At 38.6% G+C, this 144,179-nt stretch overlaps 2 protein-coding genes across 6 annotated transcripts in view; one reads left to right on the forward strand and one right to left on the reverse strand.

Moving 5' to 3' along the window:
• Positions 1 to 29,835: 29,835 nt before the first annotated feature.
• Positions 29,836 to 98,706, reverse strand: hspa12a (heat shock protein 12A). 5 transcript variants are annotated; one of them, XM_040139151.1, is made up of 13 exons: positions 98,340 to 98,706; positions 71,751 to 71,827; positions 70,629 to 70,753; positions 62,931 to 63,117; positions 60,923 to 61,027; positions 60,418 to 60,534; positions 53,349 to 53,520; positions 53,091 to 53,105; positions 47,601 to 47,687; positions 46,273 to 46,377; positions 45,916 to 46,174; positions 43,285 to 43,388; positions 29,836 to 35,533 (listed from the first exon to the last, which is right to left on the reverse strand). In XM_040139151.1, the coding sequence occupies exons 1-13, from the start codon at positions 98,380 to 98,382 to the stop codon at positions 34,902 to 34,904; spliced, it is 2,028 nt and encodes a 675-aa protein (XP_039995085.1). In that variant the 5' UTR covers positions 98,383 to 98,706; the 3' UTR covers positions 29,836 to 34,901. The 5 variants fall into 5 exon arrangements, with proteins under 5 accessions (XP_039995085.1, XP_039995084.1, XP_039995087.1 ...); XM_040139150.1 differs by having other exon boundaries at positions 70,629 to 70,756; XM_040139153.1 differs by lacking the exon at positions 53,091 to 53,105.
• A 34,485-nt stretch (positions 98,707 to 133,191) lies between these two features.
• eno4 (enolase 4) overlaps positions 133,192 to 144,179 on the forward strand; it is a 26,083-nt gene continuing 15,095 nt past the window's right edge. The window contains exons 1-3 of the mRNA XM_040140100.1: positions 133,192 to 133,369; positions 137,830 to 138,014; positions 140,522 to 140,664. Of these exons, the coding sequence (XP_039996034.1) occupies positions 133,202 to 133,369; positions 137,830 to 138,014; positions 140,522 to 140,664 (496 nt within the window). The 5' untranslated portion in view covers positions 133,192 to 133,201. The remainder of the gene's footprint in view (positions 133,370 to 137,829; positions 138,015 to 140,521; positions 140,665 to 144,179) is intronic.

The raw sequence follows: 144,179 nt of genomic DNA on the forward strand, positions 1-144,179 counted from the left end.
AGTTACATATATTTAAACTCATATCCGCCACAAAACCTCCACAAACTTGAGATTGTTCAGGGCCGAAAAATGCTTGAGTGAAGAAGAAATAATCAATACAGGAGGAGGGGGGATTATAGCAGTTTGCATTAGTGTTGCCACAATATCTTTTTTTTGGTACTGCCACTAGGAATCAACAAGTCATTTTTCAAATCCTACACACAAGGGCTCTAATGGTGCTGCATGTCAAAGTATTAATTTTCATACGCCTGTGCAAATATCAATGTATGTTCATTTTTTTACAGGTGGTTGTGTGTTTTCTGTTGAATTTTGGTATAGCTCTGTGTTCACCTATTGTTTTGAGGAGCCTGTGAGTCATGTGTTTCCACCATGACTCACAATCATCTCTGATAAGCATGAACATCATCAAACAGACATGGAGTTGCAGTCAGCATACACCATATTCACTAGTCTGAGAACACACCAAATTTTGTTTGCTACCCCCAGTCTGCCAGCATGAGGGTGTGTGTGTGTGTGTGTGTGTGTGTGTGTGTTTGTGTGTGTGTGCACATGTTAAGTGTTCAGGCCTACCTTTACACCTGATTGCTTAAAAAGGTTACACAAATATTCAATTCAAACAAACAAATTCTAATAAACTTACATTCTGTCTATTTTCAACTAAGTGAAGCTTTAAAAAGCACAAAGTGTGTCAAGCTCCCTGTTATCGTCCTATGATTTCATTGGTTAGTCATGTAGCTCTGAACCCTGCCATTAACTGGAAGAGAGCCTGTATGTGGGAGGGCAGCCGAGCTAGCAACTAAAGGGCCACTTGGAGAGTTTGGGTCCCTCCAGACTGCCGTAGTAACTACTCTACTTCATAGCTATTTGAGGGAAATTTGCCACACCTATCCAACCCTCTCACCCTGTCTCCTCAGTCCCCGTCCCCTTATTCCTACACACAGACACACACACACCACATCCAAGCTAAAAACAACCTTGCCCTGTAAAGGGTTGAGTGGCTCTCCACCACCACTTCTGTGAGAATAATACATTCACTGCGTAAATGTATTCTGGTTACTGAATAAGTGCTTGTGTTTAGTTTCATATTCCATTGAGTGAATCACTGGTAGGGTTTTTTGAGGAAAAAAGAAAGAAAAAACTTTGAGTTAGTGGAAAATTGTTCCTGTATGGGAGTTTTTGTAAAGCCTGTTGTCACAGTGCTAGTCACTAATGATAGATGCTAGCCATGTAAATAGAGGTGTGTGACACTCAAAGTTGTTACCAAGGCTATTTATTTAGAAAATGTTCTTTACTAAGAAGGAGGCAAAATCATTAAAATGATGTGTTTACTTCTGTTGAAATGTTGTACGTATAAGTTAGCTATTCAATTTTCTTACTCTTGTTCTATGCATCTACTCTTGTCCAACAGAGGAGATTTTCCAATATGGCTGCCAAAGGACATCCAACAAAATTTCCTTAAGTTTGACTGAATGAAAATGGACTCTGAAATTCAGTACAGGTGAAGCAAAAGAATATACCTGCTCTTTACTCTGTGGACTGCTAAAATTAACAGATGCCAAAAAAGAAAAATTATTGCTAGCAAGGTACCACATTAAGTTCTCAAATGTTGGTGTGCCTAATTTCTTACAAATAGAATAATAGATGGGGTAGACTATCACTTATGCCCACTGAGGGCTTCTGAGCCATATTAGGCCCACTTTTAGGCTTTCATAAATTGTAAAAGACGACACTTACAAATAATACAAATACAAATGAAGCGTAATTCTTGACGTGATTCTCAAAATTTTTATTTTTCTTATTTATTAATTTATTTTCTGTTGCCCTCTATACACACATATAATAAAGTCCATCAGCTTATGTCAGCCAGCACTATTGCCTATTGCACTGTACGCTATTATATTGGCATAGATATTGTTTTTATACTTTAATTTTCTCAACTGATGTGGTCATTTCAGATTCAACTATTTTGTAGAACTTTTCCGCCTATTTATTATATTATTAATCACTGTTTATTCCATTCCATCTTATGTGCAGTTATTTCTATTATTTTATTACTGACTATTTGGGAACAAGGGAATTTTATACATAAAAATACATTTCTTGTCTTTTTTGGTATACTGCTTACCAGTACCAATCTAATATGTTCTGTTATTATTATGTTAGAGAAATCTTTTTCAAACAAAATCTGAATCACATTCTTCATTGAATCCACTTGGTGGCAGTGTTGTCTAATCACCTCACCAGACTTCAGTCCATAAGCCAGGTAACAGTTTTGCTCTAAGGGATTTGATGTTAAACTTGAATGATTGCAGAATATCCAGGGCTAAATGCCACATGGGGGAAAAAAATGAAATTGAAGGTAGTCTTTACTAAGAGGAGATGGCATGGCTTTCTCTTTGGCTGTTCTGGGCTCTTAAATGATGTGACCTTATATGGGGTACAAATCCAAGGCTGGAAAGCTGAAATGGATTTTTTTTTAAATTTAAGGTACCTGGGGGGAGTTCACATTCTATATTTTGGTGTCTATTTTTTCCATCATATTTATTTTCGTCCAGTATTTTATACACTGCATGCAACTGTGATTACTACTCGGCCAACAAATAAAGGATTATTTGTTCTAAGAACTTCATTCCTCGCAGTGTGCAAATTTGCTTTCCAGTGAAAACCATGTAACTCCAAGTTTAGTGATTTTGAGTTTTTCTGATAAACATAAGGATTAAGAGTTCCTTTATGGGTTGAGCTACCTCTTAGGGTAAATAAATTGTTTCAATACATAGTCTGAAAACTGGATTGTAACAACACTGAAAATGGCTGTTTTTCTTTGCCTATGAGAAGTTGCTGCTTTGGAGATACATAGATTTCAAAGGAGAGAGACCAGGTTGCACAATAAATTCACAGACAATACTAGACTTGCAGGATAATGTAACGGGGTCCAAGCACCTTGGTGCAATTCGGACCCAAAGCTTCATCAACGTAAGGCAATCAAGAAGCCAAGAGTATTGACTAACAGGGCTTAACAAGTGGTCCCCTCTCTACAGTCATCTGTCAAATCTGCTATTGTGCTTCGCTGCTTTAGCATTCAAGCTGTTGTTCATGTGACCTTGTTTTCTGATCATTACTCCTAAATATTTCCTGGTCTTTGCCTGCCTATGCCCTGTTTGGTATTGTCTGCTTCTGTTGTTTGGTTGCCTGTTAACGACCTCTGCCATGTAAAAACCTTCTAAACTTAACCTGCCCTGAGTTTGAGACTTGCTTTTGAACGCACACACTTAGTACAAACTGTTATACTTTGTTTTGACACAGAGGAGACAGGCTGCTCAGTCTGAAGTAGCTGTTCTTTTTATACAACCTAATATGTACTGGGGATGTACAATGACAATAGAAGGCATTAAATCATTAATTCATTCATCCATGTTCCCTAAGATGGGCATAACGATGTGTACCATGAAAATCTGCTCTCAGAGTGGAGGCCCGAAGCTGGGCAATGGCCTGTTGATCACCCAGATGACTTCTCAGTGATGAAGGAGAAAGTGCCTATTTGTACTCCACGCATCAAAGGAGGTCATTAGGTGGGGAAGAAATGGAGATGTGGAACCACTGTGAAGGTTGGGGCTGTGCTGGGATATTATTTGTTATTGGTCGGGCCTTGGAATGCCTAACCAAGTCTTGTACAGGTAACAGTTGGTCCTTCCTGTGCTGGTTTGATGGGGGTAAGCAAATAGGGCATACTTGAGCCAATAAGAAGTAGCAGCTTGGTATACTTGAGTGGAGCAAGTGGGAGTCCTCTCAAGTGTGAATATCTTTTCTGTAAGTTGGCAACACGATATGAATGCTCCCTGAGGCACAATCCATCAGCTATGAAGGCATGTGTTACCTGGTACTTCTTTGATGGCTTAAACACAGGGAATATCTACAAAATAATCCAAGTGTTCTGGGGGATTTCAACTTCCTGGTGCACTTTCCGCAGGGTTAAACTTTCTGGTGTCTGGGTGAGGTTCAGCTGTTGGACAACTTTCCACCTTGAGCATAACCTTTTGAGAGTGATTAGGCCAGTCCAAATAGATGGAAGTAGGAGGAGGCACGTTGACCATTAACACTGACCCCTGAACATCTTGGATGACAACATATAGCATGGTGAGGTGCAGTTCCTTGCAAGTCTTACATGGTCTCTTTAGGGTGCAGACACCAAGTGTGGGACTCTGTCCACATTTCCAGCACAGTTTCCCGTCCTTTATCCATTTTGCTATCTGACTGGAACTAAGTTTTTTACTGGTGTCCCAGTAGCGACAGTAGGGCTTCAGCCTGGCCTTAGACTTTGCAGGGGCAAGCTCTCTTGGACTCGCATATTCATACTTACTGAGGAGCACTGATTTGGATTTCTCTTTGGGGCATACAGGCCTCTGGTCTCTCCTTGCAGCCTTAAGCATGTCAACCTGGTATGTTGATGAAGCTCAGCCGGATAACTGTTCAGCTCGAGATTTAATGTGCAGCTAATGCTCTCTGTGTGTTGGTGGTAATTTTCTCAGGAGTCAATCGGTGTGTCCCTTGAGTTTACTTAACATACCAACCAGAGAGTGGACAGACAGTGCAAAGGCATCACCGGCCTCTGCATCATCCATCCTGATAGCGGGAGTGTTCAATGTAGTCCCCAGTTAACTTTGAACTAGCTGTCTGGGCTGGCCATATTTCTCTTGCAATGCCTGAGAAGCTGCTGAGTAGGGTTTCGGATAGTGCATGTAAACTTTGGCCAGTTGGAGAGCACTGGTCAACTTCAGGTTATCTACAGTGGTAGCACTTTGAACTTGTACTGCTCACTCAGATTTCGATGAGGGCTCCATCCAACGCCATCTTGAGCAAGGCGAAATCACTTTCCTGGGCAGTCTCAAACACTGGTGGACCTTTTTGGCCAGTCATTAGATGGAGTGAATGTGGCTGCACCATTGGCCTGCAAACCTTGTGGAGAAGGATTACATCTATCTGTTTTGGCTACAGTATCAGGGGGGCTATTGTCATCTTCATCTAGCAATACCTAATACCTATTACCTTAAAAAGCAAGGTTAATGTAAGTATTTATTTTTTAATTTCATCTTTATTTAATCAGGTAGTCTCAATAAGATTAGAGCTCTTTCTCAAGAAAGACCTGAGAACAAGAAAACATTCATAATCAGGCAAAAACACAATCAGCAAACAGAAAAAACACAAGTAGTACACATTGAATAAAATCAATTACAAGAGCGTGAACAACATCAGATAGTAAAGGTTTAAAAGCCCCAAGGGTTATGAAAAACTCTAGTTTAAGGGCAATTAACAGATCATTCTATATTAAAAGTGCATATTACCTAAAACTCTTTCTGCCAAGGTTTGTGGGTACATAAGGAATATCTAAGGATAACTAGTTACTGGATCATATACTGTAGTTACAAAATTCAAATGTTAACATAGATATGAGGTAGTTTGGAATCTTTAACAGTAGACCTTTATAAATGAATATCATGGTATGATATTCATATATCTTCTTGTCCATAAGGAAGTCCATCCAACCTTGTGGTACAAGAAACATTGAGTACAAAATTTGTCATTCGTGATAAAGCGTAAACACTATGATAAACAGGATTTACATGCTAAAGTAATAATAATTAAACTAGGTATAAACATTAAAGTTGATTGCACAACAGATTTGTAGTTTGAAAATGACAGACAGCCTTTAACTCTATACAGAAAAGCAAGTTTGATTTTTTAGTTTCTGAGTCTATCAATCTTAAATGACAGTGTGCTGTCCAGCCAAATTCTAAAGTATTTATATGACTCAGCAAGAGTGATGTGGGTACCATATAAAGTTTAAATGGGATGATCAGAGTCACTGGTGGAGGTGGAGAATGCCATATGCTTGGTCTTTTCTGAATTTCAAACAAGTCACTGTAGAATTGATAATTGGAAGTCATCAAAGGCAGACTGAAGACAAGTCAGAGCCTGGGTTGGACTACAGCCAACCCAGGGTGTATAAAATCATGTTGTCTGCCAAAAAAAATGTTGGGGCACTGATTAGGACGAAGTATGTTCTTTATACACAGTGTAAATAGAAATCGACCATGGATATACCCCTGTGACACCTTGCTATTTTCCACTCATTCTCAGCTTTAATGAGGCTACAACATCTGTTTAGCAGTTTAACTAAAGCATCATGAGCCTAACACATAGATCAAATAGGTAACATAAAATAGCAACAAGGCATTGACGTACACACAAATTGTGGAATTTGAAGCCAGTTAAGGCTGGAAACAGTAAATTTGATATCAGAAGAAAAACCAACCGAAATTGCTAAATGGAAACACTTCGGAAACATGAAGAAAAACTTACATGATTTTCATTTTCATACAATCAGCTGAAACCTTTAGCAAAGTGTCCGGACTTTGCTCCTCTGCCCTGTCTCTGCTTTGCCTTTGCTGACACTGAGTGCATAGCCAGTCATCATGGCACCACTCATTAACAGGGCTAGGCAGGCTTTCTCACAGTCACTGTCAGGTCTGAAGAGGAGATTAATGTCACCAATTCTCTGAAAAATGTGGTATTTGTGGATTTGAAACCATAAACTGTTCAAATCCTCAGGGAAGATCTTAGCCAGTTGATTTTAAGAATACCATTAATGCAATCAATGTAAGTGGTCTGTAACCCTCCTGCTTTATATTCTGTAACCATTTCAGAGAAAATATGATCAAAAATAGACAAATCTATGTGTGACCAAAAATTCAAACACCATTTACTGTGCATTTATTATTTTGGTTATAGGTATTAAGATTTGTTAATGTGTCCTCATCTTAAGTTATTTGTATTCCTAAATATTTTACTGCCAGTTTGATGGGGATATTATAAGCAACACTAAGATGGCAATCTTTAATTGGCCAAGTTTCACATTTATTAAGATTTAATTTTAAACAAGACACCTCAGAGAAAAGAGAAAATATAAATTATAAAAATTTTGGGAACCTGATCAGTTTTTTTCATAAATATTGTTGTATCATCAGCCAGTTGGCTAATAAACTTCACTACATTTAGGAAATGATTCCTAAAACCGAAGAGTTTCAAAGTTTGAGACTGTAAAGGGTCACACTGTAAGGTACTGATCAACACCCCCTTTGGCAAGTATCACAGCTTGTAAACACTTTTTGTAGGCTTCTAGTTCTGTGAGATCCTTGGGCCATTTTGCGTGCACTGCTTTATTGAGTTCTATCCACAGACTTTCTATGATGTTTAGGTTGGGGGACTGTGAGGGCCATGGCAAAACCTTCAGCTCCTCCTCTTGAGGTAGTACATTATGGATTTTGAAGTGTGTTTAGGATCATTATGTTGTTGTAGAAGCCGTCCCCTTTTCATCTTCGGCTTTTTTTATTAACAAATGATGTGATGTTTTCTTCCAGAATTAGCTGGTATTTACTTGAATCCATTCTTCCCTCTACCAGTGATATGTTCCCTGTGCCACCGGTTGCAACACAAGCCCAAAGCATGATCGATCCATCCCTGTGCTTAACAGTTGGAGAGGTATTCTTTTCATTAAATTCTGCAGCCTTTTTTCTCCAAACATACCTTTGCTCATTGTGGCCAGAAAGTTCTATTTTACCTTCATTACTCTACCAGACTTGTTTCTAAAATGCATCAGGCTTGTTTAGATGTTCCTCTGAAAAACTCGGACACTGATTTTTGTTGTGAGGACGCAGGAAAGGTTTTCTTCTGATGTCTCTTCCATGAAAGTCATATTTGTGAAGGTGTTGGTGCACAGTAGAACAGTGCACCACCACTCCAGAGTCTGCTAAATCTTTCTGAAGCTCCTTTGCAGTTAAACAGGGGTTTTGATTTGCCTTTCAAGCCATCCTACCAGCAGTTCTCTCTCAAAGTTTTCTTTGTCTTCATGACCTCAATTTCACCTTCACCTTTCCTGTTAATTGTTATTTCTTAATTACATTACGAACTGAGGAAATGGTGACCTGAAAATGCTTTGCTATCTTCTACCCTTCTCCCGCTTTGTGGGCATCAGTTATTTTAATTTCCAGAGTGCTAGGCAGTTGCTTAGAAGAGCCCATGGGTGCTGATTGTTGGGACAAGGTTTGAAGAGTCAGAGTATTTACAAAGCTTTGAAATTCTGCATCACGTAGCCTTTCCTAATGCTGATTGTGAACAAGCCATAGCCCTAACAAGCTAATTAAGGTCTGAGACCTTGGTAAAAGTGTTCTGAGGGCTCAAATCTCTTTGGGTGCCCAAACATTTGTATGGTGCTCCTTTCCTTTTTTCACTCTAAACTTGTACAAAACAAAAATAATACACTAATCTTGCTTAAAATGTTGAAAAGAATGTGTCATCTTTAACTTTATCTCTTTTGTAAATCAGTTCATCTCTTACTCACTTAACTATTAAAAGTATCAAAAACTTTGACCAGGGGTGACCAAACTTTTTCAGGCCATTTTATATTGGCAAAAAGTATCATCTTTAAATAAATCTGAATTAAATTTCCAGTAACCCTTATTTTGGATTTGTTTTTGGGAGGGTTTGAAATCAAAAGAGATCATGCAAAGATCTGTCAAAAGCAGTGCCGAAATGGTAGTGTTTCTGTCAGCTTTAAATAAATGATCAGTTATTAACCAGAAGTCTATTTGAGATCTGGCCGAACAGTCATTTTTGAACCACCAGCCAGGAGAAACAGCAACAATATAGGTAGAAAAAATGTCTTTGTCCTTATTCAAGCTAGGTGATGTAGTGACTACGTCATGCAGTGGGTGCCTTTGGTTGTGATTAGTTTTGTCCATGGCAAAATGCTCTGTTTGTTTTGTTTCTCATCCAGCAGAGCAGGATTATCACCGATCAGTTGTGGCTGGTTGTGGCAGTTGCTGGTTTAATCAAAACCCTCATTTTGATCCGCTCCCGCTTGCCCTGTTAAAGTTACTGCATACGATGTCAATACAAACTCGACACTTCCTGCGTTTCAAATTAAACAGTTGACAGACACCCTTCATTTCTAAACAGGGCTATAATTGTGAAGCATTTCCAGGCACACCATATGCGAAAACAGGCGGATGGGAAAGCACAGTGGATAAGAATGAATGAATCAAATGCCCCCTTGTGTCAGTTTGAACCCTGTAAAAAATACCAGGTGCATTTATTGGAAACATTCTCTTAAAACAAGGTGTGTAACAGTAGATTACAGTACATTACAGGGATATATATTCATTATAAATTCATTTAACTGGCATTCACAATATATGACAGGGACAAGGAGTTAATTGCCCCCTTATTTTTTCCCAGTATTTGAGGACTGGCCTTTAATTGTTCATGTCAACCAAGTCCCCAGCCATTATTGGAGACCCAGTGTTTATGGATCAACTGGGGATCATTTTAAGTGGGGATAAACATGTGCATGTGACCATAACAATCACAGATTTACCTTACTTCCCACCAGTTGTGACACCTGATTCATCAAGCGGGGAAGACAGAACAAAAATTCTGCAAGTAGTGTATCTAATAATGTTTAACAACCCCTTCTCATTGAACCTATAATTGAGCATCCTCTAAAATGAGGATACCAGGAGGCACTATATACTTACAAAACAGTTTGAAGGAGGTATAATGGACCAGAAGAAAACTCTGGAACTATTGGAGACTCTGGAGACTCATAGCATACTGATAAAAATTAATGTTTGTGATGTTTACGGCCACTATGTTGGTTGAATGCTACAAAACCCTGTATGAACCTTAATGATTGTGATGACCTGGTATCATGGTATGCATGAAGGCTCGGTTGAAACCATCACTCTGTAAAAAAAAAAAAAAAAGGCTTTAGCCTAAGTTTGAGCAAGTAAATTTGATGATTGTGACATTAGCTGACATGCTTTAGCCATTTGTAATAAGATCTTATATATACTAAATATAAAAGTGGTAACCTACTGAAGCGATTGCATAGCCTAAAATAAAAGAATATCATATTCTCCCAAGTTAACATGAGAACTTGTGTCTGGGGAGAATTGGCCAATTGGATGAACTTCTCATGTAGGCTTCAACCAATCTAATATCGTTAGGTTCTGTCATTTTATTCGTCATGGACACTAATAAAGACCATATTTTCCAACAAACCCAGATTTCTTTATTACACAGAAGATACATATGGACATGTATGTGATTTACCATTTGTCGAATCTGTGTCACATCTACTGTCAAATAAAGTAAAACTGCGATTGTTATGGTCACATGCACGTGGTTATCACCACTTAACATGGTCCTCAGTTAATCTGCGACACCAGCTTTTAATTGACTACCAGTTTTTATTCAAGACAATATGTTATATGGGTTTATAGATCGTCTTGGGGGTCCAAAAGTCTGGGTTCACTTTCCCTGAATGGGAAAGCAGTTTCGGACCTACTGTAGCTCTCATCAGTCTCCAGAATACACATTAACCTGTGTCTGTAATTATCTCTTTTGGTGGCTAAAATCTTTACAGGAAAATTACTAAACATTATTGTTAACCCTGCAGATCTGTTCACTCTTTGACTGGAAATAATCTTGTCATCGCACTGTTTACACCAGAACCCCTAGACTGAGTCCCTGGAAGAAGAAAGCAGTTAGCTTTCTCATATTTACAAAACAAAAAGGGGAGATATTTTTTAATACTGTCTCTTGGGCATCCAGTGTTAAGAGAAGCACAAATAAAAACAGGATTAAACAAAGACATAAGTAAGAAGAATAAAGAGTATAACTGTTAAAGTTTAAGACTAAAGATAAATCCTACTGTTTTGTCCATGAATACAATTGTAGAAAATATAAACAATATCTACTGCCTTGATTGCTATCAGTTTGAAGCCAAATTTTTCATTCCATTAAGACCACATGTAGTCACTTCCAAGACATTTCCAAGCTGCTGCTCTGCTCTGCTAAAAATCCTGATTTTATAGCCACAAAGTCATCTGACAAAATCACCAGACACATTGGTTAAAGACAACAGCTGAGCTGTGATTTACCTGTAAAATGATCACTCAGAGAGAAGTTAGAAGCTCTTTCAGACTCTGTGTCAGCTGTCATACAGTCAACTGAATGAGACACGTAGAGAGGTTTGCCTGCACGGCGGAAGCCCAACCTCATGCTCGCAGGGCAATACTTGCGACTCCCTTATAAGGAAAGTAGCTTAGGTTTGTCTAAAAAGTCAGAAGATTTGTCACCGAATGCTTTTGTAAAGAAAAGTTGCTTAATAGGGTCTGAAAAGTCAGTAAATCTAGTGACAAAGCTGCTAAATTGGCAACACTGCCTCCAAATGATTCCCTGATGATGCAATAGACACTGTTTGCACCAATTCATTTTGAAAGAGCAATGGCCAATGGTGTAACTTCAGCACTCAGTCATGCAGCATTCGGCTGACCAATGGTATAACTTTATCAAGCACTCACTCACTCACTCAGTCAGGCAGTCAGTCACGGGCAATTTCATTTATAGGGCTTAGCCCGCTGTTGCAGTCCAGCAAAAAAGTGTATCAAACAGTCCTTGTGCTAAGAATGCTAAGGTATAATATACATTTTTGGAAGAAAAAAAGTATAAGTTAATGTGTAAACATCAGAAATAAATAGCATATTGCACCTTTAAGGTCTCAAGAAAGCAGTATTAATTAAAGCGTAGCTAATTCAAGTATAACCGGCAATGAACCTTAATTGTAGAATATCAGGATTATTTTCCATAAATTTTTACCTAATATCATGACATTTAGCCTAAGAACAATTTTCTGAATAATCTAGAAAAACTCTAATCCCATCAATGCATCCAGCATGAACTCTGTAATAGATGGTCATCCCTGCAGCTCATGCTTGTTCCATCATCAGCCAAACTGTAGCTCAAGCCTCTCTGTCTTCTTGCAGAAGTCTTGATTGAAGTGGATTCTCAAATCCTTGCAGATTTTGTATCATTTCGTCATTTTCCAGGCGTTGCCTCAGTGATATCTTTGGATGATCTGAATGTGTCTCCCCTCCTCGCTGCTTCCCAAGCAATGGACAGAATCCACAACTTTTTCCAATGTCTCAGTCTACTGGGGATCTATATGTGTTAAGATGTCAATAACTTCATCCTAAGTGTTTTTTTCCTTCAAGCCTTGGATTTTGTGGTTCCAGCATCATTTCTACCATTCTAGGTCCAGGACACTTTCAATAAGATCATTATTCTCTTTAGGGAAACAAAGAACTTCTTTCTCCAAAGCCTGTAATTTCACTCTGGCATCTTTTATCTCTGCCTCATCTCAACTGTCTTGAAAATATTAGCAACCATGATTGAGGTTTCACAAAGCTACACTCCAAAATTATTAATTCTTTCTTTAAGCTTCTTAATAGCTTCAATGAGAGCAGTTATATATGCCTTTATCTTCTGAATGGTCATCAGGATTTTAGTCGGTGTCAGTAAAGGTTTTGTCTGATGTTTGTATGCCCCGAACGCCATCTTGCTGGTGTGGTGCTCTCAGGAGTAGAATTCCATGAAGCAGTCAGGTGTACAAGACTGGCATCTTATTAGCTGTAGGTACAAGGTTTCTCTTTTTAAAAATCACACCTTGTACATCAATTGTAGCTTGAGCTATGTATTTGTAAAATTTCTACTTCAATCTCTAAAAATTATACCTTCATTTTTGATTATTATATGATAATTAAAACAATAAAATAATCATTCTAATGATTGTGAATTCATGGGGAAATTACATATTTAATAATTAATTAAACTGGCCTGAATACATTTTACTAAGACATGATTTGTTTGATGTTTCTTTTTAATAGCAATGTCAAGGCAAAGATGTTTTCAGAGCTGGCAGTTTTTGATGGTGTTTGGATGCCATTTAGTGGGCTGAGACATCAACTGACTGAACATGTTGACCAAAAAAATAATTTCATCTGACCTACTTAGATACAGTATTAAACTGTTGAACAGTGTTCCACCTCTTGTCATGCTCGAATGAATAACATTATCATCAGAAACCTGAGATTTTGGTGAAGTTTAATTTTCCACACCAACTCAATTCCTGAATCATGAACAACGTTAGTACGTGCACAGGAAATTAAAAACAGCACCTTTTCTTTTAATATTATGTTTGAACTACAGTTGAACCAAACTGAACCATCACACAAACACCGCTTACCAGCTAATCTGACTATAACAGGACAAGAGGAACATCAGTGGGCTGCTGAATCCACTTACCAGTTATCTTTTTCAGGGTCATATCTGAGAAGATGCACCCACTTACACCAAGACAGCTAAATAGATGGCTGACTGCTGGCTTGAAACACCTGCTCAGCGGTTCAACCTTTTTTTCATGCATTGTGTCAGCATATTCTTGGGTTACCGTCAAACTAATGTGCCAACAAGAGCAAATACTGACATGGAAAATCTATGCTACAAAATTAAGTTTATGACTTACATACAGTAAATGTCTAGGAGAGTGTGCGCACCATTCTTCCAATGTGAACTCAATTAAAAGTACACCCTCTGTTCAACCACAAACTCCTATGCCTGGTTGCCATTGTTCTTTTCCTTTCTCATCAATGAGCATTTGCTTTGCACTCCTACCTAACATGGCTGCAGCACTGACAGACTCTACCTGCAAAGTTCCCCGCTGGAAATCTCCCCATGCATCCTGCCGTCTCACCTCCTCCTTCCAACCATCAAATACATTCAGTACTTGCCTATCACTAATTTTTGTCATGTCCAGTACTGTAGACCTGTACCAAACTTTTCTACCATATTCCTAATTGCAGGCATGTCTGACCAGCTTTCCTACAAGCTGTTTCAGTGCAATGACAATCGGCATCTTAACCTGTGTGAATTGGTCAGGACACTACTCTAACATCCACATTCTTACACAAGTTTACATACTCTTCCAAGAAGACAAACCACTGTTTCAATGTATTCATCACCTCTGTCATCTGTTGAAGAAATCTCTCAAACTTTTATACAAAGATCAAATGGGGGGGGGCAGTATGTCAAAAGGTACGGACTGGAACAGTAGTAATCAATGGGCATGCATGTAGGTCCTGGGATGTGGATAGACAGTTTACAAAGACAAAGGATAACGAGATCAGGGGGTCTGCCGATAGTTGGCAATAACAAAGGACTGTCAGGATCATAGCGTCAGCATTCCAGGGGGCAGGAGAAGGGCACCAGAAATTTCCCGATCAACCCAACCTACAAAGTCACATGTAGATTCGAAACCCTGGATAAACAGCAACAGCACAACAAAGGATGTGTATTCAATGGTCAAAGAACAAAGAACAGCAAGTCTGTATAGGTATTCTTCATCAATCCACACTTTTTTTTAAAACATACTTAATCATAATTAATTTCAATTTTAAACAGATTGTGAGAGTTCTCTTCAACTGGCGGAACAGGTTGATTGCTGAGGAGTATATGATTTTACTAGCACTTCTAGTGATGAGTAATTTACAAAAACACTTGAGACAGGTGATCAAAAAACTAACAATAACAAAATTTAATCCGAACATGATACATTCAAAAATTTTGTAACCCAGTGCTCCTTATTTGTTCTTGAACCAGTAAAATAATCCAGTAAAAGTGGGCTCATGTATTGGCTTTGCAATGCTGTTAAAATGGACAGTTATTTCCTGTATGGTTACATTGTGGTCAGGATTAAAATACAACACTCGGTTCCAATGATGCAAGTTCCTCCTTGGGAAGCCAATAGGAAATCCAGTGCAGCCAAATTTTGTTACGCCTTCGTTCTTACGGCACTCATTTCTTGCGACAGCATGGTCATCCCTGCTGTGGTAGAATTTGAATGATCTTCTACAGTGTGAGAAAGATCTCGTATTTGAGCTAAAAGTTACATGACTCCACAATTTGGAATGAGGGAACCAAAGAGTCCTCATGTCCATGGTGTTTGAGAGTGTATATGTAGATCTCTTTTAACAATGCGGAATTCTGGTGGCAAAGTAAGGACTCTCATGGCTGGTTTCACATGACCCAGAACACATAACAGACCTTATCTTTGGTAAATATTCATAAGCCTTCATTCCACAAATCCAGTATAATAATTTTGGCAGATGAATGGAGCACTTATTGATTACTATAAGGTGATTATAATGATCAACAGAATCAGATGTTCTATGTTGGCTCAACTACATGCTTCCTTAGGATTTCACAATTAGTCGCTCAGACAGAGGTACTTAGAGTCACAATTGTATGTTCCTACGTGGTTGGTTCCTGTATGTTTAATACACCACTGGGATGTCTAAGGGACCATTGTGAGGGTGAAGGGGGTTTAGAGTGTCCTTACAGGAATAACTGTTGGTGTCATGTTTATCGCAAAATAATTGTCTAGTTCATGGTGTATTGGGACAGGAACAGTGTTTGTGAGTGGAGAGGAAGAAATGTAGTAAATGGCATGTGTCACAAGATGTTACAAACAAAGCCATCAGTGGAAGTCCTCCTTTTATACTGTGTGGGATGAAGCCACACACATAGCAGTTTTTTAGGAGTTGTTCTATTATAAGCCACCATTTTTACTAGTTGGAGGTATATGTTAGATGGTGGTTGTGGTCTCCTTCTTTTGTTGCAGACTGGAAGGTCACATTTGTGGTACCTTTAGCTCTCTTTGTTAGGTATGTGTATTTTGGCCAGATGTGGGATTTCCATAGCTTCTTCTGGAACTCCAGTATCCATGTTGCTCTACAGTTGTGGATGTCCGGCAGCTTCTTCTGGGACTCCGGTGCCTGCATTGCTCCTCTGCAGACGAGGATGCATCCAACATTCTATGGCTCCAGAGGTGATGAGGAAGAGGACCCATATGGTGAATAAGCCTCCTGCTGACTCCTGATGAATGGTGGAGGAGGTGTCTTTTTGCGGTGGGAGGCGTGGATCTGCTTGGCACAACCTTCACGCTTGACCAATGTGTTGATGGTGAGCAGGACGTGGTATGGTTCAGACCTGTGGGGTTTCAGGGTGTTTTTCAGGCAAAATTCTCTGATGCAGACCCAGTCTCCTGGTTGGATGTTGTGGGAGTTTGTCACTAGGAGATTACTGGACAGCTGTTTCCCAATCGTAGATTAGTTGAACAGCAGAGGATAGAGCAGAACAAAATGATTGTATTGACTCATCCATGGCATGGTGGTCCATCTGTTTCATGCATAGTATGAAATTACTTGGTACTGTATAGTCATTGGTCTACCAGAGACAATCTCATGAAGTGTTAGTTTGTGTTTTCTGACCGGGGTTGATCTTATTAACATTAAGGGTAAAGGCAACAGTGTTGTCCATTTTAGGCCTATTTCTGCAGAGTTTAGGCAGTTTTTTCTTCAGGGTGCCGTTTGTCTTTCGATTAGTCTGGGCAATTGAGGATGGAACGGACAGTGTAGTCTCTGCTTAATTACCAGAGATATACATAGCAGGAATTATCTGCCCAGTAAAGTGGCTACCTTTGTCTGAACTGATACATTGTACAATGCCAAATCTTATTACGTCTTTTAGTAGGCATTTTGCTACAGAGGTAGAGTCAGCTTGCCTGCAAGGCCAGGCATCTGGCCAGTTTTACAACATATCCGCACATACTAGAATATTGTCGTATCCGTCACACATTGACATATGAATAAAGTCTATTTGCAAAGGTCCCCATGGAGGGGAATATGTTGACATTGTTGTCTATGCTGTTTTTCCATGATTGTGCTGTTGACATATTAGACATTGTTCCAATACTTTTGTGCATAGGATATCAATCTCGGAGCATACAAGACTTTCAGTACTATCTGACACATCCCCCCTTTGCTTACATGTGAAAGGCCATGTGACAGGCATGCTAGCAATGGTTACAAAGAGGTGGGAGCCCAGCACAGATTACTTATATAGGACCTACAGATTATTTATATATTTACATCCATGAGAATGCCACAACCTTTCCTTTTCACATCAGCACTCTCTTGTATAAGGGCAACATCATTAGGAGGAGGAATGTTGCTTACAGATTTAAAGGGATAGAGCTTTACTTGACAAGAATGCCAGTTTTGCGGCCACTTTGCCTACATGGTCAGCCAAATTGTTGCCCCTGAAAACAGGATTATCTGATTTAGTGTGAGCTTCACATTTGACAACAGCAATAAGTTTGGGAAGTTGACATATGTCTAATAGTTCACCTATCAATTTACTATGTTTAACAGATGTCCCAGAGGATGTAATGAATCCTCAGTTTCCCCATGCAAACCAAAGTCATGCAAGCATCCCAAAGCATACCTAGAGTCTGTGTAGATGGTGACAGTTTTACAGTCTGCTTGTTGGCAGGCTCTCATCAGTGCATATGGCTCACCTACTTAGATGGAGCTGGAGGGTGGCAGGGCGACGCTTTCAGTATTTGTAAAGTTATCACAAAACATATACCATGCATATGGCACTCAGTTTTCTTTATAAGCTGATCCATCAGTGTAGAAAATAAGATCGGTTAATGATAAGAGTTTCTGAAAGATCATGATGTGGTCTACATGCGCATGCAATACATCCATGCAGTTATGAGGATCATCATCATCTTCTGTAGATAGTAGTGTAGCGGGATTAGGGTTAGAACATGTTATGTGTGGAGCAGTGAGTGTTAGTACAAATTTTGCCTCTCTAGTCCCTGTCACATGTCAGTGTACCTCTCTGGTAATCAAGGTAAATGTGTCATGGGACATTCTACCTATGAGTGGAGATCCTAAGACTATATCAGTGGATTTGTTGACAGCAAGCACAGCTGCAGCTACAGCTCCAACCTTTAGGTATGGTGGAAATCCTTTTTCTACAGGATCTAGCTTAGAGGAAAAATAAGCAACTGGTCTGTAAGAAGAGTTATGGCAGACTGATTGTGCAAAAAAAAATGGATTTGGGGATTTGAGTGTGAAAGATTGGTTATAATTTTGGAGCCCTAGTGCTGGTGCTGACAGAAGTACTTCTTCCAACTTACTCGATCACTCTTCTGCTTGTTGCGACCAGGTAAGAGGATGAGTGCATGTTGAGGGTTTTAATATGACTTGGAGTGGTACTGCAAGTGAGGCATAATCCATTATCCATTGTCTACAGTAACCTTTTGTGACATTTTGGTAGGTGTGGGTATGTCTGATATAGCCTTTACTGTATAGGGAGTAAAAATTCTTGTAAAACCTGATAGCGTGTGTCCCAGATATTGAGCAGTATTTTGACATAAATGAGCTTTCTATAGCAAAGCCTTATGACCCTTCTCAGCTAAAGCCTTGAGAAGAAGTACTGTGTCAATCTTGCAAGCAGAGGTGAAGAGAGATGTCAAAAGTAAATCATCTACATATTGTTTCACGATAGATCCTCCCAGAAATGACACATCTTTGAGATCATTGTGAAAGGCACCACAAAAGATTGTTGGAGACTCAGTGTACCCTCGGGGTAATCTTGTAATTGTATATTGCTGCCTTTCATAGGTGAATGCAAACAAATACTCACTGTCTTCATGTAGTGGAATAGAAAAGAATGCACTGGAGATGTCAATTACAATATGGTAGCTTGAATTGGCATGTATTATAGACAAGATGGTGGTAGGATTTGTTGCTAAAGAAAAATGGAGGAGTACCACTTTACTGAGAACTCTTAGGTCTTGTACAAATCTGTACTCTGGCTTTCCTGGCTTTTTAACACTATTCACACATACATTTCCCCTTTCTCTTGTGGGTAGATTCTGATCTATCAGGGCAGTGAGTATGGCTGGTGTGTTGTCCTGGCTGGTCTCTAAGAAGATGCACCCTGGTGTACAATAGATTGTGCAATTTAGTTTACATAACAAGGCTCTTCCTAATAGATTTTTAGGTGTGGTGTCTGATAGTAGAAAGAAGTGTGAAGTTGTGAACCTTGACATTCTATAAATGAAAGGGCCTATAGATCCCAAAACAGGTTTAGACATGGGTAAGCGCATAGGAATGCCACAGATCTTACTGTGTCCTTAGACGTTTTCAGATTCAGAATGTGCATTTAGAGTTAAAAGAGAGGCTCCAGTGTGTACCAGAAATTCAGCTGGCTTTTCCATTAGCATCTATTGTTAAATGTGGGTCTTCCTTTATTTATCGCCAATTTAAGTAGTGGAGCTTGGATCACAATTTCTGTTTGAAATTGGTCACTGGCCCGACTGCTCTATTGGCTGTGCTATGGGGATTGTAAGGTATTCCAGCTGGTTGCTTAATGGAGGTGCTGTAGGCAGGGTTAGTTTAGAGTGGTTGGATGCATATGGGCAGTTTCTTGCCCAATGATGTTGGCAGACACCTATGAAAGGAGGCCTCTATTTGAAAAGGTGAGGTGTGGCTTTGTCTGTGGTGTGAGTGACCTCCTGGCCCACGGCTCCCACGGTTCTGGTCCCACCTCCGTCTGCTGAAGGCCCCTCTGCCACTGTTTCCACTTCTGGTTGTTCCACCTGTGTAGTGAGAGACTCTTGAGCAAACATTAGCGATTCCTGCATTCTATGCTCCTTTTGTTCTTTGTTATCCCAATGGTGCGGAGCTATCTCTACCAGTTCAGTCATTTGTTTTTCCAACCACCCAACAGTCAACTGCACTTTTCCTTTAACCTTTGGAGACCAATCACAAACATAATTTACATGTATATTAGAGGTAATCCATCAATATGACTCTGTGACAGGCCATAGCTCTCTTTTGCTGTATTCATCATCTTTCCATAAAACTCACATCTTTGGTTTGTTTAAGTTTTGTGAGGGGAATAAAATCAGTTTGTTGTATTACCTCCTTTTAAACCCCTAAGGCTATGTCCTGTCTGTTCCCTTTCAGGTGTGATTTTTGCCGGACTCTGTAGGATCACAAGGAATATCACATGTAATCAATATCTCTCCTCACTGTAATCAATGGGGTCAATTTTTTTTCTTCCATTTCTACCCTTCTTCATCAGTTTGACTACAGTATATACTCTAGATCTGAGGTAATTTGAAACTCAGTAGTATAATCATCACTGGATTCTTATATCTCTTGTACAGGATAATGGTTTCTCATTTGATCTATTATATCTGTTGTAGTGCTGTAGTGGACATGGGCTGGCATAGGTCCCCAAGCTATTAAAGAGTTCAGGGTATGGATTTTCAGAGTTTATGAACCAAAAGGCTTGCCTTACTTCCCTCCCACAATTAATTTATCCCAAGGATAGGAAACAGAGACAAACGATCCTTCTTCAGAAAACCAGTCTAGCTATTACCACATTGAGAGATCAATGACCAGCTCATAGGTCAAATGAACACAAGGAAAATGGGATTAAACAAGCAAAAAAAATCCACAGAGTGAAACTGAGTTTATTCCACCACAATGGGCCTCATCTTTGATTAATATGTGTGTAACTGAAACCACCAGACAAAGGACTCACAAGCACGACTCAAAAGACAAAAAACTGAGTTCCACAAATTAGCGTCTTTACTGAAAAACAGGTAGGAAGACAAATCCAAAAGGTATGAAGCAAAGGCGTGGTCCAAAAACAAGCAAGGGCAACATCTACCTGGAAGACATGACTTCTCTTTTCCACTCTTCTTTCTCTCTCCCCCTTTAGATAACAGATGCCTACCATAAATTAAAGGCCACATTCTTCAGGCAATATAACATGAGATTTCCCCTTTTTGGTACGACTAAAAAGCCATTTATCCTTTTGGTCAAATTTGTATTGTGTTGAAGGTTTATGAATGATGTACTAATGTAAAATCCACATTTGTATTGTTCCTTTCTGTAATTAATAACCCCATTATGATTGTGATGTGTAATTTTTGCAAGTAAACTCCAGATTAAACAATTCAAATTTTCCAAAGAAAATTACATGCCTCTCCAGTTGAAAAAAAGGAGAAGGTGAGTGCATCTAAGATGCACGCTCAGCCCTCAGGAATAAAAACAGCCAGTTTTCTTTGTTCTCGTGCTTTTTACCATTTGCAATTTTTACCACTTTTGGCTTCTTGCCATTTTTGCCATTTTGCACTTCATTTCCTTTATGTGCTGCTTTCTGTAGTTTTTTCTTTTGTTCTTTCTTTGCCAAGCGTGTTCTGACTAAGTTTTGTCAATATGCACAATTGTAAGCCAAAAAGTGTCTTAGAATATTTTTTATAACTTTTCAATCATTACCACAGCTTTGCTTTGAAGATTTTTGAAGGTTTTATGTCATTTGGCCAATGCTAATCCCTTCTAAAGTAATCAAGCGGAAGCTAATTTCAATAATAAGAATCGTTGATTTTACTCCGCAATCAACCAGTCAGAGACACACACTGACTGCACACTTGGCTGACCACCTACTGAGAAATCAAAAGCAGTGCCAAAGGAGAAAACCAAAACAAACGAGAGACACTGGAAGAACCTGTCACTTAGGTAACACACCATGCCTACGGGAAGATCCAGATCACTTTAAAGGTTACCGACTGCACCCACCAACTGCTTTGGGTTCCAGCCGAGAGTTTCCTGACCGCCAACTGAATGCAAGCAAAGCCATCTTTTATTTCTCATTTGATGACTAGGTTGATGTCAAAATAATATCTTGGAATCCTTACATTTCCTTCATAGACATCTCAGGATCCATTACACAGCCGAAACATAGTCTCTCCCACCATTGCCCAGTTTATCATATTGCTCATCTTATCAGCTATTGATTATCAGTCATTACAGTTATGCTGAATGGGTCGGCAGCAATAAAATAAATTTTCATTATTTTAATCCCAGTCGTTGCTGTGTGTTCCTCTGAAGTAGAGGTCGGAGATCCACTACCATCTCCCCACAGCCTGAGGGAGTTAAAATGTTTGTTTCTATCTCTCTGGGAGCACACTGTCAGATTTTCCAATATGGTCCCGTCAAAAGTCCAGTTTTGGGGAAATTACAATGGCTTGTCTTCTGAAGTTGGTTTAATCTTTGTTTAAAAAAATGTAGTGCTATCGGTATCATAATTATCATAAATGTACTTTACAGGACCAGTGAACCCACTTTCTGGCTGTCTGTTAAAATAACTTCCCATGTTCTCTCTTTAAAATCCTTTCTGTAGACCTTGGTTTGCATTTAATTTTTTCCACAATTCACTTTCTAGTCCCTTGAATCAATATTCTACTCAGACAAAACAAATAATTCCCAGTGGTGTAAGAAGAATAAATCAAGACCTTACAGGAACAAAGAGTAACTGTAAGTACAAATTATCCCTGAGAGAGTGAATCACATCCCAACCTCTTCCCAACAGGTCCTGCCTACTCTTCTCTCTCTAGTCTTATTTTGTTTTGAAACATGGTTGGCGCCCCTATATTTCCTTATTCTTTGTATTTCCCAAACACAGGCCCTCTCTATTTCATCCACATCATGGCACCAAATTGTTGAAGAAGTCAAAGTCCTGTTCCAAGGTTTGCTGTAATGTTGTGTTTATTGGTACGCCAGTATACAGTGAGCTTACAGACACAAAGAGTGGATCTGGGAAGGTAAGTCACCCAGAATATTGGCAAAATACAACATTTTATACAGAAGATCAACGGGTAGCGGGGGGAACAGTATGTCAAAAGGTAGTGACGGGATAGTATGTAAATACAACAGTAATTAATGGGTGGGAAGTGGATTATATGTAGGTGCTGGGGTGTGGATAGACAGTTTACAATGATAAAGGATAACAAGATCAGGAGGTCTAGCCGATAAGTGGTAATAACAAAGGATCAACACTCTACAGATTGCCCGATCAACCCACCCTACCAAAGTCACATGTAGATCCAAACCTCCAGATTATGCTTATGACACCCTTCCACTATATCTGGCAAGATGCTGGCTCTGTATTCTGTCAGAATCACATTGAACTTCTTCTCACTCATTAAATTCTTTATTTTGGTAGATATGTTTTCACAGAAATCAACAGTTACCTCTCTTCCACCACTCTTGACTACTTCCTGTATAATATCTCCTACTGTATGAAATGTACAGTGGGCAGAGCCTGATGCTTGTTCTCTTATATTCTTATATTATTCTCCCATATTTACGTATGTCCATACTTTGTAACGGCATCAACACACATCGGCGTAGCATTTTCTGACAGTACCGTATCATGCACATGCTGCAACCATACATGCCCTTGCCATAACACTGCCTCCAACATGTCTGACAGAAGATGTGGTATTTTCGGATCATGAGCTGCTCCTTTACTTCTCCATGCTCTTCTCTTCCAGTCATCTGATCCAGAACTGGGCAGGTTTTTTTTAGATGTTTTCTGGCAAAGTCTAATCTGGTTTTTGTGTTCTTGAGTGTTACAAGTGGTTTGCAACTTGTGGTAAATCCTCTGTATTTACATTCATGAAGGCTTCTCTTGATTGTAGAATTTGACAATGATAGGTGTGCCTCCTCCAGAGTGTCCTTGACTCAGACAGATGTTGTGAAGGGGTTTTACTCAACATTGAGAGAATTCTATGATCATCCACATCAGCTGTTTTTCATGGTCTTCAAGGCCTTTTGGTGTTTTTGAACTTGCAAGTGGATTCCCTCTTTCTAAGAATGTACCAAATTGTTGATTTGATAAAGTTTCTGCTATCTGCCTGACAGTTTTGTTTTGTTTTTTCTAATGATGGCCAACTTCACTTGCATCAACACCTCTTTGAATCGCATATTGAGAGTTCCCATGAACACCTACCAAATGCAAATTCAACACTTGGAATCAACTCCAGACCTTTTATCTGCTTAATTTGTCTTGAAATAACGTGGGAACAGGCCACACCTCACCATGAAACTGATTGAGCCTCTGAAAATACAAGACTATGTATAAAAATGGCTGTAATTCCCAAATGGTTAATGCAATATTTTTGTCAAACCCCCTTGAATTAAAGCTGAAAGTCCACAGTTCAATCACAACTTGATGGCTTTGTTTCAAATCCATTGTGGTGGTGTACAGAGGCAAAATTACAAGAATTGTGTCACTGTCCAAATACTTATGGACCTAACTGTACTTGTGGAAGGGTGCATTTTGCAGCATCTCAATGGGGGACCCAGCAAGCTTCTCCAATATGACCTTTATTAATTGCTAATGTCAGCACTTACTCCTCTGTTTGTGACCAATGGCTTGTACACTTCACTAACAGCATCTAAATACTTTCTGTGCCCAAAGACTCAAAGCCTGCGTTTAAACATGTTCTCCCCTCATAAGCTCAACTTTATTTTTAGATTTGTGTATCAGAACTTTGTTTTTGATTCTTTCCTCTCCCACAAATCATCTCACAACCCCTCAGATTTATCTGGTGTCCCTGTGTATAAAACTGTATATAAAGTAGGTAAAAACTCCAGCAGCTACAACAGTAATATACTGCTACACACTGATGCTTCTGTATTAATCATCTGATGATGTCATATACAATTATATATCAGTCAGGGGGACCAAACCAATACATTTACTTTAATACTTTAACTGCATTTTGCTGCTAAAACTTGTGTAATTTTACTTCAGTAGGATTTTTCATGCAAGAATTTTACTTGTAATGCATTATTTTACATGGTTTTATTGGAACTTTTACTTAAGTAAAGGATCTGAAAACTTCTTGCCATTCATATTCATATCCCTGTATCTGAGTCTAGTAGCTATTGCAGCCTCATTATCTAGCATTAGTTTTATTGATACTTAGCTAGTTAGCTACTGCAAATGAAATGTCTACACACAAAACAACATTTTAATGTTAACATAAGATGACATATCTCTAAATTGGGCTTTTTTCCCCTCCTCTTTTCTCTGTTTTTCATCCTTGGGCACCTGAAGGCTTAGACCTTTTCATTATGAAATGATCTAGCATTTGCCATCAGTGAGTCAATGTTGGACCTGGACTGAGTGATGCACAATTGCACATCAAACAGAACCCATCATTCTCCACTTTCAATGCATAGTGCGCACAGTACAAGTGCAGTACAGGACAGATGAAAAATTATGAGGAGCAGCAGTGTTTATTCCATCATGTTGTCAATTTGTGACTGACAGTTCAGGAGGCGCAGTATGTGTATTACTGTAATTCAAAGGCTGTTTTTGTTGATAATGTTGGTACTCTTACCTTTGTTAATAAAATGATGTTAGTGGCATGTTCTGCTCTTGCAGTGCTTCCTCTGACATTCTGCGCCCTAGGCAATTGCCTATGTCGCCTATGCCATGAGCCACCCCTGCAAAACCTCCACCTGCTCTCGCAAATCAGACACCGTGTGACTGCTTTGGCCTGGCTTACTTCTTTAGAAATTGTTACAAAGGCAGTCTTTTCTCTTCTCCAATTTCACAGAGATCCTGAGCTCTGCTTTCTGTCTGAACTGCTGCCTGTTTTAGATCCATGTTCTAGTTCCCATGTTGCTGTGCTTTCTCAAATGTACTCTCCCTGTGCTACAACTTTCTTTATTTGTGGATTTTCTTCTGCATCTTTTTTTTAAGGGAGATATCCACAAATCCAGCTATCTCAGTTAAAGTGCATTGGAAAGTCTCATTTCAGTCTTGAGAAAAGAAGATCCCACCAACTGCTCTTGCTCAGCATCACAATTTATTCATCATATTAATAATGCGGTCCTTCTGGACCGTCGTCAAAAAATTTTCTACTGTTTCTAACTTGTCCCTCTCTTGACACAGAAGTTCAGACTCTGTCTGCAGCCTTGTTTTATCAGCGGTTTCCTCAAGTCCTTATCAATTTCATCAACATCCATAACAGCAGCTACATCCCCATGGACACACACATTTGCACTGTCACGGCCTTCTTTTTGTACCTGTTCAGTCCTGTATCTCTTTGGTAGTGTAAAGATGGCTTTTCAGTCCCTTATGACATGACAGTCTGTCATAATGCTTCAACTTTCTCATCTTTGAATGAGCCCTGACCAGATCTGTGCTGACACCCAGAAGATGCACACCTTCCTCATAGAGTTATGACAAATTATCTTAATTTTGCACTGTTCACGGTTGGTCATATCCATCCTTTGACTTATTTTTTATGTCTCACGCTTAAATCCTTGTTTAACTGACTAAAATCCAACTCATCAGTCCTCCTTAACAGAGATGTCAAAGTGTATCCATCACAGCACCCTGTGATTATGGTTCAACTGAATAACACCATTAATAATGATTTGGTACAGTGGCATTTCAGTTCATATGAATCATATTCAAGTACTGAAATTGTACAGCGTTGTGAAGCGTGGTGGCATGGTGGCATTTTATGCATAGTTCTACTGCTTAGCTCCCATTTCTACATTAATTGTTAAAAAAATCCCATAAGAAAAATGAATAAGTACGTGTAGAAATGTCGATGTTTGTTATCATTCTATTATTAGAAAGTCCTTAGAGAAATTGATTAGCCTTTTTACAGTTAGTAAAGGTCAATTGCAGGGTTTCTCTACCATTATGAGACATAGGTGCAATGGCTAAGCATTTTTGCACACCAACTAAAATGAATGAATAGAAAAATCTATGCTTAGAGTTCTCTACTGCTCTGGAGAAAAAGGATACTGTACTAGCCTGAATGTAAGATGATATTTTTTTTCTGGAAATTAGGTTTGAAAAAGTGGATATCAACTTGTTTTTGACAATGAGACCATTACCTGCTCATAAAGTCAGATATTCTTTTTGAATAGAGAGTACATATGTGACAATTGTATTTACAGTATTGCATTATAGTCAACTTAATTTTATTTATATAGCAACCAAATCATAACTGAGGTTATCTTAGGGCACTTTTCATGTAGAGCAGGTCTAGACCGTACTCTTTATAGTTACATTTACAGAGACCCAACATTTCCCCATGAGCAAGCACTTGGCGACAGAAAAACTCCCTTTAACAGGTAGAAACCTTGAACAACACCCGGCTCATGGTGGGCGGCCATCTGCCCAGACTGGCTGGGTTGAGAGAGAAAAAGAGAGAGAGATAGGGAGAAAAAAGAAGTGGGGGGGGGGGGCATGGTACAGTAGACGTATAACATAAAGATGTGTAACAATAATGAGTCTAATAATAAAAATAATAGTTATAATAACAGGGTAAATATTAATACTAATAAAACTAAATATATATTTTTTAAAAAATGGTTATCATAATAACTGAAAAAGTTGGTGTTGAGCAGGATCATGGGGGCAGTAGGTGGTTTACAGTCACAGATCAAAACTCTGCAGCACCAGGGGCAGAAATACCTGCAGAAAGCGAACGGAGGAGAGAGGAGAGAGACGAGAAAGCACAAAACTAGGGGGGAGAGAAGAAGTCAAGTTAGTAAAGAGCATTGATGGGATATGAATGCGTACAGATGGAGAGGATCTGGAGGAGAGAGGAGCTCGGTGCATCATGGGAAGTCCCCCAGCAGTCTAGACCTATAGCAGCATAACTAGGGGGTGGTTCAAGACAAGACTGAGACAGTCCTGACTGTAAGCTTTATCAAAAAGGAAGGTTTTAAGCCTACTCTTAAATGTGGAGAGGGTGTCTGCCTCCGGGACCCAAACTGGAAGGAGGTTCCACAGTAGAGGAGCCGGATAACTGAAGGCTCTGCCTCCCATTCTACTCTAGAGTCTAGGAACCACAAGCAAGCCTTTGTTCCGGGAGCTAGTGGGGTAATAGGATACTATGAGCCCTTTTAGATATGATGGTGCCTGACCATTAAGGGCTTTGTAGGTGAGGAGGAGGATTTTAAATTCTATTCTGAATTTTACAGGGAGCCAATGCAGAGAAGCTAACACAGGAGAAATGTGATCTCTTCCCATAGTTCCTGTGAGTAATCGTGCTGCAGCATTCTGGATCAGCAGGATGTCACTACTGCAGACATCCAACTTAACAGAAATTTTAGTAAGTTGCACAGTGTTGCTACTTTTTCAAATGGCTATGGAAGGATGAGAAAATCAGAGTTAAAATCTATTCTCTATAAGCCTGGTTTTACTAATGTTATTTTGTATGGTGTACAGTGCAATCACTCATGAAAATGTGAAGGAATATTTCAGGACATAGCACTCACTTCATCAGTGAGCATATTTGTTTTGCTTTTTCTTTTGCTAATATCTAAGGGTATTGTGAAGAACAATAACCTGTGTTGTATTTTCATAAAAATATTTTAATGACAATGATCCAAAAAGATGTGAAAAATCCCCCCCCCCTTTTTTAGTCAAATTTTCTTGGGGGAGGACCCCCAAAACCAATACAAAACCCCAAAAAGGTCGAACCCCCTTTTTTAATACATTCTCCTGAATCACATGGATTATGGTGTAATTTGTAAACCAGGAGGAATTCTACGTCAAAGCAAACCAACACATGTAGATACAAGTTGACAATGATCCCACTGATTTTTCAGTATCTACTTACATCCAATAATGCAGTTTGAAACTTAAAAAGTGACTGCTGAAATGCAAAAAAGATAAACCTGTTGTACCACTTTTGGCACTTTGGGACTTCTCACCATGTATTTTGCTAGAAAGACAAGAGAACGTTGAATTAAGCACAAAACTCAAACCTGCCATGCATGGGTCTTGAACCCACAATGAAGGTAATAACCTAATTGCTAGCCAATATTACCCTGAACTTAAGACCTAGGACAACAATCAGTGTGCAGTTACCTTAGAAGACTAATATGCTGGAAAAATGAAGATAAACCAGCAGGGGGCAGCACCTGACAGGCAGGTGAAATGAAAGCTTTGCCAGTTTCTCATTTTTAGAGGACTTCAAATATGAAGCTTTTTTTTTTCACCAAAAAATTCACATGAAATTATACATTTACAGATACATGCATAAAACATGAATTTGGTGTAATTTGGAGCAAGTATTCATCAAAAAGTACAAGTTAAAAAAAATGAAATAGTTGGCCTATACCAGTACCAATATAGGGAACACATGGATATAAAGCATTTGAATGTGCAATGTATGGTTAGTGAGGCATTAAACAAATGCTTTTATGCTTATTATAGCACCCCCTTATGGTTGACATGGAAAATATTCACATGCTCTACTAACTTCCTTATGAATTTCATCTTTTAGTCCCCACAACAACACATTGTTGTTATTATTATAATATGACCAAAAACAAAAGGGCTCGAACAGCATTATTTCTAGGACCCCTAATAACTGAGTAAAAAGTACTATGTGTTAAATAATTCAAATAAGCGAATACATTGTAAAACATCGTTATTACCAGGTGAATTCGCATCGCCGTGAACCCCACTGCTTCACTTTGCAAGGTTGGTTCAACCTCATCACACCACGGATGTAACCATCGATATCCTTGCATATCCTTCAATTAAGTTGTGTTTCCTGATGCACAAAAGCTATCACCTGATCCAAAAAAGTATGTAATTTTCTTCTGGATGCTTATGATTATATGGTGATTCTGGGCTAAAATCACAAGTACTTCCTGATTGCTAAATCCGATTGCAAAGTATAATTTGATTAGGTCATCCACTGCACGAATAATACATGGCAATTAGCAGCGACTGTGGTGTGATGTGGGTGATCCAACCTTGCAGAGTGAAGCGATGTGGTTCCTTGACAAAAAATCCCACTATTCTTCCAAGTTTTTTTCTCATAAATTTGTGACTTAAATCCCAGAGAATTTCTAATGATTTTCTCGCAAATTTATGACTTTATAATCTCAGAGAATATTTTAGTTTTTTCTTGTAAATTTACTATTTTTATCTCAAAGAATAACCACAGTTTTTCTCGTAAATTTACTACTTTATAATCTCTGTAATTCTGATTTTTTTCTCAGAATTACCCCCCTCTCCCGGCTCCAGATTTTTTTTAAATCTACAACGGCCCTAATACGTGGTCGTAAAACCAAGAATAACTAATCAGAAAATAACTCATTTAATATTGGTTAACCGAGCAGAAAATTAGCAGAAAACACCACACAAAGGAATATTCTTTGAAATACACACAAATTTTATTGGTGAGAGTCTGACAGTGAATACCTGACATTGATCAAAAAATACACAGATTACTGTTTGAAAAAAAAGGGAACAAGACATTTAAGTAACTCAAGATAAAAACAAAAAACAAAACATAACCTAAACTGCTTTGCATCATCAGTAAAGGACTAAAGAACAACGTGTACATTGAATTGCCTTCCAGAGTGGCTGAGAATCCTAACTGCAAGCTTCATCATTTTAGCTTTTAATTTTTTTTCTATTTTCTATTATTTGTTTCTAGATAGCGTTAAGCAGATATTTGTGCATGATGCAAGCTGGCTAGACTGCTACCTCAAATTACATCCACTGAGATACTTCACCTCTGACTGATCTATCAGAAATTTGACATCTCAGCCAAAGTGTCGAATGCTGTCTTACGTGCCGCGAATAGCTTCAAGTATAAAGCTGCTACATAACAGTGTCCTGTGCATTATATAATACTCAAGGTTGCACAAAATACATTGTAATCATCTAACCAAGGAAATAACAGACCATGGTGTTATTAAATCCTTCCACTTGATATCCCTCCTTAGTGAATACAGAGATGTATAGAAGGAATCAAAGGTTATTAGGTTAGTTATCAGTAAAGTATATGAAGTGCTGCCATAGCTGTAGTTATGAGCTGCCATCAGTTATGAGCATTAACATGAACTACATCAGCTCCGAAAGCAGCAGGGTATTACACACAGCCAAGTCAGTCTTCAACACTTTGACAAGGCTGAGGAGGACAACGCTTCTTCCAGAAAATACTACCATCACCATCATCATCATCCCCAGTGGTAAACCTTGACTTTGTGTACTAGTAATAGCAATCAACTTGTTGTTTAGTCATTCCTATGTGACACATGCGAAACATGCATTGCCGAAAGAGTGCTGAAAACAGAAAAGGGCACTGAAGCTTGTGCAACTTTATACACTGACACTGAGCAAGACACTTTTCGATTCACAGTTCAAATAAAGAATCTAAGAAAATGGCTTTTTAAGTGGTTATAATTAAGATCTTCAAAGACATTATAGCAAAGAATTACTAATATGCTGTATCTGTCAGGGTTGCTGATCAATACCAAAGACTCAATGGTTACTTGGCCTCTTTTTTGAACCAAACAAGCTAGTGACCAAAAAAAGGTTTATCGTTCTCCCAGTATTTATCATGGTGATATGTGGCCTCTTTATGGGATGTTTCAGGTCTAGGTCTGCATTATTTATCTAGCTTAGAAACGTGTAAAATTCTGACACCATATGTATCATCGAGTTGTTTTAGGATATGATGACAGGTCTGGTCAGGGATAAGCATTGAACTGGATGTACAGTATCCATTCGTAACAGCCAAAACAGGAAGGAAGTGCATCATTCCATACGAAATAAATTCAACTTCTGGTGCAAGCCAATGCACTGAAGCAGGTTTAAGGGCCCCAGTCACACCAGCATTTATGATAGATTTCATTCTGAAATGTTGCTATTTATTTTAATGGCATCAGTGCAAAGAATGGATTCACTTATGGAGGCAACGTACAATTGGGCAGTGCACTAAGAGCAATTTTTGTAACTTTCCAAAGCAGACAATCTGTCGATCATGCCCACTTTACACAGCGACTGGTGCATCGCCTCTACTCTGGTCACACCATGAAGGACTTCACATGGATTTTCACTGGTGACAAGAGCCTTGCAGAGTGAAAATGGAAGAAGTTATCATATTAGCTTTCACACACCTTCAGATTTTATACACCGGCTACAAAATTAAAACCAGTTATCGGTTTTAATGTTGTGGCACACACACACACACACACATACATATAGTATTTCCTCATATGAAAACCAGTAGTCAATTGAAATGATAATGGCTTGGGACATGGACTACACATACCAATGAAGGCAGGACCCCAAATACAGGCCGGGGAAAAATTGAAGGTGGATATGGGTGGATAATAATTGTCCCTAATCTACTGTTATACACTTTGTTTTCAGAGAATATTTCTGATAAATGTATCCGATATGTTTGACAGGGTTCAAACTGACACAATGGTAAGATTCATTCATTCTGATCCTTTGCTTTGTTGTCCTTTAATCCAATCCAGCTCTTGTTGCATATGGTATAACTGCAAATGTTTCACAATAAAAGCTCTGTTATGAAATGAAGAGTTTCTGTCCACTAAAGTGCTAGAGGGTTTTTAGTTTGAAACGCTTACGGGACTGTTGAGTGTGTATTAACAGCGTAATACAGTAACTTTAACAGGGCAAACAGGAGCGCATCCAAGGCTTTGTAATAAATTTGACGAGGATGTTAAATGAACATGCTGAGCATTTAGATGTGGCAATGGCCTTCAATGAATTCACAATCAATGTGATTCTCATTGATTATGCTGGTCACACACATATAAAGCTAAATATATAGTTAGGATGGTGAAGGAATGCACTGTATGTTCTGATGGGATGAGTGAATCTTGACATAACATTTTATTCATACTAGGCACTCTTTCAATTAAGAATTTAAAACTTAAACCTTTCACAGACATCTGGAATGTGGCTTTTTACTTGTTTGCTTATTGCTGACTATGCCTCAGTTTTAACAAATAAATGGCCATGTCTAATATATTCAATGACTCAAGTTCTTAATGGTTCTTAATTGTCTTATTATTTTTTTTCATTTAATTTTGATAAATCATTATGAAATCCCTACAGAGCTTGTACTTCAGGGTGGATGGTAAAGGGGACTGGACACATTCAGATACTGCTATCATTTCAAAACTAACAGTAGACTTTTTCACTGAAATGTTTTTTAAGGACGGAGGTATTCAAGTTTCTTTTGTGTTTACAAAAAAGGAGTAACAGGCGACACATCCAATCTCTTCTCATTCTCTTTTGGAAGAACAAGGCAATGAAACCTGCCTTGGCCTCTCATGCTATGGCTGGTGAGAAAAAAAATGTTGAGAGATGTCCATATGAAAGCATGCATACACACAAACACACAGACAAACACACACACATACTCTTGGCTCTAAAGCTGCGCAAACAATGCTAAAAATCTGTACAAAATTTAAATACTGTATTTACAGATAAACATACTTCATTTTTTGTGTCAAATGGAATCACACCTGGCTTCAAAGTATTCAAGTGGCCAAGTGGCATTTTCTCCACAGCTAGTAATCAGAAGCATAAACAAATAAAGGCAACAATTAAGCACATTTGATGACTGTACTTGCTTTTCAAATTGAGAACAGAATGTTCCACATTCTTGGCATGTGTGGATAATCTTAAAGGATCATACTGGCACCTTTGCATGATTTGGCCTATGATGAAAAATCTGATATACTTGACATTATCACCGGATATTCTCTAAGGCATGGCATCAGTTTTTACATTGGTTTCCTATCCTCCAGGTGTGGTTGGATTTCAAAATTTGGTACCTTCATGGTACCAACTGATATGCTTCAGTACTCTGGAGTACTGGAAAGTGGACTGTCACTTGGTATCATGTATCACTATTTAAGTATATAAGTATTATAACAATAAAGAGTCTGGCCTAGACCTGCTCTACATGAAAAGTGCCCTGAGATAACCTCTGTTATGATTTGGCGCTATATAAATAAAATTGAATTGAATTGAGTTGAAGTGAAGTACGTAATCTTATCAAGGTCAAGTATGAAGGTCCAACAACACCTGGTTTTAAATGGAGACTGTCTCTAAATCAGTTTAAAAAAAAAGCCATATTTTTAAGGTCTGTTCTCCTATTGTCTGCAAGGTTCATTGCCGTGAGTGCAACAAAACCCACAACAAGGGAGTCTGTACGAGCCATTTATCTGGTGAACATGTATAATATAAATTTGTAGAAATGCGACGTCCTCAATTCCCAGACCCATATTCATCTTCAGCTGCTGTGTTTTAAACAGCCAAAACGGGGCTGGCTAGGGTGATAGCAAATTGTTATGAATGTTAAACGTAAAAACCTTATTAGGTGATAAAATGTCGATGTTGTTTACAGCTTGTTTCACTGCCCTCAAGCGTCCATAAATGCCCCACAGTGAACTCTTGCAACAGCACTACCATGCAATAACATAACTTTGACAATAAACTAAGCTGACTATATGTTAACTACAGAAGATTACTATTGCTAATGGCTTTGTGGAACATAATGAACCAATTTAAAATAAAATTGTATGCTAAGGAAAATAGTTGGTAGCAGTGTGATGTATTAATGGTTTACACTATGTTTAAAGGGCTAAATCATGCAAGACCACTGGAATGGCTCTTAGAACTGCTGTGAAGGGGAGCTGATGTAATTTTTACACAACACGAACAGACCTTGCATCAAAGCTTGATGGCATGTTGTTATGACCTTTATATACTTTTAACACACAAAATCTTTTGTGGTGAACATATGCCATGTGGAGCAACCAGACAGCAGAAATCAGCATCATTAATGAAATACAATGATCTGCTGCAACATTAAAGAAACAAGCATGTAAATATGTATTTTCTGAATGTGTATCCACGATGGTTGTGTAGGAATATTATATCATATGACCTATTTTTTCTCTCTTTGAGAGCCTTTCCTCTGGAATTCACAGAGAGAAGATTTGAAAAGCAGTCTTGTAATACATTACGGCTAGGAAGTGATCAAGCGTCACAAGCTCTTAAACCTGACTTAACAAAGCCTTGGCATGGGGTATATGGGTTTGTGATGAGTGTGTGAACACTAACACACTTCTGGGACATAGAGATGTGAAGGACCTAAAACACACCTTTTCTTTTCCTTGTCATAACACGGATGCTACAGTTGAATGTCAGCCCGCGTTTAAGGTAAAGTTTAACATTTTCATTCCAACTTTCTACTGCCCAGGCTTAAACTGAGAGTGAATGAGCCTTGAGATTCATTATCATTTACCAACTGTGAGTAGGTGTGTGTGTGTGTGTGTGTGTGTGTGTGTGTGTGTGTGTGTGTGTGTGTGTGTGTGTGTGTGTAAATGTGTATGTGTAAGCTATATGTTTTCCATTTCAATTCCTTCCAACACTTTTCTTAAATTAGCTCTCTAATGCCCTGCTTAATGGCTTAGGAAGTCAATGCTAGCTTTGACAGTACGTCCAGTGGACACATCCACTGCCATGGCCCGAATCTCTGTGTCACCAAACTGCATGAGCGTCTGGATTTCACGGCGCGGTGCTGTGCTTTCCGTTCCACTCACATCCAAACGAAGTGTTCCACACTTCCTGACACCAGGCTCGCTGATGAACCCAACACTGTCCTTCTCAGAGCAGTAGACATGGATGACAATAACCTGTTGGGAAGGCTTGGCCGGTGTGTAGCTCCGTTTTACCATCTCACCCAGCGCCACAGACTGATCGGCAGCGATGAAGGTGTCAAAAACGTCAGTGCACCATCGAGTGCCGTCCTTCACCAGCAGCTTCTCTGGTGGGTGCTTGCCCTCCATGAAGCGATTGAGGACACCCACACCATATGTGAGGGGTGAACGGCGGACTTTAATGACACTGGGGTCCAGGCCAAACAGCACGGCACCTTTCAGGATGGTGAGGCCAACATCATGGGGGATGATGATGCGGCTGCGGCCCTGGAGCATGTTCTGGACAGCTTGCTGCAGCAGGGGCGACTCAGCAAATCCGCCCACTAAGAACAGGAACTTAATGTCGCTCACCTCTGGCTTCTCAAAGAGCTCAGCTGGAGGAAAAAAACAGAATCTCAATGAACAAAACAACTGTACATGTAGCTAAATGTTATGAGAAAGAGTGCATAGTGTATACTGATGATGAATGAATGATCTATTTAGAGATGTATTTAAGTTTTTGCTGTTGTTCACAGACAAATAGTAAATGGCTGCATTTAGACAGCACTTTTATCAAAAGCGCTTTCCAGTTTACCTCTCACCCATTCACACACACACACACACACACACACACACACACACACACACACACACACACACACACACACACACACACACACACACACACACAAACACACACAGAGGTTCAGTGTAGTGTTCAACAACACATGGACAGGCGAGGCTGGCCAACCCTGTGATAAGTGGACAAGTGGCTCTGCCTCCTGAGCCACAGCTGTCAAAGATGCGCCCTCCTGTAAATTTTATGTGTAATAGTTACTGTAGGATGTTGATCCTCAGTGCATTTCCTGAGAAACCAAGTTATGTTGGTCATCGGGGAATGCCTTTACATGCACTGTAGTAACGTATACTTGCAAGAGATCAGTAACCAGATTTCAGCCCCCAAATTATTTTGAACACATGGCTCACACATTCTTACTGTACAGTGACAGAAAGAAAAAGTCAGGAAACAGCCTCTTCTGTGTGTCTGTGTCAGAGCAGACTGACAGCGCAGCTCCTCTTCACAACAAGTGTCTGAATTTAACAAATATTCAAATGTTCAGCAGTGGAAACTGGCTTTTTTAGACTTCTAAAGTCCACTTTGTGTTAGTTTCAATTTTACCTAGACTTTGCGTGGACTTTTTTTGCACACACCCAGCTGTGATGTTGTCACCAGTAGGTCCAGCAAGATTATCAGACTGGGTGAAGTTACTCTTCAAAGGGTTATAATTCCGTATTATTGCAATTTGCATCTTATCTCTTCTGAAAAATGGTTATAACAGTTTAGCAAGAAATGCTAGTAAGTAATCAGATGATCAGACAGGTAGTAAACAAGGCAACAGTTTAGCTAGATTATTTAAACAACTTTATTTATCAATGACTACACTAACAAATATGTTGTTGATATTAAGTAATATGAAATGTCTCTAATAATCCGTCCTTGACAAGGAAAAAATTGTGCACTCACACAAGTACAATAGGTCAACAACAGTAGGTCAAAGTTGAAGCAAAAAGTCAGTCTGTAAACTGTGATGGGTGTTTACAACAGACAACTTGGGTGATAATTTATTTCCAACCTGTCTGATCATCTGACTGCTTGTGATTCTTGCCCCATCTAACTTCTTTTTTGGGTTTTGCCCTGTTCCCAAAGCTCCTCAACTGACTTGTTGGGAACAATCTTATTATTATTATAATATAATGATGTGCAAAAGTAAGAAAATAAGATCTATGTTGTATTTAAATTGAATTTTCTTAAACTGTAATAAAAATAATTCAGTATACAAGTATTAAGTTTATATAAGTTAAATATAATTTGGAGCTGTTTAAGGCGAGAAACTACAGGCAAAAACATAATTTTTCCATGCAATGGTCGATTTTGAGATTTTGGAATATTTTACTACCATGTCTTCTTTCAGACTAATGGAAAGAAAATGTACAAAATACACATTTAGTTGTTTATTTTACTATACTTTTTAAATTTTTTTTTACTATTTACATCTTCAGATTTCTCCTAAATTCACTAAAGGTCTGCATTCTAATGCAAATGGCATTACTGCACTCTTCTTTTTCTGCACCATGTCATCACTGGTATTGTTATAAAGCTCTCTTCTCTCCTGCACAATTTTAGTGATCTAAACAAGGTAATTTCAAACAAGGTCAACTTGAAAGGATATGGTGTTCTACCAAAATGGAAGAATCCCACTTAGCCTGGCATGATAGTCTTAAAACATATTGGAAGGCCCTCTGTAATGCCAGAGCAGCCTATGCCTCATCTTTAATAGAGGAAAATAAAAACAACCCTTGGTTTCTTTTTAGCACTGTTGCCAGGCTGACAGAGAGTCATGGCTCTATTTATCCATGTATTCCCATAGCTCTCAGTAGTGACAATTTCATGATCCTCTTTAATGATAAAATTCTAACTATTAGAGACAAAATTCACCACCTCCTGCCCTCAACCGGCAGCGACTTATCTTCAAACACAGGCACCTGAGAAACAGTTGTAAAACCTGATGTATACTTGGTCAGTTTCTCTCCCATCAACCTTTGCAAACTAACTTGAATAATGTATTCATCTAAACCATCAACTTGTCTCCTAGACCCCATCCCAACTAGGCTGCTTAAGTGCCCTTAGTTAGCACCTCTTTATTAGATATAATCAATATGTCATTATTAACAGGCTATGTAACGCAGTCCTTTAAAACAGCTTTAATTAAACCTTGTCTTAAAAAGCTTACTCTTGATCCATATGTCTTAGTCAACTATAGACCCATATCTAACCTTCCTTTTCTCTTTAAGAGCCTTGAGAAAGTTAACGCCAACCAGTTGTGCGACTTTTTACATGATAATATTTTATTTGAGGATTTTCAGTCTTTTCTGGTGAAAGTTACAAATGACCTTCTTACTGCATCGGACAAAGGACTTGTCTCTGTACTTGTCTTGTTAGACCTTAGTGCTGCATTTGATACCATTGACCATCATATCCTATTACAGAGATTGGAACATTTAATTGGCTTTAAAGGAACCGCTCTAAACTGGTTTAGGTCCTATTTATTAGATCGATTTCAGTTTGTACACATTAACGATAAATCCTCCAGATACTCAAAAGTTAGTCACGGAGTTCCACAAGGTTCTGTGCTTGGACCAGTTCTATTCACCTTATATATATGCTCCCTTTGGGCAATATTGTTAGGAAACACTCCATAAACTTCCATTGTTATGCGGATGACACCCAATTGTATTTGTCAATGAAGCCTGGTGAAACCAATCAGTTAGCTAAACTTCAAGCTTGCCTTAAGGATATAAAGACCTGGATGACCAGCAACTTTCTGCTTATAAGCTCAGACAAAACTGAAGTTATTCTGCTTGGCCCCCAACACCTCAGAAACACTTTATCGAATAATAAAGTTACTCTACATGGCATTGCCCCTGCCTCCAGCACCACCGTTAGGAATCTCGGAGTTCTCTCAGGATATGTCTTTTAACTCTAAAACAAACTTCGTGGATTATTGTAATTCCTTATTATCAGGCTGTCCCAGCAAATCTCTAAATACTCTCTGATCCAGAATGCTGCAGCGTGAGTACTAGAAGGAACTAGGAGAAGAGATCACATTTCTCCTGTGTTGGCTTCTCTGCATTGGCTCCCAGTAAAATTCAGAATAGAATTTGAAATCCTTCTCACCTACAAAGCCCTTAATGGTCAGGCACCATCATATTTGAAAGAGCTCATAGTACCCTATTACCCTAGAACACTACGCTCCTAGAATGCAGGCTTGCTTGTGGTTCCTAGAGTCTTCAAAAGTAGAATGGGAAGCAGAGCCTTCAGTTATCAGGCTCCTCTAATTGGGAATCTCCTTCCAGTTTGAGTCTGGGAGGCAGACACCCTCTCCATGTTTAAGTGCAGGCTCAAAACCTTCTTTTTTGATAAAGCTTACAGTTAGGGCTGGCTCAGGCTTGAACCACCCCCTAGTTATGCTGCTATAGGCCTAGACTGTCGGGTGACTTCCCATTATGCACCGAGCTCTTCTCTCCTCCTCTTCCTCTCCATCTGCATGCAATCATATGGCATCAACGCTCATTACTAACTTTACTTCTTTTCTCTCCCATAGTTTTGTACTTTCTCGTCTCTCTCCTCTCTCTTCCTGCCGCTGCCGTTAAGTGCTTGCTCATGGGGGAATGTTGGGTCTCTGTAAATATAACTATAAAGAGTACTGTCTAGACATGCTCTATATGAAAAGTGCCCTGAGATAACGTCTGTTATGATTTGGCTCTTTATAAATATAATTGAAATGAATTGAATTGAATTTCTTTTGTATCAACAACTGATATGTAAATAGTGGTTTCCAATAAAAATGTATTGAATTTTACAATACTCACCTTTAAAAGCTGTTTTCTCAAAATGAATTTTTTCCTCATACTTCAGAAATCTCCACTTCAATAGCACTTACTTACACCAAACTTTCCAGTTTTATTCCTATCCACATTCTGAAGGTTTTACAGAGGTTTTTTTTTATGGCCGTTGACAGTATTTCCTGATTTATGGAGTGCTAAAAAAAGAAATATCCAAAGTCCCTTCTTTAAAAACCTTTGACTCTAATATGTCAACAAAATGAAAAAAGAAATGTAAACGTGGCTTTATCCAGTGTTCAGATTTCTGTTCTGGAAATTTATGCAAAATAGTGCATATGTATTTAGATAATGCCTCATTTGCACATAAAATTTCAAAGAACTTTTAAATCAAAAAATAACTGTCTTAATGTAAGTGATCAACTGGGGAATTTCACGGTGATATCTATTAGTTAAAATTTTTACCCTGTTCACCTGTAGTGTCTTAAACATGCACTAGTGCAATGATGCAGGCAGTTATGTGATCTTGGCATAATTTCCAGATACATTTCTTCTCCTTATGGTGCATTTTAGTTACTAAGCTGCCGTACCAATCTTGAAACAATATAAACACAAGATCTGCATAGCACATGTAACTTATGCTTGTAAATCCTGCTACATGTCGATTACACTCCTATTGTGAACAACAGATAGAGACATTCACTATAATTCTTGTCAAATCTGACTCCAGTGATTGAATATTGGTGCTCTCCATCTTAATATGGCTTTGGTTAAATTTCAACAAAAAAGTTGACTAAATAAATAAATCAATCTGACTGATTTATTGATGGTAAAAAAAAGTACATGGAGCTGTTTTCCATTGTTATCTTTTGCATACAGTTGGGTGTAGGTCCTCACTATAGGGTGAGAAGTTTGACTCTGCTAGAACTCAGTTGGCTAGAGTTAAATGCACTCATTGAAACGCAATGTATTTTGTATGATAAACATTAGTCAACAGAAAAATTTTTTAGAATTTTAGTCAGCATTTCTTTAGTTAGGAAACATTTTTCTTCAGTTACTTTACCTATAAAGGAAAGTCAAACAAGTCATGTGACTTACTTTCCAACAAAAATATTGCATTTATCGTTAAGCCATTTTTATACATAGCCTGACTAACAAAACCTTGTGTGAGAAGGTATCTAGTGCTTTGGCTAACTTGATAGCTAAAAACTGCAACCCAGTTAACATAGTAGAAGACAATGGACTGAAAGAAATCATTTGAATTGAATCGGGAGACACCTCTTATCATCTACCCTTGAGAGGAACCATCCTGTCAGGAATACACACTTTGTGTGAAGGCAAGAGGGCACAGAGGATGAACATGCTTGAGCAAGCAAAGTGTGTCGCTATCACACAGACCACTGGACTTCTGTGAGCAATGACAACTACCTGGGCGTCACAGCGCACTTCACTGATAAAGAATGGAATCTGAAATCATTTGCACTAATTGTGAATACCAGAAGAGCGACACTATGGTGAGGCATGTGCTGATCGTTTTCTGGATGTCACAGAAAGAATGGAAAAATCAAGGAAAAGTTAATCACACTTGGCACTGACAATGCTTGTAACATGGTTGGAGACGCACGGCCCTGCACTGCCCTGCATAGAACGGTCATGGTTTCCCTTCACGACAGTACAAATACAATGTCCAAATGTCGCAAGATTGTCGGGCACTTTAAGCATAGTCCGTCAAATGGTCAGGAATTATGAGAACAACAAATTGCACTCGGACAGAAGCAAATATCACTCATTTAGGATGTTGCAACAAGATGGAAGTCTACCCGAGAGATGGTCAGCCAATTCAATGAAACAAATCTCCACTGACCATTATCCTGGCAAAACAACAATGTTGCCATGTAGATTACACAGGAGCTTGCTAAACTGAAAAAAGCTGGAACTACTTGAAGTTTGCAAGTACATTTTTTTTTCTTCTCTCTCTTTCCCTCCCTCTGTGTCTTGTGTGTGTCTGGTGCAAGACACACCCAAGACTATCTCTCCGTCTGTGTTTTCTGTGTGTGTTCTCTCGCTCTCTCTCTCTCCCTGTACATGTGTGTTTTCTCGGTCTCTCCCCCTGTATTTTCTGTGTGCGTGCATGTGTAGCATACAGACAGGAATGCGGTGATTCCGTTTGTCTGTGTAATTAATAACAATTTACTGACATGTCTAAAACATCTTTCCATTGCAGATATCTGACTGAGCTACCGGGGGGGAGAGCAGTATGTCTCCTGTTCAGTGATGTTGCCAGCCTTGTGCCACTTGTTCAGAATTATGGAGCCCCCAGATGTTGATCCAGTTTATGTAATGAGGTTGAAGGCAGTATTTACTACTGACCTAGCTAAACAGACAGAGCAACAACCTCACATAGCTGGCTTCAGTAAGCAACCTGGTGATGGGAGAGAGGCTTGCAAAACAACTATCTGCAAGAAACAGCCACCAGAAGAGGAGGATGTCCATCTTCTTGCTGTGGTCCTCTGATACAGACACAGATGAAGAGGAAGAGTCCATAGAAAAATGTCTGGACCTCTACAAAGCAGAGGCCAAAATGGACATGGAAGGAGGTCCACTACAATGGTGGTAAAGGAGAGAAGGAGCAAATGCCAGGCTGGCACCAGTTGCATGCAAATACCTGTCAACCCCCTGCAACCACAGTGCCTTGTGAGAGGATGCTCTCACTCTAAGGCCACATCATCCAAAAGAAGAGAGCTACTTTGTCCCCTGATAATATAAACTTACTGGTCTGTCTCAGAAATGGCTGAATTGTAAAGGAGGACTAAGCCTCATTGCTTCTATGGAGTGAAAGATTAAACATTCTGAACTCTCAGCAGAATCTTTCCTTTTTGTTTTTTTCATATTTGCATGGACTATTGTGGGGCTTTTTGAAATTCAACTGGCAATTGAACACTGAGCACATTTTTTGTTTTTAAGTATAATTTATATTGGAGCACATAAGAAAACTGTTGCCTTCTAAGCTGATATCTAATTTTAACGGCCTTGATGATTTTGAAATTCAATTGCACTTTAACATATAGGCCTGGGTTTTGTTATTATTTCTGTGCAGATAAGAGTTAAAAAGATGCTATTAAACAATAGTATTTGAATTTAAATATACTTCCTTTGTGCTGATTCTACATTAGTTTTACAATTAAATATCCATTATTACAAGCTTCAGTCTTAAGAAGAAAAAAAGCCATTAATCAGAAATTTTTTTTGTAATTGATCGACAGCCTTAATAATGTATATGTATATACACACCATTCAGCCACAACATTAAAACTGGTAACTAGTTTTAATGTTGTGGCTGTGTATGTAGGTTAGGTTGTTTCAGGAAGAGACCAACTCTCTCCTTTAGAAAAACTGAGCAACAAAAACACATTCTTTAAAATGTCCTAAACTGCTTCTGAGTTCAATTAAGATTGTAATTAAGTATACAGTCACTTGTGATGGTCATGGACTTGAGTACATTGTATGGTGTACAGTTTATGATATAGAATTTGAATTACTTACTTGCTCAAGTTAAGTTACAGTTTATCTTAAATAGCAGTTTTGTCGGTAGTTTCACCAAAGATGCAACAAAAACTGGTCATTTTATTGATGTCAGTATGACAAACATTATTTAATTTGCAGCTAAGAGACTTGTTTGACCATAAAGGTAAGAGATGTGTGTCTGAGGTTGTGTTGAGGTGTTGAAGTTATCAATGTAGCTTACTGAGATGTTGGATGATGTGATCTATGGTGGGCTTGAAGAGAGAATTCATAGCATCTGGACTCATCCTCAGCATCCCCTGAGACGACCATTTAACAAAATCCACACTGGAGAGGAGAGAATATCAGTTACATTCAGTGCACTGAATTGCATTAAACTAGGTTCATCTGTAATTAGGGCTGGGTGATATGATCACAACTAACATTACAATATTGATGAGAATACATTACAAATACCAATATATATGACAATGTGGCAAAACCCTCCATTCATAGTTTTCAGTTACAATCTGCTAATCCACTAAAAGTCCCTAAACAACAATATTACTCAATTATACCTCAACGCTCTCTGCAACACTACTGTTACCAAGACACATCATGTTTGTTACAAATGGGATACAAATTGTGGGTGTTAATTATAGGTCATCTCAACCGAAAACACATTTTGCATTAAACATAGTAGTTGTTAATATAAAGATATTAATTAGTGCAGCTTTAACTACCATTTTCCTCTTATTTTAAGGGGTTGATGAACAAGGCTCTTCTCCTCTGTGAACAAGACTCTTCTTCTCCAGACTAAATGCAATGTATTGATTCACTACACTGACCATAGTGCTTGGATCATTTTATTGGAATATTTTCGAATCAGACACTGAACTGTTTCCCAGCTTGAAAACCAGAGGCAGAGATCAGTGACAGCCCATGATCCCATGTGTGTAATTCATTTAAGTAAGTGCACATGTAAGTGTGTAATGTCCACATACAGTAAATGTGTAACAGTGTCAATGTTGGCCCCACCCAAGGCTTTCCAACATATTGTGACAGACTCAATACTTCCAGTTAGGTGTCAGAGGAGCCTGGAGGTCACTGAGGGCTCCAGTTTCAGCCATATAAATATCTTTTAGTGTCACTCCCTGTGGGATTATGAAATTCAAACAGATATGAGATAGCACCATTAAAATCTAGACTCCATGGTGGTCCCATTGGTGGTCATTTTATTACTATAATGGCTGAAAGTGAAAAGTTATGTCACCATTAACGTCCTCTCTGTTCTAAAGCTGTGCTTCATAATAAGTCCTTCTGGTCTTCTCTCAGTTAAAGTATACCTGCTTCGGGTCACCTTGTAAGCTACTATAATATGCTATAACAATGAAGGATGAAAGTAAATTGTTTCCCAAGCCTACGCGTTATACGATGTAAAGGATGCATGGATGTACAAACAGCTTTTCCTGGTAAATAAATTGTATTGTACATCTGGCCTTTGGTGTGCAGTTAGAGACTTGCAAGCCCAACTTCTGGATTATAGGATCCATATAACCAGTGCAGAGCAACTTTACTCATTAATTAGATCAGATAAAAATGTATAGATCCCTGTGGAGAAAATGTATTGTTACAACAGCAGATAGTAAAATCAGCATGAAAAAACTCAATCAAGTAATGTAGAGTTGTAAAGTTGTATTGCTACTAAAGCAGCAAAAGCTGTTATACTGTATGTCACATTACAACAATATGGAACCACCTGAAGAGTGTTGTACAGCTTCTTAACTAAGGTGGACTCTATGGAACTGTGGTGCGCAAACAGTCATAGTGTAATGAAGTTATACAACCTTGCAAAGAAGAAATTTATGTTCTTCAAGTTTTATATTTATTTACCTCTTTGACATGATTAAGAATGAAAAACGAGTTACGAAAAAGAGTTAGATGACCATAGAAGAACTAAAAGTACTTTTCAAACTACTACAAACAGTTTCACAGGTTGGTAAATACATTAAATATACCAATCTCATGTCTGTGTCCATGTGCAGCATTAAACTGGAGTTAGGACATGGTTAGCTTACTAGAGTGAGGTTGCCAGTTCTGTGCTCACAGAACATATCTGGCAACTTGCACTAAAGCCAGAGACACTAGACAGAAGTAGCCTACTGTTGTTTACCAAGTAATAAGTCCAGCATTTAACTGTCCCAAAACCATAAATTGTAATTTTTACATTTATTTTTGTGTGCAGATTGAACAGAAGGAGATACAATGTGTTAATAAGTGATCTTTAGATATGTTGATAGGTGTATTTTTAGACCTTGGACAGACTGGAGAGCTGTTTCCCCTTGCTTAAAATTTTTATCCTAAGCTAGTCTAACCACGTCCAGGCTGCAGTACCAATTAATGCACGTGACATAGATATCCATTTTCTCATCTCACTCTTGGAAAAAAGCAAATAAGCATATTTCCTTAAATACCGAATTACTACTACTACTAAAAACTATAACAATTTTGATCCACAGCTGTTAATGTGCTACCCAAAGTTACCCGTGGCAAAAGGAAAAGTATCAACGGTATCTCCATATTAATGTAATATGAGCTGCAACAAATGCTCCTCCTCCCTTTATAGAATTTTTTTTATTGTGTATTACTTTCTTTTTCTGCTGCTATATTTATGTGATATTCTTTTTCACAGCTAAGTACTACTGCAGGTCTTTTTCATGATCCGGACAACAAAGCTGAATGTCGGAATAAAAATATTGTAGCTGTGAAAGATAATCTACCCTCCATCTTATCTTATACATGTCTAGGGTCACACAGACACTCATTCCAACATGTCAGTTCAGGGTTTGGTTCCTGGTTTTCTGGATTTACTCACTTGCTTTTGCGCAGGGCATGTTCCACACTGTGGCCCCTGAACTTCTTGTAGTAGTCAATAAAGGAAAAAGGCAGGTTAATATTGAGGGGGTTGGTTCTATCAGGGGCTGCTGCTCTCTTCCGAGATTCAAATGCAATCATCAGGTCCACCCAGGCAGCCGGCCTCTTGATCTTAAATTGGTCGATGAAATCCTGGCCAAAGATCTTACAAAGTAGCTTCTCAAATTCATAGTCAATCCCAATAGAGCCATAGGGACCACCTGGGAAAAGAGCAGATTGTGACTGAGAATAAAAAATCAACAAGGTAAGACTGTGCAGAAAGCAGAATGAAGAAACATTATGTTATATGTCCTTTTACCTGAGGCCTTGTAGAGCTCCTTTAGATGTCCCTCTGGAAGGCGGATTTGATGAACAGTCAGGTCCACTGTCCCTCCACCACAGTCCACCACTACATACCGGTCACCTGCACAGAATATACACAAAAATGGAACGCAATGTGTGCAGTGAGATCAGGCACAAGGCATCTAAAATGCAAGAGCATCCTTCCTGACAGGACTCATTGCTCTGACATGCATCCACTGCCTCTCATCTACCACAACTCTTCTGTTTTTACATTCTCAATGGAGGTTTGACATGACTCTTGAGATTCTTGAACCACACCACAGAGAGTACCGCTGAACTACATTTCTGTGGCTGTAGTGTCAGCGGCCCAGGTGATGAAAGAGAAACTGGATGTGGTAATATTGGGATTCTGGATAGGCAAAGACTAGCTTGATGAGAGCAGATAATTCACACACTGAAATACATTCAAGGTCACAGCTGACATGTAGGTCACAACTACTTGTCAAAGAGCGCAAATCTTGAAACCCAAAAATATAACAGAGAAATTCCTCCTTTCTGGGGTACTAAAAATAAGAAGAGCGCAAGACCTATGATTTACAGAGCAGATACTTTCAGCTGGACTTTAAGTTTGTCTTCTCTGCACGTTAACATTCAAATGTTCCAATAGGTTAAAAACCAAGTCATTGATTAATTCTGTTCATTTGTACATTTTGTTTTATTTTACGGCACTAAAGGACTTAAAAGAAAATTTAGGTTTATTACAACTTGAATCTTGCACCTTGAGTCTGGCCATCACTTCTACCAGATATGATAACATTGCACTCACCAAGTTTACTGCTGACATCTGGGAGAATGATGACATCACTACAGTGAAGTCAGACGGTAAAAAAAAGGCAGTCAGACGATCAGACAGGTTGTAAACAAACCAACGGTTTATCCAGATTATCTAAACCATTTTATCTGAGGTCCACAAAGTGAGCATACCTGAAATGTCGTTCATAATTCACCATTGCACAAGAAAACTGTGTTTACACAACTACGGTAAGTAGAGTAAGTCTAAGTTGAAACAGGACATCGCTCTGTGACGTGTGGTGGATGTTTACAACAGTTTGGGTAATAATTTTACTGTTCACCCTTGTTCCCCCTCCTAATACAGTAAGACTGACTAACCAGGGAGTTTGTTTACGACCTATCTGGTCATCTGCCTGCTGTCTACCAAAATCCAGTATCTAAAGCTAGTACCTAGTATGACAGAATTGCAGCATAGGAAACAGCAAGAGCAGTTACCCTCTGAAGAGGAAAAGGAAATCATAACAGATGAGTAAAAGAAGATAAAGACTCTACCTTCTTCCAGCTCCGACCAAAGCTCCCCTATGACATTTTCCACCAAAAAGGTGCGGCTCTGCCGGTTGCGCCGAACATGCTCCTTGGCTGGTTGTTAACAGAGAAAGAATGTTCTGGTGAGTGTGATGAAGGCGTGAAGCTCTGCTGTGTGAAGCTGTGTGGCGTATGTATAGTGATGTGTGAGGCAAGCAGTAGGCTGAGCTGCACATGTATCCACGCTGTGAGCAATTCTGATTCCTACAGAATTCTGATGTATATTTTCATGAATAGCTAAATTTTAAAGTGTAATAAATAGATCATTGGCCTTTTCAACACAAATATATGTAGAGTATATGCTACTATAAAGATGCAATCAAGGCCTCTAGGAGAATATGTTACAAAAGGGTGACCCCACCAATGATGTTGCTCACAGTGAGAACACGCAATGAAAGAGATGGGTTTAAAATGCTAAACAGAACATCAACATTACATTAAGACACTGATAGGTGCTGCTGCTCTAAACGTGAATCAAGAACCTTATTGTGTTTTATCAAACTTTAATATAACCTTGTACTGTAAGTCTCATTGAAATAATACATCTGACTTTGTAAAGGAAACCGTGCCAAAAAGGGAGCATGAAAAGAACCAATTCAAAGAAAAACATTAAATAAAAGATAAATAAAAGTAACTATCCTCACTACAAGTGATCCAAAGTCCAGACCAACCCATCCAACATCAACCCAGGAGTTTCATAATTGTACATTAATGGCAAGGAAAATTAATAAAGGCAGTTTCCCCTTGATTAGTTTCAGCTTAAATGAGACAAGAAAAACAATCTATTTAACAATTAAAATGGTTTCTGCATAAGTGGTTTTTATTTTTAAAAAAAACCTTTGCTAAAAATACCTTAAAATTGCAACAAAAATTAATAATATTTTTACTTATCTAACAACCACAGTCTACTACTCCAGGCTATTTAACCTGTGAGACAGTAAAGCCATGTGACCTGAGTTTGACTGGCTAATAGCAGGAAGATCTGGATGAAGTAAATGTGTAAATGAGGGACATTTCCTCCTATAGAGTGGAAATAATACAAAGAAGGAAGGAGAACTTAAACTAGCATCCAGAGTGGATGAGAGGTCTACAGTTAACATTACATCAGGCTAACAATCCAACAACATTATATAAATAGGCAACAATTACCTCGTGAGACAGCTTTAAGGAATGAGTTTCAGTGGAGAAGTTTTATTACAAAATGTTCTGTTGAATCTGAATTTGTTAATAATACTTTAAAGAAAACTCAAATCACTGCAAAACTATCACAATGAAATAGTATGTACAGTAAAGAGCAATAGCCAGGAAAATTATTATCTAATAGGAGACATTAAATGATAGAAGTATCATTTGCAGTGATTATGCACCTATTATGGGCAAGTCAAAAGGAAAACCTGACTGTTCCTATTGTGTTCCCAACAACTCCGAAAGACTTGATCTAGAAAAAGTCCTTAGACATTAGTAACATGAATTTGACTCATATCCTCTCTCTCTCTCTCTCTCTCTCTATATATATATATATATATATATATATATATATATATATATATATATATATAACTAAACACACACACACACAAACACGCATTACTGTGGACCTTCCAGTCAGTGCCATAGACCGGATTACTCAAAGGTAACAATGCTTTAAAAGTCTTAGTGCTAGTTTGCATGAAATCGTACACGTACCCATCCAGGCTAGATGTGACATAGGAGATGAGATGTGTACCCCCAACTATATCAGCGACTTTAGGCTTGGAATGTGCAATTATAACCATCTTGACAGATAAAATCAGTTCAATTAACATATTGTGCTTAAGTAGCTTAGCCATGATTCTAGACTAAAATGTTCTTTCATAAGGCTTTTCAAAAAATCTTTTTTAAAGTAATTAAAAACATCCAATAGCAAAGACACAACTACTAAGTTGGGGTCTTGAGCCAAAAAAAGTTGGGAACAATCATGTAGGAATGTAACACCAAACTAAGTAACAACAATACTTTGTGACTAAAAACTCTTCTATGCTTTTTTTTCTTGAGATTCCTCAAACATGGCAAGCGATTTATGTCACTGTTACAGAGAATATGTGCGAAAAAATTATTTCCCATTTACTGTTTTACGGGATTAATTAAATTCTAAAATCTCTGTCTGTTTTACAGGCTACTATCATGCTTTGCACCAAGCCTCAAGCTGTAGATCTTCAAATCAGTGTGCAGCCAAAGCAGCTAATAACCAAGTCTACAAGGTAAACTAATAATACAGTGTGTGTTTTAAAAAGACCTCCATAGCCTGTAACAGGACGTGGACCATGAAAAGGCAATGTTTACTTTCATCTCATGCCTTCAAGCAAAACCGCTTCAATAGCAAACTGGTGTACATGTGTAAATTTTGTTCTGATGGTGATGGTATAAGAGAGGTCAGAGGTAACTAAGTCAATAGGACTCATCCTATGGGGACAGTGAATATCTACAGCATACAGTACTTTACAGGAATCTGGATTGTAGTTGTAGAGAAGTCTAGTTCTGGACCAAAGTGCAGCTAGGACACAGTCCAACCAACCAACATCAGCAGTATCAAAATGCACACAGATCACAAAAAACAATTTCATTGTTGTTATTTATATCATAAGGTTCCTGTGATTTTACTTATCCAAGTGGCACTGATGGTTGTTGAAGGTCAATCTAAAATCCAATCTTTGTCTTTTTATCAGTCATTACAGCAGAGATATTATGTAGCTTATACTGTAGCTCGGTGGTATAACATATTAAAGTGTTCATTTCAAATTAATATATTGAAAAATACCATGAAGGTGCTGAGTAAGATACTGTGGACAACAAAAAGTGACCCCCCCCCCCACAGTCCAAGAGCCCTGATCCAAATGCATTTGGTCTGATGACTTAAGAGACTAGGATAAAATTGGGAGGTCCAGGAGGTCGGATATGTAACAAGGTGTCAAGCATAAACATACAATAAAACACACGTCTATATTCTGACATGCTTTAAGCCAGTGGAGGGATGCCAGGACAGGGAAAAAAATGCTCTCTATTTGCCCAGGGGTCCGGGAACTATTTCAGGAATCTTATTTGAAAATTTAGGAACACAGTTTAAATTTAGTTCTTCAGCCAGAGTTCCTGTTTCTAAAGTCTGGAGACAAATGGTAAATGGACTGCACTTACATAGCGCTTTTCTAGTCTTACTGACCACTCAAAGCGCTTTCCACAACTCATATGGCTCAGCAATGCTTGCAGATGGCAGCAGGTTCCCCGATAGCAACACACTGCTATGAACATTTGCAACCAGCGTTTTTTACGAGAGCGCTTCTAACTCCATGTGCACCCCTGAAAGCTCTGGCTTTAGGCATTTATGGGGCTTGAGCCAACAGGTAAGGCTCAGGGACACCATGGTCCTCCACCACACTTATATCCTCTTCAGTGGATTTTAGAGTGGAAAAGACCTCCACCTCAAAAGAGCCCTCTAGCATAGGTGCCTTGCGATTCTGTGTCGCTCTCCATTTTTCTCTGGCCTGGGTATGTGACCGAGTAGCTCCTGCTTCACATCCAGATGCAAACATGAGCGTCATGAAAGAGGATGTAGAGTCTGATATAGGATGTTGTTCAGTACATTCGGTAACATTTTACAATACAGTACACAATATTGGGGTGCACAAAAACAGTAGGTATTGATGAGTTAATGTAGTAATGAGGGACTACTTGGTAAGTACACAGTATGATTTATCCCTTTAGTGTGCAGAAAAAAACCATGTTTCAGTGATCAGTAATGCATGATTAGTTACTGTTACTACTTATTTCCTCATGATTCACTAATATAGTATTTCCCAGTCTGTTCTCTAGTAACGCATCGTTATTTACTTCATAGCACTGCTGTTAGGGAACTATTTATTAGCAACTCATCAACTATCAGGTTGTTCCCTTAATCATTCCTCACTGGTTCCTTAATTACTACGCCCAATTTGTGTACCGCATAGTAAAGCGTTGCCATACATTCTTTTGATATATGAAAAAATGGATTTAGGCTTTCTGAATTCTACAGTCTATTGCAGATTTGCAAGACCAATGATCTTTTTGCAGAATCACGAAAATCCAGTCAACTGTTTGTTCTCTTCCACCCTCAGAGTTTCTCCAATTAATCAGACAACAAAAAGCTTCCTTCCTAAGATTGTTCCTCTTTGTCCCTGGTTTTTGGTTAAGAGACCTACTCTTCATCAGACAACGTGGTCAATGTTTCACAGTGCCCCCAACTAAATTTAGCTTTGTCTTGCGTTAATTCTTCTTTTGCTGTTCTGCAATCTGTTGACTTTAGATGAAGGACAAAATCAATTCAATATCTAACACTGAAGTTTTTGGGTCGCGGAAGAGTAAAAGGGTTTCTGCTTTTAAACCTGAAAAAGCTCAAATATGTAGTATGTATTTTGTGGAAAGACAGAAGAGAATGTCAATTGATCAGATCTCCATACAAGAATAATGCATCTTACTAAACTCATGGATCACTGAAATGACATGAACATCTTGATATATCTAGAGTTTGTGAGTGCACGTAAGATTCAAATGGAAGTACTTTTCCAAGGAAACACCTTTGAGGCTTTCAACATGAGCAAACACATTCATATTTTATGGAACAAAAAAGAACTAATTAACAAATGGAAACATTATGCAAGGTTAATTTTACTTTTACATGAGTGTCTGCTATTGATAAAACTGACCTGCTGAACCTGTGTATATCTTGTTTGCATGCACGTGAATGATGATTGTGATAGAGAAGAGTAAAGCTTTTTTAATTGGTGATGATGAACAAAAAATGTTGGCCAAAACAAAGGTGAAACACTTGTGAAAAAAGGAGGGGGATGTGGGTATTTGCTGTTGCTGCTCGACATGCTTGTAAATAAAAGCCATTGGCTTTAGCTTCTAAAAATTATCTATATGTTTTTTCACTGCAAAAAAATATAAATATATTGTATTATTAAGTCTCAATGTGGGTCAGTTTTTTGAAATTGAAATAATTCACCTTAATTTTAAAGCCTTGATCATACTCCTGGGTGGACGCGAAATTTCTCGTGGACAGCGGACACACTTCTACTATAATCTGGGATATGCATATACAGATACATTCCACACATGCATATTAGAAAACAAGATGGTGACCTCCAGACAACAGAAGAAGAGCTCCTTTGTCTGTTGTATTTGGCTGAACAACATGAAAACAGTGTGTGAAATTGCTTAATGAGAACAGGACCAAAGATGGAAAATACAGTACATTCGGGCCACAAAATGTGAATAATTCATTACTGAACTTCCCATTATAATTCAATTTTTTTTTAATATAGGATAGAATCTTAGAAATGATGCAAAGCAAGGTGAAATGTGATGGTTTGAAAGAAATAAAAAGTCAATGTGCCTTCAGTCCTCATGCATTTTGTGATGAATTTGAAAAGAAAGCATGTTTACCATGACCTGAAGAAACTATGGAAGAAAAGAACATTCATCAGGAGGAATGTTACAATGTCAACAATAATGCGGCAATAGGAAGTCTTTACAGACAAACTGTAAATACACACACATTCCTAAAAATCTACTCAGTATAGCGGTGTGCATGATTAGTGGTCAACGAAGCGTGGAGTCATCAGGTGATAAATACTATATGAAAGCATCTACATGGTATTAAAAGAATCAGCACCACTTGATGTCAGTGTTGATGGGACTTACCTTGGGTCATTCCGCTCCCCACGTTGTCAGTGGGGCTTAAGCCGTTCTGAGTGGTCTTGGTCCCCAGGTCCACCATCTGGTGGAGGCGGAGCTTGCGGCAATAGATTGATGCTGCCTCAGGTTCTAAGGCGATGATCAGCTGCTCTGGGTTTTCACGGGACACCAAACCAGACTACACAAAGGCAGATTTCAGACAGGAAAATACACTTTTAACTTTTAACTCAAACTTTTGTTGTTTTCAACTTCTTTCCCACAAATTAGTCATAATTGTGACGTCTTTAAAAATATCTGTAAAACTGTAGCCATCTATTTCTGAAGTTGTGTTGGCTGTGTTTTGCTTTTTGGACTTCTTGCTTGTTTCTACTGTAATCACAACACAAAATCGTTGTGTGAAAAAGTTGCTGTTGCTCTTCATGTCCATTCCTAGACTCAAAACAGCTGTATCAGAGGTCACCGGTTTACTTCGGAACACAATAATGTTGTGTGGTCATGACATGTTCAGAGTTGTGTATATGAAAAGTGATGCAGTGTGAACAAAACAGTGGGCTGACTTTTTGTGTCCACTTGGAAATCTATTGAGGTCCTGCAGTCATAACCACTATACTCTTGGGCAGAAAATGCACTATTACACTATTCCTACTCCTGTAAATGCAATTATACTAACCTCTGAGATAGCTAGTTTCACATGAAAATATGTAAGGCATGCCACTATGCCAAACACATGTTGTGTGCAAACAACTGCACAAATAGAAGTACCAAACCAATATTTATGGATATCTGCAATTAAAAGACCTGCGATGGGGGAGAAAACTACAGAAGCTGTGGTTAAACTTGGAGCCTACATTGATGACTTTTATATTTTTAAGAGTCAATCGCAGACATTGTTTGAGAAACACCATTTGGATCAGTGTTGTTGAATACGCTGGCAAATATAGCCTACTCACCAAGTTAATATCATAACTTTAGTCTATATAAGAACTAAACTGAATGAATTATGGCTTGTAATGTTGAAGTGTGATGATGTTTAACAACATGTTGGAACGGTATCTTCATCAGTAAAGACATGTCATGTTCACATGAAGGCTGCAGCAGGATGCAGTGTTTGCTGCAACATTAGTCACAATAGCAAATTGGGACTGGCCTAATTGTCTGGGATGAACCTAAACTCAATCAATCATGCAAATAAACATTACTATTTTCAGGCATGTAAACACCTGAGTAGGGACAGTATAGGTGTCCTATGTTATGTCACATGTACAGCGATCAGCCACAACATTAAAACAAGTTACCGGTTTTAATTGTTGTACAGTAGTAGTATATTTTTTTTAGTTTGAAATAGTATGATACAACCATGCATCATCAAGCATGTGTCATAAGGACCACAGACAAATGCAAAACATTAGCCATGATATAAAGCAGACATAATTCAGTTTTCCGATTCACAGGTGTTGGTGAAGAATGTGGCTCACAGCTGTTATAAATCACACTTCGACATTATTACAATGAAAATCCCTGAAGTGACTGTATTTTACATGTGAATTGTTTTTCAGATTTGCTGCAGTTTCTTAGGCTGCTTTAAATTCATAGTTCTCCGATGACTAGCTTTGCTTTGCATCTGAATAACAATCGGGCCCAAAGAAGCTGCACTGCTTTTGCTGCTTTAGAATAGGAGCCGGAGAAGAAATAGTGCTTTGTGTTAGGAATGGATCAAAAGAGATAGAGTGCAAGAGAAAGGGCTGTGGGTTGTGTCATGGCCCCCTAGAAAAAACTAACAGATGATGTGATTAGAAAAGGAGTGGTAAGAGTGGGCTGCCAATCACTTGTTTCCTCCATAAACGGCCAATCAGATGATCCACACTGCTTGATGCTGAGTCACTGTTGACGCCCAGCTTCTCCCCTGCTCATTTTCTCGCTACCTCTGTGTTTTAATCACATCCTTTCGCTGTCACCCTCCCCCTCGCTTCTTTCTCCTTTAGCATGCACGACAGGGATATGACCAGGATGTAACAATGACATCATTGGAGAAGACAGCAGGGAAACAGGAATCTGAATCAGTCCAGAACCACTGTTAAAAAACTGAATGTGTTAAGTTGGTTTCAGATTTTAGACAGAGTAAGATTTGAAAAACTATAAGAAAGAAAGAAAGAAAAAAAGAAAGAAAGTAATGGCAAGAATCCAGTGAGCATTAACAAAGCACCACACAGCGTCACAGTGACAGCAGTCTGGAAGTGAACAAGTGCCGTGCTAACAAACACCGTGCTAGGAGAAAATGCTGTTTCTTAACAGAAATGTGATCTGGAGTCTGTTGGTAAGATGCTGGACTTTAAAATAAATTGATAAATTGTTTTCCCTGGCGAGAATGGTTTCTCACTCAACCACCATCTACACCCTTTTGTCAATTTGGTACATATTTACATACAGAAAGAATGTTAAGTTTACAATCAAAACCAAAACACAAAACCAGTGTAATTTAGATAAAAAAATTGCTACACTCTGCTACAGCTATATCCAGGAAGAAATAAAACAAAAATAAAAATATGTAAACTCCTAATTGGGACATACAACATTGAGTGCCTATTTTCATTCTTTGATGACCTCAAGTCTTGTGCCAGGTGAGGAAGGTAGGCAAGAGAGGCGCAATCCAGAATATTTCTTAATTATATGGGACGATGAGGCATTTCGCTATTCTATTCGAGTCACAGAGTGTTTTATAGCCCATCCCAGGATGTTGTCCAATTTCCTTCCACCTTACTCTCCACTCCTCAACCCCAGAGACAAATTCTTTTCCTCATGGAAGTAGAAGGTTAATGACTACCAGCCACATGATCAGATCTCTCTCCCGGACACAGTGAATGCTGGATGACTGGCCATATCTTCAAACGATTCCCAGGGACGGCTCAGGCATGGCAAAATATTCTTTTCCAAGTGTATTGCAATAGAGGATATAAAGTGTAATGTCAATGAGAACTTCTCGCCAAATGTAGTTGAAAGGGTTGACTAACACTGCTGTGAATTTGTAGCTATCCTATACAAGTATGTTTATACTTGCATAGGATGTTTTATGTATGTATACAAGTTTTGTATAGCATTACTGTAATTACTTTAGTTTATTTATTTTTTTTTTCATTCACTTTAATTACTTTTGGAAAAATGGCAGAAAAATATGGTCTACTGAAAAATATTGCAGCATTTTGATTCCTTTCTGTGACATATACTGTTAGGCAGCACAACCCATGCAATAAAGAAATTGCTTTCTTTTTGTTGTAATGGAATCTTGATTTGTGCTACATAAATAAATAAATAAAAGATACTTCAAAGACAATGGAGATGCATATTATAATGCTACTTGATGTTTGTGTTTTTTAGGTCATTGTGTAATGAGTGACGAAGTGTTAGTGTTGGGAGACAAATGTTTGTGTTTTGGTACATGGGTTGATCGGGAGATCCACATTAGTGTTAGTGTATTAGTATACTTTTGATGTTAGATTAACGGTTATGCAAAGCTGCTTGTTGGTAAAGAGAACAAATTGAACAGAAAAAATGAACTCAGTATAAAAAAATGTGTGTTACCAATTGTAAACATTGTTTGTTGTGTTGTTAGGTGTGCTTTTTTAACTTTGAACAGGCCCAGCTGTTTTCTCCTGCCTCCAGTCTTTATGCTAAGTGAGGAAAACCTTCAGCTTCAGCTTCATACTTAATACACATACAGTACATGAGAGATCAGAAGGAAGGTGAATAGTCAGATTTTTGTATCAAGCAAAAGGAATTAAGACATTATTTGATAAGGGACAGTAAGTTTGTTTGCATTCCAAGGGAAGACATGACCAGTCATCGTTTGTTAAAAACTTAAAGTCGCCTAAATTTTAAGATATTATTCTCCTTTTAAGGCCTTAAATTTGTATATTTCAAATTTTTTTTCAAGATCAGCTGTTGAAGCTTTTGCAGGCATTTGCATTACTGCCTTTTAGTCTCTCACCCAAATGCGGATGATGTCTGGCTAACAATTTTAATTCCGCAGGGCCCTTTAAGTACATTTTACATTGACTTCTAGGCTTTCCTTAAAGCCATTTGTGGCAGATTTAATAAAAGATGCACTCACATCCATCCTGTGGTTAAATTGAAGAGACACACAAATCTATAGTGCACAAATGCAAAGGCAGCTGTATGTATGTTAATGTCATTCCACCTGGCAAAACCACCTGGTCAACCAAAAGACATAGTTATGTAAGACTTTTCTTTTGTTTGAATAGCTTGTTTTTGACCGCAGTACTTGAATCTCCAAGCTGGTGGAGTCTTGCTCCTGGATGCCATTTTCATGACAGACGTGGGGCACGATTCATGTGCAATGCTGGGGCTTCAGCAATGATAATTTACAGTACAGTCCTCTGTCTCTCATCTCTCCTCCTCTAGCCTCTTTCTTCACTGCAGACAGCCACACCCTGGTGACCACATACACTGATGGTACTGAGAGACTCACACACACAAGCTTAAAAGTCTCTACTTGCAGGGACCCTCCATTGACAAGAGTGCATGGATAAATGTAACATAACCAAGCAGACAAAGGCGCTGTTATTTCTTGAAATTTTTTGATGAGCAGAGGTGTAGTGATGCATATATATACGTATACATATATACGGAGTGTTGTAGTAGTAGTATTGTATATTGCATATATTCATAATGGTGAGAAAAAGGCAATTAACAAAGAAAGTCTGACTAGTTGGTCAGGGCTTCATCCTACAACAACATAATGACCCAACGCCTACCTCCAAGCTATGTCAGTACTACCTCAGAAGAAAACTAGAGACCATCTTGCAACACCCGACAACATGTTGATGTTCCTACACGTAAGTACTCAGGAGTCATTACTACATTATTAGGTGAGTACTGTGTAGTTATTTATAAATTATCACATGAGTACTCAGTAGTCATGGGTCAGACCACACACATCTTCCAACTCAGCCTTCATTTCGATCTAAACTACACACCTGTAAAGGTTTGTGACTGTATCTTGCACAGTTGTGATGCTATTGCGGTGACAAAATCTGTCCACAGACAGTCAGACAGACAGACATATAAACTCCTGCTAAAGTACTTAAAATCAATATTAATAATATAATCAGTATAATTCACTTCACCTGTCAGTGGTTTTAACATCGTGGCTTAACAGTGTATAATACTGTACATCTTTTGATGGCCTGCATAGTAGGGTTGGGCGGTATATCAACTTTATAAGGTATGTCGATATATTTATATAAATGAGATATTGGATGAGACAATTCCATTTATATTGATATAGTTTGAATGTTGTATTACATAACCCGTTTCTTTGCACAACTCCACCCCCACTCTCCCTTTGTATAGCCCTAATCGCTCACAAGTTCTCCTGCAACATTTAGGGAGAGGCAGGGCCTGTCCACACTGTCCAAAAGGACCTGGTTTGTAAAAAGAAAAACAATGGTTCAATTATTTGGAGATGGTTTGGATTTCAAAGATCAGATGGGCAGAAAAACCACGTCATCAGTAGAGAACACCATAAACAGGTTGTATCCAAAAGTGGAAGCACTTCAAATCTCTTCCACCATTTACAGCAGCGCCATAAACTGCAGTGAGAAGAGTGTGTTAAACGTTGTGCTGCTGATGCAACGCCAGCTGCGAAACCTTCGCAGCCTGAAAAATGTTCTGTCCCGAAACACAGCATGTTGCAAGCTTCATTTACCCGTGATGTGCCTTATGAAAAGAAAAAAGCTAACTAACTAATGTTCTCTATTTTAATCAGTCTATTATTTTTGTTGAAAATAACTGAAGGAGCACTCTCAAAGATAGGCCAATTTTTATTTAAAATAGGCTATTGATATAATTCTTCATTTAGATATTTTAAAGCTATATATTTTCAAACAGGGAAGGAAACCCTGTCTTTGCATTTTATTTTGATCACAGTCTGTTTTAATAAAACTGCTTGTGATATCTCGCATGTGGCTTTGACTTACAACTGAACTTTGTAGAAAATTCTGAGTATATTGTGTATCACCATTCAGCTTAAAAATACTGAGATATGATTTTTGGTCCGTATCACCCAAACAGACTGCGGATTATATATCTATTGCATTCTACTATCTACTATCACAGAATTCTATCAGTCCTTTGAATCCTAAAAACTTAAATTTAAAATTAACTATGACACACTACTTGCCCTGTCAGCTAATTGATATCCAGAGCCATTTATTATTTTTAATCCTCTGTTAGCTACTTATACTTAAGATTGAACATATGGAATATAGGTTACAAGGTTATGTTCAGGGTCAACTATTTTTTAGTCTTAATGGGTTACCGTTGGGAGCCATAATCTGTAAGCACAGTACTGATTTTCACTGGTATGCAGATTGCACCCAACTTTATAGCTGCTAGTCCTGATGACATAACCCCTGTCAATTCTCAATACATATCTGACATAAATTTATGGATTACCCACATTTTCTTCAAATGAGGACAAAACAGAGATCCTAGTTATTGGTCAAAAAGAGAAAAGAGAGCCACTGTCTACAATTTACTACACTACTTCAGCCCATTACAGCTCAGGCAGTAAATCTGATATAATTGTCCTGCATATAAGGGACATAACTAAAACAACATTAAATAATTTTATTCTATCAATTATATCACATCACTCCTGTTCTAAAGTCTCTGCACCAGCTTCCACTTAGATTTAGGATACATTTTTTGTACTTGTTTATACATATATTTATTTAATTCAACTTTGGTGTATGATGCATGTTCCTGCTAAAAATACATTATATTGTACAAAGCATCTCTCCTTGCTCATAATATACAATAATTTCTCCATGTGTCCACATGATTTTCCATCCAGTATTCCACAGTATATTTTTTATGTACTAATCAATAGGCTGAAGATGACCGCATTGTTTTGTAAAATCCACCAGAACAGAAGCAGCCATTCTTATTATATTGTCATAATTTCTTTCAAGTTTTGGAATCATTAATTTGCAAACTACAGATGCAAGATGGAAACAGGAAATGAGTGTAAAAATGTGGCTGAAGCTTTTCAGCCTACCTTATAGGCAGCTTCCCTCATGAACTGCTTTGCAGGCATTTTCCAGATGGCAGGAACTGTGATCACCCATCTCACATCATTGTTGTCAAAGTCACCACCTGTCTGATCACTCAGCTCCTACAGGATAAACATCCAAACACACCCTGTTAGTTAAACAACTCACTGGCATGGTTAGTGTGACAGTTTGGCCTCAGACCATCATGGTAAAGTTTTTTTAAAGTGAGAAAAAATAATTACTAGGTCCTTTTTGATGAACTGCATGTTATCTGAGCAGCTCAAAGTATAATCGGCACTAGACGGCATCTTCTAGAATGCTATATTAAAACTGTGTAATTAGATTTGGATTGGCTTCAGGTTTTAGGCTGGGATTGGGCCAAAAACCTTTTGTTCATTGTTAGCTTGGGCCAAAACTTTACAGAATACAATTTTAGAATATCTACCAAATAAGAAAACACATTACAGGTTTTATACAACAGAACGTGCAGGGCTGACAGAGGCATGTTACCTTTAGTGCTTGCTCCTTAAAGAAGGCCAATGCATATGCAAAGATATCCAGAGCTTTCACTCGCTTCCCATTGGCTGCGTGAAGGTCTGTGTCAATGGACAGATTCTGATTGCAGAGATAAGACATTAGAGTTGAATGAAAACACTGCCCAAGAAGAGTACATTAGACTTGATCATTATAGTAGGGATATGAGATTGAGATTTGCAATAACATTCTCATTTATCCACTAGATTTGACATTCTGCAGATATGTGGCCCTCCTCACTATACTTATATTTTGTGTTAGTGGCATGGTCATTCATTGTCACCAGTGGATGATTCCCAATGGTTTTGGTGACCCCCTGACCTTTCCTTTACCTCCATCTTCAAGTTAAAGGGTAAGGTTGATGTTATGCTGTGTTCCTCTTATTGTCAACAAATGCAATCAAAAGACTTAAATCGACCAGTTGTTAGTCCATCTCTCAGTAATTTCTGACTTCTCTACTCTGTCTCACCTGTTCCACTGGTTCCTCCGGAAGACCTAAATCTTTTAAAACAGCTCACAAATAGTTTAAATACTATAGTTTCATTTTTAAAGAGGGGACTATTTTCAGTGGTTGATTAATCTACATTTGGTACTCCAGTGAATGCAAATGGCAGCAGGACTGCGTATGTGGCATTGAGTCAAAAGAAACTACAGTGAGTGTTTTCATGGTACTGAAGCAACATGACACCAGGTGCAACAGTGTGGCTGATTGATAGGTTACAGTAATAAGAGTTTGGACAATTATTCCTCTGTGTCACAGAGGAATAAGATACTGTTAGGGTACATAAGTATTTGGACAGTGACGCAATTCTTGCAATTTTGCCTCTGTAAACCTCCACAATAGATCTGAAACAAAGCCATCAAGATGTGATTGAAGGGTAGACCTTCAGCTTTAATCAAATAAAAAATATCACATTAATCGTTTCGGAATCACGGTTAATCCTGTCTTCATATATGTCAAACATGGTGGAGGCAGTGTTATGGCATGGGCATGTATGGCTGCCAATGGAACTGGGTCACTGGTGTTTACTGATGATGTGACTGCTGATAGAAGTAGCAGGATCAACCGTATTTCCTAAAAGTCTACACTTCAAACACATCTTGATGGCTTTATTTCAAATCCATTGTGGTGGTGTACAGGGGCAAAATTACAAGAACTGTGTCACTGTCCAAGTACTTATGGACCTAACTGTATATGAGGCTTTGGATACATACAATACTGTTAGTAGGATAGATAACCCTTTCATTTGCGCAACCCTCAAGAAAAACATAAAATTTTGCACATACTGACAGTAAAACAGTCAGTATGTGCAGTAGTTCATTCTTTCAAACACATTCATATTATGGGTTGTAAAGGACATGGCAGCATGTAGGTGCAAATAGGGGGCATGTCATTTTCCACTTAAAGTTTGAATACTCAGTGACTCTTCATGAATTTTTTTCTTGTCAGGATGGAACAGCATTTACAATACCATCTGTACCTTTATTCAAAATATGTGTGTTGCTACAACTACTACTATTATAAAATGTTGATTGTGGTTAGATGAAAACTGGTAACTGGGCTAGCTCTGGGTTTTAATAAAAGACAAGCAAAACCATTAAACATGGTAACATAGTGTTGTAATACTGCTGTTATGTGTCTGATTGAACTCCACAGCAGACAGAGAGGTGTACTCCTGATGGTAACAGCATCATTCAGATTATGTTCTGGAGTGAATTCTGGGATGTAAAGGACCCTGAGCCAACAGCCACTGGCAGAAGTGCTTCCCGCATGACAAGGAATAGAGTCAGATAAGTGCTGCAGTATCATTTCAGACTCACCAAGCTGCAACACAATATGTCATATCAGCTAAGGTGAGACAGTCACTGAGTGATTAGGATGGCGTTTGCCTGTACTGCTGCTTGGCAAGATTGCACGAAGAATAGCCTGGAGAACTGCTATGCATTCATTAACTGTGTGTATACAGTATGTTTGTGTCCTTACTGCAGTAGTGTGGAGCTTCATTTTGAATTTTTCTAGGTAGAGCCAGTGTTTGGACTCGCTGGGGTCTAAGTCGTGGTAGAAGTCGCGCGCCGCATAGCCAAAACTGTGGAACTTCCTGTCTGGAGTCAGCAGGATTGTAGTTGGAGTCTTCTGATTGGACACACCAGGGTCTCCACCTTCCCAACGCCTAGGAGGAGGGAAATCAGTGCACAATACATGTACAATAAATCTGTGATTTCTGCTTTTGTATTGATCAAATATAGACTTTTGGAACTGCCAACACTTTGAAAATGCCAGCCTATTAATAATTTCCCAGGTGAAACCACCATTTAAGCACCACTCTTTTGCAACTTTCCATCAAGTGCACATGCAGTCATGCATCTATTACAAGCTATATGCATAGTAAAAAGTCATATTTCAGTTCATGCTTTGTGTTATATTCACATATAACTTAAAAAAAATACTTCAAATCAGCCATTAAACTCTCTGAGAAAAGCCTTCTGAACTAAGCTCCTAGGCTAATTGTGCTACAACAGTATTTCTGGACAAATGGAGGTCAGCTATTATTAGTGTTATCTCTGTTCCTTGAAGAAGTGTAAAATGGGATTATGGAGGCCATCTCACTATGAGCACCTACTGTAAAGAGGAACTAATTTAGGAGATCTGGGAAAACCTGGATGGAATAGTTTTTTGATAAGCATTACGGGCTTGGTAGGATATCTTTTACATTTCCATCTGAAATCATTTCCTGGGGGATGCTTTCACAAATATTTTTAGGGCAACACGTTTTATGCTATTGTTGTTGTGACTGTTGTGTTAGTAATCCAGAAATTCTGGAATTTTTTTTTTTTTTTTTTTTTTTTAATCTTTATGCTATTCTTGCTAAATTCTTATAACTGTTGTGATTCTGCCTTTAGTTTTTGGTTGGTTCAGTGTGTGTTTCTAGACCAAGAAAGGCTACTGAAGCAAAACCCCTTAGTGTGTTGTACATTACAAGTACGCAACAGTGTGATTTGTTGTTTATGAATTCCCCTTTCCATTTGCAAGGAGAAGATTGTGTTATTTCTTCTTTCAGAAGTTTCTGTCTTGCTTTAATGAATTTCATTATTAAAAATGACACAATGACACACTAGTCCAATATGCTGAAAACTAACCTTAACTGAATTAACAAATTGAGTTATCTTAATTTACTGTTTATGGCTTTAATACAAACAAACCTTCAAAGCATTGAAATTTCACAGAAAATAAGACTCACTAGATAAAATTAATCAAAATCACATCTTAGAGGTTCAAAAGAAGCACATACAAACCAACTTCAGCCTAGACCAGACTAGCTAGCTATAAAGGTTAAGGCTTGCGATTTTCTATATTGCCCTTATTGTCCCATAAAAAGATCCAGACCAAATATGAATGTATCCTACTAACAAGTATTGTGAGTGTATCTAAAGCCTAAAATATACTGTATCTTATTCATCTGTGACATAGAGTTCCATTGCACACCAATGCACTGGGTGATGTGTTCTTTGGTTTCCATGCCAGAATTACTCACTAGTGCATGAGCTCTGCACTGTGTGAAACTGAGACCCAACCTGACCAATACCTGTGTCTTTACCTGACTGATCCCGATTAGGACTGGCAAATTGGAGACCAGAACCTGATCCAAGCTATATTTTTTCTTATCTCATCCATTAACCCACTATGCTAATGCAGATTATTTGCACAGTCAGAGTTATAAATAAATGCCATAAACCACATTGAAAAATAACCCAACGATGAAACTGCCTCAAAATCATTAAGGTATGAATATGAATTTCTGGCTCAAAACAGTACCTACCAAAATGCACTATTTAAATATTAAACTATGTGAGATGTTTTTAAATATTTTTAAGTGAGCTTCGGGATGAGTGCCACAGAGAGCTTAGGAGAGTAAGAACACAAACAACAAGCCAGGCTACCTGTCCTCATTAGCCTAGCGATTACATTACTAGAGCCTGGACTCACATCACAATGAATGGTCTGCATCATCTCACCGAAGCTTGCACTGAAGTGCACTGAACTAACAATAATGAAAGTATTTTAGTGTGAGAAGGCCAGTAGAGGTAGAGGATATTTTACAGTGAGAATATTTGGAAGCTGCATCTCTGTCAGGGATTGTTCCACCAGCAATCAGGTGCCTGCTCCATTTGTTTCCCTCACAAGAGAGGACAGCTGAGGAATGTTCAGTCTACAGGGCGAGGAATGTCTAACACTAGCAACCCAGTACACTCCCCAACTCTCTGATAAAGCTATTCAAGAATTCCTTGCTAAAACTAAAAATCCCCTCCCTGACACAACACAGAGAACTCTGTCCTATATATATATATATATATATATATATATATATATTTATACATATAAAAATTGTGACTACAGATGCTGCCTCCTGTAGATTGTCAGGGTGAGGGAATCTGAGTTTAAATTCTATGTACAGTTACTTTCTTATAGTATCAACTGATTCTGGTACCAGCCTATTGTGCTCTTTGCATTTTCCACATAAGATTCCCCCACTTTGCAACGAATTAATTTATTAATGATTAATTAATAATTATGAACTGATGACAGAAAAAATTGTCTGAAAGGTTTCCAGTGTAGACAAGAGGTAAGATGGAGGTACAAAGTATGGAGCAATGATCTGTCACAGCTGTGAGGGTCGGGTGGGACTGTCCATCATTGGGATGTGCTTAGGATTTTCATGCATTTAAAAAAAAATAAATGCAGGGTCGTGTTCAAGGTAAAACCGAGAGTGATGTTTCCTTTACTGATTGTAAAGGAAACTACGCAATTTGTTGCACTTATAACTGTATTAGATAACCTACCAGTTGGGTTGGCAGAAAAACACAGTTGTGTGCATACTTTAAAAGAGTATAGTGGTGGTTTCACATCATCAATGTACCCTCATTGACTATGAAGTTTTGCCTTTCTATGGATTAGTCTTTACATTTGACATTACACTTTACATTACAAATGTTGCATACACTTCCCTGAAAACACAGCAAATGAAATGTTTTCTACACACATGGATGCAACACTAGGAATACTAGTGTTGCAGCTTTTGACAGCAATGCCAAGAATGTGAAGCATCGTGCATAAGCTGGTCAACTTAAACACCTGTCAGCCTGGGATGGAAGTTGTTACAGCAGTTGACATGAGGGCTCACCGAACTCTCAGGTTTGGAGTCCTGCTTCTTTCACTGGTTACAACAAACCCTATCAGCACTGGACAGAGGGATGACCTTGATAAAAGCTCAATACTTTAATCTAATTACAATGTAATATATTACAAGTTATCCCAAAGACTAAAGACTACAGACTATTACAAAAAACAGGGTACACTCTCACCACATTCTTCACTTCAGATACACTGTAAACACTTCTTCCATACTATATCAAAATTTGCAGCCTTTTCATATTGGTCTATCTCACCAAATGGGTTTATGTGCTTATGTGATTTGGTTGTGGAAACTCTTGTATTACAGTAAATAAAAGCTTTTTATTACAGCCTGTTGTACATTTCGGTCAAGACACACTGTGAGCACAGGTTAAAAATATATAATAATAAGATAATAGGATTATTTTAAATAATACCATCACTGCAACCAGCAAAATAGGGGAAGGAATATCATTATCAGGGCTGGTTATCTTTTGGAATTTTGTAACTTTTGCCAATATGACACCTGAAACTAAAACAGTAACAAACAGTTGTTGTTCCATAACTTGTTTTGAGCCATATTAACATGTTTTTCCTACAAACCTCTCTGTTTATTTAACAAAAAAAGCCAAAGTTCTCAAATGTCAAATTTAGTCTAGGCACGAGCAACTGTAGAAGAACTTTAACTAAGAAAATTTTCAAAATTATGATTCACTATGAACTAAGAACTGAGCTACAGTCAGGTAGTGATTAACCATAGCCAAAAGCCCGGTAGCAGGAGGAAACAGCTAACCTCGCTATATCTAATGTTCAAACTGTGCTCACTGAGTGTAACTGGAAACCCCACACTTTAGACAGAGAGGAACTACTCGGCAGATGGATACATTATTATTAATCAAAAAACAGTTGTTTAAAGAACAGAGTTTAGCAGCTAAAGGCTCAAATGAATCATTGGAGCTGCTTAACATCTCTGTTCATTCATTTACCATACACAAATCATGGTGCATGGTTGCATGGAGCATGATATCCCTGACAGGACACTATGTTCCATGCTGCTGCTCTCGAGCCTGAAATTTGCCACAGAGCATCTTGACACTCCATAGTGCTACTGGGAAAAGGTTTTGTGGACTGAAACTAAGGTTGAATATTTTGGGAAGAACATGCAACAGTGAAGTAATGCATGTAGTAGTGAAGTACAGTGGACGGAGCATCACACTTTGGGGTTTGCTGCCTCTGGGCCTGGACAGCTCACCATCATCAAGGGAAAATAAATTCCCAGGTTTATCAAGGTATCTTACAGGATAATGTCCAAAATTCCCCCTGAATGTTGTGCAGGCCTGACCAACAGCTACCGGAAGCATTGTTTGAGGTTTTTTGTTGCCAGAGGAGTTTTGAACAGTTATTGAATCAGTGTTTACTTACTTTTTCCACCAGCACTGTGCATGTTTAATAGGGGTGTTTAGTATGGACATGAAAGAATATAATTGTTTGTGTGTTATTAGCTTAAGCACAGGATGTCTGTACTTGACTTGGATGAAGATCAGATAACATTTTGTGACCAATTAATGTGTAAAACCACATCATTCCAAAGAGTTCACAAACTTCTTCTTGCGACTGTAACTCACCCTAAAACCACAAACTGTCATTTTTGCATTTCTGTAAACAAACTATATACAACATGTTAATCAGTGAGTTTTAGAGGTATTGGTAGTTGTTTTTTTAATTTTGGAGAGAGCCAGACTAGCTCCCCCTGCTTACAATCTTTATGCTAGGCTAGGCTAACCACTTCCTGACTCCAGCTCTACACAAACTGTTGCTATTTGCTATAAGTTTCCTCATCAACACCTTGTATTTACTGTATTTATTCATACATATATCATAAATGTAGTATATATCGTGTGTGTGTGTGTGTGTGTGTGTGTGTGTGTGTGTGTGTGTGTGTGTGTGTGTGTGTGTGTGTGTGTGTGTTTGTGTGTGTGTGTACACCGATCAGCCACAACAGCCAAACCTGCTGCAAAATCAGCTCTGACCCATCAAGATATGGACTGCACAAGACCTCCGAAGGTGTCCTGTGATATCATGCACCAAGATGTTAGCATCAGATCCTTTAAGATCTGTAAGTTGCGAGGTGGGCCTCCATGGATCAGCCTTGTTTTTCCAGCAGCACCCACAGATGCTCAATCAGATCGGGATCTTGGGAATTTGGAGTCCAAGTCTTAACCTTGAACTCTTTGTCTTGTTCCTCAAACCATTCCTGAACAATTTTTGCAGTGTGGCAGGGCGTGTTATCCTGCTGAAAGAGGCTTCTGGCAGGGAATACCGCTGCCATGAAGGGATGTACTTGGTCTGCAACAATGTTAAGGTAGGTGGTACGTGTCAAAGTAACATCCACATGAATGCCAGGACCCAAAGTTTCCCAGCAGAACATTGCCCAGAGCATCACACTGCCTCCACTGGCTTGCTTTAATCCTATAGCGCTTCCTGGTGCCATCTCTTCCCCAGGTATAACTGGGCACATGCACCTAGCTGCCTGCTTGATGTAAAAGAAAACATAATTCATCAGACCAGGCCACCTTCTTCAATTGCTCAATGCTCCAGTTCAGAGGCCCACGTCCCCATTGTAGATGCCTTTGGTGGTGAACAGGGGTCAACATGAGCACTCTGACCGGTCTGCGGCTAAGCAGCCCCATCACAGCAAGCTGCCATGCACGTGCCATGTGTTCTGACGGCTTTCTATCATAGCCAGCATTACGGTTTTCAGCAATTTTTGATACAGTGGCTTTTCTGTGGGATTGAAACACATGGGCCAACCTTTACTCCCCATGTACTTTGGACTTTTAGTCACTGGTTTTAGTCACTCTAGCATTGTTCAGATGCAGAGCTGCTCCAGAGGCAGAAATTTATTGAGATTACTCAGTGGACCTCAATGGACAGAACTGAAGAAAATTTAGAGGGAAACATACATGAGGTTTAAAGAGGTTTACAAATTCTGACTCAGCGAACACTTTACACAAACCTGTCATGAAGTGCTTGTTCAAACTTGATGAATACCTGCCCAACCTTCAAGAGTGCAACTTTTTCGGTCGCACATGTGACCCAAATTTTTTTTGCCCGACTAAAAATGCCACGTTTGTCTTTTTGTCTGGTGTCAATATCAGGTTGATTTGATACTGTACAGTTCTGGAAATTCATATACACTATTAACCTGATAAGTTTATTGTTGTTCAAGTGGTGGTCAACAGTGATTGGCCACGCCCACAAAGGTCGGTACAACTTGGGTTAAAGTTCAGTTTTGTATTGTCTGTGGAAGAATATGTAGTAAATTTTCCGGTTTAGAGATTTGTGAGAGAATATATCAAATTACATTGTCAAAATTTATATTTTTAAAATGTATAAAGGAACATAGACATTCTAAGTTTTTTATTTTAGTTAAGATGCGTAACAATTTCAATACACATTGTCAGTTCAAAAAACATATTTGGTGAGATATTGCCCTCATTGTGCATTCATGTAAGAGATGACGTTTGTGCCACCAACACTTTGCCCAGCACCAACTAAAATTTTGAGGTCGGGAACACAAGTGCTCCAAGATCAAATAGCGAATCTGGAGGGTTGCACCTTTATACAAGGTGGTGCATAACTGATGCCCTCTTAATCACATTACAAGGCTGCCTCTTCTGCTTCATTTGTGAGTTTAAAGAAACTGCTTTAAATTTGCATCCCTGGTCAAACAAATATTTTCCCCCTAAATTAAGGCAGACTATCTACATGACTCTCGTGAAAAGGTCTGGATTATTTGGAAATTCTGTTCGTGCCTGAGTGATTACGAAAAATCTAGTGAATGTGACAACTCTAAAATCACTCGTAGGTGCCACTTAAAGCTCCTAAAAACTTTGCTTCGAATGTTAAGCAGATCTCTATGACATTAGTTTTTTTACTGTACAAGCAACCATTACAGTTAAAAAAAAACATCTTTATGTATTATTTATTATGTGTATGTCACTCAAAACTGCTTCATCAGGACTGTGTGAGTGTGGCTCGATCAGATTTAACTGACAGAGATTAAACACACCAACTGTCATCAGATTTGATTAAAATGCTGCTAAATCCTGATTTTTCTGACCAAGACTCATCTAACTTCAAACCAGCAAGAAGAGCATAGAGAAATAAAAAAAATACAGATATCTAAGAAGCTGATTAAAGAAACAGATTTGCGGGCCTATAAACAATGAGTCTTTTGATTTGACCAATTCATTTAAAAAATACGGATGTAAAAAAAAATGTAAAAAAGTCAGCTCAGCTGCCATTTTGTTTTCTTTGTGTTTGGTATTTTTAAATTATTAGAATGACTCCAGGATATTTTCATTCTGCATATGTGAGACACGTACATCTTGTCCTCTATTGTGTTCAAAGCAGGTAGGTCACTATCAGCAAAATAGCATTGTGTTGATGTAGCTCCCGCCCACCCCACACTTCTCTTCAGTAAGTGTCCTCATTGTAGTGCTGGCCTACCTCATGGTGTGAATGCACTCTGGCTCCTTAGTGAAGGCGTAAGCATAACCGCTGGATGTGGTGCCAAAGTCAATGGCAACCACCACCACAAAGGACAGCTGTGACTGTACCTGGTCTGTGTCGCTCTGCTGTACAGACAGAATATACAGTTTGACAGGGTCAGGACATGTGACGACATATGTCACATGAGACACACACGCACACACACACACACACACACACACACACACACACACACACACACACACACACACACACACACACACACACACACACACACACACACACACTCTCTCTCTCTTGTTCTCTCTCCCTGTCACACACACAGACAGTTTAAGTTGGAACAAACCATTCCCATTCACAACAGCAACAGTTCAAAAGTGAGCACAGAGGAACAACAATCGATCCAGATCAATAACATAAAAAATTTTAAAACACCAAAGAAACATCATTACTTAACATAAAGATAACACACACAGCAGCACTGACATGATATTTACAGCTCATTCCTGCATGCCTGGGACCTGGTAACGAAAAGACTATCATTATCTACCATTATTCCTTGTACAGTGGGATAAAAATAATCATGTTCGAAATTATTTTGTAAGATAATAAGGGTCACTGGTACAGAAAGAGTGTTTTCTTCTGTATTTTGTGGACTGCGTCCTATCAATGTTTGTTGCTGCAGTGACCCAATGTGGTCCTCGCACTGCGATCCTCCTAATATAAGATGCATGAGTGAGGAAGACGAAACAATGAATAGCCAAAAAAAGAGTGAGGAGTATACAGGCCTTGAACTGTTTCTTCACACCAGTATGGAAGGAAAAGAATTGCTTCTGCTGTACAGATAAAATATGCTAGTTAAAAAGTATCTGGACAATAAATGTTTTGCCTGTCATGTGTTTTATTTTTATATTAACTCTCCTGTTATTGACTATTCAGTTACTAACTAGCGAGACAGCAAGGCTAGGTGAAGTAACTACTGATAGGGCTAAACATCTAGAGAAACATCTCAACATATTATACAAGGACTGCAGTTTATTATACACAAGGACAGCACAACAGGTACAGAATAACAACAGGTAAAGAACTGAGTATGTGTGTATAAGAGAGCTGAGTCACCTGAGTGTGTGAAGGAGACAATGGGGTGATTCCAGGGTCACCCATGCTCTTTGCTGGAGAAGGATTAGCCATAGCATCTGTAAAGAAAGACAAAGATATTCATGTCACAAACACTGAATCTGATTGGACATTGACAATCCAACCACAAAGTAGAGTCCAATCAGAGGGCAGATGGTTCCATTGCCTTCATCTCAGCTTCAGATCCTGACAGGTGTATTAGATTTTCAAGATGAGCGATGGAGTGGGCTCTTCCGCGACCCAGGTGGGTTTGCATACATACACAGCACATGAAATGTTTACCAGCAGATTCAGGTGTATAGACAGGGTCAAAATTCGTACACGTAACTTCAGCATCACACACAGTGTGGAAACTTTGCAGTTTTCTCCTTTGTATCTGTACATAGATGTTCACAAAGGCACTTCTTTTTTCACATTGTCTTTGTGTAAACTCACCACTGATATTGGTTCACAGGTTTTATTCACACTGTTTCTCTTTTTTTTTCTACACGTGTACAAACTTGAATTTCTCAGGCAGATTTATTTTACAGGTTTACAAAAGTTGAGCCTAATTTGAGCCTATATAATTAATCCATTTATAGTGTATCTTTTAGAGTTAGTCAGCACTGGAAGTTTTTAGTTAACCTACTTTGACCTACAGGAGTTTCTGACACCTCATGGAACGTATTTCTCTGCTTAGAATAAGCAAAACCGTAACTGACCGTTACTTGTGTTATATATACAGTTCCATGTAACATAAGAAGAACATTCAGCAAATAGCTAAATATGAAGAGCATTAGTCGGTTTTGGTGTTTGCTCTTGCTTATTTTTGTTATCCTGGGCTTTGAGGCCCTTTTGGGTAGCAGATGTGAACACCATACAGCTATTACCATGGTTACTGAATTAAGCTACACAATGCCTTGTGGTATTTTATGTGAAAGTTTATTCCTTGTGAACATTCGATTGAGAAAATATTATTAACTCAAGGTCCGCTTACTAGCTTTTTCCAGAGCTCTTGGCCACATATCATAGCTTTCATCAGCGGATGGAGTTTGCTGAGTTGTTAGGGACAAGAGACTGAGTGAACACCAGAAACAGACATCAGCTGTCTGTGAATACCAAACCAAAACTGTTTAAAGCGTCCACTGGGAAGAGGTCAAAGGTCATTAACCAGAAGTCAGTGGGCAGCTGTAGAAGGATCAAGGAGTACATTCAAATTGCATTTGAACATAGATGGGGTTACCATATCCCCACATATACTGTACAAGCAGCTGTTATCACGTGACGTAACAAGGTCACGATAAAAACTGAGCAAATGCCGTCCACTGATGAACACCATAAACTGTGGTTGAAAGCCCTAAAAAAAAAACGGTTTTGTCAAACTTTGTGGTACGTTACCTTTTAGTTGGAATAATTTCCCCTGCCTCATGTTAGTTCTAGTGCCTACCTGCTGTCGTTGTACGGGGAACTGTTGTTAGTGTAACAAGTGTGTGTGTGTGTGTGTTATACTGTCTACTTTTTACACAAAGCCAAGAGAAGGGCTGCAACTAACGATTAATTTCAATTAATTTGCCGATTATTCTCTTGATTTTCTTGATTAATCATTTTGTCTATAAAATGTCAAAAAAGTGAAAAAATAATTTCTCAGAGCCCAAGGTTGCATCTTTAAATTCCTTCTTTAACCTGGCCATCAGTCTAGAAACCCCAAATATTCAGTTAATTATTATATTTGACTAAGAAAAGCAGCAAATCCTCCTATTTCAGAGGCTGAAGCCAGAGGAAAATTGGACATTTTTGTTTTAAAAATTGAATCCATTATGAAAACAGATGCAGATGAATTTTCTGTTGATCAACAAATCAATTAATTGACTAATTGCTTCAGCACCAGCCCACAGTGACTGGAGTAATTTAAGTTTGAGATTACATACATCTGTGATCCAGGGTCCTGGAGAACCGAGGATTAACAACTGAACTTCCATACCCATCAGACCAGCTACTTAGTGGCCCCTAAACTCAAACGGAAATGGATGGGTGTCCAAAAATCTTGGTTCTTTGTCCTTAGTTTGATCCCTGAAGCTGACAGGACGGTTTTTATAATAAGCCTTTTTGATCAAACAGTTGTATCTAAAGAGACTCAGAAACAAAACTGTGGAACTATTGAGAGGTGCTTGTTGGACAGTGGGTGCTGCCAGCACGGCCAAAGTGACCCTGAACCAGGCACTGAACACAAAATTACCATGGAAGGTTCTGTCCCTGAACTCTGAAAACTCACAGCCTATAAATGCCAGAGAAGGGAAAAGATGACTCCTCTCCTGGTCCAGAGCTGCAGACTGACAATATCTACTCCATTCAAGCAGCAGAAAATGTCTGTTGCACCTGTCTTTACAACACAGTGACACTTCAATTGAATTGGAGATTAGCTCTCCATTTGCTACCATCATTTTCATTAGTCTGGCTTAATAGTGTTCACAGAAAGTGTTCTTTGAATCCACACAATAATAATACTCCCTTGACATATTGTAAGTGTCTGGCAGAAATGTCTCACAACGGGACGTCATGTTATCCATCCTATTTTTCCACCTCACTCATCCTTTTTACATGTCCACCCCTACAGAGTGGATGAGTGGTCTGAAGACCCATAATACACTTTGCCAGGCAATTACGGTGCAGAATTACAGACCACCTGTGGCTAGACTCCATCTAGCCACCATCCAGCCCGTCTTTCCATGGCCCCGGTAACCCACTCCCAAAATCACCTTTACAACCTTGAGTTTTTATTCTCCACAATGGCCATAAAAATCAAATCACTCATAGAGAAGTAAAGTGATTGCTCTTGTAGTAAATAATATCTGAAGTGCTGTATTACTGAGCTTTGCAAGGCATTCTTTGTTATTTTGCTAGCTCACTTTGTTTACCTCCATGAAATAAGATATTTCTTTACAGAATTTCTAAATAGGCATCTGTGTACTGTGAATGCCAACTGTTTACCTATAAGTTTGATTTTTTTCAATTCTACTTCTAATTCAATACAAACTAGAGGTGAAGTCATACAAATCAATAGTGTGCAGTGCTTAGGCTCTAGGTCATTTACTGAATGTTACGTGAATGATAATCACTTGTTTAAAGCTGTGTGTTTAGCCTTGAAATTCTAAAACAATCCATGAAAATTTGTATTCATAGTATGAATTTGGCCCCTTCTTCGTTCTGCTTTAATTTGTATAAAGGTCAAACCTAGCTTTTTACTTTCCTTTATCCTTTTGTTCTATAGAAATCAAACACTATGTAAAAAGGGCAAAAAGCCTACCAACATGTCAGTAGTTCAGAATGATGAAGTAACAGTGATGCAGGTTAACTCATCATTACAGGTTAGAGTTAGGCATCCATTAGTTATAGTGACAATACCAGTTTAACTCACTTTCTAATAAAACAGTTCAAACGGTTACATGCTGGCATACATTTCCTCCATTCATACTGCTAATACAGTATAGAATTACTTAATTACTAAGTAAATATCACAGAGAGCGAGGGTGTTTAAAATTTATTGTTACATCTGCTCAGCAATCTAATTTTTTTTTTGTTTTGTTTTTTTTTGCCAAGTGTTCAAGCAGCCCCCCTAGGAGAGCACAACCTGGCCAGTGGCCCCCAGGTAATGGCATAACTAAACTTGTCAGTTCTCTCTTAAGAACAAAATACAGACAGATGACAAATTAAAGGAAAGCCCAACATAAAGTGTCTTACTAAGGTGTTCGGCCAACATGAGCCGCCAGAACAGCTTCAGTGCTCCTTGGCATTGATTCTACAAGTCTGTGGAGCTCTACTGGAGGGATGGAAACCCATTCTTCCAAAAGATGTTCCCTCGTTTGGTGTTTTGATAATGGTGGTGGAGAGCGCTGACTACTAGGTCGGTCCAAAATCTCCCATAGGTGTTCAGTTGGGTTGAGATCTGGAGATTGCGAAGGCATATGATTCACATCATTTTGACCCCTTGTGCCCTATGGATGGGGGCATTGCCATCATTGTTTCTCCACTCATTTTTCAGGTTCCCCTGTATTTCTTCACCCGTCTGTATATAGTGGCAACAATGTTTATAAATAACCTCAAACATATTTTTGGTATTTCCCTACTGCATTTTCTTGTTACCTATTGGACCGTACATTACAATACTGACATATCGCTAATACTGTAGGTTGAAAATAGGCCCAAATTATTGGCCATACCAGTGAATCAGTGATTCAATTTTTTTTTAGATAGATGTGTACATTTAAGTGGTTTTATGAAAGGACATAAATCCGTGTGAGGTAAACAGTGCCAAGGCCACAAACACAAATGCGAGACTGCATACTCATCAATATCTCTGAACTGTTATTTATCTCACTATAGGCATTATTTATATTAAAACATTTTGCAAAGTGTCTTGATGGCAGTGTTCTAAGAAGCATGCCAGGTAACCACAACATCCCCGGCTCAATTCTGGCCTGGGACCTTTGTTGAATATCTTTCCCTCTGCCTGTGTTTCTTCTCTGTATCTAAACTACTGAGTAAAGAGTAAAGATTTCTAAAAAGTTATTATCAGTATTTAGTCTAATCTTCACATACTTTCACATACATCTGACATCAATGGCGGAATGGCTATTGGCAGAAACGGTACTCTTTGCCCAGTGGGCCACTGCACAAATTTGCCTACTGGCTCAATGTGAAAAAAATAAAACATTAGACAGAAACACAGAAAGAGAGAGACGGCGAGAGAGACCAAGAGGGAGAGATAGATAGTGCTATGCCGTGGTGACCTGCCAAGTCGATCACGTTGTGCGTCCCACTGTGGTTCTGCGTGGTCGTCATATCCCTCACGTCTGTCTCCCTCCGCATCTGACTATGTTCAGTTCAGTCCTGGAGCTCTAACCACCTGCTTATTGTTCATGTGTTTGTATTTTTATCATGGTTTAAACACTGAGGCAGCAGTGGACTGTTGCTGACGTGCTTAACATGAATAACAAAGCTTTTAATAAACCCAAATGAAATGAAAAAAATGAAAATTTCGGAGCACAAAAGTTCAAATCCAGAAAAATCCAATGGCTTCAGTTAGGTGTGCATCTCACAGCAGTAATTCTAACGACGGACGAAAACAACAGAGAGGAGGAGCAGAGCAGCAAAGTGGATTCAGGAGCACAGCTCCCAGTGGGTCCAGTTCAAACACCAGACAAGGTTTACAGCATTAGCCATAGGCAGAAGACAACACAAAGCTAGTCTGACTTTATTTAGCAGGATGATATTGTATAACTTTGTTTTGCAGAAAGATCCAATGAAGGAAGAAAAGCCACTAATATTAAAATGTCTGGTGCTGTATTTACCGTTGTACCGTCCAGTCTGAATTCTAATCTCGCACTCTCCAAGGTGCTTTAGTTCTTCCTTTCTTACCTCCTTAAGCATAGGGTACACTGAACAATCCTATACTAAACAAAAACAGATAAATTCATCCCACAACTCCTTGCGGCAGCGACACTTAAGCGACGCACCATTCCATATCAATAACATCCATTGCTGCATAATTACGTAGCCTAGTCTAAATACAATCGGATTTTCTCTGCAACACGGCTGTCTTTTCCCTATGAATTCTCCTTGACGTCTTTCCTTGACTGAATAACTTATCAACCGCATCCATACAGAGAGAGACGTTCTCTGGTATTATGTTAGAAGACGTATTACGTCATTGTGGCGGTCAGCCACTGCCACAAGTACAACCTAATTCTGTGGGAAACACTGCTATAGCTACTAGTCTGAAGTGAAAAATAGAAATACAGTTTCATACAATGCAAACTGAACAGCAGTAAATACCGGCTACCTTACTTACTGAAGTTTTTTTTCAGCGGTCCTATGGTCCTTTTTGAGACTGTATTTTGAAAAGGTGTTTCTGATTCAGTTATTCTTCACATACAGTAATAAAATAACTGAATTGTGTAAATTACAATTATGCTATAACATTATAAAACTGAATAAATATAATTCATGAGAAGGTGTTTCTATTTCATGTATTCTGAAAATCATCATAGTTAATTTAACCTCTGTTAACTACATGATGCTTGTACTGTGTGACACAGGTCATATGCGATTTCTCCAGATGCATTTTGGTGGTGTGAGTCAAAAGTCCTTTTTAATTTCCACTAAAACCACCTGGCACGCCTTCTGTATAAACTAACTTATGCTAGTGGAAGTCATTTTTGCAACAAAAAAATATATGAAAGCCAATCAATTTGTACACAAGTTAGAGCGCCAACTTTCCATTCTCAGGTAGAAACTGTAATGAAAGTAATTCTTTTTTTTTTTTAAGAACAGTAACTTGTTTTCCTGTCACTTGTTTTCCTTTCTTTGAAAAGTCTGCTGAACTCAGATTGTCATTGCAGTGTTCACTATGCAGCTGAAAAGGATGTGAAGACTCTTGTTATTTTCTCTCCTCTCTTCATGAACAGTGACTTCCTGTTGGCCTCACATTCCATCTATTCCCCAAACGAGTGTTACTCAGAGGTCTAAGCCACAAGAGCATTTTAGTACAATGATCAGGCACTTCTGCTTTGGCAAGAAAAAAAATAACTTAGTCTAGGTACTACTGAAAACAGGTTCTCTGGAGTTTAACAGACTCACATCAATAAATAAGGGAAGTCTTTAACTTTCTAATACATTGTTGTGTCCTTTGAACTGATGAACTAAGGATACTTTCACAGAGGCCTGCCTGATGAAAAAAGCAGCTTATCCAATACATGGCTTTAATCTGCACTCAAGGGAGAGAGTACGACACCAGCAACTCTTCAACCACCATGACCCAGACAGCAATTGTCACACCACCAGAATAGAAAAGAGTCCAAATAAAAAAAGATTTTAAAAGCCTTAACAACCATTTCCATCTTATATTAGAAAGATATATCAATCCTGATTTCCCACAGCAATGTAGATTAACAGTTCTGGCAGACTATAGATCACTCAACATCTAATCTGAAACAATGGTTACTGTATGTTTCCAGTAAAAATGTGCAGGTTTGAAGCAAATTTCTGAAATTTTGGTAAAATAAAATGCAAATTTGTCCGTTATGTTTTTTGATATTATGTGCTTTTGCTGAGGTGAGTCAAGGGATGCTGAAACAGTGCAGCAGGTAGTCCATTGGACACAATGAGGTATTCCCATAGAAAAAGGTCATATGTGTTGACGACACTTTGGAGATGTGCTCATTCACACAAACCACATAAAGACCGTCTCAGGTTGGCCCCATCCAGCCCAGGGGTTATCCCTGCTGGGAGGCTGCAGTGGAAACACAAGCGATCATGGGTTGGTGCAGCATGGCATGACTTGAGATGTTGGTATACTCAAAATTAAGTAGTTCATATCACATGCTGTCCAACCACATTGGAAGACAAAAGTGTTTATAGCTGTTTCCAACAGCCACACTGAGAGTTGTGGGGTAAAGTTGGCCGCCATAGTGAGGGGCAAGCTGCAGTTATCATTAAAATACGAGGAAAGCAGCGTGCGCTTTCAGTCAATCTTTCCTCCAAGATATTGATGGTGTTGTGCTGGGTGACAGAAAAGTGACAGAAGTGACTGTGTGTAAAGAATGAAAAAAAGACATCTTTACAGAGAAGTTCAAACCCTGCTTACTTTCTTGTCTCCAAACACCTGTTTCAGATATACAGGGCTACGACACTGCTCTGTTTATACTTATATAACTATATACTACTTATACCTTTGCTGTCCATGTATGCCAACGTCTTCATCCATATGCAGTCCACATGTATGGTAAATTTTGAGCTGCACATGGATATCCACAAAGATGTCTGTGTTAGACATGAGAAGATGACAAAAATTAAGTCATGCGGACGCTTGTGGCTACATGGACTTGGAAAATATAGCTTGAGCTTTAAAAGGGCTACACCAGGCTTACAGAAAAATGTTATTAAATTATGTATTTGGTCTCTTCTTATTCACGTGTACTCTGTGGTGTTTTTATGAGCTGCTTTGGTGATGGAAGGACCCTATGCATTTAAGCAAACAGTGTACAGTATATTTGGATTTTCTAATCATTTATCCCTTTTCGACTGCATATATTAATCATTTTTTTGGATGAGTTGTCCATTGTATCCCATGGCCTTTTACTTCTTGCCTGTTCATCATGCAAATACACTCTATTCAAGAAGACTTTCTAAACTCAATTTTGCCACAAGGTCTGGCAGCTACAAACTACAGCTATGCTTTAATTAAATCTGTAAACCGTATCCAATTATACTATTTTAAATGTAACATGTTCATAACCTTTTTGATAAAGCTACAGGGAATCTTGGGACATCTTTGTTGATAATAGCAGTCTGTTTCAGAAGACAGTGGTGGCAAAGACTGTGATGAAACACAGAGACAGATACAAAGCAAGGCACAGACTGTTACCTACAATAGCAGAAGGGGAGCCTCATTAAATTCACTGCGGCAAACTGAGAGGCATAAACACAAAAAAAATCAATTATCAAAGAGCCACATTCATAAGGCCGACAGCAAAATGAGTTTGGGGAAAGAATGTGCTGTTTCTTCTTCACATCTGAGGTCCCATTCATTCATGCCATGCAGAGAGAGAGACCCACTCCTCTCTCCCCGGCTGACAGCATCCACTTGGCTGTCAGCCCAGACGCGCAGTGCAGAGAAACCGCCTGACAACAGCTGCAGCCACTATACACACATACAAATCCACGCGCATATCTAACGCACACACAGATCTGCAGAAACACGCTATAATGTACAATGATATGGGTTTTTGAGGATGAATGCCAACATATTTTAGAAGGAAGCTGCTAATAGCTTGCAGATACTCAAAAGCTTTGTATCTAATCATTTTCACGCCAAACATTCTTTGTTGTTGTCATGGTGGATAAATCCTCCGAAAAACCTGGGATACTTAAACTCATACTTATAGTAATGTGCCATGCTAATGAAACTGTTTCATAGGTCATTACATAGTTTATTTGCTTTTTAGAGCGGGCAGAGTTTGTTTTATAATGAATATCCTGCTATGATTTCCCTGGCCAGACACTTATAATCAACATATCAGAGGCTGATGACACTGACTGACTCTTTTTTTTTTAAGGCTAACACCGGCCTGACTTATCCAATCCTACAAGGGATTCAAGCAGACCTCCATAACCGAAGCCTGTGAGTATGCATGTTAAATGCCTGTTTATAATTTCTATGATCCTAACTGTCAGATACACAGTAGTCACTGCTGATGTGAAGATGTAAGTCTTGCTATTAACTATTACTATTAACGACTTATGAATGCCAACATATTTTAGAATGAGGCGAGTAAACCTGTAGACATAAGTTTATTAAAGCATAAGTTTGACATTTTGGGAAACACACTTATTTGCATTTTCTAGTGGAGAGTAAGATGTCGAGACTGATACCACTGTAATGTATGTATGCTAAAAATACGGTGTATTTCCCAGGCAGAGCTGAACATCAGTTCTCCTATTTTTATATTTCTCATATTTGTAGATAAGATGTGATGAAGAAAAGACATCAGTAATAATGTTGATTGTTTATAAAAATGAAAAATATAGATAAGAATCAACGGACCACAAGTTCCTGACCAATTAATATACTGAAGATATTTGAATGATTTAAATTCTCCAGCCCACTCACTCAGGCTACCCAGAAAGCTGTGACTGACAGAGACATCCTAACTGTAAGTAGTTCAGGCCTCTCTCTGGACTGCTCTACACTCACATAGTGATAAATCAGGGCACCAAGATATCAGCAGCCTAAGCAGGCTTTAAAACACAAACACAAAGTTTCACAACCTGTAACATAGGGCTTCACATAACCTGGACTATTAAGAACCTTGTGAGACTTTGGTACAAAATATACCAATGTTGTGTTTCCACTGTATTTTACACACCTACTTCATTCAGAAGTCACCAACGGGAACAACAACATCATCTTTGTATGTTCTTGAGAAGCAAGTAAAGCAGCTGTGGGACAGAAAACACAGGATGAAGTGGGGCTAATACTGTTATTGGTTTTTTTTTCTAGCTTAAATGTGCACAAAATACAAGTTTATTTACAGATGGAGAGTTGCAGGTAGTGCTGGAGCTGGTAGAAGCTGGTTGGAAGCCCTGATCCCAGTTCTTTTTGAATGGCCTCCTCTCCCTAGATACTAACGAAGCTTGAGTTCTTGAATTCTTGAGTTCCCCACTGGTTTTCATTTTGGCATACTGGGTGTCCTATTCGATACAGATGCAGTAGAGTAATGTTCGTTACTGCTGTGTTTGTGCAGTCGTGCTTGTTGTGATGTAATGAAACATCTGTTTGACCAGTCAAAATTCGCATCACTACTGCTAAACCCTTAAAGTACCTGGAACATTTAGTGTCACTCCCTGAACAGTGCTGAAATTTAGTTCCAGGAATCTGTCCCCAGGGGATGGAGAGCAGTGCATTCAAAAAACTAGCAGCTGTTTAAATCAGTTATTTCCCAATCACCTTTACCAACTGCCTTCAAATTTGCTTTGCATTTCTGCAATCAAAGTCACCAGACACTTTCAGTGAAACTGATGTTTAAGAGACCCAACTGGTGCATTGTTCATTACAACAAAGAAACAAGGACTTTTATATAAAACAATGAACACAGACGTCTGACACAAACAAAGAGCGAGACAGGTTCCCAGAGAGGGTAGAGCATTGTAGTCACATGCTGAGGAAATGCCTTAAAACTTTCTGTTGAACAATGGCTTTCCTTCCTGCCTGTCTGTAATGGAAAAACTGATAATGACAAAAAACCAGCTGAAATAGTCCCTGATTACTGAAAACAATTCTCTTAACCCAGACTAGACAAAAATGGATCACTATTGTGCTGACATCCAATTCAACACATCATTCAACAACGGCATATCTCTGGATTAACCAATGATTTTTGGCAACAAACATACCTACAATTAAGATATCTTGGGCAGTTGAGCACACCTCCCTACAGTGTTGAGCGCCATAGCTACACATTGAACTGATTTTTTGTATTTGATGTGTCGAGTGTTCTCTCATTGTATCACATACCTTCATGTTCCAGATCTGATTTTGCAGCAATGCTTTTCTTGGGGTTGTGCATATTTTAGCAGGCTATGAATTATCGAACAGTGAGGAAGTATTCACAGTTTAGTAGTGCAGCTTCATATTTTAAGGATACACTTCTGTCCAAGACAACTAGCAGTTGACTAAAAAAGCATTTAATTCTGCTTCATATTCACTAATAACTCATCATGTGGCTGCTGCTCTTTCCTGTGCTGTCATCATTATACCAACAGATTCTGTTAAAGTAGTACTGTGCTACTGTCAAGACCACCTCAGATTGGCAGCCTCTCCCTCAAAGGACTGTCTGTCCACATCGTTATTTGCAAGAGACGGCACTGAATTTGTGTCACTCATCACAGCATGGAAATATCTCATCATGCTGTAGAGCCATTCCTGCACCTCTGACAGCAAGGTGGGGCCTAGCTGTGAGCAGTTTATTTTCCCTGTGTCTGCATTTACAGAAGCACCAGTTTCTTTCCACGGTACAAAGACATGCAGGTCAGATGAGCACGGTACTCTAAATTGTCTATAAGTGTTTGTCTGTCTATGGGTGTGACAAGAGTCTGACTTGTCCAAATATCAAAATTACAGTTTAAAAATCAAATAATGATATATTGTTGGCATATCATGGCACAAAGGTGAGACATTTGACAATGCATTTGAAAAATATGCTTATCCATGCTCTCTAATGCTGCAACATTTTAAATTCAAAACTCAAACTGCTTCAAATGTTTGAAAAAATTTTAATATTAGTATTCAAACTGTAATGATCTGCTTTGTACTCCAGCTGAGTGCGTTTATAAAATACACTGACATCTGACCAATTGCTCTTTTGCCATATCAGTCAACTACACTGTTTGTGTTTGAATTGGTTAGTTTGAATTTGTTCAGACTTGATTTTTTTATAAGGGACAGTCCTAATGCTCTCTGGTAGACAAACTATGGAATGGAGACATGGTTTCCAAATGATATCCACATGTACAGCACTTGGCATTACTGCCATTGATTTTTTTTTTAACTTATATGACATATATGTGATAAGCAATCATTAACCCTCAGCCTGTAGCCCTGAGATAAAGTGGTGAGCTATCCAGGTGTAGCCTGACTTTCATCCAACTTTCAGTGACCCCTGTAATGTTTATCAGTATACAGCATGGCTAGGCAATAGATGGATTCTGACTGGGAAATGTCTGTAACCTGATTTGCTAGAGTACTGAATATGACCTTAGTCATATAGGCTATACTTCTCTGCCATGTTACTGGCTAATCTTTTTCAATAATGCAAAGGGATAGTGAATTGATCTTTTGAGATTTAGCAAAGCTATTTCAGGTGCAAACCTACTCTTTGCAGGAATTATCACCCAATAAAACTGAAAATGAAGATAAACATTATTGCTACTGTTATAAAATGAATGTACAAAAAACTGCCTGCCACATAGCTTTCCCCTAACAAACATTAGAGGAAAATCAAAACTTTTAAAATTAACAAATTTCACCAGTTATCCACCACCACAGATTGTCTGCCCATAATGATAAAATGTTTTTTAAATCCAACATTTCCCGACTGTGACATACTGCCCTGCTCTTCTTCTCCGAAGGCTAGCTATGACATGCGGGATTCCACATAATACAGAGAAGGCCTTAATCAGTTTATCCTCACTGCATTCTGACAGCAATACTACAGTCAAGACTGTGCACCGCAGCGTTCTCCAAGGTGCAACACCTAGTGCTACCAGATTGGTGATTTGACGAATTACAAAACGTGGATATATTGTGTTCTACTCTACAGTGCACTGATCATAGCTATGCATGGGGAAACCTCTGTGACCTCCCTGGCCCACTATTGTTCAAGGTGGTGGTACAAACAGTGCAAATTTATAAATATTATAATTTATAATATTGTAGTGTGTTGGGAGTAGGTGGGTGGGCTGCTCTTCCCAGCATGCTCTGAGACAATGTGTTTATGGACATTAGGCAATGCAGTAGTTGTTGATGCTCTCCTCTGTACATCGACATAAAACAATCAATCATTTGTTGTACTCACCGCTCCGAACGTTACTCTGAGTCTTGTGCATTGCGAAGTCCTCCACAACCTGCTCTAAATGCAACTTCTCGGCTAGTCCATTCTCAGTGCAAAATATAACCAGTCCACTCAGCCTCACTGGTCGCGAGACAAAATAAATAAATAAATAAATGAATAAGCTCATGTCTCGTGAGGCCCCTGTTTAGAGGCCTTGGGCTCAAGTCCAGGTAAGTCTGTGCATTGAGGTGCCAACTCTAAGAGGGGCAGTCTGAGGCTAATTTTTAAACACCAAACTCAGAATGTTTGAGTTTTTTTTGTAAGTAGAAAGTAGCTCTAACAAAACCTCCAATCTGGTTTCATTGACTGGACTCCAGGTTTGCTAACCCCTGACTCCAGTTAGCTTTTGTTGATGTCATTAGCCAAGGGGTTCATATACATTTTCCAACCTACACTTGGACTGAGATATGTATTCAATATGGACAGAAACAATACGATGATTTGCGTGTGATTAGTTTAAATAGATTGTGTTTGTTCATTACTGTAACTCTAATGAGCAGATTTTAAGACAGATTTATTAATAAATGCCAATTATTGTAATAGGTTCACTTATGTTTTCTTGCCACTGTACATAGTTGATGTGCCACAACAACATATGAAACCAATTACCATCTCACTGAATACTCAGATTGTTGCTTCTGAACTCTTGGTGCTTACAGCGTGCATCTAAGATCAAAATTTGTACAGTTTGAGTTAAGAGAGTTTTCAAAAGATTTAATGGATTAAAAGAAGGAAAGATTTCCCCCCGATATCTGCAGAGAGAATAATCACGTGTCATTGTTCAGACCTCCTAACAATGTTTGTTTTCCAAAAAAGTACTGTTTCCTTCCTCCCACCCACTTTCGCAGCTCCTATCTGATGGCCTAGAAGTAGCACCTCCCCCATCCTGTAACTCCCACTCCTCCACAGATCACCACCTCCACTTCCACATGGCTCATGTTAGAGACGTGACACAATGCTGAAAATATCCTCCTGCTCCCATTTTCCCTACAAAATTCTCTTTATTGACCAAACTATATAGCTTTTTCCCCTCTTCCCTTGAGTAGTAGCATTTTCATACAAAAATATACAACATAAACAAATCTGGTAATACAATACAATAAAAAAAACAACACCAGTAGTAATAATAATAATACCCATTCCTATTCAATCTTTTTCATGTAATGCTGTAAGCTAGTTCCTTCGCTCCCCTCTACCAAACCACCCCCTGCATCTGTAAGTTTTGTTCTATTTCATTTCACTGTGTACAAAAATGACAGAAATAAAACTAAAACTGAATACCAACATTTATCATGAATCACCAGCATTTATAAAACAAGAATGAGAATGAATGAACTGTAAACGAAAATAAATAAAGAAATAAATAAGAAAATTTACACACAATTCCCATTCCGCGCCAATCCTAGTTTTTATACATAATCAAAACTTGGCATAAGTAATCCTGGTTCATCTCAGTAAACACTGTACTTTCAAGGGCGACAGCAAAAGCCTCTTTGCCCTGTGGCTCCACGTGATTGAGAAATAGACAATTCTACAGAGAGAATTCTATGAAATACACTACTATAATAAGTACCGTTGCTGCAAATGTAATACATTTGGGAATTTCCATCCCACAACTAGTAGCTTTGCTGCTGTCAATCCTAAGACTAATTTTTTTCTGATAACCATTTATCCTTAGAGAAGAATCATCATTTAACAGTATTATATTCAGAAGACAAGGTATATTAAATCCTACAACATCTGAAACTATGTTAGCAACACGAGCCCACCAAAATTTAACCCCAGGGCATTCCTGCATCATATAGAGTGCACAAAGGACAAACTAGGCTTGTAGTTATTGAAAGTGGGCAGTGCTTCCTCCATTACAAATAAAATTATTGAATCATTTTATATTTAAGTAGTTGATGATTGTAGTTATTAGAAATAAGGGGAATATTGTTCCATACTGTTTCAGTCAATACTCAGTTTTTAATCTTTTAAATCCACATTCCACATTTTGACAAAGCCCATGGCTACAGTCAAAATTTGCCATACTTTTTTGTACAGAGAAGACGCGAAGATAGTAATAGATGGGTATGCCATATGCATGCATTGCTGCTCAACTGTAACTAAAAAAAAGAATGTTAAAGAAAAGGAATGATTTGGCCATTTATCATCCATAATGTCTGAAAACTTATGGACTCCCCGGTCATTCCACTGTGGAAAGACAGTGGATTGTTCCTGAAAATAGGTGTGTCGATGTGCCATTTTGTTTCTCATTGTCCCAATTTTTCACTTCCAAACCTATAATAAATCTATGGTTAAAGGTCCAAATTAAGAAAATCAGTATGTGTGTGGTAAATCACAAAAAAGAATGTCTGTAAACCTGCAGGGTAAAATATTTTGTTTTTCAACCCAAGCAACACCAGTACTTTTTCTTAACCATCTGGTTAAAGAACACAGCATAAAAGATGAGTAAAGTATAAGATCTGGTATACTCCAAAACAGATGCAGACAGCAGGACAAACAGCAGACACTGTTTATTACATACCAGCTAGATAAAAACATGTTGTTTCTTGTGCATGTTACCACAACAAATCTTTAAGTCTTTGCATCTCAAGTTATTGTGTCTTAGCAGGTAAAAATGTTGAATCTTAAAAGACATTAAAACAGTGTTAACATGTTAACTTTCTACCCCCAATGTGTTCAACACAGGCAGAAAACACATTTCCTGTGATTTAAGGAGAGGCTAATGTTGTACAACCACACCTTTTTTCTTTTGTTGTATATCATAACACTGTATTACTGCTCACAACTCCCTGTAATGTTTCAACTGTTGGAATAAACACTATGTGACACTGCATCAGCGGCAAAAAACTTGAACCTGGCTCAACTTTTTTTTCAGTCTGAGGAGTAACATACACAAAGTGGTTAAGAGCCACAGAATAACCAAACACCGTCATCTTCTAAAACTCATGTTGGGAACAACTGGACAGGAAGCAGGAGTGAATTTTGAATTTTAAATCATTACATTTTCCTCTAGTATTTTGAAATTAAAAAAAATCTTCATGCAATGAAAAACGTAAGATTAAACCGGAAAAAATGGATCCCAGGATTCCACAGCTAGATGGACACATTAGACCACTGTTCAGGAAGGATTGCCAGAATTCTCCACATTTCAAAACCAGCACAATCGTTAAAATGCATGATTAGCCAACAATTACTTCTCCTGTCAAGAAATATGATACCTAATAGTCTAGGTTATGAGTTGAGTGGTGATCGAAATTATGTCAATTTGCCGTGTCAACTCCCTGCACTGGTCTGCAGTCTCCAGAGGTATCGGGAAATCTATCAATCCAAAATGGACTGGTGACTACAGGGAAAACACCTTCTTTGCTAAGAAGCACACTTTACACTGTACTGAGAACAGCGATGATGACACAGTCTTTGAAAACTTATAAAATTAGGGCTCATCCCTGTTTTGGTGGGTTAACATCTAAGCAGTCATCTATGCTTAGTCAATGGACATTCCAGACAGTTATCTAATATGATGATGTTCCAATTTGACTCTGCAGTGCAATTAGTAGAAAGACAAAGACATGATTCAGCAGTGACCTTGAACACCGACCAGTTCACTCATAAATGATCATTTCATTAATATGTATGATGTTATAGCTCTTTGCATAAGATATATACCGTAAGTTATGATATTTTCTTACTTTTCTGTCAGCTTCATTTAAGAACATGAAAGAGAGGTGTGGAGGTTATATTACCATGGAAACAAGAACTGTATAACTGTCCTTGACATTACTCACATTACTCATTACTAAATTCTACATGACAGAATACATTTACTGCAACATTTTATTCTAAAAAAAAATGCATAATTTCTTATCCAAAGACATCTGGAGAAAGTGTGAGTTTAAGCCTCCCACAACAAGACCAGTCCTACTCTTTTACAGAATGGTTGTGAAGGCAGGATGACAGTGACAGAGGAGAAATAGAGCAGTTAAAGTCCTTACACACCCATACTTATTTTGCCTGACTAGACCTCTTTTCAGGACTGTGTGAGCATGTACATCTCTCTCCAGTTATTTTTTTGCACCTGTAAGGGCAGGACATCTTACCCTGTGATCATTCTTATCAGCACTTAGACATTTGGGACATCATACAATATAGCGTAATTCCACACGTAGCACTATCCTTTAGGTCTACTCAGTCAAAGTCATTGTAAACACCAGTCTGAGTGAGCAGTATATAGCTCTCACATATCTAAAGTGGCAATTACCTAACTACACCAGTGGGAGGCAGTAATGCACTAAATCATGCCTAGTCTGCTGAAAAAAAGAAGAAGAAGGCCACTTTTATAAAGCCTGATCAAGGCAGGAATGTTTGTGGCATTATTCCGCCTCACTGTTGTGTATAAAAACATACAAACACGGAATGGGGGGGGGGCACTGTTCTTCGTATTGACGTCTTTGTAAAATGGAGAGCCGGCATGGCGGAGTAGACACCAACGCTGTTGTGTAATACGTCACGCCTCTGAGTCTGCAACGCTGGCATGCTATCTAAAATCACACACTGGGGCAGCATTACGTTGGTTTTGTTTGCTTCAGTGTAAACAAGCTAAGCCGGCATAATGAGGGGTCTTCTAAAAACAATATAGCAGGATAACCGTTCCAAAGGGTCTGAAGATTCATCGCAGGCTTCATCGTCAACAGTGAATCGTCTGGAAATCATGAGAGCCCATGATGCTTTGTTTGGAAACAAAGAGATGGCTGAAAGCGCTGCACATAACAAAGAGGGGGGAGGAGTTAGTAAAAAGAATGGTGCAACTTCCATTCTATGGACATGGTTCAGGTTTAAAAAGTCAGATAACGAGCAGAAAACGATAATCTGCAAATTATGTCGGACAACAGTGGTTGCCATCCACACTTCAAATTATACTGATACAAATTTTAGGATATACCACCTAGCCCCATTATAAGACTGATGTCTTTTTCAATTTCACTTACAGCATTTTTCACAGCAGGAACTTAACAATGCATACCCTGGTGCTTCGTATGACCTGAACTTTCACAAACCTTGTAAAGTCTTGGAACTAGGTTTTTCCTTCAGTTTCCGCTGTATTTTATGTTTCAAATACAGTGGTATGAATAAGTTTGGGCACCCCCGGTAAAAAACTTCTGTTACTGTGAATAGCTAAGCGGGTAAAATTTGACCTGATTTCCGAAAAGGCATGAAGATTATGCTTTTTAAAATTATTATTTTAAGCAAGATTACTTTTTTCTTTCCATCTTTTACATTTAAAAAAAAAAAGAAAGGAAAAGGGCCCATAAACAAAAGTTTGGGTTAGTATGGTCAGTACTTACACCCTCTTAACATAGCTTGTAAAGGCTTTCTGTAGCCAACTAAGAGTCTTCCAATTCTTGTTTGAAGGATTTTTGCCCATTCTTCCAGCTAAAGGCTTCTAGTTCTGTGAGATCCTTGGGCTGTCTTGCATGCATTGTTCTTTTGAGGTCTTTGATTTCTTTGATTTTCTATGATGTTCACGTCAGGATACTGTAAGGGCCATATCAAAACCTAGAGCTTGCACAACTTGAGGTAGTCCATTTGCTCCCAGAATTTGCTGGTATATTGCTGGTAGAGTTTTTATTTTCATGAAATTCTGCCCCCTTTTTTCTTCAAACATACCTTTTTCTAAAAGGCATCAGGCTTGTTTAGATGTTCCTTGCAAACTCTGGCACTGAATTTTGTGGTGAGGACACAGGAAAGGTTTTCTTCTGATGACTCTTCCATGAAGATCATATTTGTGCAGGTATTGCTGCACAGTAGAACAGTGCACCACCAGTCAAGAGTCTGGTTAATCTTCCCAAAGGTCTTTTGCAGTAAAACAGAGGTTTTGATTTGTCTTTCTAGCAATTCTATGAACAGTTCTCTTACAAACTTAGGATTGGCTATCTGACGCTTTGCTATCTTCTTATAGCCTCTACTGCTCTGTGTCCATCAATTGATTTAATTTTCAGTGTGCTACTCAGCTGCTTAGAGGAGCCCAAGGCTGGTGATTGTTAAGACAAGGTTTGAGGAGTCAGAGTATTAACAAAGCTTTGAAATTTGCATCACTTGGCCCTCCTCACAATGATTGTGAACAAGCCATAGCCTTAACAATCTAATTAAGGTCTGAGACCTCGGTAAAAGTTATCTGAGAGCTCAAATGTCTTGCAGTGCCTAAACTTTTGTATGGTGCTGCTTTCCTTTTTTTTCACTCTAAGCTTTTACAAAACAAAAATAATACACTAATCTTGCTTGAAATTTTGAAAAGAATGTTTCCACTTTAACTTTATGCCTTTTGGAGATCAGTTCATCCTCTACTCACATAACATTTCACAGTAACAAAAAGTTTGACCAGGGGTACCAAAATTTTTTCACGTCAGTGTGCATTTTCGCTGGCATCAGAGAAGTGATGCAACTCGGCACTTGCGATCCTTTCAAGCTCTTTGGGCTTGATAAACCGGTTGACCTTGAAATCTGCCACCTTTTTAAGATCTATCAGCCCCTTGTTCCACTTCCACTTGAAAGTTTGAGGTATCAGATCACCCCAATTGAACTTCTTCCTACATAACAACTGCAACAACAGTTTAGCAGGGAGTGTGAGAGGTGCTATGAATCCCAATCAATCGTAGAAAGAACTGATTACAGATAGCATGCCGTGTTTGGAGTGGGGCTGCTCCTTGAATTTCTGTTTGAATTTGAAAGTTTTTGTCTCGATTTGTGCTTTTCTGGAATATTTTGAAGCACTTCCCAACTACTACTAATCAATTTTTAGAGATTGAAACCTACTCTGTTGCAAACAGCTTTGAGGTTTTTAACGATGATGCTGGCATCTTCTTCAGCAGGCAGGCTCTTCAGTAGGTCATCCGTATAGAAGTTTCTGTTGACTGTGTCAACCACTACTGGAAATCTGGTTTAGTTATGCTCAGCAGTCTTCCTAAGAGAAAAGCATGCACAGCTGGGTGAAGATACAGCCCCAAATAAACGGAGAGTCATTCAATGGTCCACAAGATCCTTCTCCAGGTTACCTTCAGGCCACCAGATGAATCTGTTTCTCTGCCACCTTGACTTGGTGGAAAATGGCTTGTATGTTAGCCATTATTGCCACAGATTCCTGTCTGAACCACGTAAGGACTAAGAGCAATGAGCTGGTCAGGTCTGGGCCTTGTAGAGGTTGTCTGTTGAGCGAGTGTGATGGCGGTGTCCTCAGCCACAGAACTGCAGTAGAAATATGGTAATATTCATTCCAATCTCACCACACTAAACATACAAATCCAAAAGACAGGTTTATGGTTTCACACACTATTCCACATCGATCCACAGTCTTTGTTAGTTTTTCTTTGCAGTTTTTCAAATTAAATAAATCACAGTCACATTTTGTTTGATTTAGAATTTAGTTTATTGCTACACTTTGACACTGCACTGTATTCTAAATTAGGCGCGCACATTTTGTTTACGTTGTTCTGTCGTTATTAAAGTTACATTGCATTTATTAATCTTTCTTTGTCTTTGAGTTACCATGTCTGCTGCATCATTCCTCTTTCCTGGTTTGGACAAAAGAGGTGGCTTAGGGTGAAGCCCGCCTAAATACAGAGGCCCAAGAAATGGACTAGACCATGAACTGCATCAGCATTGGGCGTCTCTGTTTGGTTGACCTCTTTTAAGGGCCCAGGTATTCTGTAAATTTGCTTATTTTCATTCATTCATTTTTGGCATGTTTTGGGGTGAAATAAAATCCATATTTTGAAAAGTAAACCTGTGCCTGCTTATCCTTTGAGTGCTTGGTCCCCTAACAGCAAAACAGCTTAAAAATCTGCTCCACGGTCAAATACAATTCATAACGTTCCCTTCCTTGGATGCCACATTCCATGGTGAGGTGTATACCATACCTTTCCAACTGGTTCCAACTGATGTTCTGGCACTTGTTTAGCATAGCCTTTGCTAATGACATCAGCAGTAAAAGACTTTGTACTCACTATTAAAATTAACATCCTTCTGAAGTTTATTTCTAAGGCCATGAATACGTTGCATGGTGAAGCGTTCCACAATTTCAACAAAATTCCCTCCTTCTCTTCACATCTCATCTTTGTCTTTAAAGGTTCTCTCATTAAAGTCATGGTGGTATTGGTCAGTTAGCAATTACCCTACAGTAACTGCAGGGTAGCCACTCCCACTTTGCTTGTCATTGTTTACTTGTAATAGACTAGTAATCACCCACCCCAGTAGAGTTCTGATGGCACATGGTCCATCTCCATGACTGTTAATCACCTGCCACGGTTTCATCAATCTGGAGGCATTGGTTTGATTAACAAGTCAATATCCACTCTTATAAAAGGAATCTGAATACCTTTGAGATAAGGCCAATTTGCCCGCTCCTCATCACTGATAATGTTGTCTGTGGACACAGGCATCTTTTTCTTGGTAAACACATTGGAAGCTCGTAGAAGTGCTTACCAGAAAATTCAGAGATTGCCAGGCCATTAGTAATGCAGCATGGTACTGCCTTATTATGACCCATGGTGCATAGATGAATTTAAGCTCTTCACCCTTCGGTGTTCAATCTGTCCTCTAGTTTTTCATAACAGAAGGTACCTGTGCTTCCTGGATCCACAGAATTATACATATCAAACACCTTATTTCCCTTTTGCACTTCAATTGTACAGGCAAGATGGGTAGGATGCCATTCCTGCTGCCAGCCCCTGTAAAACCACAAGTTGAAATAGTTGTGCAACTCTCAGATCTTTTCTTTGGCAGCCCAGTATCACTTTGGATAACCCTTTCCTTTTTCTCAATATGCAAAATGCTGGGATGAGTTTAGTTGCACTGTCTGCAAGTAATGCATCTGTCGCAATTCTTGCTTACATGCCCCATGCAACAGCAACCAAAACAAAGACTTTTCTCCTTTTGAAAGTTTAAGTTTTCCCTGTGTGCCTTTCTTCCAAGTTGCAGACACTGCTCCAATGCATGACCAGGTGCACAATACAGACAGGAAAATGGGTTTTCTTTTGTACAGGAGATCACTTCCTTCTGAACGTTATTCTTGTGAGCATCTGCTTTAAATTCATCAGTAATAGACACATGAATGGCAAAACTGTTTCTTTTGAAATGTGTTTTCACATGAGACTTGTTTTTGATTCCTCTTTTACCAAGCGGAGTGTCCTGTATGTCACCAAAGACTGGATCTGAAATTATTCTGACCTGTTGCTCGATGAATTTGACAATGTCAGTGAAATAAGCCCTTTTATTGTCTCTGCCCAAAATTGCACATGCTTTTGTGCTCCATTTTTCTCTGAGTTTATAATGGCTGTTTCTGAATCGAGGTTTTCATATTTGCCTGCAAGTTTAGTGTTGCCAAGTATTGTTGTTCAAGAATTTCCCCCTGAGGTAGAAACTGAGAGGTTTGCATTTAAACAGGGAGTGTTGTTCTGTCATTCTGTTGTTTATTGTAGAGATTTACTGATGTTTGATTATTGCCTTGAGAAGGTAGAATGGTTTGACGGATTTCTGGCTATGTTTGCCACTCCAGAGCATCCAAAGTTAATTTGTGTAATGTTTGCATATCTTTTTGAGATTTGGTATCATCCTTCTTACTAGTGAGCTGCATCGTTGAAGCTGTGGTGATCAGATGCATCAGCTTTTTCCCCAAATGGCTGAGTACTGCTTTGCACTGAATAAAGATATATACTGCTGTGAGGATTGCTCATACTGAGGCTCATATTTTTTGCCATGTGGAATGACAGATGTTAGAATGTCAAAAAAAAAGCGAACTGCCACTACCACAACACAAAATGGACACCAAGTGGTCTTCAAGCACATCCACAACTTACTGTGATAGATGTGTAAACCAGCAACACGCACACTAACCTGACGAATTTGGAGGCCACTCCCACCACATAAGCTTCAATGCTCTGTGGAGCGACTACATCCCACACATAAAAAGGTCACAATAAAACTGATAAGCTGCAATTAAAACACACATAAGCAGTAAAACACAATTAATAAAAGCAAAAGTGGACAGCAACAACCACAACACAAAATGGTCACAATGTTGTCAACAACTACACACAACTTACACCTAAGCGGCAACCAACAACTGACCCAATAAAAAGGTCACACACCACAGGTTACTGCACAAGTATTTATCACAGTTACACAAGACAAAGTGACTAATTGCAATTCCAATTAAAAGGTACCCTGTGGATTTTTTTTGTTAACAATGTTTACGTTCAGTGGTACTCACCATAACCCTCTGCGTGTATCCTTGAGGTCTTACAAATATGTTGAATGTGTTTCCTTCATCAGTAATGGTAATAAATGTATATAATGATAATTATAAATATCAATCACTGTTAATTTCGGCAGCTGGTTTTGATTTAGTTTTAGTCTTAAGTCGAAAGACGAAAATCTGTATTAGTTTTTGTCAAATTTTAGTAATTAGATTTTTGTTAGTTTTAGTCAAAAAAAACTAAAGACTATTTTTCATCAGTGACATGTTAGTCTCATTTTTGTCATACATTTATAGTTTTTATGTTTTCAGTGTTTTTTGAGGCTACAGCTGTCGCCATCTTTGTGTACAATTACAATGGTTTCTGTTTCTCGCAAGGTGTCCAAGTCACTCACTCTGCAGTAGTACAGATTGACTCACCTCAGTAAATTCAATTAGCATTTCCAAACTCTGTCTGCTTGAACAGAACCACTCTCTCTAATCTAATCTAGTATAGTTGTTTCTGCTAACCTAGCATTACTGCAGCTACCTGTGCTGTTCACTGCAGAGCAATGAGTCATGGATTCACTAACTTTTTCACTAAGATACTGTTCATTTTCTGGGTTTAGTTTGAGAGGAGGCGCTATATCGTCAGATAACATCAATACTGTGATCTTTAGCAAACATTAGAGGAAGATTTAGATGGACCGCCAACATTAATCCTGGAATTTACTCATTCCTCCTGAGCAACACTAGACTAAGACAGATGCATGTTTTTGTAGTTTGTCTCAGCCGTTTTGTTGCCTCTTTTTGTCTATTTCTCAGTGGATTATAGATGAATTTAGTCCATAAATCTGTTTTTTCCACGAACAGGTAACATCAGATAACATTACTGACAGAGACATAACTTTGCAGGGTAGTTCTTACTAATAGTAGTGCAGCAGCGTCAAGCGGATAAATAATCTTCTGAACAAGAGATATTTTCGGCAGCGGAGGAAACACTTACAGTGTATGATGATAGAGATGCAGGTTGTTGAATAAGAATTTGCATTAAGACTTGTCCATTCGTCCATCTTTCACAGTATTGTTTAGTTTTTATTCATTGACGAAAAATGAAATACATTTCATCATAGTTCTCTAGACTCACGTTAATGACAGGTATGAACAGGGCTGAAGTTCACTCGTAAGTGTATAGTGAGATTAAACATGCACCTGTACTCTACTTATATTTACATGTTTGGCATCTAAAAATATGCCTGCGTTCCCTTCATTCTGATATGTGTAGTCCCACAGGAGGTTCAGCCAGCATATCAGCAGGAACAAATCATGAACAAAGGGCCTGTTTTATCCTCAGAGCGCTGCGGTAAAAATGCAAGATAAACACAAATTAAGCTGTGAGTGCCCAAGTAATTAATATTAGACATGGAAACTCAGCTATGTCTAGTGACAGATTGTTTTTAAAAATCTAAAAATTTCACAAATCAGCCGAGCCTGATGTCTTGACAGACAAATAAATAATCAGTCGAGCTCAGTGTCACATGCGCTGACATGCGACATTAGGCTGTGGGTGTTGTCACTGATCATGATTGTGCAACATCTTGCCACAAGTTAATGCAGTTTCGTTTGACTTCTGGGAGCAGGACCTCCACAGTGGCAGATCAGCAGAGTGATGTTGCATTCATGTTGCTTGGCAATAATTACAATCAGTCAAAATGGTTGCATCAAGAGTCTGAACTCTTAAGAAGGTGTAACCTGCTTTTATTCTCAATCTTGGCTTTATTTTTCTGCTTAAACAAAGTATTTTTGCAAGCTAAAAAAAATGATCGGTGAAGGACAGTAGCAGAAAAAAAGCACTTTATCCATAGTTACGATTTGACTTGCAAAGCAAAATACATTTATTTGGAAGGTGTCACAAGCAACTTCTGACTTTATTAAGTTAGAAGTTTACCTTTCAACAACACAACAACAACGTGTTTAGCTTTAGGAGTAGCACAAACTCTGGTATTTAGCTCTCAACCCTTCAGGACATCATCAGGTTGCAGTCTCTATGGTAATCAGTTATATTACATAACGCTGGAGCATTGCCAAGCCCCTGGAAAGGTTCGTCCCAGTATCTCTTGTGAGGTAAGAACTTCAAACCAACCATCCACCATTTAATGGTTGCCTAATTTAAAGCTTGTTCTTTAAAGTTTCAACAACAAGACCTCTGATTTCATGCAAATTAGTAGAAGCTATTAAAACGAAGCATATGTACAGGTGGATCACTTAGCAGAATTTTAAATGTCATACCTCTTAGGAATGGAACACATGGCTCACTATCGCCCGCAGCAGTGGATTATGACGTGAAATCATGATGGAGAAACGCTTCTTTATGTATTGAGTATGTGCCGAATTGTACAGTACGAGTATTTGTAAAAGATCTTACATAAAGATTCTGAATTGCTGTATGTTTGTGCTTTGAGACAAGCGAGCAACAATAAAATGAGGAAAAATTCCGATTGAGTTCGCCCGACTATCATTACAGTACGGTATGTCCCTGAGATAGAAGAAAGTGGTATCGGGGGAAACTTATCTCATCCATCGAGCAGACAAAAGCGTATTCGGCTTACAAAGGCATTTATGGCAATGATCGGAAATGCACCTCAGTGCACTGGCCTATCCGGACACTGGTCGCAGAGTCAGGGCGGTTCACGAACACTGCGTTACCTGAGGACATGGTGCAGACTTCTTTGCTGCATTGAGTCACAGCTCCAGTGGGACGGGCCATGTGACCAAACTCTGCACCGATATGGAGGAACCAACGAAGCTGTATTTGTTCTCCGGTTTACTATGAACAACCAGACTCACCGAGCTCAGCTGGAAAACACAAGCCAAAGTAATCAAATATTAATATCGAGATGTTCGTCCGTCTAGGCCAGTAGGCGAGGTCTTGGGCACTGCGGCTGCCCTTGGAAAGCCTCCCTGCACTGCAGTGGAGATGTCGGAAAGACATTTTAGGCTGAGTTACGGCGTAACGGAACAACAGATTGTGTCAGAACCCTCAGAAATCTCACTGTAGCGCACGTGAACGCGTCCCACAGACGACAACACCACAGCACAGATAGTGTTCGTGCGAGCGCTTTAACTGCTATCAGCGATCATCCCTGCTAAGAACTGGGAAAAACCTAGTTAGAGGTCACGAAATCAGCTTACCTGATATTATCTTCTCTGTCACCGTTTGTTCCTCGGTCATCATATCGCGCAATTTCCCCTCCTCACGAGCCTTTTCTCCGATGCAGCTACACCAAGCAATTTTCCTGGTTTACTGGGAATACCGGGCCAAAGAAGAAAAACATCAACAAACACACCTTCCACGCTGCTAATTCGCTGAACCCTTCAACTTCACTTCACTTCACTTTGCCGCCTCTGGTTTTACGGAAAAGCATTAAGAAGCACGTGAACATTTGGGGTCCGCAGGTTTTGGGAGTGGGGGGTAGTGAGTCTGAGCAGAGTAGATGTTGCACCCCAGACTGCTCCTGCTGTTGCTGCTGCTGCCGCTCTGTCCGCCCCTCCCATCACATTCACGCCTGTCCTGGCTAGGAATTCGGCTGCTGCCCAGTCTACTGCAGCTCTCGGGACATCCGGTCGGGATGCTGTGCCCCCCCCCCCCTCCAGATAAACGTGTGAGTCCGCATTTTAAGTAGATTTGCAGGACAAGTTAAGAATAAATGGTGAGTATGTGGAAACTGGATATAAGATGAAATCATCACATCAGAGACTGTGCTAAATTGACAGTCATGACCAAATCTTTTCTTTTTGTCTTCATTAAAATCATTTACATAATTTTGCGTCTTTTATTGATAATTATCCTGATTACCAGGACAGCCTATATGTGTGAGCTCCAATTGGACTGAATGTGGTCCTGGGCTTGAAAGGGGCAAATGGTACGTGATAAATGTAGGCAAAGTAGCCGTGGAGCGAAGTGGGTTCACTGGGACACTTGACAAGCCCATGCAGACTTACTGTATGGCCCCCTTCTGGATTTCTTATGTGTAAGGTGAAATTTTGTCAAAGGGTTTGTCTTAAAGCCACACCTCTCTGTTACAATGAATGAATTCAAGATAACAAACTTAACAAATACTGTAAATGAAGTCATATGCAGGACATGATAATGAAATATAGTCAATCAAAACTATCTCACATTTTTTTGTACGGAGAAAATGTAAAATAGGGATCCTGCAGAAACCCGCTGGGTCAAGTGTATCACCATTCCAGTCTTGCTACCTGGGCCCAAAAGGATCAGTGGACTGGGATTTGAGCTCCATTTGGGTTTCCCCAAGTGGGATATCTGCTTGGCCATTTTTATTCACATTTATTTTTTTCTAATGTTCATCTATTTAAACGTTTTCTATTTATTCATTTATTTTTATTTTCACGAGTAACATATCCCGTATGGTGGTTTAGGAGGTTAACTTTTGGTCAACCAATCGAAAACAAGGTTTCTGAGGAATATTACTGAAATCGATGGGATGAGACCTAACAAAGCCAGACTACAAACTGCACGTCTTTTATGATTACTATTTCCAGAGCAGAACAGCTTTTAGCAATTTGAAAATCATATGTCCACGCAAGGGAAGAAAAGGTTCTAACTGAACAGCCAGTAATCGACTGTACAACTTACTTGAAATGATGTCTGTTTCGTGCTAGCTGGATGTTTTACATGGATGTCATGGAAGAATTACGTGACTAGAATCAAGGCTGGATTACCAACTGGGCAAAAGCAGGCAGCTACTCCAGGGCTGCAGAGATCAGTGAAAGCTCCAGCCTTAAAATCTGTTTGGAAATATGCACCACTAAAACACAATATTAACTGATATGATAACAGTCTTGAGATGGGTCGTACTTTATTTCCCCGATCTTGAGGTCCTGTCTTGAGGAGGCCTCCCGTGTCAAAATCTAATGTCTCATCTAGTGCCTCTTAGTCATGGGGGAACCAGATGACACACATCAATTTACTTCCACGTCTTTAAGAGAACAATGGGTGAGTGGCTCTAAATAAAATCCTAGATACACCATAGCATCAAATGGTTGCTGAAATATGTACCTACTCCTTAAAAGCAAGTGAACACGTCAAAAGTTTAAGTGCATTCTGACAAGTTGAGAAATCTTATTTCTGCGTTTTTATCAAACTCCCAGACAAGTCTGAAAACACACAATAAACGTGTATATACTCTGCTTGCTTCTGTTTCAGCAGTGACTCAGCAACAAATCCTACCTCACTTACAGATTGTGAGGGGAGAAAACAAACGAAGCAGTCAATTATGTCTTAAAAATTATATGGGGACATAGTTATGTCTGTACTTTCTCTGTACCAAGTTAGTAAAAATTTTAGAAAACCAGTTTTGAACATGTAAGTACCTACTAAGCTGATAGTGTGGTGATATCTCAAAGACATTAACAAATTTAGGTAAATTTTGGTGAAAAAATTTAGGTCATGGGCCATATATAGTTTTTGTTGTGGATTCCGATCCTGTTGCTGATTGAAAGACAGTTTAGAGAATTTTTCTACCTTGATGGAAGTATGTTCTCTCAAAAAAGAACATTTTGAATCTCTACCATACATAATATAAATACCATGTTTCAGAAAATCACATGAAAAAAGAAAGCACTAATGATGTTAATTAAACTCTAAAAAGCTGTGCTTCTAATGAAAAATGAAACAAGTCTTGGCTTCACGGATCATTAGAGGGACTGTTGAAAGTTTGGATAATTTTATTGTTTTAATCTTTGCAAAAACCAATAAAACATAGGGAGAAAACCTTTGCTAATTGGTCCTCGAAAACAAACCAACCTGTGAACTCCAGCTGTGGAGAAATTACCGAAGACTCTGAAAATAGGGAAAATATCTGAATAGGTCAATACAACCAACTATTTCATCTCAGATACCATAGAACCAGCTAACTTGCCATGAAGTAGCAACCACCACTGGATTTAAACACAGTCCATTGGAACAGTTTTCCTGACAGTTCGTCTTGGCAACATTTGGTCTAGAAATGGGGGGCTGTGCCAAATAAAGTTTCTGAAGTGTAATGGAATGCTTTGTGATACACCTGAATTTACTCTGACCAAATTCTGAGTGTAGCTTCATTCTTGTTTTTGAAGATCTCAACAATTGTAATTGGTCTTTATTGAAAAATAGTTCATGCCAGCCCTATGATCTGGAGTCCAACAACTGCAACAATTAAAAATACTTTCTGTTGTTTGACTGTTTGCTTCAGCCTGCCTTGTGTCATGCTGCTTTACAGTTTTGTAGGTAATTTAATTAGTTGCTTTGTGTCAGGAGTCAGTCACAGAAATGTGTTACTTTGCGCATCCTGCTGGCTTAATGTCTTCTTCTACTACAGTAACTGTACTATGTGTGAATCCAGCCCATGATAAGCTAAAGAGTAAAACATGTTTTAATGCCATCATTTTTCTTACACTGAACAAAATATTCAAACTCAAGACATACAGTGATTTGTTTTATAGAAAATATTTACGATAAGTTGAAATATTATAGATTTCATAATTTTACACACATTTCTCCACACTTCATCCTGACATATTCAGTATCTGTAGGAAATGTTGGGATCTCAACTATGACTTAAAATACATTTTGTCACTCTGAACAATAAGAAAGATATATAGTGCTGTTGAGGAAAAAAAATCAAACATTTTGAGAGTAGATGGTTATAAATTAGGACTATTTTGAGAACTTTCAGAAAAGAGTAGTAGTTTTGAGAAAATGAGCTGTGAGTTGAGACTGGCTGGTTGTCAAATAGGCAGAATACACATTGATGGAGCTTTGTCACCACCCAGATGTGAGAAGGCCAGCCTCCTGATGTTCATGAGTGTTGCAGCTGTGTGTTGAGAGACTAAGACTCATCAGTGTTGCTGCTTTTTATGTATTTACTAGGCAGCTGGAATGAAATATTGACAAATTAAGGTAAAGATTCAGGTTTGTCTCATTCCCATCCATAGTTACAACAAATGCTTATTTGTGTGTAATGGGAGATTGTGCCTAAAACAAACTATACAAGATCTGAGGATCCATTAGTATCCATGATATAATGTGCTTTCTCACATCAGTAAGTGATCTTTTAGTGTGTCCACTGTTTCTAGTGTTTAAGTGCATATTACATTTGGGAAATGGGATATGGTTTCAGTCCAAATGCCTCCTAGCACAAGGTATAAATTAAACCAAAAGCCCATTCAAGTTTATGGATAGTCCCAGAGAAAGTCTATGTCACAACTACAGACAAACACACTCTGCTTAAGCTAATAACACACAAACTATTATAATAATTCATATCCATACTGAACACCCCTATTAAACATACACAGTGCTGGTGGAAAAAGTAAGTGAACCCTTGGATTTAATAACCGTTTGAACCTCCTCTGGCAGCAATAACCTCAAACATGCACTTCCAATAGCTGTGGCTCAGACCTGCACATCATTCAGAAGAAGTTTTGGATCATTCCAAGAGTTGCTTCAGTTCAGCTATATTCTTAGGGTGTCTCTTGAGCTCATTCCACAGCATCTCTGTTGGGTTAAGGTCTGGGCTCTGACAGGGCCACTCCAAAAGGTGGATTTTCTTAGTTTGATGTCATTCTGCGCTAGATTTACTTCCATGTGTAGTGTCAGTGTCCTGCTGCGTCACCCAACTTCTACTGAGCTTCAGCTGGAGGACAACCACCCTGACATTATCCTGTAAGATACCTTGATAAACCTGGGAATTCATTTTCCCTTCGATGATGGTGAGCTGTCCAGGCCCAGAGGCAGCAAAGCAGCATGATGCTCCCTCCACTGTACTTCACCGTTGGTATTGTGTTTTCATGTTGGTATGCGGTGCCCTTTTTTTTTTTACCATACATAGCGCTACGTGTTCTTCCCAAACAACTCAACCTTAGTTTCGTTAGTCCACAAAACTTTTTTCCCAATAGAGTTTTGGAAACCTCAGGTGCACAGTGATGGTTTTTTCTGTGGCTTCCTCCATGGGGTCCTGCTATGGACATCATGCCCCATGCAAAATGCATGCATCATGATTTGTGTATGGTGGAAATATGAACAGATCAGCTACACTTAACCAGCTCTAATGATTCCTTTAAGCCTTTGGTTGTTATTCTGGGGACCTTTTTTTACATTTTCCATTGTTCCTTTGGAGTCATCTTAGCTGGGCACCCACTTCTAGGAAGAGTAGCCACAGTATTAGATTGTCTCCATCTAGAGACTATTTGTGTACTTTTGGACTGAGGAATCACTAAACTGTTTGGGGGCACAAATTCAATGGTCATGGAATAGTTGGCTCTCGGTGGAAGATGTCATGGCTGGAAGTAGGAGCACAGGCAGGGATGACACAAGTGTGGACAAACAGGCAGGCTGGTGCAGTTAAGCCAGACAGGCAGGTAACAGATCACAGGTAGCAAAATACTGTTAGACCAAGTAACAAGAAAGAGGATATACAGAATGAACAGCACAAAGGGAGACACACTAAGACATGTCAAATAAATACGGGGGAGAAAATGAGGGAAATGAGAAACAGGTGTGTAGGTAGGTGGGGGAGTTCCAGGGATTGGGAATGGGAAACAAGTGAGCGAGTGGATCTTGGTACAACAGGAAGGTCCGAGGACATCCCGAGGCAGGTTGAGTATGGTAGGAGACAGCGACAGAATGGCCAACGTAAACAGGGCTGACACAGCAGTCATGACAGGAAGTATTTATTTATCAATTAATTCTGCTTTCTACCTTAAAATTGGCTGGAAAGGTTAGTAGTGTTTATAACACTGAAGACACATATGATATAATATAAATTATTATATAATATTCATTCCGTTATAGTTATCTATCTACTGAAAAAGGTAAATATGTCTGGTATCCATGATTGATAAACCTCAAATTACTTTCAAAACAATTTAAAGGAGAGCTGGCAAAGACAGTCATTCACAACATACAGTCAAAAACTGGACAACTTCTGACAGATGCACAAGATATTAATAACCATTTTAAAGAATTTTACTCCAACCTCTATACCTATACTTTCACAGTAGCAGATGTAGATTACACTCAGTTCAACCAGGAAGGAACGATAGGGAATGAGAAAATTTTAAGTAAAATTGAATTTATTTTGAACAGGAAGAAGAGAGTTTGGTGCTTAGACCCGGCAGGAAGTAGATCACCATGGGAAGGGGTCCTATGAATTAGGTGGTTCCAATATGAAGGAAACTTCCCCCTGAGCCTAGACAGTAGTGGTGGTGATGAGGAATGAACTTTGAGGTTGGGACGTCTTCACGAGAGGGAAACTTCTGATCGGAGGGTTTGATTGGAGAGGGCTAGGCATCCACAGTTGAGATGGTGAGGGGATGGAGGTGTGTCACAAAATCTCCATGTTACTGAAATGACAACTGAATGGCATCAGAGAGAGAGAACACTTAAGTTTGAGAGCTTACAAGTGATTGGCTAAAGGCCAGGGTGTCAGGTTGTGGTTTGATGAAGAAAACAATGAGTCGGTGGAGCTTAATTATAGCGGGAAACTGTGCCTGTGACTTAGAAGGCATGCGCAAGTCTTACTGACTGAACTTTTGCTAAGCTTCCCTTATTTAGTTCTTTAACTTTGCCACAGCTGAATAATAGCAATCAGCGTTTTCTGGAAAGAATTAAGACATTTCCCACAAAAAAGTGTCCTGATCTAAATGGGTTTGCAGATGAGTTCTATAAAGTGTTTCATAAGATTTTAACACCCATTTTTATGATGAATGATTCTGTTGCAAGATAAACACTTTCTCTTTAAGAGGCAAATGTATGCCTGTTATTGAATGAGGGAAAATATCCCATTGAGCCTGTTTATCATAGGCCCATTGCCGTCCTCAATCTGGATCACAAAAATAAAACAGAAGAACAGAGAGTACCATCTATTATCCATCCAGATCAAGCTTTATCCCAGGCAGGTTTTCCTCTTCTAATGTGCTACTTGTTGAATATATTTCATTCTGGATGGGGTAAAAATATTCAAGCAGTTGTCATGACACTGGATGCACAGATAGCTCTTGACTCCATCAAATGGCTAAATCTATTTGAAACTTTGAGGAGGTTTGGATTTGGGAGGATTTTTGTGGACTGGATTGAAATCATTTATTTCTCTCCTAAATCCTCTGTCATAAAAAATCGTACTTCAACAGAGCCATTCACTTTACATTGTGGTTTACGAAAGGGAAATTGCCTGTCTCCTTTGTTATTTAATGTATCACTAGAACCTTAAGCAGTTGGGAAAGGAGTCATCCTCACATCAAGGGTATTCCAGCTGGTACCTCAGAATGTCTTGTAACACTGAGCGCTGATGATCTACTTGTTACCTTAATGAATCCTGAAGTGTGTATCCTTTATCTTATACAATATATTAAATCATTCAGCAACAATTTGGGTTACACAACAAATTTGGCTAAAAGTGAACTCCTGTCTCTGGGAGGAAATGCAGTTTTTCAGGACTGCCCTCTTAAGGTTGGTCAGGGTTATATCATGTACATAGGCCTCAAAATCTAAAATCTAAATCTAATGTAAAAATCCTAATCTTTTGTTGAAATTAAATTTGTCAGAAAGTCTTGATAAATTAAAATGTTTGCATAAAGTACTGCAGGACTTTGCCCTGGTCAGCCCAGTGAATGTCATTAAGATGGTATCTCTACTAAAATTCCTGTATCTCTTTCAAAATTTGCTGATATTTATCTTGGTTGGCTTTTTAAAGAAGTTAGAGACAATGATTCTAAAATTAATTTTGGCATATAAAAACCAGATTTAGGCCCATTTTAGATGGTGGTCTGAGTCTTCCCGTATTCATTCATTCATTCAACCCTTATTTTAACTCGGAAATACACTGAGATAGAGACCTCAATAACAATATAGCTGAGTAAAATAAACAAAAGATCCTAGTCACCAAGAAACACAAATAAGAAACTTAGATAAAAATGGTGATAAAAAGTAAAAATAATAAAAAGTAAAATTAGTAAAACAGTAAAAAAGAAAATAAAGCAGTTCAAATTTAAAGAAAAAATAATCAACTAAAACAACAGCTGGAAGTGAAGTAAATTTAAAAATTGCCCAAAGGTCATAAATGAACTATGTTACTTCAGGCTACAGGTGCACAGTGAGAAAAACTGGATTTTCCAAGATCAGTAAAAACAGCCAGCAGCTGCTACGTAATCAGATCATTTGAGCATGTTCAATAAGGGCCTGCATTAAAAGACAAACGAAACGAAATAATGTAAGTAGGTTAAAAAAAAAACAGTAAGGGCCTTATAAATAAATAAGACCCAGTGTCTATAACACCTTACAGAGAGAGGGCCACCCAACCTTAGCATACAGCTCACAATGAGTATTACACTTATCACTGGTAATAAATCTTAGTGCAGAGTGATAAACAGAATCAAAGGCCTTCAGAGTCACAGCTGAAGCATGCATGTATAAAATTTGTCACCATGGTCCGACACTGATAAGAAAGTTGCCTCAATAAGCTACCTTATGTAAAGCAGAGGAAAACATGTTTTATTCCTGTACAAGAACCCATTTTTTTCTTTAATATGCTCCCTAGTTTAGTCACATTGGTTCCAGGTTCCTGGACAGGTTTGAATATTGTTGGAGGAGCCATGGCTGACCCCTGACCTCCCCTGACTCAGGTAAAGGTTGCCTTTTTCACATGCCAGGTCCTGGGGCGACGTCTCATGGTCTGTCGGTTGAGAGGGAGAGATTGAGATAGCTTGGCCTGCCAGCTACAGTGATCTCCACGATCCAGAATGCCCAGCCCTCCACCATCTCTAGGGCTTATGGGACACACTGGCATGTGTTTGCTGACTGGTTTGAGAATAGTACCATCGACCCAGCTATCTGGACTGCACGGTGGGCCTGAGGAAGACTAGTCTGTTGTTTGTTTGCAATGGCACGCAGCCCAAGGGTCTCCACTGTCTTCCCAGTGAATTGCTCATTTCATTTTGGTGCAATCCGCAGGAGCTAGGAGGCCATGCCCTGTTTACGGTTGTGTCAGTGGATGATATCTCTTAGGCTGTGTCATGGACTTCCACTTCATCTTTGTACAATCATACCTCAGAGACATGACGTCAGTGTCTCATTCGGTGCTTTGGGTGCTGTCTGAGGGAGTTTGTGTTCTTGGGACCCTTAGGCGGGTGGTGCCTGAGCTGTGGGACTAGGCTCCTTTTTTGTTTTTTTCTCTCACCCAGTCAGTTGCTGGCCTTCAGGGGTCAGGTCTGGGGTCCAGCTGGGAGTACATCACATACAAAATAAAAATAGCAGTTACTGGACCTAACTCCAGTTCTATGAGTACATGCGTAGCCCTCCAACTAAAGGCCCAGCTTTTTGGCATGTTTTGCTGAGTTCCAAAGGCCCAGCCGAGCAGTGTGTGCGCTGAGGTTTTATAGGAGACCGCAGTGGGCAGTCGCTACTCCTTGATTGGGCAGTGAGTGCAAAAATGTGCCTCAGGGTTCCAAGGCGGAGCCTCAAAGGGGTTAACCAATAGCAAAGCCCATTAGAGGGCTATGCACATAGTCATAGAACTGGAGTTATGTCCACTAACTACTATTTGTGTTCACATCCGCTGGAAAATAGGCAAGTAAGCAGGAAGGCAGGTAGGCTAACAAAACAAGCCTTCAAATCTAAAAAAGAAAAGAAGTGATCTGTCTATACAGCAAAATATGCTCAGTCTCATGATAAGTGGGGCTCGTGGGTTCTAAAACATGCATATAGTAGCATTGGCTGATACATTTTAAGATGGTTACAGGCCTACATATGAAGTAAGGTTTCCTGTCCAAAACAGAATCACACCTCCAGTTTTCAGTTAACACATAGGGTACATTTAACCACCAATTACTTATTGTAAGTAATAACAAAATAGAAAATAAAAACAAAAACAAAACAAACAGCATTTAAATATTGAAATAATATAAAAAAATGAAAGGGAAAGTAAAGAAAGTAGAGAAAATTGATCCATTGAAATAATGATTGAAATAAAAATAAGGTATTGAGCAAGGGGCCAGGGTAAAATATATTCACACATAAGTATAGAGTTTCTTGGAATGGGAGCTTTTGACCTTTTTTATACATTTGTTAAGTAGAGAAAATTCATTTTTTAGTGCATTCCACAGTAGGACGGATATAGTGAAACAACATTTATGTATGTAGTAGTTTGTCATGATGATGATATTGTTAACTAGACATATGCTTGTTTTTCAAGATTATTCTTAAGTGGATAGATTTCAAAGAGAAGAAATTTGTGTTTATGGATTTGGAGCTCAGCCAATCATGCAAGGATTTCCATAAGCTTTGGATCGTGTCACAAGCATAAAATATGTTCTCCGCTGTTTCTACATTTATGTGGATCTGCCATGGGGAAACTATAATGGTGCATCGCTTTAAATGTTGCTGCCGCAAGGAATTGTGGGACAGCATTCTCTTTTCCTTTTGTGAAGGTGGTCCAGTGTATCCTATGCTAAAGGAGATAAGAAAGGAAGCATTGAAGCTCTTGTCCTTAGCATTTGGAGAATTTGACCAGCTCTTATTATGGCTGCCACCTAGATACTTCTGGGTCATTTCACTCAGTTAGGAACCTTCCTAAACAAAAAGGACTATTCAACCTCACCCATTCTTTTACATAGAGTCACATCATCTCATTTGTCAGAGGTGCAAACATACACAATAGAAGGTTTTTTAGCTTGTGATCGTCCCTACAGATTGCCTTGTTAATGTTTGTATGGAAGATCCTACCCGATAGATCCTCCTGGTTAATACATATAAAATTTGCTTATCAAAATCTTGAAATATTTCATTTTTTGCTCATGCTCATGAGTGGCTGATATTTTGATTACTCATAATGTCTTTGTTTGGAATTTGAGAATGACAATATTGTGTGAGTTTACTACATTGTAACGTGTTAAATACTTACAACAGTTTTAGACAAAGTGTACTTGAATTACATTTATTGCAAACTGTCCCAAATCTACTGATTATGTACCCCTCTTTTTCTACTTGTACTTTCTTTTTTTTCCCAAAAGAGGCTCATCTAGCAGGTGATACTTTTGAGATAATGATCAATCTGACTGCTAATAAATGAAAGGGTTTACTATCCACTGTGTTAAATTTTGTTGCAAGGAGGCCAAAAAATAGCAATATTTCAGTGATAGCCAATCAATCTTGCAATTTAAACGGCGATAACCTCCAAAAAAATGCCGGACTTGGTCACCGCATCCAAATGCCCATATGTGTGTGTGAGAGAATAGCCTCTTCAATGCTTGACTCTGCCCCGCCCCTCATAGGTAAAGTGAGTACTATTGGTCACTATGGGTCAGAGTTCAATAAATTCAACTTCGGCACAAATTCATTTAGCTGCCTGTTGCAAACCATCCACTCTACTGATTGCTCTGATCTGAAATGAATTTAAGTCGTGGCGAAATATCACTCGCTGCGTTTCATCAGTGGTTCGCCCTCATTGACCTCCCCTCGGCAATTGCCCCTGGGAATCCACGGCACCATCATAAATGTTGTTCCATTTGTTAAAATAGATCATCTAATATTATAATATAATATAATAATACTAGTTTGATTTACATCGCCTGTTATTTGTTTGTTACTCTTGCATATTAAAATAGTTTACATAGTATTCCTCACTGTCCCCTATTTTCTCTGCTCTGTCTCTCTTTATGGAGAAAAAGGAGAGTTGAGACAGTCTTGATACATATATAGTCCATGATACATAGACAGTCAATGGTACAGGTTGGGCTAATCCTCTGTACCTTAGTATTTGTTGCTAGTATTTTTTAATGATATAATGGGCGTTGACCCAGCAATCGTGTGACAATAAAATGATAACTGTAGCTTATATGTGGTTCGCTGTTAAAATTTTAGAGCAGGCCAAAAGTTCAAATTAAATGGTTAAATACTTGATATTACTGACAATGGTTTTCTGTTGCTAGGTTTGTTGCTAGTTATCCTGGGGGAAGCTCTGTTCTCTTTGCCATTGGACTGACGTAACATTATCTTACCTACTAATACTGAACCTAGTTGAGACTTGTATTTGCGATATCCAATAATGAAGTGATTGTTTGCTTCACTAGGACAATGGAGATCTAGCCATTGTGTCTGTGGTTCCCTCGACCATGGATGACCCAGGCACTTCTGCTGGGTCTCTGGTGGGCTATCATAAAGATTTAGTTATTTCTATCAGCAAAGTCAGTATCAGCCGTGCAGCACAGCCAACTTCGCTCTATGCTGTACAGGAAAGTGGGTTGCTTTATTTCTGTTGATGTTGATGTCGTACCACCTCAAGCTGTGACTTGGGGTTGTGATTTCATTTCAGATTGCCACTTTGCATTTGTACTAAAAATGATTCTGAATTACAAACATAAGATTTGCTTGTTAGGTTAGGTTGCTGCAGTTTCTGTGTTTTTTAAGCATCTGCTAGAATCTGGAAATGTTCATCTGTATACCACTCATTTTCCAACAAAGCCTGATGTCAGTACATTTATATAAAAGCACAGTTCCTGACCTCTTTGTGAGGTGATGCTGGGAAGGTATATTCTAAACCGACCGCAGTCTAGATTGGAGCAGGCCTCTCAGCAACAACCCTTGGATCTAGACGATATGGGGTTCACCTGCATGACCGAAAACACTCTAATCAGTTCACTCTCTGCTCACCTAAACTTCCTACAGTAGGTACGTTAAATTGTCTTAAATGGTCTTTGTTCTGTGTGGCTTGATATTTCAATAACATTGCTGATATGGACACAAAACTTTTAAAGCTGCGTTATCAAACATTCACGGTTGATTTCTATAGGAGGAGTATGTCTAATTAGAAGGCACAAGTCAAGATTCTTACTCTTACAATTTGAAAGCTCCGCTCTTCCTTAACTATCTCTTTCCTTGTACTTAAACATAACTGTTTTTTTTACCTAATTGTTGCCACCCCTAACTTTAATAACTCTAGAACTCCAGACCAAAAAAGGGTGGTGTAACATAGTGATAACAGTAGTACCCCTTGTTTTCAGATGGTTTTATATTAAGAACTATTCTCATTTTAAACTCAGCTGTCATAATTACTTTTAATGTTTAATTGCTACTCTTACATGATAAGTTATGTGCAATATTTGTGCTGCAGAATCAGTATGTAAGAAGAGAAAATTATTACACACAGTGGGCCTCATTAATTAAAACTGCAGGAAAAGGTTGCAGATTTGAGCATCAGGAGGTATGTAAGAACTCTTCTTCATGCAATTTATCAAACAGTTGCACTTCCACAAAATGAGCAGCGATCTCATCGCATATTGATAGATGAATGCCAGCTATGAGACCTGGGCATAACAAGCCTGTTCCTTATTAATATTCCATCTACATATGACACACCCTAATTTGTATTATATACATACATATGTCATTTGCATTCTATTTATATGAAACACACTCTGAATTATGTGGTGTATGATTATAGATAATAAGGTCGATGATTATAGACTATAAGGGGTGGCGTGGGTCTAACTGCTCCTGATGCTGTGCCATCAGTGTGTGAGTGTGTGTATGAATGGGTGAATGAGACATACATTTTAAAGCACTTTTTGTTGTCAATAGACTAGAAAAGCGCTATGTGAGCGCTATATAATTTACCATTCAATTCAACAAGGATTCAGCATGCACGTTTTTATTCATGTGAGTACTTTGGCATTTGTGTTAAGTGGGCCCTACATTACGGCTGTTAAAAGCCAAAGGTGAAATTGATAAATGACGATCTTGTTGTTTGAAATAAGAGCACAACTGTTTTACGCTCAGATTCGATCTTACACCTCTTTGATAAATGAGGCCCATTGACTGCAGGGAAAAATAGGGAGTTTCTTTTAGGTACTTTAAGGTCTTCTCCAGCTGGTCACCCTCATCATCACTGAAGTAGATGGGAGAAGAACAGCAGTTATGGTTGACAGGACTGTTGGAGAAAGGGGGTGTCCAAAGCTGGTTGTTTCCAAAGACCACCTCCAGGCCTTGATTGAAATGGAGTCTGTCCCCTGTATCTCCAAACTGCTTGGCGTATCACTCAAAACAGTCTACTGTAGGATGCAACAGTGGAGCCTCTCAATAAGGGAAAGCTACAGTAAAATGACTCAGCAAATTTTGGCTGGTGCTTTTTACAGCAACTAGTTTTATAAAGATATTCTGTGAAGTATATCATCCCTTGTCCTTGGCATCAAACACAGAAGCTGAGCCATAGCAGAAACTTTTAAAGTGACCTTTAACTCCTCAGGGAAAAGGGAAACTTCAATGCTTTAGGCCATAGAGTTCAGTGGACTAGAGAGTAGGACTCATTGCACTGTACTGATAGTCTGGAAATACTTGAGAGAATGACAAACCTTGGGTGTGTTGTGAGAAGGACCTGCAGTGTTACAGCTCTTCTTCAACTGCTACATACCAACCATGAGTTGATCAGGTAAGCTGATAGCAAAGGCATGCATGTGCACACACACACACACACACACACACACCACACACACTTTTAAATGTTGGATAAATGGATTAAATAAAACAAATATGTTTTGATTGATATGCCAGACAGTTTGGAGATACAGGGGACAGACAGGTCCACTTCAATCAAGTCCTGGAGGTGTTCTTGACAGGACTGTCAAGAGAGAGATTGTGTAAAGTATGCCACTACTTAATGGCAACAAACTTTGTGTGCTGTTTACATGTAAATATTGGATTTACTGAAAAACTGAATATGAAAAAAAAAAATGTCAGTTGGACTCAATAAGCTTTAAAGGCCAGGGATTTGTAACAGTCTAGCCCATTTTATAAAAATAGTACAGACCTTTTTCACGGCAGCCATATTGATATGGAATAGCAGGTAAACACAGGTTTAATTAATGAATTTAGGTTTCGTTCCATTAGTGTAGCAGAGCCTTTCCAATGAGCCAACATGCACAATAGCAGCACCCTGACTCTATTTGACCTGAATGGAATGGAACACCTGTGTTTACCTTACTATTTCATGTCAAAATGGCTGCTCAGAAAAAGGTCTATAGGTCCTACATGACTAACAGTTTTTCAAGTATTGCAAAAAAAGTTTTAAATTGATAGTTGGGGTTCTTCCCCCCATACAAAGTCTAATGGATCTTTGGGGTGTAGTTTCTCTTCGACGCACTTAGGCCATATCATGATATCCAAAATTCCAGATGATCTAGCTTCATAGCGATATAATTTTGATGTATTGCCCAGCCCTACATATCATTTGTCGCACTAAACCAAACCAAAGGCCAATAGTGAGGCCCGTTAGACCACTATACCCTTTATCTATAAAACTGGAGATACAGCCAATTCTAAGAGTACAGTTAGATTCAAATTTCACATTTATTGGCAAATTGCGTAACATGGTATCTGTATGGTTGTACATATAAAGGGTCAGAGGACACCAAGGAGTGGAAAATGTGGAAATTGCTAGACATATGTTTGAAGTTCGTGGCTATGGCAGGGGAAGCTTCATCTCAGAGAAAACTGTTCATAACCAAAGGTAATATCAGTGTATGTTTGTCGTTTCTGTCATAACGCTTTCTTTGGTCAAACAAATCTTTTGCCACTGTATCGCTTAATATTGACGTGCTGCCATTAATTATGGTGTTAGAGGTTGTTGCTCAGATCAGTGCTTATATTAATGTTTTTAGGGATGGGAGAATGATTGATTGATTGATTAATTGCAATGTTTTTGCAACCTAAAGTTGTGATACGGTTTACACACTGTATTTTTTAATGTTTGATTTTCTGTCTTTCAGGATAGAGCTCCTGTGGCGTCATGTTTCGAATGTCGTGTCAAGTATTTATTACAGTCTGCTCCACAGCCTAGAGGAGGACGGCCTGCTCACCCCAGCAAATTGCACACACTTTTTTCATTGCTCGGTATGTCTTTTCACACCAAATCATAACAGAAGTCATCTCAGGGCATTTTTCATATAGAGCAGATCTAAACCACACTCTTTATAGTTATATTTACAGAGACCCAATATTCTCCTATGAGATAGCACAATGCAGGTTCCCCAGTTAGATGTATAATAATAATAATGAGACTAATAATCAAACTAATAATTATAATAATAGGGCTAATAATACTAATAATAATATGGGACATTACTGTTAGATTCTCATTTTGACAAAGAAAATAAATGAATTGTGATTTTAAAGGCCTATTTTATTTGCAGTAGCCTACTCTTAGAATAACATGGCTTTCCTCTAGCTAATGCAGTTCCTTGATACATGAAAGACAGTACGGTGGTTTCAAGGAACACACCAGTGATTTTGCATGTTTGGCCTAATATTAACAAAATGTATACAATTCACATGCCAGTTATTATTTTCCCAAAGCAAGCAGTAGTATTTTAGAACTCACAATATTTTCCTACCTTTCATCCAGACATTAGCTTCTGTTCATTCCACTACAACGTGAAAATTAGTTTTCAGAGACTTCAAACTGCATTCAAAGGGAAACTTTGTCAGCTGCAGCAGCAGAGCATTATTAGGTGGATGTTTAAACCCACAATTTAAATTTCACTAACTCCATGAAGTTGAGGGTCCACCATGCAAGAAAGAATGTCCTATCATCCTCCCAGCAACTACAGAGAGGTCACTCTCCACTAGGATTTATGAGGTAGAGGGGAGGAGGTGGTCCTGCTCTCCTTCAAAAAGGAGAGTAATGTCGCTCAAACCTATGAAATATAAATACAAGATGAAGGCAAATGAAAAAAAGCAAAAGTCTATCATTTTGTAAAAATAGCTGTTAATGTTCCTGATGCTGCAGAGTTCTGCAAAATGCCAAAGTCACGGTGCAAGACTTGTGGAATAACTATGCCCCTTCAGTTGCTCAATACTGTCACAACAAAGTATTTCCATGTGCCAAAGCTTGCTGTAGTGAGGGGAGGAGGAAAAAAATAAAATGAAATAAAAGATGACTTTTGAAACAAACACTGCTTCATTCCTCATCAGATCACATGACCAGTTCAGTTTGTCAGGTGAAACTTTTAACGATGTTGTGGGATTCACTTTAGCATTAGCATGTTCATTGGTATGTCAATTGGTACCGTGAATGATAATCTGGCAAATGTTTTGGTTTGGTTTTGCCAGGCAACAATCGTGGTCACATGTTGCAATCATCATATCCGATAAGTGCACAATGGCCATGATTGATTTCAGACAACACTACCCTGTCGATATTCTACGCCAGTGAGTATACTGTGTACAAAGTGTCACTGCACTAAATCAAGTATCCGATTTGAGACACAGCAACTGTTTGTTGTAAAGTGGAGGTCACATGACTGCTGGATTTTGGAACACTGGAGCACACTCCCTGGAAGCGGGCACAGGTGTGCTGACTGGGCAGCTAACACAGGTGCACTGAGTGTCCTGAGTTCATTCACTGTTTGTGCTTTGATTGGGGAGGTTCCCTTTGTACTTTGTTCTTTTTTCATTAGTTATTAAACCATATATTACCATATATAAGGTGCTCCACTACAAATATTTGAATTGCCAAGTACTTTCTGACAAATAAATAACTGAACACTATGTTCATCTCCATTGCTTCACGTTGTGTCAATCAAATACGAGTCGGTTCGGTGAGGGTTGAAAACGTACTGTGAGTAGTCAGTGAGCCAAGTTCCTGCACACGCACTAATCACACTCTCGTGCGCACCCTGTGCGTAAAGAGACTGAGAGGGACAGTTTTGACGGTCCACCGGCCCACCGATGCGGTGGGATCTCTCCCAGTCTGACTATGACAGATAGGTCTGTTGTCAATGTGTTTGTGAGAGCCAGCGAGAGTGGGGCAAGGACGGGCTGAGTGAATCAATGCGCTGTGCACATCTCTACAATGAAATAAGATTTTACCCATTTGAAATAGTAAAAAAAATAGAATATAAAAATGTATCAGTGTTGATACTGTTGTGGGACACCACAAATAAGTCAAAGTAGTGCAAACACTGGGCAAACATAAGACTTGAAATACATTTGAATTTAACACAGAAACACATGTACTGTTTATGTTGAATCCATGCTGAAATTTAAAGTTAAAAAAAGTGTCTTTGGACCCCAACTCCAACAGGTGCATCACTTATGAATAATATCACACATAATGTCAGTGATAGTATGACATAGTAAAGGTCCATAATATCATTACCTTGTAAAATACAGTGCAGAGGGCTTGCCCAGTCAACTTGTGGGCTTTTGTAGAAGGCATAGATTTGCCTACTTTGGGGTAATTGTTCCTCACAGATGTCCATGCTTGCCCTGACTGGGGGTTCAATCTCCTTTTTCTGTGAAAGATCTTTCAAAGAGGGTTGTTGACACTTAGGATCAAAGGAAGTTTTTCCAAGCAATAATTTAAAAAAGTAAAATTAGAGAATTTGTGGCAAAAAGATCGAACAACATTTTGTTTTTGTTTTTTTCAACTGTGTCTGTACGTTAGGTACAAAGTTTATAACAAGTTTTTGAAACACATCTTATTACTTATTATTATTCACTTGAACACGCAGACAAATTTGTATTTACTTTCACAATGAAATTTGATTATCTTTCACCAGATGAACCGGCATGAATGGGCAAGAGATTGAGTCAGGATATTGGCCACGACAAAATGGAAAGGTACACTGAAGGAAAACTGGAGCTTGTCAAACATTCTGTATTTATCACAGACACATAGTGTTGTAGATGCAAAATACTGTTGGTCATGTAGTTTTACATTTTATTACTATTTGACAAGTGAACAAGAGTATTGAAAAAGTAGAGTTGGTTTGCTTCAGAATATGTTTAATATATCGATACACTGAGTTGTCAAATTTCTTGTCCTCTAACTTGGACCTGATCTTCAATGCAAACATCAGGATCATGGTGTGTGTCCATGTCACCTTCCTGGAGCTGTTCATAGTCAGATTCGTGCTAACTACCAATATTTTCCTTAAATATAAATGACATTTCCTTTGTTTTAAGTTTAGGGACTTTGTTGATTGTACAATTAAATAGTTTAGGTTGAAATCACTTGTTACAAAATACTTATCTTTATTAAGTTTCCATATGGATAACAAGCAACTGAAGGGGCATAGTTATCCCACAACTCTTGCACTGTGGCATTTGGCATTTTGCAGATCTCTCCAGCATCAGGAGGAAGAGGTGTAGCATCTAATTTCAGTAGGTGTTTCCCATTGGTTGTGCTCAACTTAAGCATCTTGACTCTGTAGCCTTTTGAGCCTTGGGCCACCACAGAAAGGGTCCTCTGTCCTCTACCCCCTTAAATATTTAACAGAAAAATATTAGTATATGTATTATTTTAAAAAAGGATGGGAGACACACAATGTAAGATGATTAATATGATGATGATGCAATGAGTAGGATACATGCAATGAAACATTCATACATAAACAAGTTATAAGGTTATTGTAGCATACATTACTGGATAATATACCCACTATAAATTTGGCAAGTATGATCTACCTATTTATGCATCTACATCTTTAATAATGTATTCATTTTGGCCAACCATTTTGTGTTCTTTTAGTTGTGTTCTTTTTCAATCATTAACGGGGCTTTTAATTCACATTTATGTACAAAATGTATCCACTTTATGCCATTTTTGGGACACTTGCAGTCGTAACACCAATTTATTCACTTTGGCCAGTTCTCAGAAGGTCACTCAAGTGACTGGTTAGAACAAAGACCACAAGTTTAGATAGTAGCACATATCTGTAGGAGCCATTAATTATGTCTGTGTATTTATGGCTGCTTATATTTGTAGCCTACAAGTTTACCATGGGTGGCAGTGTAGAGTAATGTGGCAGGTGAAGTCTATATGGTTCAGAGGTACAAAAAGCCAGGTAATCATGCATGGGTGACAGGGAGAACTCACAGGTTTTACCACTCACACACTGGGCAGCCACACCAGAAGGCCAAGCCAACTATCTTATCAACAAACAGGTTTTGTTTGCAATTTAAAATAATTTGCTGTAAAGTGAAATCTTTATAAAATGGGAACCTGGACATTTACTCATTGAAACGCGTCAAAAACAAGGTCTTCTGCCACACCCAGCCGAGTGGCTCATTGCTTGTCAGGATAAATGCTACAATATCCTTCTCTGTATTATGTGGCACTTTTAGTATCTCGAATTTGTAAAATATTTGACTGTTAGACCTTCATTTCACATATTGCTTTCCTGATACCTCAGTCATATGGAGAACTTTATAAACTAATAGCAGTGCATTATTTTGATCAACATACAGTGCTTAATCTTTTTCCAAAACATACATAAGGTTCTTTAAAAAATAAATAAATAAACCATTTACACAGCAATACTCCATACCTGCCGTTTTATATAGCAGCCACCCTCCTATTAGGTCGTTCATTTTCTGGTATTCTTCAGTAAGAACTCTGTTCATCTAGATCCAGATATGACTTGAAAATCAAAAGTATTCTCTTTCATGCACCCTCTCCCTCCTTTTCTCCTGTGTTTGGACATACCTAATTTAGTCCATTGGCCAGACCAGACTTCGGCACCAGACAAGGTGGCAAAACTTACTTACTGTCTGTAAATGATATATTTTGGTATGATAAGCATTTCTGAATGGCAGCTTTGTCACAACAATCATCACATGAAGTTAACTACCCTCTACAAAAAGTTGCATTTCAGACTCAGGTACATATCCTGGTTTAGGATCATAGTCAGGACCTTTGTCAGTGTTTTATAATCTTGTGTATGATATCCTTTTAAAGGGTACCTTTTTAGCTTTCATTTAAGTCAGTTTTTTTTTTTTTTTTATTGTGTAATTTTTTGCCTAATTTACTTTGTTTTAACTCTGATCTAGGAAGATCACAGACACAAAACTCAAAAACTGGAAAACTCAAAGGGATTGAAGGATTCAGGAAACGTATAATATACCTGTACTGTTCCATTGTGAGAGGTGGTTGTGGGTCTTTAATTAGAAGAATGACTTGGCAGAAATCTCACATAAGGTCTTCATATATACAAGGTACCGATACTACAAAATATAAACGCTTAAAAACACTTTTGTTTTTTGTCCCATTTTTTATGAGTTGAAATAACTCATGGAAACACTTAAAAACACTGCCCCCCGACCACCTAAATTAATTAACTCAAAAATAAACAGAAGAGGAGTTTTACACAGAAATCTAATAAAAATTAAGACACCTCTTTAGAAGTACAACAAAATAGGAGAATTAAATGTGGACTCTTAAACATTAGATCACTCCAATCCAAAGCCTTACTAGTGAATGAATCATTATATTGATATATTTAGTCTCACCGAAGCCTGCCTGTGTCACGGTGAATATGTTAGTTTAAATGAATCCACTCCCCTCAGTCACATTCCTCCAGGCACCGGGCGAGGACGTGGAGGTGCAGCCATTTTCAAGCCTAATAATCAACTCTAAAAACTGCACTCCCAGAACACAGGCTTTCTTGTGGTTCGTAGAGTCTCCAAAATTAGAATAGGAGGCAGAGCCTTCAGTTATCAGGCTCCTCTACTGCTGTACCATCTACCAGTTTTGGTTGGTGAGGCAGACACCCTCTCCACGTTTAAGAGTCAGCATAAAACCTTCCTTTATGATAAAGCTTACAGTCAGGACTGGCTCAGGCTGGTCTTGAACCATCCCCTAGTTATGCTGCTATAGGCCTAGACTGCTGGGGGACTTCCCATGATGCACCGAGCTCCTCTCTCCTCCTCTTCCTCTCCATCTGCACGCATTCATATCCCATCAATGCTCATTACTAACTTGGCTTCTTCTCTCTCCTGTAGTTTTGTGCTTTTCTCATTATTGTTATACACCTTTATGTTATACTTGTACTGTGCTACTGTGCCCTCCCCGTCATGTAGGAATGTTGGGGCTCTGTAAATATAACTACAAAGAGTCCTGGTCTAGACCTGCTCTATATGAAAAGTGCCCTGAGATAACCTCTGTTATGATTTGGTTCTATATAAATAAAATTGAATCTAATTGAATTGAATTGAATTGAAATAAGAGATCTAATACGTTTTCAAAGCACACAAAAAGGCTTCCTTCTCTCAATTTTTTTTCACAATTGTGTTTTAAATTGGAAAGACCTCTTTCCTCACTTCTTCCTCCCCTAAACTATCAAAATCATCCTAATGATATAAGGTCAAAAACTATAATGGGAGAGAAACTCAGTTTTAATTCTTAATAAACAAGTCTAAGTCATAAGTGATAAGTGACTTAGGCTTGTGTGTCAATAGTAACAGTGACTAAAGTGACATCTGCATTTAGATCTATGGGAAAGACATCAGTAAACAGGGCTGGAAACTGTGGTCGACAGACAGTGATATGGATAGAAGAGTCATCCTTCGCTATATTCTCAATAAATGGGCAAGTGAATGTATGGTGTATACCAAGAGAACAGTATAGGCCTCACTGCTTGACCCCTACAGTGAGGGGATCCATTGGCTCTGTCATGCTGCGGGGGGCATTTTGCTGGCATGGCTTGGGTCCACTTGTCCCAGTAGAGGAAAGCGTCACTGCAAAACAATACAAAGTTGTTCTGACTGATGACCTTATCCTATGATGTAACATTTCTATCTCAGTGGGAGTGGTCGCTTCCAGGATGACAATCCTCCATTCTTAGGGCATGAGGGGTCACTGAATGGTTTGATGAGTATGAAAATTATGTGAATCACATGCTATGGCCTTCGCAGACATCAGATCTCAACCCAGCTGAACATCTATGGGAGATTTTGGACCAACATGTTAGACAGTGCTCTCAACCACCATCATCAAATACATGCCAAGGAGCACTGGCCCAACACCTACATAAAACACAATGTTGGTTTTTCCTTTAATTTGTCACCTGTCTGTATATATCAAACCCTAAAGAAATTTAGCAGCTCATTAAAGAGGTGTATGGTAGATGAAACAAATGTTCTCCCATTGTAAAAACACAAAACTGAGCATAAATAGCTGTATAGACAGTTCACTACTGTTCCTTTTTAGATTTGAAGGAATGTATTGTTAGCCCACTTTATCTCTACTTTCCTGTTCGCTTACTTTATTTTTCCAGGTGATGTGAACACTTAATGTTACAAGTGAGATTGGAACTTGAACCTTCTCGACCTGTAGCTAACTACCTTCCTTCCCATAATAAGTGCCCATGGCATTATGTCCCGAAGCTCATGTTAAAGATTAGCCTTACTCTCCCATTACCATGACTTGTTCAGTTGGCACAAAAGCAAAGGTTAGCCAACAGACTGTAGCTAGCTAAGATATTAGGCACAGCCACATAAGCCGAAAATGTAAATTAAGTAACCCCGGGATGCACACACAGCTGTCTTGATATATCTAGTTAATTAAGATGTAAAACTTTACTCACTTTTTCCATGCTAACGTGTAATTAACCCACCTGTGTCCGAGAAGAGTTTGCCTTGGCCTCCTCCATGTTTGTTGACTCCAGCATGCTCCAGGACGAAGCAACCAGAATGCGCTAGAACATTTTGCCGCGATTGTATAGTTTGACTTCCTCTGATTGGATGGTCAGTTGGCAACTTGCTGATTGCCTATTCAGTGGGCAACGTGCTGATTGGTTAGTCAGCTCAGGCGTCAAAACATGGTCAAAACCTGTGATTGTAACTCCTAGCTCGTAGCTTGTAACTTCAGTGTCACATACACAGATTAGAAATTTGTTTGTCTGTCTTTCAGACATTGTAAACCTCACTGTTGAAAATATTCCTGCACACATTTTAATTACAAATACACAAAATATTGCTACAGCCATAAAAACTTTTTACACGTGCAAATTGTATACTGTGCACAAAGCTTTTTCACGCATGCACAAAATGATTTTACTGCTCCAAAACTTTATTACACATTCACAAACTAGAATTTAAGAGATTTTTTTCTTTTCTTTTACAAATTCACACATACAAATATATACATGCTATTTTTTTCACATGCACACAAAAGATGATATACAACTGTAGGCTGTGAAATTGTTTATTTATTAAATTACATCGTTTCATTTCACAGGCTATTAATGTCCCTTATTTTCCTCCTTTTTTGATACAGTCATGTCGACATGGACCAGAATCTCAAAGGAAAGTTTCCAACATCTCATGGAATCCAGGCCACAAAGAACTGAGGCTTTTTTGAGAGCAAAGTGTGGTTCTACCTTGTATTAGTATGGTGTTCCTAATAAAGTGCTCTGTAAGTGTATACAGTATATGGACATAAGGGAGCACTTTCACACACACTTGTGCACAAAGACACATACACACACAAAGTCAGATCATAAGGGTTTTGGATATTTTCTATGTTTACATATCCCACAATTATTATCTAGCTGATAGGGATGTCATTGCCATTGACTGTGTTGGCTCAAAAGCACTTTCAAGTTTCAGTTGACCAGTTAAAGTGTAAATGATTTTTAACAACTATTTAGTGTATGAAGGTTTATGATTTATAGGGCCTGACACCAGTTTTTACACATGAAGATCAGTTTACTTGTTGGGAGTACTGCTCACTTTATGAAAACAGTTGTATAACGTTTTCTGAGGCTCTGGAGGAGCTTTGTCAGGTCAAGAGAAAATAACTCTGATGATGTCATCACAATGACATCAGGGTTATTTCAGTTTCGGACAACAAATTTATAACACAGTCTGTGTTGCAAACTGGGATGGAGTTAACAGACACTGGTGTTTACAAGGCAGAGAGGGTCTAATGGAAATATTCTATTGCATTCCATTATGGGAAATGTATGTTCCATTGCTTTGGAGCTTGAGCCATAGACTACAAAGGACTACAAGTCAGGATATCCCTGCCTCTGCTTCTTTGATTTTGACAATTTTTCTTTTAATGTCTTTTGCAAGTCCCCCAACTTTGTGGAAGTGCAATACTAAATCGGTGAAGTAATGTATGTCTATAAGTACATTTACATTTCTGTTGGTGATTGGTTGCTCTATGATGATCACCATCTGGTGTTCACAGCCTGTATTATAATTTGCCATGACACCAAAGGAGATAAATGAACTGTGCCTCTATTCTGGTTAGTTTATGTACACCTGGAAAGGCTGGTAGTTGCATGTCACATTTGTTCGTACGTTACAATTTTTATTAAAAATTATAATGAGAGCTCAAATCGTTTCATACACTATGCTTGAATCAAAGTGGATGTTCAGTACACTATGTTATGGCATGATGGAAATGAAGCTGCAGTACTCATTGTGCATCACTAGAGGGTAGTACAAGTGTAGAAGTAGAAACTGGAGGCAGAGTGAAGGATCAGGCCAGATATAGTGAAATTTAAAAAAAAACCACACACACACACACACACACACACACACACACACACACACACACACACACACACACACAAATACAAACACCTAGGCTTGTTTTACTATACTCATGGGGTCTGAAAACCTGGAGTCCACTATACTTATGGGGCCCAACAGCTTTGTGCGGACGAAAATGTTGGGCCCCAAATAGTTTAAATGGCTGTTTGAGGGTTAAGACTTGGTTTTAGGGTCCAAGTTAGAATTAGGTTTAGGTTAGGGTTAGGGTAATTGTTGGGGTTAGGTATTTAGTTGTGGTGGTTAAGGTTGGGGTAAGGGGCTAGGGAATGCATTATGTCAATGAGTGTCCCCACAGGAATAGTGGAACAAGTCTCTCTCTGTGTGTGTGTTTGTTTGTGTATGTATGAATGTGGGCTGAACTGCATATTTGCACTACTGATCTACACCGATCAGCCACAACAATAAAACCGGTAACTGGTTTCAATTTTTTGGCTAATCGGTGTACTGTTAAGTGGTCAGTCCTGTTGTATTTAGTCTGACATTTCTCCTGTACCATTTAAAATGAATAAAAACATTGAAGTAGTAGTAATAATAATAATAATAATAATAATAGTTATAAAAAGCCATTTGCTAATAACGTGTGAAGTTTCAAGAAATAGAATAAAAATACATTTATGTACAGTATATTTGTGCTGCTCAATATATGTATACACATTTAAGTTTCTTTAGCAAAATTAGTTAAAATGAAAAATTTGTATATGTACATTATGTTAGTCCCCTTTTTTAGTTCCACCCAGCAAAGCAAGGGCATATTTTTCATAAAAGCAATATTATAATAGGTCATCATAGACTGTTGAACATTTCATCCAAAGTCAACAGACCTATTTAATTTACAGTTTGCTCATGAAAATGAACTGAAATGTGTTACTGAATGTAATGTAATAAGATTATATAATAAGATTATAGTAAGTGTTACTCAGCCTTCTGATGTCTGTACTCTACAGTTGCAGGTGGCACATCTAAAATAAGAAGATTTGTGTTTTTGTAAAACACCCGTCTGAGACTTAACGAGTTCCGATCATTTTATTGAGTCATGCTCATTAAAAAATGCTGGGATGGGGTTCACCGACAGATTGGCCACTTTTTAGGCTTAAACAAAGAGTTGTGCATGACTCAAAACACTGATGAGCGACCTGAACATCTATGTCGATTATCTGATCTGCCTTCGGCTCACACAGCACCTTCCAGGGAACAACAGCACAAGCTTTTTTCGACAGGCAGATGTCAAAACAAATAATGCCGATCACTGAAGAAATCTTTCATCGTTTTAGGTTTGATATAAATCTGTATGAGTACAATTTATCTTCTGCATCTCACTAAGCAGTGTCATCCAATGTATGTTATAGATTTAATTGAAAAAATTAAATGTCCTCAATTAGGTTGATTTTGTTGCAGTTTGCGCATATGAAAACAAAGCAAAGGTACATTTTTATACACACACACACACACACACACACACACACACACACACACACACACACACACACACACACATACACACACATGTATATATAGACAGTTTCTGCTTCATTGAAGGTTCCCAAAAGGACAGTGGCCTCCATAATTTCTCAATGGAAGAAGTTTGGAACGACCAGGACTCTTCCTAGAGCTCCAGAGATCCTGTGTGGAGATGGAAGAAACTTCCAGAAGGACAACCAGTTCTAAGTGTGATGCCTTGAATTGAGGCCAAACAGTTCAATCCAGGTTTCATCAGACCAGAGAATCTTGTTTCTCACAGTCTGAGAGTCCTTTAGGTGCTTTTTTGCAAACTTTCACGGAGGAGCGGCTTCTTTCTGGCCTCTCTGCCATAATGCCCAGATCAGTGCTCCAGTTATGGTCGTCCCTCTGGAAGTATATATATAAACTGTATGCTATATATAAATATTTATATCCTGTACATCTGTTGTACTATCTGTCCTCGTCAAAAACCATTTTATATTGGCCCCATGGTGTTTGAGGTATTTTTATGGTATTATTTCATATGATATCATGAAGAATATTCTTTAAATATCCCTCTGTACACCTATTTTAAGTGATTTGCTATGCTGTAGTATCCTTATTATATTTATCCCTGGATTGATTAATTAGGGATTGATATTGAGAACACAATATTATACAGGCAATTATAAGTCATTAAGAGAGAGATACAGAATAACAGATTATTAACCTTGTTGTATTACATAGAAAAAGTTTTTTATAAGAGGTTTTTTAATCCTAACAATATTGTTTTCACACAATTAACCACTGTCCAGTCAAAACCACGTATATCCAAATTCTCCAAAAATGTGATAATTGTAGTTCTTAAGCCAAAAACAAATTAAAAAACCCATTCGATTATCTGAAAAATGCATTGTAAAGGGCTGATTTTCTTAACTCACGAAAAGGTGACATTTTGGATGTACATGGTTTTCACTGGACAGAAATGTTATGTTTTCAAAAAGCACACACCAGTAAGTGGCATTGCACTTAGAGGATGACAAGGAGAACATATTTTAAGTAACCAAAATCATAAACAAAATTTGAGTAAACATACATCTTACTTTTGTTTTTAGTGGTTGTTTTATTTTCCTTTCATTCACAAGTACATCACTGGTAATGTTTTGGTGACAGATTCAGAGGCACATCTTTTATGAGAAATCAGTCTGTATAGTTCTGTATCTCCAGAACCACAAACCAAGCCACACATACAAGAGTCAGCAGTAACAGAAGTTTCCAGCATCTCCTCAGTTCTCTGTATCACCATCACAAGCAATTCTTCTCTAGATACCAGACTGAAGCCAGACTTTTAAAGCCCACCAATACTCCCATTCATACAACACCTGGTGAAGTTTGAAAACATGACTAAGGGGTTTTAATTAGATGCAATTAGAGATGGCGACCATGCAGAGAGCTGGATGAACCCCCTGCTTTTTAGACTGGAGAAAAAAGGATGTGCTAATTAGGCCAGAGGCTACTTTTATTCATGTGACCTGTGGAGACCCTGCGCAAGCTGTTTAATGTCACTGCTCTGACAATTAAAACGGGAATTCATTTGAATGAGTTGTACATGTTGACATAAACAGACACCATTACATTCACTGTGGTGGGAAGAGCTGTCTATGAGCCTTGAATGGCCTTTGTGAATGGGCAAACAGTAACAGGTGACCAGCAGAAGAGGAGGCTGATAGAATCAATGTGCAGCCATGTTCCTTACACACTTATCTACACACAGTCCTTATATAGATAAATATTAAGCCAATGAGTTACATTGATAACATTTTATGTGGCAGCATTTCTCTGTCACATATTCCTTTACAGAAGATTGCACATAGCATTGAGTTTGTGAGAATGTGACATTACTTGATCTTTTTATCTTTAAAACACACACACACACACACACACACATGTCTTTCTGAGAAACTTCTGGCCAAAACTTTCCTTCTATGTCCAAAGGTCTTGGGACACAATATTACAGTGAAATGGAACTATTCCCTATTTTTCCAAGGGGACCTAATGAGCCCCTCTGAGGACCATGGGAACCCCCTGGAGGACACCCAGTGGACCCCAGTGATGCGCAACAGTGCTTTAAAAAAGACATTCAGAGTTCTTCTTCCTGTGACAAATTAGCCGTAAGCACTTTTCATGCAGCCCAATTTCATATGCCATTTGTGTCACTTAGACCAAACTGGTCATTTTCTTGGCAGCTGCAGTTTTTTTTTAAAGCCTGTTGGCACCCTGCTGTTGTAGCCTACCATCCTCTGGAGGAAAATAAAAGAAAGGAATGATGGCCCTATTATATCCTCCGATGTGAGAGGAGAGTGTCCAGGAGGAGGATGGGGCTCGGCTTCATTGGCTGAAAGCTGCACATTTTTAGGATTTAGCGTCTTAAAATGTGCCCCTGTTTGACAGGCCTGAATGGGTTTTTCTTTCTTGTAATATGTTGCATAAGGGTTTGGCTCAAAGTGTTGCTCCAGATTTACCAGCCCTGCTCTGGTAGGTAAGGCCAGTTCCATCAAGGATTCATGGGAATATAGTTGTTACAATTGTTTTAGTGTATGAGTTTCTGAGGCTGAACATGCACTGGATTAAGCCGACACACAGGAGATCTAAATAACAAAGGCACAGTTCTTCTGCTCTGCATCCAGGTGGTGGCGGCAGTAACTTTCAGAGTGTGACCTGACCTAAGCTACAGTAATGGTAATGTGGATGTAAACAGAAGATATAACATGTTTAAGCATAAATATTTAAAGGCTATGATGATAGAATACATGTAGTCAGATGGAAAAATCCAAAAGCTTGTTTTATTCTGTCATCATTATTGTCAATTTTTGTTTTTTTGTATTTTTGCCTGACTTTCCATACAAGCCTAAATATTCATTTATTTTATGAAGTAAAATGAAGCTTGCTTATCACAGTTATTTGTTAGATATGTTCGCATAGCTCACTCTAAATAGATTTAGTAAATTTGTAGTGGAATTTGGATAGCAAGAGCCGAGTACGTTTGGGAGGAAATCTGTCAGTAGGCTTTATTTAAAATCTAAATATTTGCATTTTTAAACTGATGCTCTGGTGATGCAGGATATGATAGGTTATCACTCTGAGTAACCTAAATAATTTTGCTGTACTTTGTCAACAGAAATACATGATCAGGATAATATGAGAAGATTTTTAGGTAAAAGGTTTCAGACTGCGTTTCCAGAGGAAGTTATTTCTCCAATGAGGATAGGCAGGTTTTGATGAACAGTAATAGGCTAATGTGTGGTCACATCAAAAATGCCTATGAACCTCTGCATGGCGCCAGAGCAATAAGGAAAAAGACACCTTTTCTATAATTCTCATTCCCCTGTGTGGCAGATACGGAAATGCAAGCTAAATCTGAGCCGTGTGGATGGCTCGGTCGATGGTGTCTTTCCACGTGCGTGACTTTCTGTCCTGGAGCAATGCGACCACAGGAGAGAAAGTCCCTCTGTCCTGGAGCATCCAGGTCTCTCTGGGTAACGCCTGGAGCTGCTGGAGGAGCCTCCTGAGACAGGCTTTCTCATCCTGCATATTCTTCAATTAGGCCAAGTGGAGGGAACCGAAAAAATCCTGTTGTTTATTATGAAGACTTAGCCTATTTAGTTATTTATTTAAATCTTATTTTATAATCACTAGCACAGCCAGGCCTTTAGCCCACGTCAAAAAGCTGTTATATTATCGGACTCTATTATAATACTGAAAATACTAAACGTTCCGTGTTTTGCTTTTTGCGCACGCTCCATTTTAATTTTATGCTTAGTATTAACCCAATATATAATATTACCTTTTGTGTTAATTGTTAAAATTTGAAATACTTTTTACGCTATTTACTGAATATGACGTAATGTGTAACGGAATATAAAGTTTCATCATAATAAATTAATAATAATAATTGAGATAATAATTGTTACTTTAGGCGAAAGCACATGCGCCTAAAACCTCAGTAATTCAACCTAGTTACAATGTATGGCTGACAGATGTATACACATAGTATAATAATTAAAACAACTCTCAAAAATATTTTCAAAACATTTTTTTTTTTTACAGTTAAACTACAGTTAAACTTCAATAAATTTAATTTTTTAAAGCAAATTATAAGGCTTAAACTTATTTCCAGAATTAGAATAGTATAACACCGGAACAAATAAATCTGGACTCGCAGAAGGTGCCGACCGGCTACTGAGAAAAAGCTTAATTTGAAGGTTAAATTAAGGGATTTTGAATTCAGAAACTGACACTGTGACCGGACAGAATTTTGAGGCGCATGGTATCTAGGCTACTATAAGAGGCACCGACAGGTGTGTTTTTATGTTCAACGTGCAGAGTTTAACCATACACATTATTCTGTCTTCATGATGGACAGAAAACAGACAAGGACAGACAAATCTCACGAACCCGACAAGCTGCAGCGACACAAGCGCATCCACATGGAACTATCCTGTATGTAAACTCTATTCCTACAGAAGTGCTTTTGTCCAGTCTTCACTGTGACCAATTAAAAGGGTGACTAAATATCACAAATCACCATGGACGAAATGAAAGAAGCCAGTCCAGTTTCACATCACGAAGACTCCTATCAAGTTCAAATGAGCTATTAAACTTCAAATCAAACGCGATACATTTCAAAATAAAAGCTCTCTGCATGTATGAGTACGTTGATTTTTTTTTTTTACCCCCGAATAACAAATATGGTAACCAGTGGAAACAATAAAAGATCGATCTGTGTGGGCCGTTTTTCTCTCATTCCACACTGGTGTTTGTGACTTAAATAGGTGATAGCGTGTGTGAGACAGAATTGTCCATTAGCTCTCCGACAGGATTTGGAAGTCAAGAGTTCATTGTGGGTGTGTAACAGCCTCCGTTGGGCGATTAAGGTCACAAACACTTCAAGGGTTCAGTTCCTGTAATTTCACAGTTAGTTAGGATGTTACTGCATTTATTAGAAATTTTAAATGATATTTTCGATGTTTTTGGTTGCACTGTCTGACAATTCTCTTTTATGGTTTGAAAATTATTTGCTGCCGGGGAGTAAATTATTATTATTATTATTATTATTATTATTATTATTATTATTATCTCAGTTTTTGCTCTTTCAAAATAAAGTTTCAGCCCCTGCACTAACAACGCCTTGAATTGCAAAGGGAAGAAAAGGGAAGATTTTCAGACTATAGCTTTCTCGTGCCATTGTGTACATTTTTTTCATTTATTCTTGTGTATGTTTGTTTTACAAATACTAATAAAGTTAGGAATTCTGTCGGCCCTATACGGCCTTGTGGGTATCAGTGGTGAGACTGAATCTTTGCGAGTCCATTTCACAGCCCGGTAATAGCTTGACACTCAGGTAATGAAACGCGCCGGGGTTAAGGCCTTCCTTTAATAAACACTCCGAGGGCGAGAGCACGGGGAGTGGGTGTGGTGATTGTTTAGTGGAAGCTTGTTTGTGGACAATCAGTAGGTTTTGATTGCTAATATTTCTACTGACATTTTCCTGAAGTTGCTTACAGCTGACAGCCACTGTGTAAAATGTGACCATTTCCCTTAAAGAATAAACAGTATATATATATATATATATATATATTTTTTTTTTTTACGGTGAATAGAGTGCTGTAATTGAATATATAATCAGAGGACAGTAAAGAGGTTCATTGAAATATTTTTTTTTAAGTTTGATAATCATGAAAAAAGAATGACCCACCATACCAATTTAGTGGAAAAGTGTATGAGGCAGTAGGCTGTTAAATAAAAAAAGGGCTAATTAATTAAAAACAGAGTATTGAACAATAATTAATAAAATATATAGACTAAATTAAATATATGCTTCACATCACCATAACATCTGATTCCTGCTACAGAGAAAAACTTTGGGTAGTGACTGGTCAATAAAAGGCCAAATGATGGCCTGTTAGTTAGCCTGGTAATGCGCCAAACCTACAAGAGTTACACAACTCACTGTTTTAGTCTTAAAAATCCCTTATTAGCTATTATCTAAGTTTGTGACAAATTCAAATATTTGTAAGGTTTTTTTGTTTTCCTTTTTTTAAATGGATAATGTTTTTTTAATTAATTGATGTTTCAATTCTTTATTGTATATTCAAACAAACCCACAGAACACAACAAAAGCAGAAAAAACAAAAAGAGGACAGATTAAGATACTGCAACATCCAAAAAGAAAGTTAAAAATAAGTAAAAGAGAAACAGGCAGACAAAATAAAATCTCTCCTCTTGCACATTATGCCATCCTATACATACATACCCTGAATCTCTTTTATTAAAGTTAATTCAAGTTATTTCATCCTACTTGGCTCAGGTCTTATTTCAAGGATAAGGAGTTAATGTTGTCGCACCATAAGTGGCTCCTGCCGTTTCTGCTTGTGGCAAAGCATCTCTGATGTTTGCTTTATCCGAGGCAAACATTTTATAGGCATACATGGACATATCACAGGCACATATGTATTCATAATTATACAGTTATTATTAATTATACAATCATACATACACCTTATATCCAGTATAGTTTTAGAAACTTCATACATACACCCACTGTCTTCTTGTTTCTTACCTTGCACAAGGCAGCTGTAGTTAAGTGATATATCAGTATGGCAAGAGCCATTCTACTATTGTTATTGTGCTGGTTTCCAGCAGCAGACTGCACTCATTTGGCCTCCTGGCTGCAGAGAGACTTGCTATAAGAAGACGTCTGCAGCTTATGTTCAACTCAACTGCTTAAGCATCATTGAGAAGTAGCAGTGCTTGTGACACAGGAATGAGTCTCATCAACAGACACAGCAGATACATTTTCTCAGAAAGGTTTAACCTCAGGGCAGTCCCAAAAAAGTGCCTATAATACTGCCTGCACAAAAAGAGCAATGGGGACCTGTTCAAAAATTCATTTGGCCAAGTTTCTGGGGAGAAAAAGAAGACCTTTGAAGAACTTTGTAGTGTATCATCTGGTGATTTGGTTTAATTCTCCAAATCCTCCTCATCTCAAAACAGTCATCAGCTAGTGTGTGCGTGTTTCTTTCAATTTTTTTATTTTCCACTGTATACAGTTTTTATTTTTTGGATATGTGTCTTCCTTTCAGGCAGCCACTGGCTTCAGTTATTTCAATTTGCTATGAAAATGAGCTTGCAGAGATTTCAAATTTGTTTGAAATAGGTATGACAGTGAACATCATGCCTGGTTTTACTGTTGTCAAACTTAAAACATTATATCATGCAGTAGTCACTTATCAAATCAATTTTATATTTACAACCAAACAACCATAATATAATTAATAAAAAGTAAAACAAACCTTGTGTTTACTGTAACGGACTTTGCAAGTTTAATATCTTTGCAAGCGGATTGACTCAGTGGCAGCCTGGGCAGGAAAAAGACACATGCCTTGGCAGACAGTTAGCAGTAATGTATATATGATTTGTAGAAACTGGCTAATCAGGTTTTTGGTGGGCATGCAAATATATGGTAACTGAATGTGAGTAAATACAAAAAAATGCAAAGCTATGGTGTAGGTGATCTGAAAAAGTGAATAGTTAAGGTCAGTCTGTTTCCAAATCGAGGTTACTGTGACACAGTAAACTGTCCTTGGCCTGTAGCTACTCCACACACTGGGCTTTCTGAAGATTCAGCTCAATTAACCTGTTTACCAACTAGCCATAGGCTTTTTGCACCCAGTTTAGGTTCCAGGCTTCTCACAACAGTAGATAGGGTTCCTGTTGTCAGATTTGCAGATATTGTAGTTTCAGTAGAATTAAAATATACAGTACATTTTGCTGAATACAGGACTAATGTAGATCTCACTCATAAACATATATTTTGTTATTAATTATAACCTAGCTGTTAACAAGGGGTAGTTACCATTATAATTCTTTACGTAAATTTCTTTATCCGGTGCTTTACAAAGCAGTGAGTTACAAAGGCTACAAGACATGGCAGAGGAGGAACAATCCACAACTCCTCAGTTATGGTCACTAAATGGAAGAGACAGGTCTTATCCCTTCTAAATATTCAGTTTTTGATTTATGACCTACACGGGTTAAAAAGTAACAGGGAAGCGCGCGCGACGTCGCTCTGATTTCCCGGCCTTCCGCTGTCACTTGAACGTCTCGTTCCCATGGTAACACACAACACAAAGTCAGCAGAAACGGTGAAGACACATGAACAATGTCTTATCAAGGGTTTATCAGCCGTCTTTCTAAAGAAGAACAGGACATCTCTGAAAGTAAAAACGCAGCTGCTGAGTTTTACCGGGTTAACAGAGTCCCCGAGGAGATAGAGAGAGCTCTGAACGAGCTCTTTCTACACAAACCCGGAGACGTTCATGGTTACCTGGTACGAGTTTGTTTCTCTTCCTGAGTAAGTTTATTTGCTACAGTCTAGACAGCGACGGCGTGGTTAGGTTAGCTAGCAACTGGCTAAATAGCTACTACATCTGCACTGCGTTATGATGCAGGCAGACCAAAATCTGTGTGGCGAAATTTACTCGCCTGGTATGACCAAAAGCAGGAGGGGACAGGAAATATCGTGGGTGGGTTGCAAACATAACTTACAGGAGCTTACAAACAGCAGAGAGAGCGAGAGAGGCGGTTGGGCTATTGTGAGTAAGAGGTTAATGACAGTGAAATGTTTGATAAAACGCTGCAAATCGCTGTGCAATATTTAAACAAAAACAAAACAAAACAAACAGCAGGGCATTGGAGAGGCTCGCGACTTTGCGGGTCAAAGTTCAAGCAGATTGAGCTTTAGAGCGAAGCGAAGGAGACGAGTCAATCCACGACCGGAAGCGGATATGTCTCTCTCCGTCTTAGACATGAGTATGGAACGTCAGCGGTAGTGCTGGGAAAGTGATTTTGTACGACAAAACTGTAATTCTCTGACATGGGACTGGTAAACCTAAATGCAATGCAGCCCTTATTGATATTTTTGCTCCACCTGTACGGTTCCTGCTATGAGATGTCAACATTTCTGCTGTGACAAATGTCAATAGAGAGGACGTCATCCTACCAAAAACTTTGGTCCAATTGCAATGAAGTATGCAATGCAATAAAGTTATTAAAAACATCTTAAGTTGACTCAAATTCTCTACTATCAGTGCAGAGCAAATTAAGGCACAAGAAATGTGTGAAATAAGTAAACAAAGAAATACCAAGGTTAAGGTCACATTAAGGCTGTGAAATGAGGCGTAAACTTATTCTGTAAGCTACAGATGGATGACAAAAGGAAAAACCAACATAAAGTGTTGTTGTTAGGTGTTGGGTCAGCATGAGCTGCCAGAACCGCTTCACTACGCCTCAGTATTGGTTCTGCCAGTCTCTGGAACTATACTGGAGGGATGAACACCATTCTTCCAAAAGATATTCCCTCATTTGGAGTTTTGATGATGATGGTGGAGAGCACTGTCCCATAGGTGGGCAATTGGGATGAGATATGGTGTCTGTGAAGGCCATAGCATAGCATTCACATCATTTTCATACTTATCAAACCATTCAGTGACCCCTCGTACCTTATGAATGGGGGCATGGTCATCCTGTTTCTCCTCTAATTTTTTAAGGTTTTTCCTTACATTTGTCACACATCTTTATTTCTTTCGTTTGTCAGCCATGGTTTGTTGTGTTGGAATTCATCTTTATAGAATACTACTTGGGCATTAATGGATGTGGCATTAATAATAACTTGTAACAGTTTTTCATTTTTAAGAGAGGGCCTTCACATTGTCAAACTCTGGGTAATCAGCTTTAAACGCGAAAGATCACATCAGTGGAAGCTGACAGTGTTTTGGAATATTGTAGTGGTAGTAATTGAAACCCTAGTACTTAATGTTGAAAAAGCTTTTTTTCTTTTGATACATTTAGAGATTCATTATTCTCTAAGATAACACACAGTTCAACTCTTTAGTTAAACTCTTTAATTACATTGATATTGGATATTGTCATCATTAGAATTACATTTGGCACTTAACATGTGACAAAATTCTCGTGGAAATGTTTCTATACAATATGTACCTTCATTGATCCCCTTAGGGAAAATCCAGTTTGACACAGCAGCACAAGGGACTGTAGTCAACATCAAAGAAATACATTTCCATTAATACATGATATAATCCTCCTAAAACATAAAATAAAATAAGTTAAAATAGGAGTAATAGATACAATAAAACAGATCTGTGTAACGTGCAATGTTCTTATGTTGTGCAATATCTGTGGTGGTGACAGTGACTGTGAGTAGTGTAGTAGTGTATGGTTGTAAGTCTCAGTCAGTTGAGGTAGGAGGTACTGGGTGCTGTGGCATTGTGGAGTCTGTTGGCTGGCACAAAAGAGCCCCCTATGCACTTTGAGACAAGTCTGGATGAGTCTGTAGCTAAACGTGCTCCTGAGCTGCCTCAGTTCAGCATAGAGAGCATGAGAGGGGTTGTCCGTGATAGCTTTCAGCTTCCTTATCATCCTCTTCTCTAACACTGCCCCCACACTGTCCAGTTCCATCCCCACCACAGAGCTGGCGTTCCTTACAAGCCTGCCCATTTTTTGGCACCACAATTCCCAAGGCCATCTCCCCAGCACACCATGGCAAAGAAGATAACACTGGCCACTACAGACTGGTAGAATATCCATAGCAGCCTAGTGCCCACATTGAAAGACCTGAGCCTCCTCAGAAAGAACAGTCTGCTCTGTCCTCTCGTGTAGAAGTCTTTGGTGTTGTCTGACCAGTTCAGTTTGTTGTTGTGTCGCACCCCTAGAAATTTGTAGATGTCCACCATCTCCACTCCCTTTCCCCTTATAGCAACAGGGGTGGGGGGCCTCTTGCTGTGCCGGATGTCCACCACCAGCTCCTTGGTTTTCCCAATCTTTAGCTGAAGTTGGTTACTGTTTGACCACCCTCTGAAGCTCTCAACTAGGCCTCTGTACTCCTCCTCCTTGTCATTTGTGATTCAACCAACAGTGGACGAGTCATCCAGCCTTGTGGCCTGACGTAATGCAGGCTGTTGGTGAGGGGGTCTCTAATCCAGGCCACTAGGTCGTGGTCCACCTGCATCACAGAAATCTCAGCCAGCTGGAGTGGCCGGACAGTGTTGAAAGCACTGGAGAAGTCAGTGAACATGATCCTAACAGTGTTTTGTGGCTTCTCCATGTGTGTGTAAACTCTGTGAAGCAGGTAGATGTGACACTCCATTTACTTTGAAAGTTATGTATACATTTTTTTTCAGTGGAAATTGTAGTGAACATTCAGGTGGTGAGACTTGTTTTTTCTTTGAGTTTATCAAAAATAAAAAACATTCACTACATTTTTGTTCTGTGTTGCTTCATTAGTGATTAAATTGCAACCACCAATACAAATGTTGTGACACTGTCCATTTTGTGTGCAATGGTTGGTTTTAAATGGGTAAGAACGAGAGATACTTGAAGGCGGCATACTGTCAGAATTTTTGAGTGTTGTCACTCACTGAGATTAAAAATGTCTTTTTCATTAATTTAGGCAAATTACTTTGCAAACCTCTCTGCACCCGTCACCACTTCTGTTTGTAATCTTCATAGACAGGATTTCTAGACCAGAGAATGTCTGGTTTGGGGGCGTCAGAATGAGAGATGATGTAGTTCTGTTGGATTGTGACCTTCAGCATGCACTGGAGCGGATGGCAGCCAGTGTTCAATTGGGGGGTCAGCATCTCCAAGTCTGAGGTCATGGTTCTCTGCTGGAAAACGGTAGTTTGCTCCCTTTGGGTTGGGATGGAGGTTGACAGGTGGATCAGTGCAGCATCAGCGGTAAAGCGGGCAGTGTACTTGACCATTGTGGTGGATCTAAGCCGAAAGACAAAACTTTTGATTTAACAGTTAGTCTATGTTCTGACATTTACCTGTGGTCATGAGCTTTGGCTGTGCTCAGCCTTAGGAATGGGATAAGGAGCTCTGACATCAGCTAGGGAGCTAGGGAGTAGACCTGCTGCTAATTCGCGTCGAAAGGAGCCAGTTGAGGTTGTTCGAGCACCTAATTAGGATGCCTCTTGGGTGCCTCCCATTGGACGTCTTTCGGGCACGTCTAACTGTTAGGAGACCCTGGGGTAGACCCAGAGCATGCTGGAGAGATTATATATCTCATCTGGCCTGGGAACGCCTCAGGATCCCCCAGGAAAAGCTGGAAACGGTGCTGGGGAGAGGGACATCTGGGCTGCCTTACTTTACCTGCTGCCATTGCGACCCAACTTGATTATTTTGGGGCAAGGTCACCAAACTTTTTAAGTGGTTTTTATCAGATTCGACTAGTGATTCTACACATGCAGTTTTTATGTCCTGGGGACCACTGAAAATGAAGGTATGGCTCTCTCCCCATTCATTTAGACAGGTGCCTGGTCTTGTTAGCCCAAAATAACTTCCTTTGGGCGTTGCCAAGATGGCTGCGGAGTGGTGAGACTTGCCTTTAAGGACTTTGAAACAACCTCCTCACCACCATGAAAACCTGGAAAGAGGACAGACAACACAAACACACAAGAGATTAAATCAAACACACCATTCACACATCTAGGAGAAGGAAACAAACACACTGAGGGAGAGAGAGATAAGTAAGCTCCAGGTTTATTTTGTACGTAGTAAAAAAATACTGTGTTAAGATTTGTTTCGTGAACACAAGTGCGTGTACAATATATGTGTGGAGGTTGGGAGGATGTTGACAATAGAGGGACCTGCTGCTAGTCAACCATGTCATTCATAGCAGCTGTAATGATTTTGTGGTAAATAGCTTGTTGTTAACCTTATACCATCTACCAGCCATAACAATAAGTTCTTCCCTTTCTTGGTGTTCAGAGCATATCTTCAGCTGCTGTCTCCAGCCACTTTGGGCCTAAGGAGACTTCCCTGGACTGGAAAGCTAAGAGTCAGGAGAGGGCTGATCATGTGGTGATCGCTGTCCAGTGGATCAATGAACCTCAGAACATCATGTTGAAGGGCCAAAACCCCTATGACCAATCAGAAGTTGACCATGCACTCTGGTAGTTTTCAAATGTTTTTGAAGTTACTCTGGAGGGGTATTGAAATGAAAAAAGGCTCTGAGACCTTTGATTGGTCATCTGTTTCTAGAAATTCCACACATTCAATTGTGCCTTTTTAGTAATAATTATTACTATTAAATTTATACTCTTCCACATGTTGTTGTAAAGTATTTTCATCTAGGGCTGCAATATAAGTTTCTTGGTCAACCTGCTTTCAAGACTTACCAGCCATAGCTAACTCAGTTTAAGTGGAAAGTTTTGATGTATTTTGTTGCTGCTAGATAAGAGTTTACATCTGACAAGAATACATTTTAGAAGAAACCAAATACTTTGTTTTTTCTACAATCTTTTTTTGGTGGTTCTTACTGGTGCGTTGGAGTATAGAAAAAATGCATGCTGGGAGAGCACCTCCCTGGTTTCAGGACTCTTCTAGGAGGAAACTCTGAGCTTCCGTTCCTAAGCGGCCCACTGTCACATCACTAAGAATCTGATTTAAATACTGTCAATGGTAAATTGATTTATAAAATTTACGCTAGAAATGTTGGAATTCAGAAATTCATGAACTTAGATTCTCCAACTGATTGTTGTTCATATTACTTTGTAATTCAATCCTCTACATTATAAAATACAAGGTAAACAAACAGACATAAATAGATAAGTAGTGCCATTTCTATGTCTTGAGATCTAATGGGGTCAGACGCAGTTTGCTATGTGTTGACATCTTAGAATTGGTTCATGCAGAGGGTAATGCTTTGCACTTGTTTTCCTATTGTCACAGCCTATCATATCATCATTATGAACTGAGCTCCTCTTGTGTCTAAAGACCCAATAGAAAACCTTAATGAGTTACCAAGTTACCAAGTTGCTTGGGGAATGGGGTGGACAATGCCATATTCACCTTGCACTTTCTGTCTCATAATAGAGTCAAATTTGGAACAAACAAGCAGTGGAAATTTTTCAGGTATAGCAAGTATATAACGTCTTACATTGGTTGTAGTATATTACTTTACATAGAGTACTTTTTTAATCCCAATGGAAAATTGCAGTTTTTGCGTGGACATAACATATACTATGTATGCCATGTTATATGCCAGCATCCTCAGGTAGAAGCGGCCAGGATTAAATTGACACCTGCATGATTTCTAAAGCAATGTAGTATAGTTTCCAAAAGTGCAGATATCCAGATTTATGCTTCTAGCTAGAAATAGGAATCTGCTGCATTTATATAAAATGGCTTATAAGTGCTTTAAGGCCCTATACATTTTATATGGAAATAAGAATGTATATATAACCTTTATTTAATCATTTAATATCATTTTTTTGCAAGAGAGCAGGAAAAATAAAACAGAGATAAGACACAAAACAAGTCACACAGAGAGATGTTCAAGTTTTAATATTCTTTCCACTTTCCGTTTATATGGAAGGCAGTCTTGCCAAGTTCAGTATTTGCTGGTGGGCTATCAAGAGGTAGCCAGTTCTGGGTTCCAAAAAAAAGTAGTTTTAAATTTGAGAAAATACAGTGGTCCACTTTTGAAAGTAGTCCACTTTTCCAAAAGTCTGAGACCACTTGAGGTAGTGTCAGACTTTTGGACTCCACTGTATGTCTTATACTTAAGCAGCTTTAGTAGGAGACATTTATAGAATTATAGTATTTGGTTCTCTTCTTGTTGCTTGTGAGGACCAGACTACATTTTCATATAACACACAGTGTTAGTAGGATGTTTATCTCCTGTAATGAAACACAGGGCACAGTGATAAACTGCATCAAGTTGTTTTAAGGTGGATTGAGCTGCTTTGGCATACAGGATATCTCCATGGCCAAGCACAGACATGATGGTTGATTCCACAGTGGTATTCTTGTCCTCAAAGACAAAAACATGCCGGATTCTGATATAAGAAACCCATTCTTATCTATTATTTTGTGCCTTGTTCCCCTTGACATTTCAAAGTAAGAATGCTCTCAAACCAAATTCCCAGATAGTTATAAGATTGAATTACTTTAAATTTTGGACCATTATATGTAGGCAGGAAGACAGATGTAAAAGAGAGATTATTGAGAGTAAAACATTTGTTTTATTAGCATTCAGTTCAAGTTTAAGATTATGCAGAGTTGTTTGAAGAGCATTAAAGGCACACTGTAACCTAGTGGTGGATTGAGCTGAAGAGCCGTGTGCATACAAGTGTGTGTCATCTGCATAAAAATGGATATTATAAGTCTGTGCTTGAGTAATAATACTGTTGATCTTGATTGTAAATAATAATGGACCAAAACCTTGTGGAACCTTTTTAGTCATTATTAAGTGCGGTTGACCTGAGACCATCACTAGAGATCACCTTTGTTCTCATTGACATCTGTTAGGTGCCACAGATACTCTGGAGCTCAGTACCTACACACTTACACATATTCATTTGATGTCTTATTTTATTTCACCCCATGACAGATCAACCTTCTTTTAGAGCTTGTTTTTGTTACCCGAAATGTAATTTTGTGTTCTGTAATTGCACAGCAATTTCTTCAAGGCCCGCTACCTGGAGGAGAGAGACATTCGCAACAAGGAGAAGGGGGAGAGTCATTCACCCAGCGCGTCTGAGGTGGTGTACCCTTCTGCACAGCCTGCACAGACTAAAGACAAAAAGAGTGTTAATAAAGGTAGGGTAGTAGGCTGCTGAATGTTTGGTATCAATGTCATAATTTCTCCAGTTCTAAAATATTGCACCAGCAGCCAGTTATTAAACCTAAACACGCTTGTGTGTTTTTCCCAGAAAGGGATCCTAGAGCTCTCTAAGGGATACAAATTAATATTATAAGCACTTTTTGCACCACTATTACTGCTTAATAAAATGTAGGATTTGTATCTGTACTCCTTTGTCATAATACTTTGAAACTAAGATGGCTATCTACAGTATGCTGGTGCTGTGAAGTAAATGCTGCAAACAATGCCCGAAATTTTTGAATTCCAAAAATTGAGATCACAACAGAGCTTGTCAACTACTTCAAGGCTTTTTTGTAGGACATAAAATAGGGGGAAAAGAAACATGTCAACTTCGTCAAGCCAGAAAGAAAGACAGAAACAGGCAGAACTCTGCGCAAACAATCCACCTGAGAGAAATCAATCTGACTAAGGTGTGGAAGGCGTCTTGGGACTCTCTGAAATACTGAAAGAAATCAGTGAATTCCAAATAGAAACTGCCAGGAACTTTGGAGCGTTGAAGAAAGAAATAACTGAATGAAGAGAAGGCATCAGGGAACTGAAAGTAAGAATGGTTGCAGCAGAATTAAGAAATGAAGAAAACAAGGACCATGAAATAAGTATGACCAAAGTGCTTATTCACAGTATGTGCCTACAGAAACAATTGGAGGCAAAATCTGAAGATCTCACAGGCCGTGCACAAAGGAAGAATCTGAGAATTTATTCAGTGCCTGAAAAATGTGAGGGAAATAACATAGTTGAGTTCGTGCAAAACCTAATACAGGAGAATCAGGTTGTTAATGCTGAAATCCTCATTGAAAGAGCACACCGGGCAACTGGGCTACACACTGGACATAACGATCGTCCCAGGTCAATAATAGTCCATTTCCAAAACTATAAAATGAGGAACAGGGTGCTTCAAGCTGCCTGGGCAAAGAAGGACATTCAGGTGAATGATTGTGAATATGATGTCGACCTGGAGAGTCATTTGTTTAATCATATAAATGACACTTGTAAATATTATAGAAGTGCTCAACTCAATGACATTGTGGATTGGATGATACATTTTCAGCAATACATTTCAATTGTAGAATTCTTTATGCAGACTTTACTAAGATCAATGAATATTTGAATACATTTAAAAGTAAATTTAAATTGATAGCCTTATCTGAGATATGGTTAAAACAAGAGAAAGAGTACAGATTTCGAAATTGAGGGTTATGAGTTACAGTATATTAATAGAACCAACAAGAGGGTGTGTGGCCCTATACGTGGACAGTAAGTTGAAGTGTAAACCAGTTGAATATATGAGAACTATAATTGATGACTTAATGGAGTGCATGACTGTGGAACTTGAAATGGAAAGAATGAGATATATCACTGTGACTTGTGTATACAGAACACCAGGGTCATATGTAGAAATCTTTAAAGATAGTTTAGAAAAATTAATGAGTAGGTTAAATGAAAGTAAAATATTTATAATCTGTTGGGATTTTAATATTGACCTCTTAAATGTATACATACATAAAACAACATTGATTTCCTGTATGCTTTATATACCAGAGGGCTACAACCGTTGATTACAAAGCAAAGTAGAATAACCTTGATTTGTGCAAAAAAAGACTAACAACATTTTTCTAATGTCATGGAGAACACTGTTAAAAAGTGGGCTAGTAATAAGTTACATAAATGACCATTTACCTGTATTCGCAATATATGATTGTCAAATAAAGAGAAAGAAGGAGGAACATTGCAGTAGATACATAAGGGTAAGAAATGATGAAACAATAAACAAGTGTAGGAATGACCTCTTAAAAGAAGAATGGAAACGGGTTTTATGTAGAAGAAGTAAATGCTGCATATGAGCCCTTTCTAAACAGCTACTTACTTACTTATCACTGTCCAAGAATACTGTATAAACAAAAATGTAGTTATATAAAAAACGTTGAATAACAAAGGGCTTACAAAATGCAAGCAAGAAGAAAAACAAACTTTACAGAGACTTCATAAAATTTAGAACAAAGACCACTATACAAGGGTAATAAAAATAAATTTACAATTATGGAAGTAGAGGTGTTGCAGTCTATGTTTCTGGGAGAGGTGAATGAAATTGAAATTAGATCTATTGTAGCAAAATCCAAAAATAACACATCAACTGATAGTGATGGGATCGACATGTTTATAATGAAAAAGACTATTGACTGTATAATCAAACCTTTAACCTATATTTTTAATCTTTCTTTTCATACAGGTGTTTTCCCAGACAGAATGAAAATAGCAAAGATTATTGCACTTTTTAAAATTGGAGACAAACACAGTTCTTCTAGCTATAGACCAGTGTCCTTGCTTTCACAATTTTACAAAGTCCTTGAAAAATTGTTGGTACAAAATTTACATACTTCTCAGTATGGCTTCCGGACAAATTGATAAACAGCTCTAGTGTTAATGAAGATAATGGAAGAAATTACAACAGCAATACAAAGTATACAATAGGGGTATTTATTGAATTAAAAAAAGCATTTGATGCCATAGATCATGCCACATTAAGTTCCAAATTACATACATAAGGTGTGAGAGGAGTAGTTGGAGAAGGAGAAGATTGAATGTGGAGTTCCACAAGTCTTGGATTGTGGCCTAAACTTCAGTTTGTATATTAATGACACATGTGAAGTGTCGAAGATATTGCAGCTTTTAACTCATGACATGAGTTAAAAGCTTTAGCAGAAAGCATTGAAAATGAAATGGTCAAACTTAAAAGATGGTTTGATGAAAATAAGTAATCCTTAAACTTGAACAAAACTAATTTCATGGTTTTTGCTAATTGAAAAAAGGGTGAAAAAAAAAGTTTCACTGTCTGTAGATGGTTTCTATACTGTAAAAGTGCCTGAATTTAGATTCTTGGGTGTGATAATGGATGAAAAACTGACATGGAAATTTCAGATAGCATACAGTTAGGTCCATAAGTATTTGGACAGTGACACAATTTTCATCCTTTGTACACCACCACAATGGATTTGAAACAAATTAAATGAAATTGAAATGTTGATTTTCAGCTTCAACCTAAAGGGTTTAACAAAAATATTGCATCAACTGTTTAGGAATCACAGCCATTCTTATAGATAGACCCTCATTTTCAGAGGCTCAAAAGTAATTGGACAAACCAGCAGTGATATAAATATCAGGATTATTTTTGATACTTTAATGGAAATCCTTTACAGTCAATGACTACCTGAAGTCTGGAACCATGGACATCACCCAAAAGCTGAGTTTCTCTCCTTGAGATGCTATGCCAGGCCTTTCCTGTAGCCACCTTCAGTTACTGCTTGTTTGTGGGTCTTTCTGCCCTCAGTTTTGTCTTCAGTAAGTGAAAAGAATGCTCAGTTCGGTTGAGGTCAACTGACTGAATTGGCCATTGAAGAATATTCGGTTTCTTTGTTTTGAGAAGCTCTTGGGTTGCTTTCGCAGTATGTTCATT

This window comes from Xiphias gladius, chromosome 11 (genome assembly GCF_016859285.1).
Source record: "Xiphias gladius isolate SHS-SW01 ecotype Sanya breed wild chromosome 11, ASM1685928v1, whole genome shotgun sequence".
Lineage (NCBI taxonomy): Eukaryota > Metazoa > Chordata > Actinopteri > Istiophoriformes > Xiphiidae > Xiphias > Xiphias gladius.

Excerpts from the sequence above, each read along its gene's own strand:
- hspa12a (XM_040139150.1), bottom strand. The coding sequence starts at position 98,382 with ATGATGACCGAGGAACAAACGGTGACAGAGAAGATAATATCAG. Across the intron at positions 61,028-62,930 it reads TGAAGCTCCACACTACTGCA|AATCTGTCCATTGACACAGA; the intron begins GTAAGGACACAA and ends CTCTGCAATCAG. Across the intron at positions 35,534-43,284 it reads TCACATCATCCAACATCTCA|CTGAGCTCTTTGAGAAGCCA; the intron begins GTAAGCTACATT and ends TTTTTCCTCCAG.